This window comes from Pithys albifrons, chromosome 7, assembly GCF_047495875.1.
Source record: "Pithys albifrons albifrons isolate INPA30051 chromosome 7, PitAlb_v1, whole genome shotgun sequence".
NCBI lineage: Eukaryota > Metazoa > Chordata > Aves > Passeriformes > Thamnophilidae > Pithys > Pithys albifrons.
Window position 1 is genome coordinate 44,693,308 of NC_092464.1, and position 121,896 is coordinate 44,815,203.

The 121,896-nt window shown below is 42.8% G+C and overlaps 7 protein-coding genes, 1 long non-coding RNA gene and 2 other non-coding genes across 11 annotated transcripts; 7 read left to right on the top strand and 3 right to left on the bottom strand.

Moving 5' to 3' along the window:
* The first annotated feature begins 4,857 nt into the window (after nucleotides 1-4,857).
* Nucleotides 4,858-42,959, top strand: GLB1 (galactosidase beta 1). Its single transcript, XM_071561319.1, has 16 exons — nucleotides 4,858-4,949; nucleotides 14,613-14,782; nucleotides 20,393-20,543; nucleotides 20,851-20,911; nucleotides 21,720-21,814; nucleotides 23,093-23,273; nucleotides 24,439-24,497; nucleotides 25,404-25,525; nucleotides 25,625-25,665; nucleotides 26,135-26,247; nucleotides 27,330-27,404; nucleotides 32,519-32,608; nucleotides 33,381-33,494; nucleotides 34,464-34,595; nucleotides 38,473-38,712; nucleotides 42,509-42,959. Exons 1-16 carry the CDS (start codon nucleotides 4,896-4,898, stop codon nucleotides 42,767-42,769), a joined length of 1,959 nt encoding a protein of 652 aa, XP_071417420.1. The 5' UTR covers nucleotides 4,858-4,895; the 3' UTR covers nucleotides 42,770-42,959.
* TMPPE (transmembrane protein with metallophosphoesterase domain) lies at nucleotides 4,869-11,975 on the top strand. The gene is made up of 2 exons (XM_071561325.1): nucleotides 4,869-4,949; nucleotides 7,507-11,975. Exon 2 carries the CDS (start codon nucleotides 7,596-7,598, stop codon nucleotides 8,910-8,912), a length of 1,317 nt encoding a protein of 438 aa, XP_071417426.1. The 5' UTR covers nucleotides 4,869-4,949; nucleotides 7,507-7,595; the 3' UTR covers nucleotides 8,913-11,975.
* Nucleotides 42,960-57,283: 14,324 nt separating the features above from the next.
* Nucleotides 57,284-63,480, bottom strand: LOC139674710 (C-C chemokine receptor type 4-like). Its single transcript, XM_071561321.1, has 5 exons — nucleotides 63,376-63,480; nucleotides 61,208-61,283; nucleotides 61,010-61,121; nucleotides 60,381-60,504; nucleotides 57,284-59,109 (listed from the first exon to the last, which is right to left on the bottom strand). The coding sequence occupies exon 5, from the start codon at nucleotides 59,090-59,092 to the stop codon at nucleotides 58,022-58,024; it is 1,071 nt and encodes a 356-aa protein (XP_071417422.1). The 5' UTR covers nucleotides 59,093-59,109; nucleotides 60,381-60,504; nucleotides 61,010-61,121; nucleotides 61,208-61,283; nucleotides 63,376-63,480; the 3' UTR covers nucleotides 57,284-58,021.
* On the top strand, nucleotides 59,042-88,925 carry LOC139674713 (uncharacterized). The gene is made up of 3 exons (XR_011698334.1): nucleotides 59,042-59,423; nucleotides 66,004-66,092; nucleotides 88,850-88,925. It is a non-coding gene; the product is annotated as an uncharacterized lncRNA (long non-coding RNA).
* CX3CR1 (C-X3-C motif chemokine receptor 1) lies at nucleotides 71,916-82,831 on the bottom strand. 2 transcript variants are annotated; one of them, XM_071561323.1, is made up of 4 exons: nucleotides 82,683-82,831; nucleotides 81,354-81,425; nucleotides 77,286-77,363; nucleotides 71,916-73,186 (listed from the first exon to the last, which is right to left on the bottom strand). In XM_071561323.1, the coding sequence occupies exon 4, from the start codon at nucleotides 73,170-73,172 to the stop codon at nucleotides 72,111-72,113; it is 1,062 nt and encodes a 353-aa protein (XP_071417424.1). In that variant the 5' UTR covers nucleotides 73,173-73,186; nucleotides 77,286-77,363; nucleotides 81,354-81,425; nucleotides 82,683-82,831; the 3' UTR covers nucleotides 71,916-72,110. The 2 variants fall into 2 exon arrangements, with proteins under 2 accessions (XP_071417424.1, XP_071417423.1); XM_071561322.1 differs by lacking the exon at nucleotides 77,286-77,363.
* Nucleotides 88,926-91,387: 2,462 nt separating the features above from the next.
* Nucleotides 91,388-94,319, bottom strand: LOC139674708 (C-C chemokine receptor type 8-like). Its single transcript, XM_071561320.1, has 3 exons — nucleotides 94,280-94,319; nucleotides 94,130-94,193; nucleotides 91,388-93,069 (listed from the first exon to the last, which is right to left on the bottom strand). Exons 2-3 carry the CDS (start codon nucleotides 94,178-94,180, stop codon nucleotides 91,990-91,992), a joined length of 1,131 nt encoding a protein of 376 aa, XP_071417421.1. The 5' UTR covers nucleotides 94,181-94,193; nucleotides 94,280-94,319; the 3' UTR covers nucleotides 91,388-91,989.
* A 4,335-nt stretch (nucleotides 94,320-98,654) lies between these two features.
* On the top strand, nucleotides 98,655-106,870 carry SLC25A38 (solute carrier family 25 member 38). The gene is made up of 7 exons (XM_071561326.1): nucleotides 98,655-98,771; nucleotides 99,488-99,609; nucleotides 100,247-100,331; nucleotides 100,833-101,012; nucleotides 101,468-101,636; nucleotides 102,569-102,735; nucleotides 103,608-106,870. The coding sequence occupies exons 1-7, from the start codon at nucleotides 98,715-98,717 to the stop codon at nucleotides 103,728-103,730; spliced, it is 903 nt and encodes a 300-aa protein (XP_071417427.1). The 5' UTR covers nucleotides 98,655-98,714; the 3' UTR covers nucleotides 103,731-106,870.
* Nucleotides 106,871-111,868: 4,998 nt separating this feature from the next.
* Nucleotides 111,869-116,644, top strand: RPSA (ribosomal protein SA). Its single transcript, XM_071561327.1, has 7 exons — nucleotides 111,869-111,943; nucleotides 112,178-112,345; nucleotides 113,368-113,486; nucleotides 114,770-115,015; nucleotides 115,891-116,019; nucleotides 116,242-116,410; nucleotides 116,503-116,644. The coding sequence occupies exons 2-7, from the start codon at nucleotides 112,213-112,215 to the stop codon at nucleotides 116,595-116,597; spliced, it is 891 nt and encodes a 296-aa protein (XP_071417428.1). The 5' UTR covers nucleotides 111,869-111,943; nucleotides 112,178-112,212; the 3' UTR covers nucleotides 116,598-116,644.
* Nucleotides 114,096-114,255, top strand: LOC139674798 (small nucleolar RNA SNORA62/SNORA6 family). Its single transcript, XR_011698357.1, has one exon. It is a non-coding gene; the product is annotated as a small nucleolar RNA SNORA62/SNORA6 family (small nucleolar RNA).
* LOC139674797 (small nucleolar RNA SNORA62/SNORA6 family) lies at nucleotides 115,190-115,348 on the top strand. Its single transcript, XR_011698356.1, has one exon. It is a non-coding gene; the product is annotated as a small nucleolar RNA SNORA62/SNORA6 family (small nucleolar RNA).
* Nucleotides 116,645-121,896: the final 5,252 nt, after the last annotated feature.

A 121,896-nucleotide genomic window follows, 5' to 3' on the forward strand; every position in this document is an offset into this window, starting at 1 on the left:
TCTGGTAAGCTGGTGTGCAAATTATGCTGATTTAAGTTCCCCTCTCAGCAGGCGGTCTGATCACCACAGGGTTTTGCTTTAATGATGGTGTTCAGCTGTGACTGGTGCTAGTTCAACTCACACTTCAAGGAAATGTCCAAATGGCAGTTCAGGCTCAGTTCCAGTTATGGAGAAAACGATGATTTAGGCTGGGGTTTGGGTGGGGCTCCCCTATTACTTGGCACTGCGCTCCAGAGTTAGCAGCATGACATTGCCTTCCAAAGGGAAGGAGCCCAGGGTGCTCCACACTCAACTGCAAAATCACCACTTGAGTGTCTGCATATCTCTTAGTTGTAATCCTGAAACTCTTCCTGACACAGGTGTAGGTTTTTATGTGAGGATACCACTGTATGACACTTGGCCTCCCTCGCACCCTGGACCCTTCAGTAGGAAAACAGAAGTGAGGGAGCAGTCTCAGCTAAATCCCAGGGTACCTGCTAAGTAAAGCACAGGTGTGAAAGCACAGGTGTGGTCTCTGGGCTCAGGCACAAGTTATCTGGGCTGGCAAATGGCTGCCTGACAGTAGATCCATGGTAACTATTCCTAATTCAAGCTCATTTGGCCCTTGGTGTAATGCAAGCTGATTCAGTTTTGGGAGCGTTACATCAACTTCAGCTGGGTAAAGGCAAAGCTGATGCAAAGGATCTTCACATCCTATGGTGTCTCCTTCATGAATCTGGGCCCTCATGTTCAGTATGTAAAGGCTTTAATCAGATTTAGTTCAATTCTCCTTAGAAGCAAAGTAATAAATTTAACTTACCCTACTCCTTCACACAGCCAGTTCCACTGTACTAGAAGTACCCAGGGCAGATAAGTGTCCAGACCAGAATGTGAGGCAGCTGCTCATCTTGTTCATTACTTTTCTGTCACATGCCATTTGCTAAATGAGTGATGCTGACAACAGCAGCTTTTTTACCCCTGAAGGTGGGAACAGAAGCAGAGCAGTGTGAACGTTTGTCTTCTTGCCAAATTTCTGCCAAACTGGTTCCCTATTTGTATCCTGACTCATTGCCAACCACAGTAAGTTACTTTCACTGTAAAGTTGAGATGATGTGGTCGGTTCTTGCAATACCAGCATGCATCATAAGATAACTTGTGACTTCCCTCCAGCTCATATAATTACAAAACTAAGCATCTCTGGTTTTTCTTACAACTATATTGCTTTCCTGCTCATCAACAGAACTTGCAAGTCTAACACTTTTTTGTTTGTTTGATTGTTTAAAGTAAGCTGGAAAGTTTAAACTACCAGCATTTCCTTATATGTCTTCTTTTTAAATGCAGAGGGCTTAATACTAAGCACAATTTGGGGTGATTTTTAAAGCTCCTTTTTTATTGCATGTACTAATGGCAGAGACATACTCAGCTTGATGTGCTGATCAGATGCTGTTAAGGTTTTGCAGAAATAGAACAAAACTTGGGGTTATACCTTTCTGCTGATGCTGATCAAGAAGTTTCCTTTAGTCCCAGTGAAAACTGCACTGTGTTTACACTAAATCTGGCTTTAGATGTTTCCATTTTCTACTCCTTAGTTAAGAGGACATTAACCTGCTTCTTTCCAAGCAGTCTATTTTAGAGGTTCACACCCCCTCACATGGTCTGTTTAGAAGAGGCTGTGCCTGTGGCTGCCGTTCACTGTCCTCTATGAGGAGGATATTTCACAGATCACAGGACCTGAGTTGGAAGGGACTCACAAGGATCAAGTCCAGCTCTTAAGTGAATGGCCTGTACAGGGATTGAACCAACAATCTTGGCATTCTTAGCACCGTGCTCTAACTAGCTGAGCTAACTCAGTGAGATCAGTGTCTCTGATTGCCAGGTTATATGTGCTTATATAAACGACACACAGGGGCTCCTGGAGATTTCTATACCAGGCAAGCAAAAGGGCATTCATTATTCCCCTTATCAGCGTGAGTACACAGCCATTAAATTTCCCCCTCTCTTCAGAAAGGTAGAGAGCTAAAGTAAAAAACTAGCCTGAAAACTCCCTGAATGGCTCAGGCAATTAGAACATCAGAACAAAAATGTATCAGCCCAAGCCTGCCAGGTGAACCTCTAACAATAGCCCAAATCCCCTCATTTTGGCCATGAGGATGGGTTGCAAACACAGAACTTGAAAGAAAAAAATGTTATTTACACTACTCTTAGTCTAGTAGCACTTTTCATCCACAAAACCAGGACAAGTTTAAAGTGTAGAATTACTGAGTACTGAAGATACACAGTTACCCAGTTTCTATCACAAATATATATATATTTCTGTGACCCCAATTCCTGTTTGCTGGCAAAGAATGTTTCAGCAATCCCTGTACAAAGCCATATAATCAGCAGCTTCCTTTACAGAGCACTGGGATGTTACAGAATATCTCTGAAAATCAGCAGCATTGAGTTTAAAGTGAACAGGATTACTAATGTTAGTAAGTAGTTGGAATTACTTATCTCATTTAAATCAGAAAGGGCCCTAGGACTTCAGAACAAATTCTGTAATGAGTAAAAGAAAAATTTGGTGATCATGTTGACTACAAAATACTGCTTTGTTACTGCTTTGTTGTTTCAAAATTATTCTACAGAGTAAGTTCATCAAAGCAGCATCAAAATAAAACCATGGGCAGCACTTACTGCACATTTCACTGTGAACAGGATGATGGTTTTATGGTGGAGTAGTATCTCACACAAACCACCAACAGTTTCTCTATTTTTCTTTCAAGTGTCTTCTACCTCATTTTTTGAGGTCTTCAGTTTTTTCTTATTGAGTTCAATTCATGTAAAATTTAAAATTTTTTTTCAGATACAGTAATAGTCAACACACCATGACATAGTCTTAGCCTGAAGCTGTTGTGAGAAAAACAGAATCTATAATGGCAATACTGTATTATGTATTGTAGTAAAATTATAGTATGTAGGAAAATCTGTATTATGTAATGTAGTAAAACATTTAAGGCACACATATACAACAAATCCATCTAGCAATTTTTCTTTTCCCCATTCTCTCTGCTTATCACACCACAATAGACTCTGGCACATGTTCTGGCAAGACTGGGTAGAAAATAATTTTTTTCTCTTACAAAAAGGTTCTAAGAAAGTGCTTGAAGGGCAGAATTTTATTTTTCCTACACATGATCAGTATAATGTTTTGTTACTATTTTAATATTGCTGGTATTTGGTACCAGAGGTACTAAAGACTCCACTGTAATGACATGGTAGGATGAACTATGGCTTGTATTAATGTCTTTTAAGCATTAAGCAGCAAACACTCAGTTTTAAAGAATAGGATTGTATCCCACAATTCAAAATACAACTTTCTGGGTTAAAACTGTCAATACCAACAGCCCTGAGTGACCCACCTCGGTCTGACGGCTTTACCTGCTTCTGAATCAGGTAAAAATCCTTCTTGTGTGCATAAAAAGCCTTTTTTAATACGCTTTAAACAAGTGTTTCTTGAGAGGCATCTGAGGATCTGAACCTGGGAGTAACAGGCAACTTATTAGACCACATGCAGCTAAAGATCAACAAGCACAATTTATTATCACCTATTGACATCCCTCTGCCTTTGGAAAGCCATTGACCAAATGCCCCAGTGAATTTGTTATTAGTAGCAATTACTGCCAACAGAAAAGCCCTGTGTGCTGTACAGCAGGAGCATAACAGGAAGGAGGAGTGGAGCACAAGAAGTGTTTGGCAGTGCCACATTTTGGTCATTTTGGTGTCCTTTTCCCGTTGGTGTCACTGCAGGGTCGGGCCCAGACACAAGAATGAGGCACACTGAAAACACAGCTGAAAACACACTCTTTGCGTGCGTGTGTGTGTGTGTGTGTGTGTGTGTGTGTGTTTATATACTAAATAGAGCTTTTTGGTAAATCTAAATAGAGCTTTTTGGGTATGGGTGTGTTTTGGTGTGGGTTGTTTATTTGTTTTGTTTACACATTCTTGTAAATTGCACTTGGTAAAAGGCAAGCATTTCCTCTTCAGGAAAGGTGCTAATAGTAATGCTGACTTTGTAAGTCCAAATCACGACTTTCTTGTAACGATGTGATAATCTATTCCGACTAAAAGGCTTTCTTTTTGTCAGTTTCTCTGACAGGAGGAGTCGGGGCCGGGAGGGCGGTGGGGCGGGAGGAGGCAGCAGAGCTGCTGGAGCGGGTCTAGAGAAGAGCAACAAGGCTGGTGAAGGGACTGGAGCTCAAGTCCTATGGGGAGAGGCTGAGGGAGCTGGGGGTGTTTAGCCTGGAGAAGCGGAGGCTCAGAGGTGACCTCATCACTGTCTAGAACTACCTGAAGGGAAGTTCTGGCCAGGTGGGGGTTGGTCGCTTCTCCCAGGCACTCAGCAATAGGACAAGGGGGCACGGGCTTAAGCTCTGCCAGGGGAAATTTAAGCTGGATATCAGAAAATTCTTTCCAGAGAGAGTAACCAGGCATTGGAATGGGCTGCCCAGAGAGGGGGTGGACTCCCCATCCCTGGAGGTTTTTAAACTGAGATTGGCCGTGGCACTGAGTGCCATGATCTGGTAAAGGGACTGGTGTTGGACCAAGGGTTGGATTTGATGATCTCGGAGGTCTTTTCCAACCCAATCGATTCTATGATTCTAGGGGCAGGGCCCGAGGGCGGTGCTGTGGTTGCCGGTGGGCCGGGAGGAGTCGGGGCAGGAGGAGGCAGGAGGAGTCGGGGCCGGGCGGTGCTGTGGGTGCCGGTGGGGCGGGAGGAGTCGGGGCAGGAGGAGTCGGGGCCGGGCGGGCGGTGCTGTGAGTGCCGGTGGGGCAGGATCAGGATCAGGATCAGGATCAGGCTGCGGCTGCGGGCGCAGCGGTGCCCGTTTCCCGGCGGGCCCATCAGCTGACGCCGCCGTTTCCTGCCCGCGCCCGCCATGCTGCGGCTGCTGCTCCTGCTGGCCGGCCTGGCCGCGCTGCTCCGGGCGGCGGTGAGTGCCCTCCTCGCTCCCCCTCCTCGCTCCCCCTTCTGCGGATGTGCCCGGCGGCTCTGCGGGGCTGAGCGGCTCGCAGGGGCCTCTTCCCGCCGCCCTTGGGCCGCTTTTAAACCAAAGGCGGTTTGGGGCGAACGGGGCGCGGGTGCCGGGCTGGTGCCGTGCCGGAGCAGAGCAGGGAGGGCTCCGTGCCCCGCTGCCGAGCAGCCTGTCCCGGTCCCGGCCGTGCGGAGCCGAGGGAGGGCTGGTAGTGCCCCCTCCGGGAGGGGAGGGCCGGGGTCGCTGCCCGGCCAGAATGGGGTGCCAGCTGTGCCAGGGACTCCCAGGAATCGGGGGGCGCTGCGGGAGCTGGTACGGACACTCCATTAGCACTGGGAAAACTTGCTTTTCCTGTAGTGTGTGAGAGGAGGGAAAGGGGTTGTTCCTGTTCTGCATCTGCGGTTGTAGCCGCTTTGTCCCGGAGGACACCATTCCACTGCCTAAGGACAGACCCTTAGTCTTGACAGTCTTGTGGCTCATGCCTCCAGTTTAAGACAGAGTGACACTATTACCTTTGATAGGTGTTGCAATGGAATCGTGCCTAGGTGGTTAAAGATGCACGAAAAGCAGCACAACCTCTTGTGAGACCTTCATGGAAGGGAGGATTGGGTAACAGTAAATGTGAGTGGGGTTATGGCTGAGCCTTCCAAAATTCTGAAGGTTGGTGGATAAGAGGAATGGAGAACCAATACTCACCAAATCTGGTAGTATTAGGACTTATGGGGGATTTAATAAACAAGTTTAAAATAGATTAAATACTGTAAAAATGTATAGTGAGATTCAAGAATTTGCTGCCACATGAGGTTGTAGAGGTGGGCAGTGTTTAACAGATTAAAAAAAAATTAATTTGCCAGATTTAAATATATCAGGTTCATAAATAACATCCAGAAATGACTAGGTGAGGATTTGCCTTCTAACATCCCTAGGATAGTAATTTGTCAGCCAGAGGAGTATGAGGGAGCAGACCACAGACAGTGGCCAGGGTCATGTCACTTCTTCAAACAGCAGTTCTTGTTACTGTTGTCCGGACAGAATATTGCCTGGTGTCTAGGGACCTATGTACTTGAATCAGTAGGGCATTTCTTAGGCTCTTATCTCCTAGCTTTGTGTATTTTCCGTAGAGGCCTGTGTGTAAAATAGCAGTTCTTTATTATAAGAGCTTGAAGAACTGAGGCTGGGAAACACGATTTGTCTTAGCAGCCCACGTTTCCCTGACACAAGCAATAACCAATTTTAAGACTTAGCCTGGTCCTCAAAATAGAGCAGGGTCCTGTCATCACAGAGGCACTGTTGTTCTTTTAAATTAGCTTAGAAAGGTATGTGCTACAGATAAGCAACCTGCCAAGATGGGGTTTGCAGACTTCTGGGCTCAAGTTCACTGCTGAGCCTATAAGGCTGCTTTTGTGCCCTAGTTCTGAGGTATTTTTGGCTGTAATGTTTGCTTGCTTTTTCTCTGGGTATGTGAACTGAGAGACAGGAAGTGTTTTGAAAAGAAGCATATGCTACTGCATGACTGTTGTGTCAGACATGGTCTCTATTGTACATTATAAAAGACCTTCCAAACATTTTTTCATCTATGCTTAAAATAAAACAATAGATTTGTTTTAAATAGAAATGTGCAACCTGAGCACACTGTGACTGAGCAAAATACAGAGCAAACCAGGAAATTCTGGTACAATTAAAATATAACTGATGATTGCTTGTTTGTTTTCAATATGTGAGCAGATGTGTTAGACTCTGCTGCTGTCTAAAGGAGCAGAGTGTGTGATGTTTTAATCCCTTTTCAACTTAGTTTCATCCTGTTAGACCAGGATATGCTGAAATAGATGTTGAGTCTTGGAAAGGTGTAGTGGAAGTGAGCTGGATGTGAGCAGCAAAACACAATACGAGTTTCACCTCTGCTACTGATTTTCAAGGCTTTGGAGAAGTCTGAAGGATATTTGCTGATACATCTTTTGCAGTTTCTGGGACCACAGTTGCATCTGGTAGCTGTTCCAGTGGGCATTTCACTGCTGCTGTAGTGTGTGTTAGTAGAACGTCTTGCCTTGGGTAAGAATGATGTAGGGTGATGCTGCTTTTCAGATGGAGTCAACTGCTTGGGAAGAAGAACTGAAAACACGTGTTAGGTTAATATCAGAAACAACTTAGTCCCAGGACATGTATGGAATTTCCAGATACTGTAGTGATTGTTTCCAGGACTCATTGTATCCCTGTTGTGATCTATTGCCCTCTGCTATAAGGAAGTCTTCAAGAGGAAAGAGCATATGAAAAAAAAAAGGGTGGGGGAGGAATCATTGAGGGAGGCAGGCAGGAGCTTGGAAGGGGACTGCCAGAATCCAGTCTTTTCTGTTGTCTGATTTATTCCACATCAAGACTTCTCCTTTTCTTTATGACAGTGATTCTGCATGACCCAGCATCTTGGGTAGTACATAGAATAACAATCCTTTATTGCAGTCTGGGAAAAAGGGAATGTGTGTAATATTTTAAAACGGCTGATACTGGTTCCTGGTTGCAGGCTTTGTTGACCCAAGGCATCCCTTCATAACCACATTATTGCCTACTGGAGACTTCTGCAGAAGAGAAGGGAACAATCAGGAAGCCAAGATGATCTCCTTCAAGCAACTGCCCCTTGAAGCAAAGGCTGCAGTGGCTGCAGGAGTGGTTTTCTTCTCCATGATGCTATCACGGAGTTATCTGGCAGAAAAACTCGATCTCAGGACGCGGCACTGGGTTCTAAGGCTGCAGATGGCACTATTTGCTAATACTCTCATGTTGGTGGGATCTCTTCATGTTTGGAGAAGCACAGTCACCATGTTCACCAGGTCTTCAGCTGCCAGCTCCTTCTGTTTCATGCTGTGGAAAATTGCTGTGTTCATGTTTCTAGCTTTGGCTCATTCAAGCTTCTTTACATTGCTGTTTCTTGTTGCAGAAGAGCCCTATTTCTTCTCTTTAGCTGCCTACACTTGCTTGGGAGCCTATATCATTCTCATCTTCTTCCTCTTCACTCTGGGCTCTGTAGAGCAGGCTTACAAGTTCTTGGCAGGGAGAGGTGCTAAGGCAGGCACTGGCAACAAGAACAGAACAGCAATGAAACCAGTTTTGGCAGTCATGCTGACTCTTGTGCTGACTGTTGTTGGGCTGTTAAATGCTTCCCAGCCTCCTACTGTGAATTCAGTGGAGATTCCAGTTCACAAGCTGCCCTCAACCATGAACAACCTGAAGGTGGTGTTGCTTTCAGATATCCATCTGGGGCCTACGGTTGGGAAGACCAAGCTTGCCATGATAGTGAGAATGGTTAAGGCTTTAAAACCAGATATCACGGTGATTGTTGGCGACCTGACTGACGCTGAGGCAGAGATCATACGACCTGCTGTTGAGCCTCTTGGAGAACTTGCTTCCCCTTTGGGGACGTACTTTGTCACAGGAAACCATGAGTACTATACATCAGATGTTAGCAACTGGTTTGAGCTGTTAAAATCATTTAACATTCAGCCACTACATAATGAGAATGTGAAGATTGTTTCACCAAAGAGCACTAATGACTGGTTCTGCCTGGCTGGTGTGGATGACATTGAAGCAGATGTGTTACGCTACTCAGGACATGGCATGGATTTGAAAAAAGCTCTCAGAGGTTGTAGCAGTGAGCATGCAATAGTGCTGTTAGCTCATCAGCCAATTGCTGCAAAGTGGGCCCTTCAGGAGAGACCAGACATAAATTTAATTCTCTCTGGCCATACTCATGGAGGGCAGATGTTCCCTCTAAATGCTGGAGCTTATCTTCTGAATCCATTCTTTGTTGGCTTGTACAAAGTTGGGCAGAACACCTTTGTCTATGTCAGCCCAGGGACGATGTACTTTGGAATACCCATGAGGCTGGGCAGCAGAGCTGAAATAACAGAGATAATCCTTCATTCTGCTTGAGGAGTTCTCCATCTGACAGACTTCTACCATTCTTTTTTTGGTCAGTATATTGGCTCTTCTGCTATGAGAGGAAATCCTTTTTCAGGGAAGCCAGAGATGTGTTGGGCTGAACTTCAGCAGGTTCTCTTAAGTTTGAACAGAAAACACTACATCCTGGGCCTGTGAAACAAATTTGGGGCATGTTAAAATACTGCAGAAATTCGTTGAGTTCGTTATTACTGAGGTTCTGCATTAAAAGCTAGTGCTGATGTCATGGAGATAATGCGTGTCCTGTGCATGTTGAGTAATATCTCCTGTAGCTACTTCATGTTTCCAGTGTTTGCTACCCAGCTGCCTTACCAAATTTCAGGCAGATGAAGTTCTGTTCTCATGCAGTGAAATAATTTGTGCATGTTTGGCAGAAGGGGATACAGAGTGCCCACTGAGTATGCAAACTCTAGAAGCCTTATGCTAGAAGGGAACAGTTTAGGGTTTTTTTAATCGAGGCTGGATACCCTTATCTTGGTAGCTGTCTGCAACATGCACTGGGGCTTCCAGTCAGTACAGTAAGTTGCCAGGCATCAGTTCCGGTTAGAAAGCTGGTGAGACTGACACCAAAGGATGAAAGTAGCAGTCATCTTGGGCATTTCCCCAGAATAGCTGGGCATCTAGTAATTACTTACTGAAAATAACTCTAATAAAAGCAAATGAGAAACAAAAGTCAAAATTAACTTTTGTTGCTGTCTGAGCATACAGTACCTCCTGATGTATAGCACTAAATCCAAAGCTGAAATACTCAGTGTCTCTTCTCTTCATTCTATGTTTTTTTTCTTTCTGCTTAATTTCTATTCTGCCATTTCTCTCTTCCAAGAGTAAGGAGATGCTATTTGAAAACAATGCAAATAGGTTAATGCTTGAACTTTGTTTAAGACTTTAATATCTCAAGTAAACGGTGTCCTTTTTTAAGGAGACTAAACCCTGCAGCAGGTGGCTTTCCTTAAGACCATTTGTGTATCAATGTCCTGGTTGTGTGATGGGCACACAGCAGAATAACTGCTACAGGATAATGAGGGATGGAGAATTTCTTCCTCTCTTTTATAGAAGGGTATAACATAAAGTATCGTAATTCAGTTTGAGATATTAGGAAATATTAACACAAACATTCTTGTTTCTAGGTCTGTGTGTTCATATAAGAAAGCCAGGATGTAAATTAACACACATATATTGCCCTGGCTGATGAACAGTTTACTTCTGCACATCTTCCTCTCCCCTCCCGAGAAACACCACAAACAACAGAATAGGAACCTGGGAATCCTGTCTCTGAAGTCTGCAGCTGTAGCCACAGGGTTTCCCTTGCTCTGCCTTTCTGCCCACCAGCATGTGGCTTCCTCTTGGGCAGGCCCTCGTAGCACGGGGCAGAAAAGGGCAGTTCTTACATGGGAGACCGAGGACGCAAGACCAGAACTGAGGTGTTCAGTTCTTTCCTGCTTTCCTGTGTGAACCTGAACCATACAACCATACACACTTCTGTTTTGTTCTTCTGCTTCTGTTCTTGTTTTGAAGGAGGTGTATTTGAAAAGTACCACAGACTTTGTAAAGTGGAGGGTTTTTTCCAAGTTAAATTTTAAAGTTTCAGTTCATCCACTCCCCTCAACCCTTCCCCAGTCAGAGTTTCTAACTGCTAGGCTGGTTTTGTATCCTGTTCCTCTGTACAAACATCCTACATTTTTACTCAGGAATATTGAAAAATACTGTGAACGTGTCATGAGGGTTAGTGGAATTAGTCTGAAAACTCTGAACACCTGACCAGGCAGGCTCTCTACTTGCCAGACTAGATGATTTCTGTTTCCCACCACCTATAATTTAGTAAGGTTTTTTTTTTTGCTTGTGCAATACTACCTGCTTCAGTATCCTAAAGTTTCCCTGTGTGTTTAATGCTGCCCACTGTCTGTGCGTGGGCAGTGAGTGCCACCACTTTGCAGTCAGTGACAGTGTCAAATGGTCTTACGCAGTGAGAATGTCGATAGTCTCTAGCCCTTTGTTACTCATCAACATGCCTTCAGTGATGAGCTGTGTTCTGAGTTCTGTAGGGCAGAGTATACCCTCGAGGCCAGTGGTCTGGGATAGCTTTTCACTTGCTGCACTGAGTATTTTACCATGTAAAGAAGACTAATTGTTAAGCAAGTTTCCTTAACAAGAGGCATTTTTGGGACTGATTTAGGTGGTGTCAGTTTCTCAGTTAGTTAGTATTATTTTTTCTTTTTTAATTTTTCTTACCCTTTTCATTCCTCACTTCATTCTGTTCAAATGTGTGCAAAAACCTAGTCCGTCTGTCCCAGGACTTCTTCATTACTTTGTGTGTGCCTCTCTTGGAAGATTGTTATGTATCCTTTCAGAAGTAGATATGCATCCTTTTAGGAATGGTCATATTGTCATTTCATAGTTTTTTTGAGTTGCCCGACTGTAACTTACTTCTTAGTCAATTTTTTTTCAATAAGTATCTCCCTCTGTTTGCTTGATGATTACTTATTACTTAAAATGTTTTCTTTCTATGCCAAAAACATTTCAAAGCCTTTTCTTATTTACTTTTAAAAATATGAATGGAAAGTATCCTGGATTGACTTTCTTTTTAATAAAAGGAATTAGCTGTTTCTAAAATCTCTCTAATAGAGCAATCTCTAACTGTCCTTCAAGATTGTTTCTATACTTCTTCCATTTTGACTTGAATGTGCACAATGTAGACCTGTGTTCAGTATTCCAGATGAAGAAAAATTGCTGTGCTGCTTATTTTGTAATTTTTGAAGATTTTTTTTGTAATTTTTTTTTGTGTGTGTGGAATGTATTTGATTTGGAGAACTTAACCAAATGAATATGTATTTCTTCCTATAAAAAGCCAGTTCATTGAGGGATGGGAGCAAAGTTGACTACTGTCAGAATTAATAGCAGAATAGATTAGTATCATCACTTTGTGAAAGTTATATTTATGTATTATATACTTGCTATAGAATGGATTTAAAAATATGTAAATTGTGGTATAACAAATGCTTTAAATGTTGGTATTAAATAAAATTTTATTCTTCTATCAACAAATATGCCTGTAATGACCTCTTATTTTGTACCAGCATCTATTGTAGCAGTTCATGATGAATAGTTTTAACACACTAATTCTGTTTACCAACAAAACGCTGCTGGACAATAAGCCTGAGTTGTTTTGGAAAATCTCACACCCGCATGGCCAGGCAAGGCCTGGTGGAGAGTGGGAAAGGTAAGGCTACTATGAAATTGTCCTGAAGTGTATGAGGAGAAAAAGGTGCAGGCTGAAGGGATAAGGATGTGATGCAGAGGAAAAGATCCCTGCAAGGTTACTGAGACTTTTTTGGAAGGAGCAGAAGAGAATGAGGGGCTTGTGGTTCTCAATTTTGGTTCTTAAGCTTTGGGGTAGAGAAAGGGGGTGTTCTGTGTTTGAATGGTCTACACAACAGAGGTAGAAATCGTCACAGGTGGAGAGGTTTGTTCAGAATTTTTATCCACATTTGCTTGCTTTCCAAATAAGAAAAAGAAAACCTGTTTTGTAAATTTGGAGAATGAGAGATTCTAACCACTGTTAAACAGATTCGTGTGTTGATGATACTAATTTTTTCCTATGTCAGGAGACTTAAACATTATAAAATTTCAAAATAGCATTAAGGTTGCAAAAATAAATTAGTACTTGATTGAAGAAAGAACAAATTCTTTAGTTCTTCCTTTTGCATGTGAGTATACTCTGAGCATGTAAGGTGCAGCATTATACCACTGGCTCTAGTGAGTCTGAGTTTTCATCTGGGTGCTGATACAATTTGGTAAGAATGAACTGGCATCCCAAACAGTGCTGCTAGTTTGTGTTTGTTGGATTTGCTTAACAAGCAGACCCACTACCCCTTCTAGGGAGATGCAGCAGGAGTGAATTCCCTGCATCTTCATAACCGTGAGTATGGAATATTGACAGAGCCAGATGTAAATTCATGAGGAGAACTCCCTTTTGTTACAAACCTTGGGTTATGAACTGACAATAAAATAATGATTATTGATCATGAGGGGAAGTCTGTTTACAGTGGGTGAGGAATGAGATTGATTGGAAGTGCTCTGGAAGCTTCCTCCCTCTCCTCACCCCCGTAAAAACACTGTGTTGGAAAGCCTGTATGTTGGGAACATGATTTATAGCTTAAGAAGCGTGACTTCTAAATGGCAACTGGTTCAGTGATGACCACTTTCATAATTTATACTTTCTTCTAATTGTTTTATTGCTTTAAGGCAGCCTTGGTTCTCTGCCAGCAATATCTGTCCCTGAGGGTGTGTAAGCAGTTGTTTCAACAGTCATCATCTCAACAGTTACCTGCCATAAGTGGAAGAAGTGTCTTTTCCATAGGCCCCTTGATGTGATCTAAAGTCTAAATGAGGGGACTAAAATTCTCATGCAGAGGGAAACCACAGCAATTTATTTTGACTCTCCTTATTTCCAGGAATAATGGCCTTTCAGTGTGTAATGTGCTTTTATCCCTAACAATGCTTTTCTTTTTTTGCTCTTCTAGCATTGCAGAGCTGTGTTGCTGCACTTGCGTTCTGAGTTCCATTTAGTCATGGTCATTTGGAGGCACTCGGCACTGCTCTAGTGCTGTGACTTGTGACAGAGCCCTAGAGTAGAATACATTGCAAGGATGTGAAACATCTATTCGATGTTAGTAAAGGTGAATGGTTTTGTTTAGGGGTACACACACTACAATTCCATCCTAGTGCAAGTTTTAATTGAAAGATCAGCAAAAAGTCACATATATTTGAATTGAACAGAAAATAAGCCTCTGGTACAGACCTTATCCTCTGCAGTGATAGTTTAATTGAGGTTTAACAGCCTGGAGTTACTGCAGCATCATAATTTCCACTGAATAATCCCAGCCTTTAAATTACATTTGTTCCAGAGCACTTGGTTTATATTTCTTGGCTCTGTAAGGTCCTGATTTTGTAGAGGCCTGGCTCGCCCATATGTTTGTTGAATCAAGATTTATTTCAGATTTCATAGAACTCTCTGTTAAGTAATCTCAAGAATGGGTCTGTGTTTGTGGAATCAGAGCATAAAAAGCTTCTGGTGTGCCACACTTGTCAGTTCCTTAAATTTCTTGTTTCCCTGCTGGCTCAATGTTGTATCTTCTCATATCTCTTGTTAGACATCCACCACATAATTTCACTTGTTCTCTGTTGGCAGAATGTTTTGGATTGCCAGGTGCATTTAGGACACTTTCCACAACTTTTTTTAGGTTTTCTGTAAAAAAATTCCTCTTGCAGTTGCAACACACTGTAGTCTTCCTCACTGGAGTTTGTAGCCTTGAAAGGTTTGCAGAGAATGTTATCTAACTCAATTGCTCCATTTAATGGCAGTCTAGGGCTAGGCATATTTGCTTAGTAATTTCATCCTCCATTTTTTCAGGATGGTGTATTTTTGGTCTGAACTATATCTGCTAGTTTGTGCTCTTGTTCTTTTGTCCTGTGACACTTTGCACTGGTTCTTTTTTGTTCTCTTGTGCTGAGGCTCAGGTGGGCTATAGGTACCTAATGGAGAGTCAGTCACCATCTGTTACTTTGGGACCATTATATCTTCTACTGTGGACAACCCACAGATGTATAGACTGTTCTTGGTGTCTTTCAAGGGAAAAAAAAATTACATTGTGTATTTGTTTGTCTTGTATACAGAATGTACCCCCGAGGAGCTTTGGGATTGATTATGATTGCAACTGCTTTGTCAAAGATGGGAAACCATTCCGTTACATCTCCGGTAGCATTCACTACTCCCGGGTGCCCCGGTACTACTGGCAGGACCGCCTGTGGAAGATGAAGATGGCAGGACTGGATGCCATTCAAACGTGAGTAGCTGCTGACTTTCCAAAAGATTTGTAGTCCTGGGAGCTGTAGGAGAAGCAGCTAAGTGGAATGCCACCACTGGACTCTGAATCCCAAGGACCTGAGTTCAAGTCTCAGTGGGGACTGTCCCCTGGCAGTTCAATGCCTCCCTGCCATCCCATCCCGTCAGATCTCGGATGCTCAGCAGGGTCAGCCCCAGTCAGTACCGGGGGCTGTGACAGTCCCGAGGACTTCACTGTCACTGTCCAAGCTCTCTCGGCCGTGGCAAATGGACCTTAGGAGTTAAATGGTGGGGCCAGTTCTGTGCATGCTGTGCCTGACCTAAAAAATCCACTGCGCAGGCTGGAAGGGCACGTGGGGAGAGCCCTGCCCAAATTTCTGTTCTCGAAGTTTGGCCATACATACAGACTTAGTTTGTTATTTTTTAAGTAATAGGTGAGAAAGCTCTGGAGAAGTGAATGATGGTACCAGAGACCTCCAAGAGTGTAAAGTGGGACAGTTGAGTGGGTTATAATGAACAGGCAACACCTCTTGCTTCACAACCCAGGGTGCAAATGTGACCTCAAAGAAATTGTTGGACTGTGAACTTTGGCAGCTTCAACAATTGTATGTGCTCTGCCTTTGCCAAGGGCGTTGTATTGTGTGGTCGAAAGGTAGATCAGGTGAGAGGAGACAATAAGCTGTTTAAAGCTATTTCACCAGGAGCATTTAAACTTATAAAATGGTTGAGAACTTGGTGTTCTTGTTTAAACAAAAAAAATAAGGAGCTTTCAGTTTTGTGTGTGTACCAGACCCTTTTAATCCATCTTTCTTGCCTTTCGTACCTGATTGTGTACTTACTACAACAGGTGAGGAACAGATTAAAAAAAAAAAAGAAACTCTTATTTTTGCTAAAGCTTCCTTGACAAGGGGAGTGGTAGAAAAGTGTAAGGTTCAGTCTTTCCAAGCAATGGCTGTAATTCTCAAATAAGTTTCTTTTTCTTTCTTAAGTCATTGCAAGGCTTAGAGCTTCTCTTTGAAGCTGCCTGCTTTTGTGCTATGGACTGCCAGGCAGTTTGGTTCTGGCAGTGCAGAGCCTGCAGGCCAGGGCATTTTGCTCAGTGGAAGTGTTGCACCACCTCTCCTTCCTCACCCTTGAAATCTCTATTTTTGTTAGCCCTGCAAGCTGAAGGTTTGCATTGTACAGTTGGGGTTGTGATCTATGTGAATTGACAGAGGGAAAGAAAAGAAGTTATATTTTTCAAATTTAGGATTCTTCATATTTTTGTGTGTCTTTAAACTCTTGTCTGTGTTGGGATGTTGCAGTGACTGTTTGGTGAGAGATTTTGGGGTGTTTTTTTTTTGTTTTGCATTAAAGCAAGCAAGCTCTATCTTTGCTCACATTATGAAAGAGCAATGAGATTAAATAAACACATATGGTCAGGACAGGGTTTCTGGAATTACCCATGTAATTATTTTTTTGCTACAATAAAAGTAATCTAGAGTGAACCTGAAAATCATACTTTCTGGTGTGTGACTTGAAGGTCAGCCTGTGTCCAGACACTGACTCTGTGACTCCTGGAATCCATAGTGTCTCACATTTCCCTTATGTCTCGGATTAATTTTTCTCCTCCTCCCAGCACCCATGGGTTTTCAGTGCCCTCTGTTCATTTCCAGCTTTTTCAAACAGTCCCTCTCTCTTTTTTTTTTTTTTTTTTTTTTTTTAAGAATTGCCAGTTCATGTCTCTGCTGCATCAGACCTTTTAAGATAGGAATATATGAATATATTTTCTTTCCTGTTCTCACTGTTGTTTAGTGGCAAAGTTTCTGCAGGTCTGGTTTGGTGTTTTCGTTGTTGCTTTCTCCCTTTTCCTTTATTATACCTCACTAACAAGGTGGTTTTTTATTTCCTTTTTTTTATTGCCAGTTGTTGAAATCTCCTGCTCTGCTTCACTGCTTTGCATTAGTGTCCTGCCACTGTGCAGGAAGAAGTGGAGACTTTCATTTCTGCCGGTGCCAGCTGGTCTCTGTTGGTCTTGGGAGAGCTGAGTTGTGGCTGTTTGGGCGCAGGAGGTGCCGTGCAGCTGGCAAGTGGTTATGGGACCTGTGGCCTTGGGTGTTACTGGTATGTCACCAGTGACAGATAACAGTTTATTACAACCTCCTTTTCTTCTTGTCAGAGCAGATTGAGATTCTATAACCTTCTGCCCTCTTACTGCTTTTACCTTTGGATTTTTTCTGCTGTGGTGGAAGATAAGTCCTAAATGTGTACTTTAGAAGCAGAAACTAGCCCAGTGCCTTGCATTTTCTACAAGAACAAAATCCATGCATCTTTCCATTTGACACTAATCTCTCTCTTTCTCTCTTGATGCTAAAAAAGCACCTCACCCACCAAAACCCCTTTTATTTTTCTTAGAAGTTTCCCAATAATCAAGTCTTACTGCTGTTGCTTGTTTGAGATAAATCAATGAATGTTCATATTACACCAAACCTGCTGTGATTTTGTATGGTTTTCTTAAAAAGTGCAAATCGATCTACATGATTATTTAGTTGTGTTTTTGGTTTGTCTTCTTCTCTGTACTCTCTCCTGCATCAATAGTACTATCAGCAAGGGCTGTGAAGTTGTTCTGGAATGGACAGCCAGCACTGCCAGACTGTCTGGTAGAATGTGGTAGTTGGACTCCCAATCTTGAGGCCACCTCTGCAGACTGTGATTTTGCAGCTTGGGGTTTTTCCCATGAGATAGGAAACAGTCTTGCTATAATTTGAAATATGCGAACCTTCCTTGTTCTTATCCAGGTGTTCCCAGTGAGGCTTACCACTTCAAGGGAAACAGGATTCTTTTATTATAGGATTGTTCATGTAAATACCTTGTGATCAAAGCCAGCCAGACCTGTTCTCCTTCCGGTTCTCTGCAGCATCTTTTCCAAAAGACTCACTATGCCTTGATGCATCATTCAGCTCCTGACTGAGTCAGCAGCTCATCCTGGACTCTGGAATAGGTGAAGTCATGTTACATGTGTGTAACTAATTGCATCTGGTGGCATCTTAAGCAATAACAGAACATGAGAAAATGGGTGACAGGAAGCTTGATCTTATATTTAAGTTTCAAATATCAGGGCCTACACCTTCTAAAATAGCAGGTTGAAATTTAATGTTGTGGTTGGTGTGACAGCCCAGAAAATGATGGAGGAGGACACTGAGGAGCTCCACTCCTCACCTCAGCAGGCAGCACCCAAAGGCATCTGGTCACAGGAGGATATCTCCGTGTTTTCAGTTCCTGAACAATGTCTGCCAAATGGATATGGATGCTGGCAAAGATATCTGGAAAGGACTGAAAGTTAGGGGTTTGTTTGGGTTGGTTTTGTGTTTGTTTGGGGTTTTGTTCGTTTTTGTTTATTTCTTTGGTTGGGTTTTTTGTTGGTTTTTTTTGTGTAAGAGATAAACAATTAACCACTAGATGGAGCTAAATATATATAGGATTTACAGATCAGTTGTGAAACTTCCTGAAAGAATTTGCAGTTATTTTTCTAGGCTCATAGACAGTTAAAGAATGTTGAACATTTTCTTTGTTTAACTCTATTTGTTGACTACGTAAGTGGAAAGCTGTAAATCTGTAGAAACTCCTTCTAGGAAAGAGCTTGCTCTTTGTCTGTATGTCTCTTAGAATTACTTAAACACAATTTACTGTTTTTAAAGACTCATATATGTGTAATTTAACTAGCTATAATATGTATATGTATAATACGCCACTCAATTATGAAAATAGTAGAACTTATTTAATTTTACACTATTTAAAAAAACCCACCCTGGTATTACAGAGAGAAGTATATTGTACATTAAGATATAGTTAAAGTACATTTTTTTTCCTGTTGAGAGCCCTGTAATACAAGAGGAAAACTATGACTTCTAAAGAGAAATAAGATTACTGGATAAAGCTTAGAAATTGTGTGTAAATGGAAGGGAAAGGCTATCACTCAAACACAGAGGAAATGTCATGATTCAAGTTTAAAAAAGGGATGTGGGTTTCCATTATAAGTTCATTATTCTGTAGCTAAAGCAGTACAGCATTAACAACTGATTACAAATGTACAGTGAGACTTATAAGTCTAATAAGACTTATACTCACTAATGATAACAATTTCAAAGTGAAATTGCTTGAGGCCATTTCTAGCTGTAGAAAATATATTGGGGGATTAGTGTCTTAATTTTTAGACCAGTGTTTAAAATACATTTATATCATGATTCATTCTCTAAAAAGCCCTTACATACATTTTTTTCTTAATTTTCTTCCCTTCTTTTCTACTTCTTTGTTTTTCTTCCAGCCTTGTGGTGAAGCATGGGACATAAATGAAAACTGCTTCTGGAAGAATTTTTCTGACTTGTTCGATCTTGAGCTTAAGGGAACTGGAGAAACCCTTTTGTCCTCACGTCAGATACTATTAAGCATATTAAAACCTTCAGACTTGTTTCTGGAACAAATTCATAAAACTCTGCAATGACTATATTTTCATAACTAACAGATGACAAGGTGTAGTTAAACTGCAACTAGAATGCTTGTCTCATATTAACCTGTAATTTAGTTACCAGTAATAAGTAGCTGGTTTGGTACAGTAAAAAGAAAGGAGTAGAAATGATTGCTGTCTCTCTGTAGCCATATTTTAGGCAGTGAGAAACTGCTAGGAAGTTATTATCTAACCATCTTCATTTAGCTCAAACACGTGTGATGCTCTGGTAGAAGCATTTTTCAGTGAATGAATTGCTACATCTGCCTCCCTGTACAGGGACAGACAGAACTTTGCCTCTTGCCACAGTGTCATGTTGGTGATTCACAGTCAGACACTGCTTTTCAGTGGAACCTGCAGATCCTTTTCCTGTTAATACCACTTCCATTTGTCTTCTTATTTTGTATGTTTTTACTTTTTCTATGCAAAAAAGAATGAAAAAGTGATAACTTTTAATTCCTTGTTAGTTAAGAGCACTTGGAATCCTGATAGTGTTCACTGATGGATTTGCAAGTGCTCCCCAACTGCAATCATGCTGTGCTTTACATCACCTAGATGTCAATAAAAGTTTTACGTGTAGTTAGACCTACCGAAAAGACTTGGGATACTCCTCCAAATAATCCATTGCTTTCCCACCATATTGTGTGTTGTTGTTTTATTGTTAATTTTTATTCTGTGTTGTTACACCAATTATCCTCTTTTTTTTTCCTTGCTTTGTCCTTGACCTCCTCCTTTGTGGGTGGTTTACAGTATTCATCTCCTTATCAACCTCCCACCACTGTACAGCTGGCAGCTGACTTGCTAACATCAAAACTGTTAACTACTTAAATTATGGAACAGACATCATGCTTTCAAAACAGCAGTACCAAAACCTATTTTTGCATTGAAATGGACTCCCACAGACATACTGCAAAGTGCTAAACCTAATTTCAGTACTCTTTTGAACACCTTCTGCCATATGAAGTAGCTCACAGAAGAAAGACCCTAGGGAAAGGCCCTCTTGTGTTTTACTAACCTGAAGGACCAAGTTCAGCAGCACAGATCTCTGGGGCACATAGTGCAAAGAATTGTGTCTTGGAATTCTGGTTAGTCTGTTTCCTAATGGAAGATGATTTTCTCTCTTAACAGGTATGTCCCATGGAACTACCACGAACCCCGGATGGGCGCATATGATTTCTTTGATGGCAAAGATCTCGAGTATTTTCTGCAGCTTGCTAATGACATTGGATTGCTTGTTATCCTGAGAGCTGGACCTTACATCTGTGCAGAATGGGACATGGTATACAGCCTTTTGTAACAGTGAGCTCATTTCCAGGGTAAAACTGATGCAAGTATTTCTGCCTTGAAGTAGAGAAACATACTTGATGTATCTTTGGACAAGAGTCTTGGTTTAGCATATTAAAATCCATGCATCCCAAGCGACTTCTTACAATACAAGCTTACTCTGTATTTGTTTTTTCATTAGGAGTTACTACTTTCTTGTAGAAAATCAGTCTTGATGTCTCAGTATATGTTTTGATAAAAGGCTAAATTCATCTTAGATTTCCTAAAAATGCTCTCTGAAGTCTTTCCCTTTCTTTTCCCAGGGAGGTCTTCCTGCGTGGCTGTTGGAGAAGGAATCTATTGTTCTCAGGTCTTCTGATTCAGGTAGAGGTGTCAAAAAAAGGTTACAAAAAATATACTTTAGCAGCAAAGCAGCTTACTGTTTGAGGCCATTAGTACATAATTCATATTTCAGCTTAATTTTTCTTGTGAGTAAATTCTTCAGTACTTTTAATTAGAAGTGTGTATTCAAGAAGTATACAGAATGAGAAAGTAGGGTAGAAAGTTTTCAAGGTATTGAGAAGTTGGTGTCAAGAGGGAAATCATTGCCACCATTGAGGAAAAGACAACAGGCAGCTTCAGCTTTGAGATTGTTGGTGTTTTCATGGCCAATTGGGCACTTTTCGTGGGGATCCTTCAATCCATGGCTGGTCACTGTGCATATAATTCCAGAATTAGCTGCAGCATTCTCTGGTCTGCCTGGTCATAGGCCAGTCGTGGGGAGGTGAAATGAGACAGGAGAATAATATGTTTATTGGAGTGTGTGTTAGGGGGCAAATATATAGATGGCATATCCAACTTTTGCTCATTTTTTATTTAAAAAAAATACACATAGCAACATTTGATTCCCCCCCCCCCCCCCCATTAAAATGTATTAGGACAACCTGTGTGAGACATAATGGAGTCCCTTTGGTGATTTTCCAAATTCATCAGTATTTAAATGTTTTATTTTTTAGTAGCCTACTAGATTCTGACATTTATGACCAAGTATAAGAGCAATCTGTTCATTAAATGCTGTTCATACTTTATATAATTAGAACACTAGGTAAAAATTATCCATATGTAATTTAAAACAAAAATAAAAGAAACTCCAGAGAAGTTATGTGAAATGTTTGTACTTTGTGTATCACAGATTACCTGGCAGCAGTAGCGAAATGGATGGGTGTCCTTTTGCCAAGGATGAGGCCTTACCTCTATCAAAATGGAGGTCCAATCATCATGGTGCAGGTAACTTTCTGAAATTCAAATGAACTCAAGCAGCACGAACGCTTATAACCTCTTTCAGACACTCCACGGATCTTGAGTGGTGCTGTCCCATATGTTCCTTAGCAATTTCAGGTAGCTGAAAGGTTCTGATGAAATACTTTATCCTAAAGAACTGAATGCGGTGTTTCCAGAATCCAGAGATCACTCATCTGTTCTGTCAAAGTTGTTTCCCACAACCACAGAAAGCAACAGAGGGAACTTGTGTAGCCTTTTAGATGTGAGGTTCATGCCAGTTCTCACATAAAGCCAAAGCACAATTGCCTGAAACAGTCTGGGAGGAAAAAGGGGAATCAGGATACCTGCAGACAGAAGCAAAAGCAGTATGGAGTAAGCCTAAAACCTGTGACAAAAACTACCCCAAAACTTAGGCTTTTTGGTTCTTAGCACCTAATTTAAGTTGTAAATGTTTCAGGACACAGTGTTTTATGTTGATGGTGAGTAGCTTCTCTCTTAAACTCCTTCTAGATTTACAGGGGTGATTGTTCTATATTTTTAGGGTTTGACCGTAAGGAGAGCTTTATTTCAAGTTTTTTTAAACTCCCTGGTTGGCACGGGACTGAATAGGAGACACTTCTTGTAATATGCCCAACATCATGTTGTTGAACAATGTGTTTTGTCTATTGAGCAGAAGCACAGGGCAAAATTCTTTGATAGAAATAAGATACTTTTAACAGGATTTTCAGAAATAATCTTCAGATCTATGTAGCATTGGATCTGAAGCTTGGAAGTCCATCTCCTTGGGAAAGGGATAAGGTGTGTACCTCTCCGTAGTAGCAGTGTTGTCCTTCTCCCCTAAGTACTGCTGAATCCGTTGCAGGGCTTTGCTGTTCCTGTGAGCCCTTTGGAGATGTCCAGTTTTGTTGCAGGTTTGGTCATGCCACAGCTTGTTCTATGGCTTTGGTGTTCTGCTTGGGGGTGTGGGTTATAGATCTCAAATTTTAATAGAGACTGTGTTGTGATCACTGTAGCTAAGTAGAAAGGGTAGATACTTTTGGTGGGGGGTGATTTGGTAGAAAAATGGCTTAGCTCTGCTCAGTAATTGCTCCACTGTAAGATACAGGTGAGAGGAATCAGTGCCTAGAAGTCTTGTCTTCTCTTGCTCCTCAGATCTGGAATTAAAATTCTGTTTTCAACATTGTTGTCAAAGGAAGAAGAGGGTTGAATTTGGGCTTTCTGGTTTTGGTATCAGATGCAGACTGAATTTGGCTGTGGCTTTACTGACTTGCTTTTACTCTGCAGGTAGAGAATGAGTATGGAAGCTACTTCGCTTGTGACTATAACTATCTGCGTTTCCTTCTGAAGCTCTTTCGCCTGCACCTTGGGGATGAGGTGGTGCTTTTCACAACTGATGGAGCAAGCCAGTTTCACTTGAAATGTGGAGCTCTTCAGGGTCTTTATGCGACAGTGGACTTTGCCCCAGGTTGGAGACGGCTGTTTGATACCAAGAGTTTGGGTTTGTGTGTGGTTGTGGCAGAACAAACTGATTCAACTGCTTGACAAACCTGACTGCTTTGCTTCAGTGGGGTAATAGGCATTTATGTGTATTTGATGTATTGTTAAACATACAAGAATCACCCATGAGCACTCAATTAGAGAGTCATAGTCCTGAAATCATGAATAAATGATTTACACTGCTCATAGTAAGTATCTCCTAAAAATTAGCAGTAATAGTTGTTATTGATTCTACTTTTTTTTTTTTGTATTGGTGGTTGTCTTCGTCTGTCCTAGAATCCAGCCCTCAAAATATGTTTCTTTTTAAGCCAGTAGTTATTAGGAAAAATAAAAGTACTGCTGAAAATCATCATTAAAAATGTGCACACTGCCACAATTTGCTGTGATACAGGCCTGAAGAATGGCTAAGCATCAGTAGTGTTATGAGAAGGTACCCTTTTGGTAGGGGAGTTAAAGATTTAAATGTTTTTATGCTGCATGGATTTGGCAAAATTAGGCTTAAGGCAAAAATAGGCTTAAGGCACAAGAAACAAACACCAAGATAGATATATTATTTTTTAAATAAGTGGCCTCTTCTAGACATTATTCTCTCTACAGCCAAACGTGTGCTTATCAGGAGTCTGTTTTCTTACAAGTAGAATGAAATTGTGAACTCCTTCATGTGAATCATTTATGAGATGGCGAGCTACTCATGGAAGTGTTTGTTTCCAGTCACTATGGCTTGACCCACTAGGAGTGATCAGAAGTGAAATGCCTTTTTAGAGATTGCCTGGCTTCAGTTCTTCCCCATAATCTTGGTAACATACCTCCATACCTAGACTTTCCCAATGATCAAGTAGCAATTCTGACACATCTCAGACTTTCTCATGCCAGGATGTCATTGCTGAGAAAAGCTGGTTTTTGCAAAGATATATCTCAAAGGCAAAGACATATACACATGCATGCATACATGTCTGTATATATTTTAAATAAGTTCTGCAAATGAAACACTGGAATCAGAAGTATTGATTCCTATGTTTGCTGGAGTAACTTTCTTGTCATGATTGAAAGGGAGATGACACCTATTTCAGTAAAATGAATGACCCAAAAAGTCATGGATGTAGCAACTCAATTTTATTTCTTTCTGTTTATAGGTGGCAATGTTACAGCAGCATTCTTAGCTCAAAGGAGCAGTGAACCTAAAGGTCCTTTGGTATGTCTTTTCTCTTAAGTTTCTTGTGTAGTTTCTAATCTTGAAGTCATTAATAAGAGAGGAATTGCCAACAGTGCATTGAACAGTTTTAGGGACACATTGACAATGACATAATTTCCAAGTCAGTCAGAAAAAACAAACAGAGGATCTTCCGTGGGTGTTTGTCAAACTCACATTAACTGCTGTTCTGCAAATACTATTTTAGTCTCAAAATGTATTGATTTTGTTTCAGTAGTTTTCCTGGCTAAGACAAATGTTTACAAAGCAGCGGAAACACTAAGTATGATTAGATGAGTTAGTGAGATATGTGTGTAGGTGAAAGCTAAAAGCAAAATTAGAAGGGCAACGTAGAAGTTGTTTCCTGTTTTCAACCACCCTAGAGGTTTTAGACAAGTCATAATGGGATGTAAGATCACTGGAAGCCATTTTGACAAAGGGAAAAGGCCTCTTGAGGATACTGTATTACCTCTGTGCTATGAAATTGTTTAGAACACAATTGTAAATATTTTGTTTTCATTACATTTAGTCTGTGTATGCTATTCTGCAGAGAGTATGTTGGTTTCATCATTTATTTGAATGCCAAGCATGTGAAACATTCATGTTGACAGGTTCCCAGGAAATCCATGCTCTTAGCTACTTAAGCAGTTGTTTTCAGTGTCCCTATAAAATTACTGAAACAATCCTTTAATTTCTTTGTCCAGCAATATGGAAGTCTGACCAGTCTGCTGAAAAAGACTAGTTTAGTATATATTTTGCTGTATCTATAGTAGTTTAAAAATGGCTCAAATGAGTCAAGGTGGCTTTTTTTTCCTTCCTTCTTACAGTTAGTGACCTTAAATCACATTGCATTTTGTTCTTGTTCCCTCTTCATGTTTTCCCTTCCTGTTTTGCCCTTCCTCCTTTCAGGTTAATTCTGAGTTTTATACTGGATGGTTGGATCACTGGGGACACCGTCATTCTGTTGTGCCTGCACAAACTATAGCTAAAACACTTAATGAAATCCTGGCACGTGGTGCTAACGTTAACCTGTAAGTGTGTGTTCAGTAGAGGTTAATTTGGGGGGAATTTTTTTCCCCCAGTTCAGCAAAACCTGATTTTAAGTGGATGGATTTTTTTTTCCTTTTTAGGTACATGTTTATAGGTGGGACTAACTTTGCCTATTGGAACGGTAAGAAATTATTCACAAGATACTAATGCTGTAAGGGAACTGTATATGAATTAGGTAATAATGTGTTCTGTGAAAGAATTAGCTGTGCTTACTTTCACATGAGAAAAGATGATTGCACTAGCTATTCTCTATTGCCAGCCTGTTGTACTAAACCCACATGGTATTTGTCTTTGCCAAGGCTACTTCTCCTTCACTCAGTCCTGTGAAACAGCTGAAACACACATAAATATGCTTCTCTTCAGAATATTTATGAAGACTGTATAACAGAGTGGTGTGAGCTCACAAGGACATTGTCCTCCACCAGGAATAGTTTCTCTATGTCAAATCCCACATACCAAGGCCTACATTGAATCTAAAAATGTAGCACAGGATGACTGTGATTGGAAAGAATTCTCAGAGTTGATGGCTTTGGAAAAAAACTAGCTCTTCCACTGTTTCTATTGCTTTTCCTTTTTTCCTCTTCCCTTAGGTGCTAATATGCCCTATTTGCCACAGCCCACCAGTTATGACTATGACGCTCCACTGAGTGAAGCGGGAGATCTGACAGAAAAATACTTTGTGTTGAGAGAAGTCATTGGTATGGTGAGTGTCCTCAGGACAATTTTAGAATGGTTCTTTGTAACATCCCTGGTGTACTGCAAACTCTCTTGTTCTTGCATTGGCAAAAGTCACTTCTGAATTTACTGTTTTCTGGAAGTGGCAGAAATGAAGGAGAATGAGACAGTGAGGCCAACCTACCTGCTTATTACAAAAGGGGAAAGATCTTGCACCTCTCTGGCTATACCTTCTGTCCTGATGGCTCCCTCCTTCCTTTTAGAGGAGAGGGGATACAGATACAGGCCTGACACCCAAATGATTGAGCTGTTCTTTTTTACTATTTGCTTTTTTTCAACTTAAGGTCAGTATGCTGAATCAGCTCCCTCAGTCAGCTGCTGGGGGATGTGTTTCAAAAAAAAAAAAAAAAGAGCCAATTAAAAAAACCCTTTTCTTGGTGCTGAGGAAAGCTTTTGAGCCTGAGTTTTACACTGGTTATACCATGTGTAAACCTAGAAAATCATGCCTTTCACTCAAACTTTCAAGCTGAAATCAAAGTAAAATCTCTTAAGAAAAAGATTCATTGGACAGTTGTGTAGGCCAGGACTGGAGGGAAGCTAAAGATGAGAACTCAGGGGTTCATGGAGCTGTGGTCTCAGGGCCTACTTCTCAAAGGCCCCAGCCTAGGCAGTAATGGATTAGCAGGAAAGGCAAAAGAGGCTAAAAATTCCCATATGGAGGTGCTGCAGACTTGTAAAAGTTCACTCAACCCCCCCGTGGACTGGGGAGATGACTGCAGAAGGGCTGTGGGAGTAACTCAGGCTGTAGCCACAGGAGGGCTCCCAGGGCATTGTGTTTCTTTGGCTGCTCAGTTCTTTTGTTATGCTTTTTACCATTACTGCAAATTGAATAGTTATTAAAATTTGTTTACCATATGTGATCAAGTCAGATTTCTTCCTTAGAAAAACCTTCTCCATCTTAAGACTAGATGCATCTTTAACCTTTAGTGAGATTATTTACTTCTAGCCAAAGTTCTGCTTTTGTAAGCTGTGAAGTATAAAGTGAGAATTCAGTTAAAATGTGTTTGTATATAGGTTTTGAGTGGCTTTTTTCCCTCCTTCTCTTTCCAGTATAAGCAGTTACCAGAAGGTCTTATCCCTCCAACAACACCCAAATTTGCATATGGGAAGGTTCGCTTGCAGAAGGTAAATTAATATTTGTAGTATGCTGTGTATTTTTTGTAATGCTCTGTGTTTGCTTTTACAAAAAATGTTTATAAGGGTGTTATGGGAAGCTCTAGATAGCCTACAAATTAAAGAGAAAAACCTTGAAAGCAAACTTTCAGGAAGGAGGAAATAGAGTTTGCAAGTTAGGAATCATGCCCATGTTGGAAAATGAGAAAATATATCTTACCTGGATATAAAAACATAATTTTTACAATATGCAGTATGTGCCTGAAGTTTTACTAAACTGAAATTAATGTATTATTAACACAAGAGAATCATAGTTAGTGCAGATAATTCATGTATGAGTAATGTAGCTGGGAGAATGTTACCATGAGAGCTGTGAGCAAAGAGTGTTTTTGTAGCTGGTAATGCCTCTGAAGTAGAAGCAGCAGTGAGGATATACGTGCCTTTTAAATACTTATGTGGGTTTAAATTTTGAATATGGAACATTTTTGATAAATTTGAAAGTCCTATTGATAATATTTCTTACAAGATTTATGCAAATCTGTAGCTGATGAGAGAAACTAAATTAGTTCTTGGTGAGGAAAAAGCACGCAGAACCAAGCCTGCAGAACCCAGCCTTTCTGTATCCTGTGTGACAACAGTGGTATAGCTGGTCAGCTCACAGATATCTGGGGTTTGCTCATGGCACCAGCATTTTAGGACCAAGGACAATATTCTGTGAGATATGGTTGAAAACTAGGTTCCTGCAGAGAGTGAAGAGGATAGCTAAATGGGCAACAGAAGAGACAACAGGTATAAACTTGGCTATGTTCCTTCTGCTGGACACAGACAAATTTTGAGATAGAGGATTACTGAATTTTGTGTGCTGGCACTGTAACTCCTAATGCTCTGATTTTATACTTTGTAATTTGAGTTTGTCAGCCATTTTTCCAATTATCAATACAGCTGATCTGTTATGTGCTGCAGCTGAAGTGTTGCAAAATTTGGTAGTGATAAGGCTTTGCAGGCATTTTCAAGTCGTTCTGCTCAAGTGGTGGGCAGAAATATTTTTCACATAAAAGTGGTTCACCAGTGAAGTTGAAACAGATCTATATCATTTTCAACAGCCTTTGAATGTCTTTGTGCCATATGAGATTTCACTGAACTGGCAGCAGTGACTAATTAGATGCTCTTATCAGTACACCCACCACTGTGGCTGCTGTCTAAGGCTGGCAGCACTTGGGAGCCCATGTCAGATTTTGATGCTAATCTCCTCATGGTTCATGGCTCTCAGATAAGGCTGTCCAGTTTCACTAGAATGATGAACTTTCCCTTTCATGCCTTCAAGCAATGAATGCTGCTGAGTGCCTGGTCCAGATACCTGTCTTACAAAGGAGTCAGATGACCAAGCTTGCTCAAATATCACAGCTTTGACCTGGCATTACATGGGAATCCCTGTTCCTTCACCTTCTACACTTCCTGCTTTTTTGAGAGGAAATGTTTTACTCTCTACACAGCAGTTTTAGAAAGCCAGATGGCATGTCTAAACTGCCAAGCATGAGGTTCCTGTCATACCTGTACATATATTGCATCTGCAGTGAAAGCCTCTAGAACTGTTTTCTGTGAAAAAATCAGCTTTTTGCTTTGTGACCCATTGCTTAAAGTCAGCAGCAGTTTGCTCTGCTTGGTTACCCTGCAACACAGGATGAGTCTCAAATCACAGAGGGTTTGTAGCATCCCAGCCAAAGCCTTCCTCCCAGCTCCATTCTGTCCCCTGCTGGGACCAAATTCAATGCACCTTGTTGTATGGAGAAGCCTGAATGTATTTGGGTGAATATCACAGAGGGAATATTTTAAGTAATAGGACATGGCTTTGGTAATAGTGAACTTTCCAGTGATGTGGTTTGCAGTGGCAGTGCCAAAGCAGGTACTGTGTGAAGCTTCACTGTGCAGGTGAGGCCCAGCAGTCAGTCTGCTATGCAGAGCACTGAATCTACTGCAGTGAACCAACTCCCTTGACACTTTTTCAAAAAAGAAGAGAGAAAGGAGACTTCAGCGTATTTTCAGGAGTCATGTTGTATTTATCATAGGTACATATAACCAGAGCAGACTGTTCTCTATTGGGGTTTTTTCCCCCACAAGATACTCTGTGACAATTCAGCCCTTATGTACCAACTCCCCATGGTGGTCCTGCGGTGTAAAGGAGAGCACTCTGGACTCTGAATCCCAAGGTCCTGAGTTCGAGTCTCAGTGGGACCATCCCCTGGCAGTTCAATGCCTCCCTGCCATCCCATCCCATCAGATCTCGGATGCTCAGCAGGGTCAACCCCGGTTAGTACTGGGGGCTGTGACAGTCCCGAGGACTTCGCTGTCACTGTCCAAGCTCGGTCGGCCGTGGCAGATGGACCTCAGGTGTTAAAGGGTGCGGCCAGTTCTGTGCACGCTGTGCCTCACGTGAAAAATCCACTGTGCAGGCTGGAAGGGCGCACCCACGTGGGGAGAGCCCTTCCCAAATCTTCGTTGGCAATGTTTGGCCATACATACATACAGCAGTCAACAGGAACTTGCAGCAAGACTAGATCTTCAGGGTTTTGTTGTGTGCACATGACCGAAGGCTGAAAAGCTGAACAAAGGTAACCTATTGAAGTTTCAAAGAAATGAGCTTTAAAATCAAACAGGCACATGTGCAAGCTACTAATACTCAGTTGAACAAGGCACAGAACAGCACTCACAACCAGTTAGTAGCTCATTGTGACTGTGTGCTCTTAATGCTGCTTACGTTCATTTCTGATAGCGCTGTCCATCTCGGGCTAAGACTATTAGTTCTCACAGGATTGTTGTTTAATTCTGTAAATTAACTCTGCCAGTGTCTGTGCATCTCTTGCTTTACAGCTGTTGCAGAGAAGTGGGCAGTTCAGTCTCTTCTGTGACCTGCCAAGTCCTGCATATTGCTGTAACATTACTGGCTCCCTTGGAGGAGCACAAGATAAGGAATGGAGCATATACACAGTATGGAATATTTGAGGAATTTTATTCTATGCAAGACAATTGCTGTTTTAGGTATAATGTTTCAACTGAAAACATAAGAGCAAACTACTTTCATAAAAATTTTGCAGCTGTTGTTCGACCAGCAGGCTTCTTGCCTGAGTGAACGTGCTTAGCTGTGGGCTAGTGAGAGTGACCCAACCTCCAGGCATTATCTTTTGTATACTTACGGCATCCTTTTGCTAGTTCCTAGCAAGAGTTAACATAAGCTCGTTTAAAAAGCCTGTTTAGTTCTATGTCTACATGCTTCTTGTGGTTTAATCCTGGTAGGCAGCTGAGCAGCACAGAGCAGCTCACTTGCTCTCCCTCTGCGGGGTGGGGGAGAGAATCGGAAAGGTAGAAGTGTGAAAACTTGTGGTTTGCAATAAAGACAGTTTAATAGGTAAAGCAAAAATTGCCTGCATAAGTAAAGTGAAAACTGCACACATGAGTAAGGCAAAATAAAAAGTTAATTTACTACTACCTATCTGCAGGGAAGTGTTCTGCCATCCCCAGGAAAATGGGGCTCCATAACAGAATCATTAAGTTTGGAAAAGATCTCAAAGATCATCAAGTCTGAGTGTTAACTCAGCACCACTGTGTTCACCACTGAACTGTGTTCCTGAGTGCCACATCACACACACCTTTTGAACAGTTCGTGTGTATTGGTTACTTGGTGAGATAAACACTGTCACTCCAAACATCTCCCCCTTCCTTCTTTTCCCCCAGCTTTTATTGCCAAGCATGGCACCATATGGTATGGGAAACCCCCTTGGTTACTGGGGGTCAGCTGTCCCTCCTGTGTCCCCTCCCACACACTTCCTGTGCACCCCCAGCCTGCTCTCTGGTGGTGTGATGAGAGAAGCAGAAAAGCCCTTGACTCTGTGTAGGGCCTGCTCAACAATAACAAGAACATCCCTGTGTTATCAACACTGTCTCCAGCAAGAATCCAAAACACAGCCCCATACTACCTACTGTGAAGAAATTTAACTATATCCCAGCCAAAACCAGTACTATAATGCAGAATTAGTTATGTGTGCATAGATGATTCATTCTGATTTCTGTTGCATCACTGCAAAATGCTGGATGTATCTTTTAATATTTCATGCTGTCATGTATGCTCTGGAAAAATTCAATACTTCTGTTATTGAAGTAGCCTCAGAAGTTTGAATTGCTGTGAATGCTTTTACAATACAGTTTGACAAGATTTTAAGCACCTAAATTTTTTACTGGTTTTTTTTCTCAAGCATTGGAATGAAATCTGTGTTTGAAAAGTATTTTGAATGTCTAATGTGTAATTACCACTGAAGAGTGATAATAATTCTGGTGAAACAGGTTGACATCTTGCAGGAAAAATTACGTGCAGTTTGATTTTTTGAGCTTGTAAGACAGTATGCATGTTGTGGACATTTTGAGTAAACTAAAATTGAGAGAGTTGTACATGGGTAGAAAACTGTAATTGCAAAAGGAAATTGCAGATGGCAACAAAAGGCAATTTAATTGTACACATCTAAGTCCTCATTCAGTGAGGTATTTATGTATCTGACTACCCTAAACCTGGCTCCCAGTGTCACTGAAATGTCCAGCTACTTACATGTGACAACTGAATGACAGCCCTGATATTTTTGAAATAATCTAAGACTAAATTAGGGTAAATTCATCTTGGATAGCTCTTGATAGGACCAAATTGTATCCTTACTTAGCTTAGAATGATTCCAGAGTGATTCAATAGATATCAGTGGCATTTTCCCTAGCTTTATTCCAAGTATAATTGAGCACTATTTAGATAATATAGGTGTTTTCTATTAATTGTCCAGAGCAGTTGTGTTTATGAGAAACTACTGGGTTAGTTCTTGTTTAATAATAAAGGGTCACTTTTATTTTTATGAATGCATAGCAAATTTAGAACATCTACTGTTTTGAAACATTGCTCCACATGTAGCATGTTTCTTTCAGAGTTCATCATTTGTCTGTATTGTATTGTATATGTGTCTGCAAGGATGATGTAACGATTTGTTAACTCTCTGGACAGATGGAGTGAGCTGGCATGGTGGCTGGATATGCAAGCTGTTATATGTGGACTAGAACTTACTGACCTTCATATATCTCCTTTTTCTGTGCCACAGGCAGGCTCTGTGGTGGAGGTTCTTAATGGACTGTCTCCTTCTGGACCAGTAAAAAGCACTTACCCATTGACCTTTGTTCAACTAAAACAGGTGAGCATTACTTCGGTAGGCACTTTGCAGTAATTTTGGGAAGTTTATTTCAACAACCCTCTGTGGTATTACTCTTCTTATGTCATGTCTTACACCTTATCCTGGCACAGAAGTAATAGTATTATACAGGTATCCGGGATTCTTGCATTGCTGAACTTGCCTTTTTTTAGTTTCTTCTCCACCCAGCTCTCCTGACTGTTCAGGTCTCAGTGATGACTATGACATTTTTTTTCCGTTCCTGATGAGGAACTTAGTGAGAAATATTTCAGAACGTTCATGATGTAAACTATGCAGTATTTAAAGATGATAGATAATTAAAGATAATAGATAATTAGATAATATTACATAATATTGATGAATATGTCAATTTTGGGGCAGTGAGTAACAAGTGAACTCAGTTATAAAGGGATTTTCCAGCTAGCTTTTCATTGATTTTAATGAAGAAATAATACTGTTGGTCATTAACTGCTTTCTATTTATTGAGGAAATACCTTCTTAGATAGACCCTTATCTTACAAGGTTACATAAATTTTCTGATGAAATTTATAAGTGGAAACTCTGTAGAACTTACACCCATTAACTAAAGGTCAAAGTGAACTCTGATCTGAAATGGTGTCTGTGATAGATGTTATCTGAAGTGAATGAAAGTTAACATTTCAGTCCAAGCACGTAGGCAGAAATGTGGGATATTTCTAATTCTGACATGAATTGAAACTATGGAATGACTTGGTTCATGAATCTGCTTGGGTTTTCTTTTCTTTTCTTTTCCCAGTACTTTGGGTTTGTGCTGTACAGAACTGCCCTTCCAAAGAACTGTACGGAGCCAACCGAACTGTCTTCCCCTTGGAACGGAATCCACGATCGTGCCTATGTCTCTGTTGATGGGGTAAAAACACTGTTTGCTGGGGGTAATTTCTGCCATGAGTGGCTTTTGTGGAAGTCATGGGTGCAGTCTGTGTTTGTTTCCCTCCTTTCTCTACACCAAAACAACCCTGATCTTATTCAATCACATGAAGGAAATAAGGAAGTAGATAGTTGATTCATACTAAATGTTAAAATTTGTATTTGAGAAAAAATTACTGTATTATCTTACCATTTTTTAAATTTGAATGTTGGTAGAGATGCATGGCTTAAGTGAGTAAAACCTAGTGAAAGTGTTAACTTGCAGGTTCATGAGATATGTTAATGATTTATGTGCTTGGTGGCTTTCTGCAGTGTTTCCATAGATTTTTGTTTTTACTATTGTTCTCTTATTTTTTCCTTTGAGGGTGAGAGGAAGGGGAAGCCTATGTCTTACCTTATGAAACTGGCTTCTGACCACAGTTTCAGAAACAAAAAAAACGAAGCTTATTGTATGGAATGTGAACTTTGTCTTCTTTCCGATAAGAAGGGGTTTGTTCCTGCTTAATAAGAATTAATATAAATTTATGGACTTTTATCACCTATTTTTTAACTAACATTTGACCTGTGCCGACTCTCATCACCTTTATGTCTGGGTCAAGCTCTTCTTTCCTTATGTTGTGGAAATAGGAATAAATAAAATTGAATACTGATATGTGCCAAATTGGAAGATGAAGTCCCTTTAAATCACTGATATTGCCAAAATTTTTTCAGTCAGTAGACTAAATTTGAGAACTTGCTTTTTGTGAATTCGGTGCATCAAAACCCGCTAGTCCATCCAGTGGATGTGTACTAAAGTGTGAAAATATGAACATTGACATAGCAGTTCAGGAGATTATTTTTCTTTTTACTCTTTTTTTTTTGGTAATTTCATTTTTGTTTTCTTCATGCAAGTTGCAAAAAGAAATAACAGAGTCTTTTTGTTGTTTTCTTCCTTGTGTTGTAATTCATGTAGGTTCCTCAGGGTGTCCTTGAAAGGGGCAAATCACTTACAATAAACATAACTGGGAGGGCTGGAGCAAATCTAGACGTCTTGGTAGAGAATATGGGCCGAGTCAACTTTGGTAGATACAATAATGACTTTAAGGTAAGTAAAATGAATTGAGTTATTGGATTCTAATGGCTTTTCTTCTTTTCCACAGGTTAAAAAGAAAGTAGTGGGTTAGAGAGAGAAAAAAGGTCAGGATTACACAAATGGAACTTTACCTCAAAATATAATTGCTCACTAGTTTTCATTTGAGTTTTTCCAGTCACTGAAATCAATGTGAAATCAAAAACTGCCAGACATCTTTTAGATTTTTTTTTGGTTCACTTATGTTATCGCCCACGAGATTTTCCGATTGAGTTGAGCCTGTAGCTAACATTTTAAAATGTGCAAAACTGTTTGTATAAACTCCATAAATGGGTTGGAAATTGGTCTAAAACTTGATTATACTTTGAGCTTTGTGAATCCTGGGATTGCATTTGGGGGGTTGGTGGGTTTAGAGGTTGTATTTGTGCATATAGACACTTGTGTATCTCTCTCCCTGTCCCATTTCTCCTGTCAGCAGCGTGCCCTTGCAGTATTTTCAGTGTGGCTGGGAAAGGCTGTCTCATGAGCACTTCACCATGCAAAAGTGACAGTTCAAATTTGGACTCGTCAGGTTTGAGAGATAATTATCAGAAAGCTTCCAAGTGCTTCTGGCTTTGGTGGGTTGACCTTGGCTTCAACTGTGTGCCACAAAAACATTCTGTCACTCCTCCATCAACAGGAGAAGGGGAGAAAATATGACAAAAAGTTTGTGGTTCAAGATAAGGACAGGGAGATCACTCAGCAATTACTGTCATGGGTGAAACAGGCTCGACTTGGGGAAATCAATTTATTGCAAGTTAAACACAGAAGGATAATGAGAAATAAGAATAAATCCTAGAAACACTCTTCCCTCCTTCCCAGGCTCAATCTCACTCCTGATTCTTCTACCTCCTCCCATTGAGCAGCACAGGGGAATAAGGAATGGGGGTTATGGTCAGTTAATCACATACTGTCTCTGTTGCTCCTTTCTCCTCACACTCATTCCCCTGCTCCAGCATGGAGTCCTACCCAGGAGAGACAGTCCTTCACAAACTTCTCCAGTGTCAGTCCTTACTATGGGCTGCAGTTCTTCACAGGCTGCTCCAGTGTGGATCTGTCCATGGAGTGCAGTCCTGCAGACACAGACTGCAGGGTCACAAGGACTGCCAGAAAACCTGCTCTAGTGTGGGCTCTTCTCCACAGATCCACAAGTCCTGCCAGAAGCCTGCTCCAGTGCAAGCTTCTGCAGGGTCTACCCTCCTTTGGTGCATCCAAGTGCTATGGCCTGGGATCCTCCTTGTGCTGCAGGTGGATATCTGCTCCACTGTGGACCTTCATGGGCTGTGTCATTGTGGCCTGCAGGGGAATCTCTGCTCCTACACTTAGAGCACCTTCTTCCCCTCCTCCTTCACTGACTCTGGTATCTGCAAGGCTTTCTTTCCCGTTTTATTTCACTCCTCTCTCACAGCTGCTACACAGGGTTGTTTTTTTTGGCCTTTTTTAAATATGTCATAGAGGCACTGCCAGTGTTACTGATGGGCTCAGCAGTGGGTCTGTCTTGGAGTCAGGTGGAACTGTCATTGTCCCACACGGACCAGCTTCTGATGTCTTCTCACAAAAGCTCCCCTTGCATCTCCCCTTGCTACCAAAGCCATGCCATGTAAACCCAACACTACGGGGGTGCCACTAACATAGCATTAGAAAGGGCAGAGGCAAAAAGTAAATTTTTCTGGTTTTTGACTTAATGGGATCCCCAGTGCTGTGTGATAGTTGATAGAAGAGAGTTGTTCTGTAAAGGCCAGTCTTGTGTTGTGCTTGTGCAGTGTACAGTTCACAGCATGCTTTTTTTTTTAGTTTTTGATATTATTAGGACACAGTTGGTAGCAGTAGTGCCAACTCTGTCCATACTGTCTGTTCAAGGTATTTCACCTTTATCTGAGTGGCAGGAGAGGGAAGCTAGCTAGTATCTTAGTGTTTTCCCTTCATGTTGAGGCAGCAGCAATGTTTTTATGTGTTTAATAACAGGCCAGGTGATACAGAAACTTACGTGCTTAGTGTTAAATTAAGGTAACAAGAGTGCTCAGTGTTGCTGTGGTTGAGGTGAAATTCACACTTAGACCAGGGTTTCAATCTTTTTAAGGTTTAAGAGTGAAAGCAAATTTAGGAGACATGTCCATGGTAAGAATAGTCCTCGCATAGCAGGATCCTTCTGTGTAGAAAAGGTGGTGTTTCTTAGGTAGCCTTGAACTGTGTGCATCACTTCTTCCCAGAGAATTCTTCCATCTTGCTGTTCTTTGTGTTAATTTTGAAAACTGGCAATAATTACATCTGGGGGTTTAGATGTTTTGTGTTTTTGAAAATCACAGTAGGTGAAGAAGTTCCTGCCTTGTGAAGCCTTGCATTTTTAAGGCAATAGGATGGTTTCCAGGGTTTTATTTGTTTGGGGTTTTATCACTTTTTTGAGCATGAAATGGAACTAGGCATTTAGATTTTGGGAAAGAATCTTAAAAGGATTTTGGTTTTAAAACATCCTGCTGACCTACATCTTGTTGGAGGACACAAAAAAAGAAATTGTGTGGTTTCTGTTTTTTAGCGTTTTTTCACATGCTCACTGTCATCTATATATTAGTTTTACCTGGAAAGTTTATAGCCACATCTGGTCCATGGAATGTGCATTCTTATGCAGACCAAAGTAAGAATGTTTAGTAGGCACTTCATATAATTTGAAAAAATCCCACTGTTCGTAGTGCATAGAGATGACCTTAGTGAGGCAGGTTAGAAGGTTCAGCCTTAAAGTGTCATTGCATTACTTCAGTTGATTACTGGACAGAGTAGAGTCTAGGTTGTATAGAAAAGTTTTGTCACTTAACTCTGTGCAGATATTTTATTTTGACATAAGAAGAATAAGCTCCTGTTCTGTGAAGTGGATGTCTAGGTAAAGGAAGAGACAACCAGTTAGTGCTCGTACAGATGATGAAGCCTGTGGAGTCAATGCAGAGCTTACTAGTTATCACAACAGATACACAGTGTAGTATCAGCCCTCCAAAGCCATAGGAACTGTGGTTTTGCTTGTTCCTGTTTGACAGGTGTTGTTAGAACTGAAGTTGCGCGGAAAAACAGCGTCTACGCTGGGTCTGTTCAAGCAGTTAAAATCAACCCCTTGCATTGTACTGAAATGCCACTTTAGGAACTACTACTCTAACACAATCAGGGTGTATGCAGGTGTTAGTGTTCCTTTCATTCTTCTTAAAATCATGACATTACCTGGCTTTTGCCTTCATGAGCTGTGTGCATTCTTGTGTGCATTGGGGGGTGATGTGAACGACTGTGTTTGTGGTTCCGTGGAAATGAAATGGAACTCCGTGGGCTTGAAGCTGACTGTAAGCTTAGTGTTTCACTGAATTTGGCATGTGCATTGGTTTTTGTGATACCCTATCTTGTCTGGTGAAGATTTGTAGGAAGTAAATACCACTTTCTATGCTATTATGCAGGTTAATGTCTTGGGTTAGTGACTCAGTGTTACCAAATGATGGTATCTCAGACTTAATGATATTTAATGTTGCCTCTGCTTTTTAAGCCCTAAGTTTTGAAATTGTATTCATGTTACAGCAAAATTGAAATTTTCCCAGTTACAGGAGAAAGATCTGAAAAAAACCCTTGGGTATCAATAAAAGCGCAAAACTTTGAAGAGGAACAGATCTTTCGTAGAGAATAAATGAAACCCTTTATCTGAAGCAAAGCTTATGACTTGGTGAAGACCAGATGCTTGTTTTTTCACAGATTGGCAGCCAGCTGTTGCAAATACTTTGATTCAGTTTTTATTCCTGACTGATTTGTAGTTGCAGACAAATAACTTCAATAGCATGAACTAATTATTTTATATTTTGGTGTTACTTTTTTTTCTTCCTTTTAGGGTCTAGTTTCAAATTTAACTCTTGCTCAAGATATACTTGTTGGATGGGAAATGTATCCTCTAGACATAGATGGAGCAGTGAACTATGGCATCCTTCCTCTTCTTGATCAGCTGGAGAGATCTGTTGGCAATCCACCAAGTTATGAAGTACCTACGTTTTACACTGGTTGTCTTTCAATTCCTGGAGGGATTCCAGACTTGCCACAAGACACCTATGTCAATTTTCCTGGCTGGACAAAGGTACAACTTTTTGTGGTAAAAACTCAAAGTCTACTTAGAAAGCTACTGACTTCTATGGACAATCAAAGTCCACCTCTCTTGGGTGGGTCGAAATTGGTTGTGGTGGGGTATTTCAAATATATTTAAATGGCTAAGAAATAGATTCTTTGCTCTAAGTAAATCTACAGATAAAACATTATGAGAAGGGAAACATACCCAAAAAATACATTTTATTCATCTAAAAAGTGGAGCATCACAAAACAACCCAAAACCAAAATAACCCAACCAACCCACCTAGTTTTTTAACGGCAAGAAAATCAAGTGTCAGGCTGTTTAGAAATGCTGCATTTAGTTGTGAGGGGATTTTTTTTCCTGTATTTTTACCTTGAGATGTGAAGCAGAAGCAGCATTTTGTAGGGAAGAAAGTGAATACATGCCTTGGGTTAACAGTTTTTTATTCTGGTGTGACGTGCTACAGGACACTTTCCTCGTTATATGAATTGATTAAAAGTAGCTAGGAACATATTTGAGGTACTGTGTGAGGAGCTGTGTGTCCTCTTGCAGAGTATAGTGTTGGACTCAGCTGCTGGTGTTGTGCCTGTAGATACAGGTCTAATGCATGGAAGAGGTTCCCTGTAACTGGATGGAACAGATCAGAGTGCGCTGCTGTGAGAAGCTTGTGGGCAGATCTCTGTTAATGGAACTTCTCTCAGGGCTTTAAGTGTTTAAATCCAGGCTTTAGGGAGGTACCTGTGACAGTGTTAGGTAGCAAAATTGTTCCTTTCTGAAACAATTAATTTACTGGTATTACAATTAAGTAGGAGAAGGAGTTGCTGTTGATCTGTCTTATCTACCACTATTGCAGTGGTTAAAGCACTTCACAGTATGCAGAAGACTGCAATTCATTGCATGCACTTAGTGATGAGCTTGGATGAGGAAGTCTGACTTAGTCCCTGTTCCTGCATATATGTGTACGTCTCACACAATCACTGAATAAAATTCAAAAATAGCTTTTTTTGCATGGCAACTGAAATCTGAGACTTTTTCAGTAAATTCTGTGACCCCTTCAGTCATAGATCTTTAGGAAGCAAGATGGCCGTACCTGCCTATTGGCAAACGCATATTTAAAGTGGCAAATTAGTCCTAGAATTCTTTCATATTGGTGAAATTTTTTCCCTCTGATCTATGGAAACCTTTGTTTTACGTAGTTTGTACACCTTTTAAAGCAGTCATGGTGAGAGATCCCAGATGAAGTGTAAATTGGGCTGTTGAATTGATCCTTTCAGCTTTATATGGATTAGTCCAGAGTTTTAAATAAGATATCCAGGAGCAATGAGATTGAGGTGATGCTGGGTGTGGAAACTGTCTTCCAGAAAACTTCAGCAACGAGCAAATACCTTTAAGGCAGAGGACCTTACGGGTATATATTCCAATCAGGTCCCACTGTATCTGGACCTTAATTCCTTGAGTGGCACTGTGTCAATTACTGATGCCAAAGCATGGAGAGGAATTCTTAATAGGAGTTAAAACTCACCTATTTGAGATGTTAGAAAACTCTGGCAGCAACACTTATCAAGAAAACTTGTAGTCCTAATGATGGTTCTGCCTTTGCATACTCAGGCGAGGAGTACAGCACGATGGAGAGCCTGGAAGGAAGAGTGCAGCAGTAACAGTTCATGCCCTATGTTGTAGCTTGCTTGCCTTCAGTGGTTTTTTCAGCCCTTAACTAGGAAGAAAACCTCCTCCAACCTTCCCTGAAGAATCACCATGCCCTTGAGCATACATGCTGCTGAACATATGGTTAAATTTATTGGACCTTTTTTTTCTTCAGAAGAAAATGGGATTTGGAGTCAAAACTGTTCTTGATTTCTGTGGAATCATGGGCTGTAGCTGCTTTCCCTGCTAAAGAAAATCTGGCTACTGAAGATAAAGTTCTCCCCTCTTTCATTTTATTGGTAGTGCATATAGTGTCATAATTTGCTGGTTTTAGGACATACAAATTCCTGAGCGCGTGACAGTCTTTAGAAACTTCAGAGTTAATAAAGACAATTTGGAATTGAAAAATTTAAGTTCATAGCTTTACTGGAAAAATGAGTTACAACCAGGGGCTGATAAAGATCAGAAGCGGAGATCTGTCTGATCATACCTCCTGCATTTGAACTCTAATAGAGTTGATTCCTACAGTAAACACCTACTTCCCACAGGTTTACTGTCAGTGTCTGTAGGAGGACAGCTGCTGTCGGTCTAGTGGGTACACTCACTAATCTTGTGTGTGGGGAGTTTGCATTAATGCCATATTTTCTTATAAAATTACTGCAGAAGCAAGGTAGTGAGTTTGAGTAAAGATAAACTTGATTAAAAAAAAAGTTTGAGGTCAGAGTAAATTAACACCTTGGCAAAACAGTGCAAGATAGGATCTTATACCACGGAAGAGGGGAAATAACTGCGTTTGCAAATGTGCTATCTCCTTAAAAGTTTCTCTTGCGTGTTTCATAAAATTTGTTTTCATAAATACCTGAAAAAGGAAACACAAGAAAAATACCTCTAAAACAGCCTCAACAGCAATACTCACTATATTACAATTGTGTAAATCCTGCTAAAATATTGTTTTGATTTTGATTATCCCAGACAACTTTAAAAACCACTGAATGCAGTAAAAGTCCTTACTTTCCACTGATTCATTTACTATTTTTATCAGTGAACATCAATGCTGCAAGTTAGTTTGTTTTTCCTCTATATTTTGATTACCAAAAGCCACAGCAAGAGGAGAAAACACAAATGTTCCCATCCCTTTTCTTGACACTGAACTGTTGTTTGACATATAGTGAAAAGGACACTTTGAAGGATTAAAAGCAATTTATTTATCCAAATTAGCTGTATATCCTCTCTTCCATCTTGCTTAATAAGCAAAACTCAGCACGACTTGATAGAAGGCAGTTTACAGTTATACTAAACATTCTGCATCCCTCCAATTTATAGACTTTTGGAAAAATCTCCATTTGTGTCACTTCAGCGTGTCTGTTTTGTGGTGCATAAATGATTGTTTTACCTTTTTTCTTTTTCTGCTTGCCGATTTTTTTTAATCTTTCGATACATAAGGTATTTATAATGTTAGGACAGTATTTTGAACCAGGGGTCCTGAGCACTTCAACTATAAAAAGCAATTTAAAGAGGTTTTTTTCCAGGTTAACCACAATTTAATTGCACCTAAAACTAGCAGACCACCAAGGGTTTTAATAATTGTGATGATTGTATGTAACCACAATAAAATACAATCCTTTCTTGCAGTGTGATTTCACAAGTACTTGTGTTGACTAAGAGACTTCTGAGTTTCATGTGTCTAGACATGCTGTATCTGTTCCATGAAATCACTGAACAGGGGGGGCCTACCAAGGTAGTGTAATTGCACACTTGTACAGAGAGTCACAACAGAATTAGGAGCTGCATTTTTCTTCTGTGAGTTCTTCCTACTTTTAACAATCGGCTTCAAGCAAAAACAGTCTTCAGGTTTGTTTTGATCTTTAACTTGGTGCAAAATTCAGTGTGAGGAACCTGCAATTGTTTTCCTAAGTATTGTCATATTTGGAATTGCTGCAGTATTTGATCACTTTCTTTTTAAATATTAATGGTAGCTTTAACTGCTGAGGGAATTTAGATTATTTTGACTGTCTTTAGCATTTTCCTGAACAGATTTTCTATCCTGGTGTTCTATCGATAAAGGAAATTTGGTTACCATATGAAGAGTATTATGTTTAAAGCTATTTTGTCATTTGATCTCTGACAAATAATTAAATGTTATTTTTTTCTCTCTTAACAGGGGCAAATTTGGATCAATGGCTTTAATCTTGGTCGCTACTGGCCAGCCCGTGGTCCTCAGTTGACCCTTTATGTTCCAAGGAATGTGCTTGTTTCGTCGGTGCCAAACAACATAACAGTGTTGGAGCTGGAGAGTTCTCCTTGCAGCACCCAGGCGTGCGAAATAGAATTTGTAGATGAACCCAACATCAATGCAACCACACAGTATGAAAATTATGACCCCCACCTCTTTTTTAGAGACATGTGGCTGAACCATCTATAATGATTTGAGTATTTCTTTATCTTCCCTCCACTTTGCTTCCCTTTCCATCAAATCATACTGATTAACACCAGGTCTTTAAAAAAGGGAAGTTGTTTAGCTGAGGCAACTTTTTAAAATCTTCAAAGACTTTTTAATCTCTCAGTTAAATATTGAAGTTCTTTTTAAAAATAAAAGCTGTATCTTTAACATTTGCCTTCGACTGTGAAATTGAACTCAACTGGAAGGTAATGTTTGCATCAGTCCAGTAAAAATATAGTCCTTGTATGCTGTTTGCACTACAGTAACCTTCTTACACTTTTATTTTTTTACCATGTTTTGCAACTGGAGAGAAGCCTACAAAGTAGGTGCACAGCCCCTTCCAGCTTGCTGGTTTCAATCATGTGGACTGGTAGGTCAATGCTGCCAACAGACAAGACTTACAGCTTCTTTTATCACATGGTTAGTATCAACCTCATTTTAGTCTAATTGGGCTCACTGCCAGTGTTAAGTGGACCTCATTTTTTCAATGACCTCCATGCAAGTGACTTTTGGAAAATTTCAGTTGGTTGCTTACAGTTCCTGTGAGAACAACTGCAGAAAAGAGCACTGAAATGGCTGCTGGTCCAAACAGCAGTAACACAGAGAGGGACCTTGCAGTCTGCCTGTGTCCCCTCTTAGGAAGCCAATTTGCTGCCTCCCTTCTGCTGTCTCTGAAGACTTCAAGTGAATTGGGAAGTACAAGGACGTCTGTAACATTTAGGCTGTTGTGTTTAAACCATAGCCTCTAACTAACCTGCCTGCAGAACGTAGGTTTAAAATGAACTGATTTTCCTCTAATATATCCTTTTTATTTTTATTTTCTTTTTCCTAATGGGTTTGGAGTACCTGCTTTTCCTTGGAAGGAGAATGCTTTAAGTTAAAGAATTTTATTTTACTTCTAATCATTGATTCACATCATCTGCTTTGTTCCAGTAAACTGATGGTCTTTTGCAAGTGCCTGATATTTGCAAAGATGCACAAATTCTGTCAGTCCAGCTGACATTCTAGAGCAGACAGAACCTTCTCTTTGGTTCTTATGGTTTTGATGTCAGTCATGCAAGCTCCATGGTGATATTTAAAAAACAGAATATGATGGAATTAAGTATTTTCATAATCTGTAGTTTCTTCCTTTGATTGGTGTCTTGACATTATTAAAATGGTTCTTTAAAGATGAAATTCTTCCTCTGTGTGTTTGAGAAGAAATAAAAAGGGGAGGAGGTAGAATTATGAGCAGTGCTAAGGAAGAAATGAAATTGTAAAGTCTCTGTGGATGAGGAATTATTCTTGTTGATGTCTTACTTATTTTCTGTGTTAGGATGATGTGCACTAAGTAAAGCAAAATGAAGTAGCTGTAATGGGCTGAGTGGACACTGAAGGTACCACCCTTGTCTGAGATGGCCAGTACAATAACCTGTCTATTTCTTCTCAGCTGATAAGGCTCAATACTGTTGCCAGAGAAGACAGTGAATAAGCACTTCAGTGTCTGTCTGCTACGTGTTTGATGGGCTTTCAGAGCAGACAGATGTGGTTCACCCGAGACACAGAGCTTGTTCTTGTAAATTCTCACCTCAAATGCCGTTTCTAATGACTGAGGACTGTGTGTTCAGTACCAGACACACTTCATTCTTGGAATAAAGTGGTCTACACTGACCACAGAATTGCCTTTTTTGTGTTTAGAAGCAATTATAGAATTGCCTTTTTGATGTTAAAAAATGGCAATTGCACACAATTTTTCTTGTTTGGCACCATCCATGATGGAGACCCTGCAATGTGCTCTGTGTGCAGTTATTAAAAATTAATTACCTCAAAGCCAGGCCTTGAAAGTAAGGAATGAAACAGAAGGAGTTTCAAACTAGTTACGGGTTTTGTGGCTTGAAGTCTTGTTGGAAAGCAAGGCATTACTTTAATTGCAGCACTGGGTGTGTATGTGAGTGACAAAACTGCCTCTGTAGAGACACCAATACACCTCTTTTTCACTTGACCTTTTTCAGACTCCTTTAGACTCTCTATGCCCTTTGTAATTCCCTGGAGCAGACAGCTCTCCAATCTCTCCTTGCTCTCCAACCTCCTTGTGAGCATCATGGTGCCTGTGGTTTTCCTTTGCAGCTTTTTGGTGAAATACTCACTTGTTTGCACAGTTTGAATGTTTGCAGGAGTGACTCTAGAAATATCCCTTCTGAATGGCAAGGGGAAGAAATCTCTGTTTGGATGGACTTTGTCCCTTTGATGTAATCAGATGACTGACTTTAGACTATTGCAGTCCCGTGCTTCTCATTTTGGATATTCTGCAATCACTCGGGACAACAGCACCTCTGTGTATCCAGAATGGATTCTCTGACACTTTTCATAGGATACTTTTCCTGGAAATCCATCTGTATTTGAGCGAGTAGCTCCCAGTGCTGACAGAGCCTTACCTGAGCCTGTGGCAGCAGCTTGGTTATTTACTAACTTGTGTTGTCTGCACCAGCACAAAACTACTTGAGAATATTTTTCTGTTACATGACTTTGTGGTCACTCATCGTCTTCCCCTTTTCACTTCTAAATGCTCTAACCTGACTTCCCAAAGGAGCTGCTGATGTGCAGTCCCCATATTTTCTCTTTAACCTGTTCGTGGGTGTCTCTTTTTCATACTGTGAACATCATTTTAACAGATAAATACAAGATGAAAGGTTTGTGAGAGACGATCTGTGTACCCTGAGGCAATATCGTTTGTATCTTAATTATTCCCACTATGTTTGTTTAATGTATTCTTCAGGATTTCTTGTGACGGGGACTCCAGTCTATCCTAAGCAAATTATTCCAGTGTATACTGTTGGGAAACTTGTTGAGAACTAAGTGAAGTCTTCATTGCTGTATGTAAGGCAGTTATCACTTTCACTATCCACAGCCACACAAAGTATGTATTTGTGCTCTGAGGCTGCTTGGTGTCCCCTCTGTTACCTTTTTATGGACTGGATTTGCAGAAATTTTAAGAGGTGCAGAGTAACACAGACAAGATGTGAAAGGGTGACCTAAATAACTTGGTCCATGTGCTACAGCAGCTTTTTTTTGAAAGAAATGACTGATTTACAAGAGAGTTGTCTTTCAGGCTGGCACTTAAAAGCATGGTAGTTAACCCCAAGGTCCTGGCTTGGAGAACATGTTACAAAAGGAACTGGAAGCTGCAGAAGAATGGGGTCTGTTTTAATGGTTCTCCTTCAATGAGAAGGCAAAACTGGGCAGGAAGAGATTATCCTGGAACTTGATGCCAGGGGCTGAATGGAAAATAATGTTGGAAAAGTGTGTCACAGGGATTGTCGTTTGCTTTCACCGAATAGTGTGTATGTTTAAAAATCCCTTCCAGAAGATATTCCCTGTTGCCTGTTATGTTATCAAATATGGGAGTAGTGAACTTTCACAGCTTTAGAGGAAGCTTTGAAATTGTGTTACCTCAAGAAGTTTCACAGAACAGTGCTTATTTCAGGCCCTTGGTCCTCCTTCAGTAGGATATATGGTTGTTGGCCAAGGAAATGAGGAAATATTTACTAAGTCTTGTTTTGGGCACATACACCTGTCCCTCAGGAGGTAAGTATATATAGAACTCTGAAGCCAGGGTCTTAGGAAGGCCCCACTTTTAACTCTGCATAAGTCTAATGGGAAGCACAGTTTTGCTTATGAGACTCCCCAGCACATGTTCATAGCAGACCCTGTGCAAGCATCATGCTGAGATTGCTATCTTGCACTCTCATGGTGTGCTTACAGCTGCATGCCCATAATTTAGCCTTTAAAATTTTTTTGGGGAGATGAGAGGGGAGAAAAAAAGGCTTCTTAATGGACATGGAATTGAGTTTGAAACTCTAGCAGAATGGGCCCTTGTTAAGTAGAGTGGACCTGTTCAATACCAGTGCAAATCCAGTAGAAAAATGCAGCCAATATGTAAGGTCTAAAAGGATTTTTCTGTTAAGTTTCCTTCTTCATTTTAAGTATGTGCACTATTTTTATTAATCTTGGTGCTTCTGTAGGGCTCTTGCTTCTATATTAACCAAGCATTTTCAGTGTTGTCTGTGACTGTGGCAAATGCTTCACCATTGGGGGTCATGCTGCTGATGCTGGAGCTAAGAAATTATTCTTCTCTATTTCCTGTTTCTTTCTTAACTATTGCTGGTTCTTCCTCTTGCAGTAGGAAAGTCTTCTGTGTAGAGAAACTCAAAAAATTTCCTTCAATGTGTTTTTGTTTGTCTGAAGTGGAGCTGATATCCAGCCCATGGGTATCCATTGCTAGTGTGCAAGCTGGATAAAGATGCCTGCCTGTTCTTCCAGCTTGTTTATACCTGTCTCCTTTCTTCCAAATCCCATTTATTTTCTCAAGTTCCACCTGTCTTGATCAGGTGTATAGAGTGAACACTCCCTGTGGATGTTAGTCCCAATTTAGCCAGAAGTCTCCCCTGATTGTGGACTTGTGCAATAGCACTCTGTGAATTCTGTGAATAGCCTGTGAAAGCATTTACCTTGGGAGAAGGTGAACTGCTGTGTGTTGTGGCTGCAGGATCTGAATGTGTTCCTGTGCTGTGGGTGAAGGCGCTCCCAAAGCATAGGTAGAATTGCTGAGGAGAAGGAGGAAAAAGAAACTGAGCTTAATCTTAACCTTCCACATGCCTGACTGTTGGTGAGCTTTAGACTGTAACCTTTCACATTTGCTGAAAATGTTGGTTGCTGTTTTCACCTCAGGCATGTATGGGATAAGATAGAAACTGCGCAGAATTAAAATTTGCACTCCTTTCTTGTTTCTTCCCTGTTAAATTTTATTTCTGGATTTTGTAACACTCTGGTGTACCATCAAGGCTTTCTGGAAGACTGAAGTCTCTGAGAGATGAGTCTGGATCCTGCATACACTGTACCTATCTTCTTTCAAGCTTTTAAACTTTTTTCCCGCTGCGTTTTAGGATGTGGTTTGCACTAATCATGAATAGGTAGATCCGGTGTGCTGAAGAACCCGAGAACCTGATACTGAACTCACAAAGGGTTAGCATGATTTCCTGCAAAACCTTGTCTGATCAGTGCGTTCTGCTCCTGTGCATTCCTATATTGCTCTTTTGGTCCTTTGATCCAGAGCAGTATCTACATCAAAAGCTGAAGCTAAAACTATGCAAGTCTTTTGACTGCAGCCAAACATAGACACTTTCAGATCTGACTTTAAAGCACTGAGTCCATCTAGCTCTGCTGAAACAACTAGCAGCAAGCAGCTCTTTTTTAACTTTTTCAAGTTTAACCTTTCAGGTCTTTTTGCTTTGATTCAAAGGCTTCAGAGGTGGTGAAAAAACCCCAACTTACAGTTTCTAGGGATCCTTTCTAATTTTCATACTGTATGATGCCAATACAGTTGGCATATTACTGTTAGCCAAATTTTGTCTTCTCTTAATGTCTTTTAGTAAGAAAGGAGGGACAGATCACATACCCTTACCACCCCAAAATTAAGTTTGTTCATCCATCCTAGGAAATAAACAGAACTTGGACAGGTGCCAGTAGTTCAGCTAGTTGAAATCAGCCAAAAGGCTTTTGGGATACATTTTTTAGTTCTGAAAAACCCACTCTGTGCAAAGAGATTACAGTAGTATACTTGATTGGTATGCAAGTTGTTTCTCCTGTTCCTCTAGGTGAAACAGGATGTTTAAGCACTATGGAGATACAAGCGAAAAAGAATATTCCGTGTTACAAAACGTGGTCTGGAAGCAAAGCCTAATGAAGACAGAAGGGAAAGCATAATAATATGTCTGGTAAAGAGTGAGTTGTTTGGTGGGTTTGGTTTTGTTAGGTTTATTTTCTTGGGTTTTATTTTCTTTTTTTCAAACCTAAGCAGGTTGGCAGCAGAAAGGGGAAGGAAAATAATTTTCTTTATGATACTTCCAGCTACAGGCTGTGGCCTTGCATCTCACTAAGCTGGCAAAGGTGAATGATGCTGAGCTCTGTAGTTTTCTGATTTCTTAGCTACAAGTGGAGAATTTTTACATGAAAGAAAGGATGTGAACTGGAGTGAAGATTCAGCTCACCTGGATAGTTGTGCAAAGTGGGGAAAATACATCCAAATCCTAACAATCTGCCCAACCAAAGACTGGAAATGCCCATAGCTCTGCTGGTACTTGTCTTGTCTTCCACTTTATCCCTGCAATGCAAGGTAGAAACTGCACTATTTCTGTCCGTTCTTGATGTGTATCACCTATTTTCAGTTGTTCACAAAACAACAAGGTTAGATGATGCCTGTTTGGTTTCCCTATGGTTTCTGGTAAGCAAGTACCTTCTCTGGAAATACAACTGTGCTGTCGTACTTGTCTGGCAAGGGGGGTGGAAGAATCAGGGATTCCCACTGTTTCTCCTCTCTGACTTTGTCAAGGGTTTGGTGCAGCACACAAGGACACGTTTGTCTCAGAGGCTGAGGGCTTTGAAAATACACAGAGCTCACCTCATATTTTCGGTTGTGTTTGTTTTCTTTTTCTCATTTAATAGAGGTCTCTTTTTTCATAAAAGAGTCATGGCACTGAGTTTGACTAAAGGCCATCTAGCCCTTTACCCTCTTTTGAAGTAGAGCATATCTGATAATCTCTTTTTGAGTTTCAGCACCTGAAGCTTTAAGGTGAATGGGTTTTTTTCATACAAAGTTGAGCTGGAATTGAGTGCTTTTAAGGCCTTTTCAGAAGAAGAGGCTCAGCTTTGACTTCTGAGTCAGCTGCTTGGTTGCCATGACTCAGTTAGCAAAAATAATACCCCAAAACCTCTGAAGTTCATATTCTGCAATGCAAACTGCAATACAGTGACTGAAATAACTTAGAAGCATCAGCTCTGCTCACCAGTCCTGCTCAGTGCTCCATAGTGTATTCTGATTTGGGAGATGGCTTGTTTATTGTCAGTCTGTGCCTTTTGATGCAAAATTGTGATGCTGGTTTGGCTTGGAAAGAATTTTTCTGTTCTTTCTTGCAAAGTACTTTGTTTTTTCCTGTTACCTGTTTTAGTTCATTCATGCAAATTGGTGAAACCCCCTGATGATTACAAATGTCAAAACCTTGAGTAGATCAGGCAAGCAAGTCAAAAAGGGGTGAGGGTTTAATCTGAAAACCTTCAAGATTCAGGACAAAAACCATTGACTGAGAAGTGTTAGGAAGACATTTCTCAAAACCAAAGACTTGTGTTTAGAATAATGCATTATGAAGTTGTTTTCACCTTCTGTGGAAGGAGGTGAAACTTCCAGGGCTGTGAGTAAAAAAAGAGGGTATGGTTCTTGATGTCTTGAGACAAGGCATGAAATCGAGCAATGAATACGCAGATTTTTGTCTCTGTAATAATACTAACTTTCATTGTAGCACTTTTCATCGGTAAAATGCCTTGTTTTAAAAAAGAGGGCAGAGTTTTGATTTCTATGTAGCAAATGCAAGACTAGAATTGACTGGGATCCTTGGCAAGGCGGAAAACAGAACCTTAAAAACAGCTTTTTATTTGTTTTTAATTAGGGAGAAGTAAAGGATAAGAGTGCTACAGTCTCTTTTGTGCCTGTCAGCTGTAGTCGATAGAGTGACATGGTTGAGCTACTTCTGCCTGGTTTAAGTCTGCAGCCCAATGTGATAAAGAAGCCAGTGCAGACAGTGGAAGCCATCTAGTAAGCTGCAGGTAATAAAACATGGGTTTTTTTCCTAAACATGACCACTGTCTGCATGGACACGACTGGGGCCAGTTATGTTCTGTCTCCCCACTGCGGTCTGTCTGTATGGGGCCCTCAGCATTAGTTCTCACAAAGGAGAAGCACACTTTCTTTCAAACATCATGTCTGGCTAGTGGGTCTACATGAGGTCTCCTCTACAGTTTGCTCTGCTGCTGCTCTTGGAGTGCACTCACATAACTTATGCCATTCACTGACCAGGCAGATATGGCTTTTGCTGTGAAGGATCTCACTGATTTTTTTTTTATTCTTTTTTTACTGTGTTTCATTTTGCTTTTCCCAAAGCAGTAACTTTGTGGAATCTTGTGCTCTCAGATTTAGAAAACATGGCAGATTTTTTTTAGGCATCACTTAAGTTAACATTGATACCAACTACATACTTGCTCCATTGTTGGGCAGTATCAGCTTTTCTGCTGCTGTTTCTATGTACGTTTCAGAAATTTCTAGAGCTCCTTTTACATTTTTCCAGAAACCTGGAAGCCTATACTTACACTGAATTATGTTGGCATAACTTCAAGAATTGGCTATGTGCCCTCGTGACAATTCAGGCTGCATTGTCATATTGTATTATGATGGAGGTGTTCATTGTGAATCACCTTAGAGAAAAGGTGGGCTTTTTTTTTCTACTTATGACACAATTAGTAGTTGCTCTGCCTCTGTACAAACTCATTCCTGGAATTAAAGAAGAAAAAAATAATGCAAATTAAAATTTGGCAGAAGCTTGGGTATCTAGTACTGAACTGGCTTTCTCAGTCTCTGACGCAAATTGTTAAATAGTTATAACTTAAGGATTGACCTTTCATAAATGCTAATATGGTGTTTGATCATTTACATTTTATTCATATAGTCTCATGTGATAGAGTCTATACAACGCTGCAGTCTTTTATGCTTTAGAAGCAACAAAAGTTATTTGCTAGGCAAATTCTCATGGACAAAGTCAGCATTTTAAAAAAGAAACAAAAACATACAAACAAAAAAACCGCAGCCAAAAATCCTGGTTTTGCCCTGTAGTCATCAGCAACAACATTCATCACTTTACTGAAATTTTGCCAAAAATCTGGCACATTTCTATGGATATGTGGAATAAGCTACTGTTTGAGCAATATGATGGATTTATTCTATCAACATTGTTTAAGTGTGTTAAATAAGACAAATACTTTAGTTTTTTCTACAATTTCTGACATGAGGACTTCTGAAATTATTTCTCCCATCAGAATAAAATTATAAGAATTCAAAGCAGAAATAATGAAATATTTTATTTCAATAATGCTGACAAATATGTTCTGCTTACTCTGAAACTGTTTTAGTCTAAAGCTGAAACAAAATGCAGGTGGAAGTGTTGGTTTAAAAGCTGTTGATCATTAGCCAGTACAGCTGCCACCAAAAATCTGCTGTCTTCAGTGTTCAGATTTTCATAGAGCCATAGAAGTGTTTGGATTGCAAGGGACCTTCACAGGTTGTCTAGTTGAACAGGGACATCTTCATAAAACTGCCTTAACAAATGGAAAACCACCTGCCCTTGTAGTCACAAGACAGGCATCCTGCCCGTGTGACCTCTGGGTGTGGAGAACGTGAGCTTAAGCTAGTGAGGAAATGAATGGATTGACTCCATGGAACTGGAGAGGAGGTTGTGTCACAAAGATTCGTGCCGAAAGCCAGAGCAGGAGCAGACAGAAGTCAGCCTCCCCACAGGGGATTTTGGAGGTTCCCTAATATTTCTGAGGAAAGGAAGCGAGTACTGGCCTGCATTATGCAAGGATGGGCTGGTAAAGCAGAACTGAAGAGAAAACAGCCAAAATCCAAACTTCCCTTTTCTTTCTTTTCATAAACCCTTCAGCCCCTTCTCTGTAGCATTGCAGGGGTTTGTGTGACACCTCATGCTACGGGTTTCACTCTTCTAGAGAGCGTAAACAAGTTTCTTGATAGCGAGGGCAGACCTTTTCTCTGCAACTTCTCAGCACTGGTTGTCTGCAGGGCTTGCAGATAATGTCATTGCTCCTTGCAGTCAGCCAGCCTTGTTTTCTTTCCATTCCTGGTGCTTGTATATGAGCAAAACAGGCCTAAGCAACAGCAAAATCCATCCTACTCTTCCTTCTATGGGTGCTTTTTGCAGCTTTCCCACATGCTTTGATAGCTGACAAGGCAAGTCAGTCTGCGGTCGTGGTCTTGTGGTCAAATTTCAGTGTAGCTGTTTATGAGCAAGTACAGAGATGTGTTGTGGTCTTTCTTCACTTTTAAGATGCTTTTGTGTTACCACTAGCCGTGTTACTACTGCTCTATTTGTGAGTGATGGTGGCAGGGTCAATGTTAGGGAGGGCCTCTCTCTTCAGACGACCTGCCCAAACCACAGTACTTCTATGGAGATATTTCAGGGAGTGCAAAGTTGCTGTGCAAAAGAGACAAAACCACTTTTCATGCAGGGATGTCCACTTCTTGTTCTAATCACTGTCCCAGCCACCAAAGTTTCTTTTGGAATGTGGCTGCTTGGACCTTCTTGGAAAATTCTGATCAAATGCCACTGGTCTCTCTTGAGCAGAAGAGTGCATCTAGTAATGTCAGTCTTCAGTCTGTGTTGTCTTACATGTTGCTAGCAGCACTGAGAGGGTTTTTTATGACAGTTTCATATCTGTGGAAAAAATCAGATTCTTGCAGATCAGATTCTTGAATACTTGCTATTGTTGTTAAAAGCAAAAGCAAGGAAACAAACATCTTGGAATTCTAAGAAATTCTTAGTGCCATAGTAGTTCTGTTTTGCAACACCTGAATTCACAAAAGCTTGCAGTGTGCAGTTACAGAGCTACTTAAACTGAATGCATGCTGTTACTCGTTTTGAAACAAGAAACTAAAACCCAGAGAAGCTTCAACCCTTCAAAGATGACTTGAAATAAAAAAGCCATCACAAAACCTAAAGAGTAGTATGATGCATTGGCAAATCAGGCATTTGGGCTGCATTTGCACAGAATGAATATTTCTTTGCTTTTGCTTTCTGGTGTATTTAGACAGCAAAGAACACCTCTTATTGGGACATGACAATAGCTGGTCATCTTATCTCCAGATACTCTTCACATCAACCTATGGTCCTCCTTGAAGAACTTGCATCCAAATGAGGACTTTCCTGGCTAGGCCAGCCCATATTTGGCTGTCAGAAAGGGCATGGTGTGGGTGGTTCTTACCTGGAAGTCTCCGTCACCAAGCTGAAGTGTGACTTCTCCCCAGGGAGAGCTAGGAGGGCTGTGAGATTCTGTCAGAAATGTGCACTGTGCTCTATGTCTGAGCTCTTGCTCTCTGCCTCAGCTCCCCTGCCTATAACATAGCAGGTTTTAAAAATAAGGTCAAGTGTCCAGTGATGCAGGAAGACATCACACTCTTCAGCAGACATATCGTGCACATGCTGTCATTTCTGAGAGCTCAAAGGAGGATCAGAAATAAATTGAGACAAAAGCCTGAGCATGGCCTGTGAATAATCTTCTTTTGTGACAAACATATCAGGGATATGTGGAGGGATATGCGCGGTTAAGGGAAAAGGGGAAAAGGAACAGCAGCATTGGTCAGTCATGCCACTGCTTAATCAAGGAGTTGACAGAGGACTTGATTTTGATGGTCTGGAAAAAATAAAGGGCTTCATTTTTGAGCTTCATTTCTGTGAGAAGTGGCTTTGATTGAATAAGTGTCCCATAAGATGGGATTTTGTTAGTTTTTCTGATGGATTTTGCTGCTGAATGACTGAAAAAGAGAATTCACCTGGTAGCTTCTGATTTGGTATCTCCTCAGTGCTAATGCTTGCTACGTTAGTGATTTCTCACTGATTGCCAGTGGCACCTACATACATCATTGCTGTGTTGCATAACATGATTGCAGGTACGACCACCACTACATCACCTTTGAATGGTCTTATCAGTTAAACAAATGCTAGAAATCTCACCATAGTCATGTCATTTTCAGGCTCCTACCTAAATGCTTCTTTCATGACTGGAGTAGCAAAGTCCCGTTGAGCTCTCTTTAGGCACTGCCTTAAGCACCATTTAAATGATCATTTTCATTGGTGTTACTAAATGGCCCTTGATTTCTAATTGTAAATCAAAACAAATGGAGATGTGGCATAAGAGAGAGGAGTTGAAGAGGTGGTTGGTCTCTGGCTGCATTAAGAGATGTTGGATAAAACTGCAAACAATTATGAGCTCCTGAAGGAAAACATGTCATGTAGATCTCTGCTGGCAATTTTAGATGAAGCATCCTGCTAACAAAGGAGATGTAATGTCTGTTGAATTGTACTCCCCTTCTGAGCAGGTGTGCAGAGCTGGTGCTGGGACAGTGGCAAGCCGTTACCTTACAGGGAGGAGAAGGGCAGTTCCTGGCTGCCTCTCAGATTGAGAGGAGCAGACTGGGAGGAGGCTGCTGACCACGATGCTGCCTCTGCACTATTAAAAGGGATGAAGCTGTCCTCCAGAGTAAAAGATAAATGTGTAATTCAGCTTCATGTTTAGGGAGGGCTTGTTGTGTCCTAAGCACTGTATGAAAACAGTTTTTAGCTTTTCACCATTATTTGTATTTCATAAGATTAGCTGATTTCCACTCTCATCTACCTTTCTACAGCTGCTTAGCAGAACTGAAGAGGGGATGCAGGCTGGGCTTCTGAGGAACCTTGATGTAAAAATGTGGGTTTAAGAATGAGTCAGCTTTGCTTCACTTAAATGTCTATCCATTCTCTTTCATGGTTCACTGGGTCTGTACATACATCATTCATTGCTGGAAACTCTTGTTCAGCTAAAATGACACCTTTGTCAACTGACATTTTGAAAATCCCTGCTTTATTTTTGTCTGTGTTAATTCCATTATCATGTCCTTTGTCATCACCAGGTATTTCAAAGCCCCCTCTCTAAAGAGGAGTGGCACTGCGTGCCGTGATCTAGTAAATGGATTGGAGTTGGACCAAGGGTTGGACTTGATGATCTCGGAGGTCTTTTCCAACCCAATCAATTCTATGATTCTATGATTATCCACTGCAGCTTGGTGCATGAGGCAGGAGGGTGTGTTTCAAGTGACAGAAAAGGAAGCCACCTGCATTTGATGAGCTCCAGCCCCAGGACCTGGATGCTTGTGCCCTTCACTTAGATGTGAGTTCCTCTTTACAGCCAATTCAGCAAACCTGCTCAGAGCACAACTTTCAGCTCAGTTGCTCATCCAGCACAGACACTGAGTAACTGGGAGCATTACTGAGAGAACTGGAAGAGGTTATTTGCCACAGAGAAACAATGACAACATTCACCCGGGGGGAGCTCTGGCTGCCTCAGGCACACCCTGTACCAAAGGCAAATGTGCACAGGTTGTGGGGCACAAAGTCAAGCAGTGAAGTGAAGCACATTTGAGTTTTGTGTGGAAAAGGGGCTTTACACTAGCTCAGTTTATGGCAGTGCTGCATGGCCACTGGATGCAGCCTGTTAGTTCCACATATGAGCAGATGCAGCATCCTCCCTCACCACAGGGTATGCCCAGACCCAGACCAGCCTGTGAGCCATTCCTTGACACCACTCAGCCCCGGATCTCTCTTATGTCAAAACTGTCGAGAGCCTATGGCTTGCTTTATCCTTGTTGACCATCACATTTGCCAGGGCAGCACAGGCAGCCCTTCCCCAGGTCTGGAAAGCAAGGCTTCTCAAAACAACCTGTGTGTTCTTACTGACCAGAGGGGTCACAAAGTAGGACCAAGGAAAAAGCAACTGCATTGTCTTGTCAGACTTCCAGATTTGTGCCAGGTTGGGCCACTGCATAGCTCAGCAGTTCACAGTGCAACTATCAGCATCACCATCTGTGAGAACGATGTGCTGCGCTGGCTTGGCATCATATGTTGGGTTCAGTGATATCTGTGAGAATCTGAACCACCTGACATGAAATTTGTCCTCCTTTTCAAAAGAGGTGATGGATGACTTAACCCACTCTTTACATCAGTTTTCACCAATGATTTACTCAGTAGCTGTTAAGGTTTTGAGTAGTAAGAATTTATAATATTTTTCTTAGAAATGTATACACTTTCTTATTGGAAGTAATGTCCTTCCCAGCTATTCCCATTATCTGCATTAATGCAGGTGCTTGCTTGTCAGCCTCAGCAAACTGATAATGGTAATGCATTCCCAAAATTAATTATGAGGGATATGTGCATGCGTGAGTATTTAAGTGTATGGCTTTCTATTTCCAGTCCTGTATCATGAGAGAGGTCATATGCAGGTGCCCTTCCACTTATGTTTCTTATTTTGGATGCTGAGTATAATGGTCTTACAATAATTTTACATTTCTTCTCCAGCCCCTTCTTCATGCATTTTAATCACTTGTTTGCTCTTTGCAGCCTTGGCTGCAACAGGCACTTTGTTATTGACAGTCTCAGAAAGTAAAAGTCATCTTGCTGAATGGCTGTTGTCCAGCAAAAAGACACACCAGAAATACCTTCTAAACGTATTTTTCAACTCTTATCTGCCACCACATTACTGATTTTTGCCTCTTTTTTTAATTAACACTGCAGTGTGACTTTCCTTCCTCTAACGGATCTCTGATTAATATCGTGTAGATCTGTGAACAGCTACTGTAGCAGCACACTTGTGCACTTTGCTGTTATCAAATGCAAGGATTTGTGTGGTTTCTAAGTTATGACAGACTGTTTCTACACAATCTCTGTTTTTACTTTCTTTTGTTTTACCAGATACACCTCCAGTGAATGAAAATTGAGTCTTGGGGTTAAGTACTTTTGGACAAAGAACATTCACTTTAAAATACACACTTTTAACCAAGATGCTTCACATTTATTCACACATGCTGCAAAATGAGCTTTTAAAAACACTTTTATTCAAAAATATTTAATTATTTTTCTGTGTTAATAAAAATACAGAATTTCTATACTGAATTACAGTGATAAAGTAATTCAAAATGCTATGTATACACCTATATATAGGCATATATGTCAACCTAAGAAAAAATGCATATACAATACAACATAATGGCTTTGCTTTACATCTTTGTGCACATAAAGAATATCTTTTGTGTCCATTTTGATAATGAGAGTGTATCCTCCCTCTCAGATGAAACATTTAACAGCAAAAGGTACTGTTAGTAGCTTCCTAAGAGTCACTATTGAACAAGTCCTACACAGATCAACTGTAGAATAAAAAATTAGGAGAGAATAAATGAACGTATTTTGCAAGTGCCCGTGCTGATGACAAGCTGCTGTCTTGCCTCTGCCCACCCATCCAGGTCAAGGTCTCGATGCTGGTGAAGAAGAAGCCACCTGGCATGGTGCTTTGCAGAGAGCTGAGGCTGCTCTTACAGCTGAGCAGTGATTTGTAATCACAGCAGAGACACCTTGCACGTCCCTCTCTCGTGTTTCACATGTAGGACACCTTCTGTCATAATACTCAGAAAATCTAGAGGCAGAAATAAAGCTGAAGTAAGTAATTACACAGCACTAGCTTATTGTTAAATGTATCTGCATTTGCTTAACTTTTCAAAGTTCCTGCTTTTGTTTGTTTGCCTGCTGGTGAGTTCAGTGGCTGGTCTGAAACACATTACAGAGCATCTTGATCTCCTGTAGACTGCGTGTGGAAGGAACTTGTAGATTCAGTGTGGTAAGTGCTGTGAACTCCACACCACTTGCAAATATAGCCAGGTAACTGCCAGTTCTTAAAGAGCATCTTCAGGTACTTCTTAAATTTTTCCCCCATGAAGAAGTAGATGATTGGATTAAGGCCACAGTGGAAAAGCCCGAGGATTTCTGTTACCTGGAAAGCATAGTCCATATTCCTGCTCATTTGACAGTCTCTAATGAATCCTGTAGTTTCTAACAGTTGTAAGAAAATAACTATGTTGTAAGGTGTCCAAAAACAGAAAAACACAATCATGACAGCAAAAATCATCTTCACAGCCTTATTCTTTTTCTCATTTCTACAGTGAAGTAATGTTTTAATGATCATGGAATAGCAAAATGTCATAACTATAAAAGGGATTAGAAGCCCTAAAATGTTGATTTCCAAAGTGGAAAAAAGTTTCCATGTTGTGAAATTGCCTGGATATCTCGGTTTGCAGGTAGTATAATTATGTTCATTATAAGACTCTCTAAACACAAGCTCAGGAACAGAGGCCAAAAGAGCTACGAGCCATACGACAAGGCTGGTAATCAAGCCATGGAAGGCAGTCCTTGCTTTCACAGAAAACACTGCACGGACAATTGCCAGGTATCTGTCTATGCTCATAAGCATAATAAAAAATATCCCACTGTAAAACCCAACCAGGTAGATCCATGAAATGATTTTACACCAGGGAGTTCCAAAAACCCATTGGTCTAGTGTGAAATAAGACCAGAATGGCAAGGATAAAACAAAGAGCAAATCTGAGATGGCAAGGTTTAGCAGGTACACATCTGTCATGCTCTTCAGCCTCTTGTACTTGAAGAGGACCACAATGACCAGAACATTTCCAGCGAGCCCGACCAGGAATACAAGGGTGTACAGAACCGGTAGGAAGGAGGCTGCAAACCTCCTGACGCTTTCCTTACTGCATGGCTTTGGAGCATCATTATAATTCTCATAATAGTCATAGAAGGTTGAGAGTTCAAGGGACTCTGTACTTGCAGAACTCATTTTTTTTTCCCCAGGTCCTGAGAAGGAAAGAATATAAAGATGTCAGTGACTTCCAGTGTGTCAAGAGCGTGTGGTTACTCTGCAGCCCTGAATCACGAGCAGTGACTGTCTCGCAGTTCCCAGCACGTCTCATTACAGGTTCTCAGACATTATGTAAGCATTATGGGATGCATGTGCACGCTTGCAAAATGTACTGTCCTTAACATGCATGTGCTTAGTCCTTGCAGCACCGCACAACTTGGATATTGAGCACACATAGCAGCACTGGATGGGAATAGATAAGAGGAAAGTAAATGGGAATGACAGACCACAGATATCAAAGCAAAGAGTGGTAAGTCCAGTATGAAATAAAGTTAAAAGCAAAGCCACTGTTCATAGCAGTTCAGGATTTTACCCATTTTTCCCACCAGGCAGAAGACAATAATAAAAATGCATCAGACTTTCCTAATGAAATTACACTTACCGAAATCTGAATGGAGTTTTAATTAAGTTGTGTCTTCAGTAGCTAAATGAATATCAGGAACTTGCCATATATGTGTACTTTTGTAATAGGCAGATACAGAGTTTTAAGTGATGTTACTTTGAGGTAACTTGCACACTTTACAAATACACTGCTGATGTATTACTGTGTGTTATTCACATCACAGCAAGTGTCATTCTTTTAGCCTAACATACCAGAAGTTTAAGTCTGAGTTTTGTTCTTACTGTGCATGCTATTCACATCAGAAGTGTCATTTTTTAGCCTAACATACCAGAACTCTAAGACTGAGCTGTGTTCTTCTCCTTTGTCTTTATTTTTATGAATGGAAAGCAGAAGAAAAGTGAGTTTCATTGCTTTAATTGTCTTTACTTTATATGTTGCTGCAGCATAACAGCAAACATAGACCATCCTTAACCTGACGCCGACTGTGTGTAGTCCCAAGCATGACATCTTTCCAGCCTACAGTTCTGTTCTGTTATACACAGAGAAGAATTTAATTTGACTAAAAGTCACAAGGACAAAACTGATTGACACCAATGGTCTAGAGATGACAGTTTTGCAACAACTTCTCCCAGACATACCTGAATCTAATTTAGTTTCATCATAATATACTCAAATATTTAAAACTAAAAAACATATGATCACAGGATGCACATATACACACTTCTGATGATGCAAGAGTTCTTAAAACTCCTTTAAAAATTACCTGAACTGCTATAAAAAGTAAACGAAAAAGCATTGCATTCACACACATTATGAGTGTACATAACACACAACTGTTTCAAAACCGCATTTTATAAATTTTACCTGTCCTACTCCTTTCTTCTCAGATGATGTGAAGAAGCTTTTTTGCTCTGAGGGTGCAGAATCACTTGCTTTTCACCAGGTAGCTCTGCCAGGGAGGTGCTACCCACACAGTAATATTCAGCAGCTGCAAAAAGCAGATGTCACTAGGTAGCTGTGTCTTAGCGGAAGCTTCTGACTTCCTTACAGATTGTATCACAAGTGCTTCTCTACTCAATGCTCCTCAGAGGTAGTCCCATTAAGTCAGAAACAGGGTTAAACATATAATGTTTAAGAAAATGCTCTTAACACTAAGGGCCTGATTACTGAGTTAAAGCAGCTTCATCTTTTCCAATAATCATTAAAATAGATGTCACTAAGCAGCTGTCATTCATCAGACACCTTGTTCTTTCTTACAGGTTGTAAAATGCATCTTAGTCTCAGAAAAAAATTATCAAAGGATCATCTGTAGTGAGCAGAGAGGAGGCAGGCACTTGGTGTGTGTGTGAGAGGTGTGTTTCTAGTCCTTTTCTGAGAGATAACTAATTTTGCAAGTTACACTATATAATTGTAGAAGAAAAAAGCTGTATAGATAAAGTGTAGGGAAGGCTCCTTTTAATCACTGTTGTTTGATCTTCCTAATTCTTACTTACCTTACTAAAACAGAAATGAAGGCATGTAAATTCACACTGACTTTTTGCTTGATGTTTTCTTTAGTGGGTTTTACATACAGCAAATCTGCCTCCTGCCACTGACCGGTACACACTGTAACAGCAGTCAGAATATCAGATAAGAAGTAGGATGTGCACATGCGCATGTGTGGTCTGAGGGCAGAGGGTGCTGAGGTTTACCATGGCTCTTTGTCACAGCAGCTTCTATGAGTCTCTCCTGAGAGTGTGGTGGGCCTTATTTGTCTTTTGGGGGATCCTGGGAGGGGAAAAGAAAGCACAGAAAACATGTGTTAGTCAGATGGGATGGTTTGATTCCTGCCAGCAGGTCAGCTGTGCTAGTAGCTGTCAGGTGCTGCTCTCCTCTGTTTCCCAGAAAAGGCCAAGCAGAAGTACATGCCATTTCTCAACAGGGGAGCCTGCTTGCTTCTTAGCAGGAGAAACTGAAGAGACACAATGAGAAGCAGAAACAAGAAAGCTACAGAAGGTAGTTGGGAGGTTATGAAGAATCAGAGATCTCACTTCAAGAGAGATTATATGCTTTCTAGTTTGCTCTCTGGTGTTATTCCAGACACAGGTATAGTTTTTGTTCAGTTACGCTGTTTGCTGCTATCCCGTATGCCTCTGACACTGTTAGTCTACCCAATAACTTACACTTGGCTGAAGTGTTTCTTCCAAAAAAATTGATGTGAAGGCAGCATGTGATGTGGGATCTGCTGTTTTCATGTTTTGCCAGAATAAAACACTTGTATGGGAAGGATCTTCTCAGTCATCTTTCACAATTTGCATATGTGCGTATTTTTAAATGGGTCCCTGGGAGATGTTCCTCCAGTGCAGGCTATTGTTCTGCAGATCATGTATGTTTTCTCTTCAGTTTACTAGTAGTCCTTTAAAGATGTGGATGTCAGATAAGCAGACAACACTGTGGTACATGTGCTCACAGAAAATAGAAGCTGTTCCTCTTGCTGCTCTTTGGCTGAGTAGGAACCTAATTAATCTCTTCTTTGACGCCTTGTTGCACTAGGGCCACAAGTTCAGCTCTTCACCCACAATAACACAGACATAAAATCTTTCTTTAAGCACCTGTTTTTCAGGGAAAAAAAGCCCTCTTGCTCTGTAAGCCTTGTTCTTAGTTTTGGTTGTAGTGTTTTTGCTTTAATAACCACCATGCATCTGCATTCTTATCTTGTCCCACTCATTATGTTCAACTCTATCAAACTAATGTCTTTCTTGAATTTCATCAGTGGTGATTTTTTTTTATTTCCAGATGAAGTAGTGAATAGAACTGAATCCAGATGTGATCTGTGTTTGACCCTCTAAGAGCTTGGTTAAGGAATCATTTACCATCATCACTAACCTTTTGAGATCTGTTGACCTGTCTTTAACAGACAGACCACACTTCAGATTTGTTTCTTATCTTTCAGTCACACTGCTAGGATGAAACAAGTCTGCAGCCTTAGGAATGCCAGTTTAGTGTCATCCATATGGCACTGGCCTGAAGAAAGCACCTTCCTGGCATATTGCCTTTTCACCAGTCCTTCTTAGGAGGGCTTTCAAGTAGCAAATGCTTCCTAAGCAGCTTTTTGTATCTGCTCACTACCTGAGGTGCAAGGTTGGGCTGATGCCACCAGAGGAGTAGGGCAGCAAAGACTCCTTGTCAGGGCATGTGTGTGTAGCTGTGGGATGGAGTGGAATGGCTGGACCATGGTGTCTTGCAAAGCAGCTGTTGTCTTGCAGACACCTGTCATGACACAATGCATTTCACTGCATCAGCAGATGGGAAAGTCTGTCTTTACAAGGAGACTGAGCAAGAGCACTTCTGCAGAAAGAGGAATGCTTAGCCACAGAAAGGAAGAATGGTTGCAGCTACAGATGGTGAAAATTTGTAATGTGCGAACTCCAGAAAAGGAAGATTAAAAAAATGCCAATTCATGAAAATCAAGAGAATAAGAATGAACTCTGAAACACCTTCTGATGGCCTACCAAGGAAAAGATTTCCTGGGGGACCCTGCAAGGAAAACTGTAGAGAAGACAGGAAAAAAAAAGAAATGTCTGAGCAAATGAGACAATTCAAAAAACAGAGGAAAGGTGTTGTTAGTGCAGCTCCTGCAATGGCTTGGAGAGAAAGAAGAGTGAAAGGGACTGAATATAACTGTGGTCTCTAGCAGGGGAGCTCTGAGGTCCCCTTCTGACACAGCAGCCTGTCTTTTCAGATCCTTCTTGGAGAACCTGGCAAACACTAACAAAAGGAAAATGGCAGGAGTAAGAGGAAAGGGGGAAAGGTTCTCAGTGATGCTGCTATAAAACTAACATGTTTGCAGGGAAAAGGGAGAAGTAAGAAGTTGTCTTACCTCTTTACTAGATGATATCGGGTATGTGGCACTGACCAAATAAATCACAAGAGTGCAGAGAGGTGGACCAAACCTAATTATCTTGACTTGGGAGGAGATTAACCTTTCATAGGGGTTGGTGGGTGAGGAGCACATTAAATCCAACAGGAAGGAACTTAATAAAAGCAAAATGCAGAACCACCCACACCATGAAAACCGTGCTTCTCACCAAAAGATTATTCAGCCATTGCCATCCTTTATGAGAAGTCTTATCATTATTTTGCCATTTTACAGGATGCATAAGATTGTTTCCCAGGGAGGGACTGGAGATAGACATCTATCTAACCCACTATCTAGGCTGTGAGATACCCCTGATATAAAAGTGCACCACCCATTCCCTCTGTTCTCAGTGTTGCCCATGGATAGATGGTTTAGAGTGTGTTTGTTTGACAAGTCCTCATTCACAAGGGGCTGCCCCAGAAGAGAAGCAAATTACGGTACATAAAGAGAGATAACTATGGCAAGAATCAGTATTTTGACTGAGTGTGTGAATCAGTGCAGAATCCAGGCTGCCAAAGTCACAGATGGACAAATGATTATTTTTCTCAGCAAACCATCCTCTCCATCAGGCAGCCAACTCTTTTGTGCATGGTAAGGCCTTGTGCAGTTCTTTTGCAATTTGAGTGAATTTGGATCATTGTGCATCTGTAGCTCCCATCTTTGATTGTTAGCAAAGTGTTTGGGCCTCCTGTTCCCTGTACAGTTCTTTTGGTTGTAATTTTCAATGTATTCCAAATTTCCTGTGAATGACTAAAACTGGAGCACTCTTGACAAGAAACTAAAACAGGGAAGTGAATTAATTTCCTAGTCTTAGAACTGCTGTGTACACTGGTTCCCAGGTGATTCAGTCATAATCTTTTCGAATACATGAATTCCCTTTGGCTAAGGTAACTGTTTGCACTGACAAGAAAAAGATTTAAGCCCAAAACATCTTTTCCTTGCTCAACACTAAGCTGCAATTTACCTAAAGTTTTTTTCTTTCAGTGGTGGAGTCCTGTGGATTCTGCTGTTTGTGTCCACTGGTTATTCTCTGAATGGTATCAGCCATACTTTTCCTCAGCCTAATTTGCTTTCTTTCCACGTGCTGTAATTGGAAAGCTGCTATATTCAGAACTCCTCATTAAAAAAAGAACTGAAACTTCTTACCTCAAACATCACAGAAACAGTAACTTAGTATGCTGAATTTTGCTTAAAATAAAAATCACTGATGCAAAACCCGTGAATTGTATTCTTCCTAAATGTGAAACAGCACAGCAAGGGTCTTTCTTTGTCTGTTCTGTCATCTGTCAAATGTCCCCAGGCTGTTTTTACATGTAGGAGAGAAATTTTAGGCTGTTTTGACTCTGAGGAGCAGTTGATATCTGAGCTTTAATATTTCTTTCTTTCTTTTTTTTTTTTTTAAGGGCCAGCCATCACTAGGAGTCCCTACTAAAGGCTGGTCTTTCCAAAATGAAAAAACAGACAAGGCAATAGTGAAAAGCAGAGATGTTCTAGGTCAGTTTATTTGATGTCTATTGTGATGAGTTTAGATACAGGGGAACAATGACATTCTGGTGTAGAGGCTTTGTAAAACAAAGCCTGTGCTTTATGCTAGAGCCCCATGTCTCAGGCACTTTAGTTGCTGGTAGTCTTAATACAAGTTTATTAAACAATTTGCCTTACCCTAAACATCTACACAACAAAAATCTTTGCAGTCTCTCCCATCATGTTCTTCATGTGGCAGTTGTAACATAAAGGAATCTAGTTAGAAAAACTAAAGTAATTGCAGAGGATCAAGACAGAAAAATGCTAATACTTGCTCTTACTGATTGCTAATCTTTCTATGTTTGCTAAGGCCCAGGAACTCTGGCACCACATGGAAAGGCTGTTTTACTGCAGTCCTCTTCAAGGCAAGGTGTATAGCCAATTTATTTAATACTCAGTTCACTTTTAGTAGCAGGGAAAACCACTCAGCGCACCAAAATAATACTGTGATAGTAATAATAATAGGTTTTCATTGGAACATTTCTTTCATCTTTGTTATTCGCAGGATATTCTGTTGTGTTTTCTGAATTGTTGGTGAAATTGCTTTTAATCAGTTTAACATTCACAGGCTCTCATTGCTCAATAACAAGGAAATAATTAAAATCTCAAAGAAATTGATGTGTCTTCAAGCAGCAGAATGTAGTGACTAATTTTTTCTTACTTTCCATAACTAAATTTTTTGCACTCTGTACTTGTTCATCAGTGACTTGGTAGAGTAGGGTGTCCTCCTTTACCACAAATGACTTTCAAGTTCAACAGAGTTTAATAATGCCACCCTCTGGTGAAAATGCAAAGAAAGCACTGATGCTAAAGATGGGCAGAAGGCTCTGTGAAGTAAGCTTAGGACAGAGGGTCCTGCATGAGCAAGGGTGATTACAGGGATAGTGAAAAGGTATAGTGACTCTGGAAATACTTGGCTTCAGTGCTGTCAGCCTTGTTTAAAAAAGATATATGTCATTGTCTGCAGTTGCCCTTTCCGAATCTGATTTGATCTGTATACCCCGGCCTGTGCATTCTGTGTTGCCTTTATGAAAACTTGTATTTTATTCATCCCTTGCACTGTAGCCTCGTGAAACCTCAGCTATCAGGAGGATCTGGAATAGAGATCAGCAACAGGACTAAGAAAAACGAACTGAACAAGAGGTCAGGTGATGGTAAGTATTAATGATTCAAATGAGGGCTACCTTGGGAAAAAAACCTCAACAAACAAAAAACTGATCAGAGTCCCAAGATATGTCCCCAAAGGGGAGAGGGGCTACAATAAAGCAAAGACTGCCTAGAGAGTAGCTCTGAAGCCACTTGGGGGTTATGATCTAGGAAATTTTAGTCAGTTGTAATACTGCTATTCACAAAACAGGCAAATCCAGCTTTGAGCCTCCTCAGACACCTTTCTTCCAGTGCAAAGACAATGTCTTGGTGAAGGTCCTTCATCTCTACCAGGAGGTATAAGATGATGTCCTTAGGAAGTGCTGAAAAACCAATTCCCATGCATCTTTACCCATTCCCATCCCCGAGTGTTTATAGGCCATTAGCACTATTGGCTGAGGCCTTTCCAGTGGGAAATCCTCCCCATTGCTCTGTGCTCCTGCTGTGGTCAAGTTGGGGTCTGTGTTACCCAGCAATTACCTGGGGCAAAGTGGGTGCAACAACCTGTTCCAGGTGCCTCTCAGACATACCATTTCATTCCAGTTTGCTCCTACGTGGCTGGGGACTAGAAAAATAATTGACGCTGCAGCTCAGGGTTTCCAAGCAGTTCTTTTGTGTAAGGAACCATCCTGGTACAGTGCATAGGAAATTACACATAGGAACAGCAGCTCCTGTCTGTCACTAGGGGGAACTCTCTCGGCAGCAGGTGCATGAAGGCATCAACTGCTCTGCTTCCTCAGCTCCCCGGTGTCCTCTACTGTGCCCTGCAAATCCTGGCCATTGTAATTTGTGTTGCTGTTTCTTTGTGTCTCAGTGCTGCTGGCTCAATTTTAATGTGGTAAATGTAGCATTTATGGGCTAGATGCGAACTTCTCATGGGAGAAATGCAGCTTCCCAGTTGCCTGCGGTGTCCAGGGATATAGACCTGTATGTAGTGGGACTGTTGTGCTGCAGCTGAATATGAAGCAGTGACAAATGCATATAGTTTATTAGAGACTAAAAATCTGAGTGGGATGGAAAAATAGACTGTTCCAGTGACAGCTGCGGGTGGAAAATGGATAATATCCCCTGAATAGTGGAACGGCTGTGCCAGTCATTGCTTGCATTTTCTATGCTGTTCACTAACCTTCACCTTCAGAGATACAAAGTTAATGTGATGCCTCCTGCTTATTGAAGTATCATGGTTGGAAATCTGGTAAATGCAAACTGTTTTAAACAAGCAAAACAATGTCCCCAATGAGAGCTATGGTATAGTGTTTCTTTAGGAAGAGAAATGACAAATGCAATATATTAACATCTGTGTTTTGAATATTAGTGTAACAAAGAAAATCATACAGGAACAGCTGGCGGATTTTTTTCCACGTTGAAAACAATGTGTTAACACTTGAGGTTTGGGTGTGTATATGTTGAAAACAAAGTTCTTACAGTAGCTACCATGTAAATTAGGAAGTTCTGATTAACAGTAGTAGCAGAATCATTACCAACTTGAACAGAAACTGTATGTATGTGTTAAGTGCCAGAAACCAACCTTTAATAGCTATACGTTGTTTGCAATTTTTGCTTTGATTACTGAACTTGAATTTCAAAATAGTAACTGTAGATGATACAGGTTTTCATTAGAATTCCAGGTGTCTTACAGAGTTAAGAAACTGAAGTGCAAACAGTACATCTTTGAGCAGGACTAGGTAAGTCCTTAAATACAGAAAATATTCAGAGCTATTTTAGAAGTGGTGTGTCCACAGCCTTTGGTAAAGCACCACATCATGCAATAACTGCAGAGGAAAGATGTTACCAGCTGGAGGCTGGAAAAGCAATGGTGGGTCAGAGATAATGCAACTTCTGGAATTCACATTTGGGAAGAATAAAGCTGGTAACTGAGATTTTCTTTGAAAAATTCTCATTTGTTTTTTAGTGATAGCAGGACTTGGGACTTGCATGGATTGGACTTGTCCCCTCATTGACAACAAGGTTGACCCTTGTCCTTCTAGGATAGGGCTTTTGTATCACCCACAAGATCTCAGTGAGGGGCTTCTCAAACGTTATGGAGACAAACTGGAAATGATAGAATTTAACCTATAACCCATCAATTTATAAATAGGTTCTCTGTGAAATACATCATTAAAACTTCAGATTACTCTGGGCCAGGACTTCAGATCCACTCCCAGCAAATGCTAAATCCAAAGGAATTGTGTGGATAAGTGTCAGGCTCCTTCTGATGCCAGTGTTGAAAATTACAGCTTTCACTGCTGTGCCGTTTCCCAGGCCAATGCAATGCTCTGACTGTCTACATTTTTAAGGTTTTTTGTACAAATTAAAACCTCCAAGAATTCACAGTACCCATGCTCATCTTCAGAATTAAGAAACATAAATCCTGTTATTTTGGAACTGTGATGTAATATTTGAATGAGAGGGGTTCACAGTAGTATCTAAAAATAATTATGTCCATTTAGCTCACTGCAAACAGTCTGGCTGAATATGTCTCTTGTTCATTCTATTTTTAAGCAGAACATGAAATACAGTCGTGAACCTGCTGAGGAAACTTGGTATCAGGTTTTATTAGTTCCTCAAACTGTAACCCATCTGGAAATAGATGTATGCTAAATGTCAGTGTGATTCTCAAACAGGAAAAAGGTTGATCATGATGAACAAGTAAGTCACAAAGATAGCTCACCACCCCTCAAAACCCCAAAGCCCAGCACCCCTCCCCTGCAAACACAGAGATTTCCTGACCTCCTTTTTTGCAAAACCAAATACTATTCAGTGGACAGAAACAACAAGTCTGCATGTGTGTGTGCATTTCCATGTGTAAATTGTGTGACTTGCTAAGTAATCAGGAGTCTGTCCTTAATTTATGGCTGATGGAATGGCTTTATCCCATGCTGAGAGACTGGCTTGCTTTCTCACAATTAATGGGTAGGAACTGGATGGTTGCTGGTCCTCAGGGCTGTGTTTATCCAGTCTAAAGATACATGTGTTGTTAGTGGTCTACATAGGAAAGCTTTACATGTTGTAAACTAGCCAGGCAATGAGAAAACACCAGTTTCCTTCTGCAGATGTTTTGAAAGAGAAATTATATCTTTAAAGAAAGGTTAAAATTAACTGAAAGTCCAGTTCTTAAAGACACATCAGTGGGATTTCAGTCAGGCTTGAATGGCGCAAAGAATCCCTGAAGGAGTGCAATATATAAAATTAGCAGAAGCCCAGGAAACTACACAGTATGAGCTGTCACAAATGGCACCAGAGGCGTGGTGTGGGCAAGAGGTGGCATGGCTGTGGCTCCCCATGCCTGCTGGCATGGTAGAGTACAGTGAAGGGCAGCAGTGCCTGTCTCAGCTGCAGCTGAATCCAGGCCTGGTAAACTTTACTGCTTGTTGCTCTCAGAGCACTGGTATGTTTCATGGAGTCTGAAGTTTTTTAAGGAACAATTACAAGAATGCTCTTCCTGCTAATACAAACAAAATGAAAATGTTGATTTGGGTTTTCAGTTGGGTTTTCAAAGGTTTACCACTTCTGCTCTGAGGAGGACTGCATAAGCCAGCTGTTTGTTGCAGAGCCCAATGCCTAGAAACCACCCTGAAGCTTTTAATCTTGTACAAACGCTTAAATATTGAGCAATAACACCAGGCATGTAAAATGGAAAATTCTATACCATGTAATAATTTGTGAATATGTGTCATAAAACCTGACAATGTTATGCTGACAAGCCTTGGGAGTCTTCCATTGCATGGTGTGGCAAAGAAGAGAGGAGGAGTGCAGGTTGTCAGGAGGGACCTTTACTTGGAGGTGAAGGATTTTTGCAGATGGAGTTTCACACATTGCAGCTGACAGAGGACCCAGGTCTGTAGAGGCAGTTTGAGTAGCAAGTATGCCCTGCCAGAGGATGATGCATATGGAAGGAGTAGGATGCATTGTGCTGGTGATGGGTAGGATTGCTACAAAAGAAACCACTGGGGCGAAGCAGGAAAAGGCTCTACTTTCCTAGAAAGCTGGCAGAAAGTTCCAGGCTTCCACCTGTCATTCTAGAGACAGCACATGCATCATATTTAGACGTGCCTTTTACTTTTCCCACTCAGTAACTCACTATTGTCTGAACAACTGAAGTAGAGTTAAACAACCCAAGTGAGCTTGCATTGCTCATTTTGGCAATCCATCCTCTTCAGGCTGATTTCATGCAGATGACTTTTTTTAGTCCCAGAGCATCTTCCTCTTTCTTTCTGCACATCTTAGCATTTCTTTTAAAAAAACATTGTAAAAATACCATATCTTAAAAATAACTCTTAGTAGTAGGGACAGACAGAGTTGTGTCATAGAACTTGATCAGGCAGACTGAATTCTGGAAAGTAATTTAATTTCAAATGACACTCATGCTACACTTAATCTTAGACAGTAAATCTGGAGTCTGGAAGTCTACTTTTAGGTGAAAATTAAGCATACACAAAGAATTTTATGAAAAGGTTATTTTGTTTTTGTTTTTTTAACAGCAGAGTGTGATGAATGATCAGTAGCAAAAGAATGGAATATTTAATATTTGTGGAACTATTGTGTATGGAAAATTGCTCAGTGGAGACACTCTCCTCCAGGCTTTCTTAGAAAGAAGGTGGTACTAAGGTCCACAAAGAAAGGGCCTACTCCTTGCACTGCCACTCTAACACAACTCATTTATGTTAGTTGAAAAGTGAGAGTGCTTCTTCAGATTTGGCATATTACCAGTTCCATCAGTGTATAGAAACTGTCCTGGGTTTCTTTTGTAAGATTGGTCCCTGATTTTGTCTTGTAAAGTGATCTCAACTTCATTATTTGCAACAGGCCTTTTTCCATTTACCTAACTCTAGTCCCCAGTGCCAACAAAAATCTCCTTTGCTCTTGCAGCAGATGATAGCTGGAGTTTCCCAGGGAGAGCCCTGGGAAAGGGCTCTCAGTTGTCTGCTTGACATTTGCCACCCCAATGCATTGTTATTGCAAGAGTCAGAAGGATAGTCAGAAGCTGTGGAGGGAAGCATTTCCTCTGGGATATTTTAAATCTGGGTACGTTTGCAGTTTTCCCTGGGGAAATCAGCTGTGGTGGGGAGGCGCCAAAGGCTGAGGAAGGCTGTTGTAGGGAGCATGGGTTAGTGGTTCTTCTGTTCCAAGAGCCATTGTCTACAACAGTGCAGACACAGTTGGTGGTTCCAACATGGAGCAAGCAGAGCACGGGTGTGAAGCATGTACTTACTGTGCTCAGCTTGATCGTGCTATATTTGGACCAAGCACAGTGACACCCGAACCCATACCTCCAGTTTCCCTTGTCCCAGCTGGTGCTGATCAAGCTGGCAGCCCCTGGCTCAGCAGAGAGCTTGGGGATGTGCCAAGTGAAGGGCTCCACTGAGCTCTGGCATTGGCTCAGGCCAAACCCATGGCAATCAGGAGATATGCCTACTGGCATATCTCTAATCCTTAAGGACGGTCCTTGCTCTGATTTTTGCATGCTATAAACACAAAGTGCACTGTTGGCTCCACAAGTGTGTTAAGAAATAACTTTTTTTTTTAAACAGTTGGGTTTTATTAGGTACAAAAGCACAGGTAAAAACATTGCATTCACTAAACCCAAAATCACTTCCTTATGGATATATAGCATCAAAAAAATACATCTCTTTACTATAAAAAATATTCTCCTAACAGTCAGCTACCATTCATTAAAGAGATCTCTTTCACTAAAAAATGACACTGACATATGCATGTGTTTCAGTGATGAAACCATTCAAAAGCTTCCCTATCCTTACATTCTTCTCCATCTCCTTTTCTAGTCACAGAGAACTCCTTTTTTTCCTACTTTCCTTCTTCCTTTCTCTTGATTCCATTCCATGTGTAACACTGACATATTGTACTGCTTTTGTTTTTAGAATCTCTACTAGTTTAGAATAATTAATCCTTTAACAAGAGACATGTCAGTAATTCAGTGCAGACACTAAGCCTCTTCATATGGCTAATGGCATTTGCTAGCCCTGCAGAAGACACATGTACATACACTTCTCCTTCCCCAGAGCCTTTTAGACAAAGACAGAGCCATCCTGGTCACTGGTGTTCAAGGTTATGTTGCTGATTGCAATACTTTCTCCATAACTAGCTGAATGGGTGACCTGGTAGTGACTGCAGGGGCCACAGAAGCACAGGAATGGACAGTACTTCATACAGACTTGATAAAGGTATTTTCTGAATTTTTCTCCAGCAAAGGCATAGATAAGAGGATTAAGACAACAGTGGCTGAATGCAATGGTTTCAGTCAGGTGCATTGCATAGTCCAGTGATTTAATTTGATTGCAACTTGTAAATAAGTCATAGTGCTTTAAAGTCTCTAGAAAAATCAGTACATTGTAGGGGGACCAAAACAAAAAAAACACGACTACTACAACCAAGATCAGTTTTATGGCCCGTGCTTTTTTCTGATTTTTGCAGGACATCAGGGTTTTGATAATCCCACAGTAGCAATAGAATATGATACAAACTGGAATGAAAAAGCCAATGGTGTTCAGCTCCATATTGCAGAATACTGGCCAGATGTTTTCCAGCTTCTGTGGAAAGACAGCAATGCAGTCACTTTCTACCAGCTGGGAGAACACAAAATGTGGCACTGACACTAAAACTGCTATTGCCCATACTCCACAGGTTACAAGAAATCCATGTCTCACTGTTCTGGATTTCAGAGAATATGTTGCTCGAACAATGGCCAAGTACCTGTCGACACTGATAACAGTGATAAAGAACATGCCCCCAAAGAAACCAATGTAATACAGAGAGGAAACAGCTGTACATGGAATAGTCCCAAGGGTCCATCCATGCACTGTGTTGGAAGCCCAGAATGGGAGGGAGATCACAAAGAGAAGGTCTGAGATAGCCAAGTTCAGGAGATAGATGTCAGTTATGCTTTTTTTATTGCCTTTCACAATAGCAAAAAACACCATTAGATTCCCTGTGAGGCCAAGAGCAAACACCGCAATGTAAAATATTGGCAGGAATATTTTCCCAAATTCTTGGATGTCAGTCTTATTGCAGGACAAAGCATGTTCATCATAAGTGTATTCCGCTGTCGTTTCTGCGTATGCTTCCGTCATGCTGAATCTGCTGGCTAGAGGCAAAAGGGAAAGAGTAAAGAAAATAACATTAGAGGGAGTGATCCACTATCTGCTGTGGTAAAGTACTGAGACACTGTACCAACAAGCATGCTCTGGGGTTTTGTCTCTACTTGGCTTAGTGATATTACTGTGGAGGGGATGGTAGCACTGTGAGGAGTGCAGGCCCTCTTCCAGTCTGCTGGGCAGTGCTCGGCAGGAAATGGTACCTCCCAAACAGCTGTTGATCAGCGTGCAGTGCCTGTCAACACCACTAACAGCCCAGGCTCACCACACATGTTAACCCTGGGGTGTAAGTGTTATAATACACCCAGTTTGGCCAGGCCTAAGCTGATGCTTGCTGATGAGGGAGGAGAAAAGTCTGCACTGGGACATCATTTGGCAGCAAGTGGATCTTTGATGAAGCTTTTTTAAAAACCAACCTATGATCAAAAGAAGAGAAACTATATCAACGCTTTTCCTCAAGCAACAAAGCATCTCATGACTGTTCCTGGTTTGGCTGTGAGGCTGGAGCCAGGGCTGGTTAGCTTGGCTGAACCCAAAGAGAGTATGGGATGCAGGTGTGTGACGTCTGGGCTCACTGATCTGCACATCCAAAAACTCAGAACACTTGTCAATTCCTCTGCAGTCCCTTGGGATGTGGTGTTCAAGTCATCTCAAAGATTTCTGTTTGCAGGAAACCAAAAATTCCTAGAGGGGTGCAAATGTTGCTGTATTCATTCTGCTCCCTCATTGGTGTAAAGAGCTTGTGAGTACCATTACTTGCTCTCACTGTAGGAAATGAAGGAAATGAAGGGGTGTGATAGGCCATGCAGGAGCCCAGGGAGATGACAACATGACCAAACCAGTCTATTAAACCTGAGACTGAAAGGAAAGGTCAGTGACAACAAAACTTCACCTAATAACTATCCCTTCATTACACTGTCACCATCTTCTTACAGAAACCCTGCTGACTGTGAAGAAGTGACTCAGTTCAGTGACCATGGGCTGTCTTCAATACAGATGTTTACACCTCCTGTTAGTGGGACATGTAGTCAATACAGCCAGCAAGGAGCAGTGCATCTGATCCAGTGCAGGTCAGGCCAAATCTGCTTTAAGACAAGAAAGACTGCTTTTCAGACTCTGCTGATTGCACCTATAAAAGTTCTTTTCTCATAAGAGCATGGGCATATTACTCAGTGGTAGACACTGATGGCATATAACTACTCCCACTCCTGACACTTAGAGCTAATTAAGAATGAGCTGGTTGGAATCCCAGCCTACATGTCCATGTTTCACTGATAACAATAGCTTTTATACCCTCTGCTTAAAATAAGCCTTACAATACTAATAATGAAATAAAGATGTCCTGAGGTGCAAGACTGTCTTCTGCCCAAGAAGTTTCCTATGACATGGTGGCAATTCCAATGAACTTCCCCATCAATGGTTACTGTGACCATATCAACATCTTCTTCTAATGCCTCATGGCCAGAACACTGTTTGTGGGGTTGGGCATGAAGTTCTGGCTTCTTATTTTGTAGTAATCTCTCCAAAAGGGTTTTTTTGTGTTAGTTATGCTGAAAGTTCAAAACCTAATCACCTCCGAAACATTTAAATGAGAAGTGCCCATAGTCACTAAAAAACAATCTTTGTGGTTTTTGCACAGGAAAAGTGGGCTAGAAGAAGGGCTGTCTCAGCACTGGTAGCTTTGGGGCATGGGCACAGCATGGGGAAAGCTGTTTGCAGCAGGCAGGCACACCCATGAGTGTCTCTTGCAGCATCTTTCCCCTTGAACTGGAAGTTGAGTCTATCCAGCCCCAGTTCAATTCTCCAGCTTCTGGAGATGTGGTCTCTGACTCCAGCAGACTTAAAGGGATACAAGTAGGAAATGTTTAGGTGCTGGGTTAGGAGCTGACAGGTATTGCAGACAGGTTACTTATTTTCTACTGGTGAGATAACTAATTATATTGCCTACGGAGACACTGTCATCTCTTTATCTGACCTGTTGATGGATACAGATATGAGCAGGAGACTTCATACATAATCTCAATAACCCATCATTTTCTGTCTTCCCATCCTAACTCCTTCCTTCTTTTCTGAGACTAAATGTATGCAGCATGGCCCTTAAAACGTAAATACGTGCCAAGGTACACCAAGTCTCTTGTGCTGAATATGAGTCACTATGTCAGCCCACCCAGCTCCTTTTCAGTCATCTGCACAAGCACCAGAGCCTATGCCTTACTCTGGGAGCTGATATGTTCTACAGCTGGTTGCTCACCAATGCAATGGCATGTGGTAGCTGAGGGCTATGAAGATAACTGGGGCTGCAGCACCTGGTCTGTGAGAAGACACTGAGAACTGGGTTTGGTCAGCCTCAAGAAGATACATCTCAAGTGGGACCTAGCGAGAAGGTGTGCAGGTGAAACAGACAATGTTCTCAGGGGAATAAGAAGCAATAGCCATGGGACATTGTAACTCAGTGTATGGAAAAAGTTTTTTGCTATAATGGTGATCAAACACCAGGACAGGGCTCCAGGCAGGTTGTGGGATCCAGTCGCTGGAGATACTTGAAACTCAGCTTGCCCTTGAGCATGGGTTTGGACGAGAGACCTACAGAAGTCCTGACCTAACCTCGTGATTCTATGACAAAGCCAGACAGAGATCTTGGTGTTTCTGCAAAGTCTCCCAGCTTCTTCTCTGCTGTGTAAGCGTCTCTTTCGGATTGTCTTCCCTAGTGTGACAACCAAAAGTCTCATCGTGCACAGAGTTAAACACTGATTGAGGTGTGCTTGTACCATTAGCATCTTTGCTAACTGTGCAGGTATCCAGGGAGGGCTGTTCGGTGGTGCTTGCCTAGACTGTCTGTGCTGTGTGAAATCCCTGATCTGTAAGAGAGGAGAGTGCACATTGGTGTACCGTCCTCTCTGAGAACCTCTAGCTGTGCTGGGTTTTACGTGTTTGCTCTCTTAATTCATAACTAGAAAGGCAGCTTGTTGCTATAGAGAGTTTCCATATGTGTCCATACAAGTTTCTGTGCTCTATTGGACACAGAGGATTTCACACATGTAAGGAAATGCAGCTCTGTGGGTTAGCCCTCAGGTCTGGCAGACTTCTGCACAGGCTGAGCCAACTGGCATTGTCTGGAGAGCAAGCTGGGTGTGGGAATGGCCATCTTCTTCACTGGAGAACATTTACACAGAGGTGCAGGGTGAACTCCTGGCCAATTTTCTCCCTTATCCTTACAATAAATGTTCACCTCAGAGAAAAGTGAACTGAAGAGTGTAGAGGACACAGAAGGAGGACTGCAGGGCTGTGAGGTTCCCCCACCACCCATTCTCCCTTGCTCAGTATAGGAAATAGTAGATTCACTTCTGCTTCTCATGGAACTGCTCAACCACTTTGCTCTCTCTCCAGATTTCCCCAGTGGTTTTACACCCTACTCTCCACAAACACTTCTGCTCTTTATCACGTTTATAGCCATCTCAAAGACCAAGACCCCTGTTTCTCAACCCAGCTATTCCCAGTGACCATGTGTACACTATGTAATGCATAGGGAAGTGAAATTTTGAGACATCCAAAAACTCCTCTAAGGACCAGAAGTTGCATTTCAACCTTTAAACAACACACGCATCAGGCTGGGTGACACGAGAACTAAATCCTGGTTATGCATCTGATCTTTCCAGTTGTCTCCCTGGCACTTCAGCCAAGTGCCAAGAAGATGGGATCTGCAAGCACTTGCCTCTCTATTGTACCTTTCCTGTCACTGAATTAAGAGAAGTTAAAAAAATAACGAAATCCAGACCTCAGCCAGAGGGTCACGCTTCAGATTTGCACAATATGCTAATCAAAGTATTTAAACCTCAGAAAGATTTTCACACCTTAGTCAGCATTTCTGAGTGAGACTGACTTCTATGCTTTTCTCATGCAGGCAAAGCATGTTTTCAGTGCATGCTGAATGGGGTGGTGATTCAGCTGGCCCTGGGAAGGTGCAGGCTTTGTGGGAACCCCTGTGAAAACCTATGGGTGCATATCCCTTTCTCACCCTTAGATCTGAGCTGTCATCACCCTACACAACTATAAATGCCATGGCTTTTTTGCATTTGCAGCTACACCCACCTGCTTCTTGCCAGCTAGTGATTCTTATGGATGACCTCAGGCACCTCCAAATGAAATCTTGTAGCTATGGTGGCACTTCTAACACAAAAAAGAAAGAGAATTAGGGGAAATAACCCTGAACTGGGTGGAAACTAGCAGAAGAAATGCAAGTCTTAATAGCAGTCTGTGTGAAACTCAGACTGGCAACAAGATGCTACACACAATTACCAAACTGCCACAGACATCTCTAACTGTGGTTTAGATGATACACAACCCAAAACTTAGACTTATGAACAATACATTAATCAGAGATGGGGCCCACTTTCTAGTTCTACACTGAGCTAGTTCCTGTAATTCACTTAGTTTATCTTTCAGAAAAAGGTCGCTCCTTTCATAGAGGATGGTTTCTGGAATTGCTTGGGATCATGTTGGATAGCCATGGTCAAAAGCAAACCCGCCCCAGCAGATACAGTTAATTTAATTCTTAAATTTCAGTCTTATTCAGTCTTGAAGTGGAAGATGTTCTCCCTGTTCTATCTCTACAGGTGCTGAAAGCAGCTGACACAATGCCAACCTCCAAAAGCAGAAAGCAAGGTGAAACACCTAATGTAACTTAACCTTTAACCTGGGTGGGCAAAATGAAATTTAAACAGTTAAGAGGGAGAATGCAGCTAAGAGTGTGCCATTACGGAAGAGGAACTTTAGTTTGGATATCTCATGACACTGCAAGGTTGATAAAGGGGACTGTGTGGGAGAGTTGGAGCTCTGACTTGCACTTCATACTTATTTGATTGACACATGTCTCCAGCTCAAAGCAAGATAAGTCCAAGAAAGCATTGCAGTGGGATTTGGACTGGTTTGCCATCAGATCTCAAAAGACAGACATCTGTGGGGGAAGCCTCCCTGAACTAGGAATATTGTTTGTAAAATGTTTGTGGAAATAACAAGTTGAAAGCCCAAAACTCTTCAGTGTTTTCATCATTGGTCTGATAGCAGATTGGGAATCAGAGCTGGCAGGGGGAAATGATAAAAAAATTAGAGAATTGGGCAGTGATTCAGGCAATCTGAGTAATCTGTGGTTCCTCAGATGATTCACATTGGCTCTCATCTAGCCAAAGTGACACACCTGGGAGTTAAATAACTTGGGCCATGTCTGAAGAGTGTGGGCAGTTCTCAAGGAAACTTGACTGCAGAAAAAGCTGATGCAACTGTCAGGTGTTTAAAGAGCGCCTAAAAGGGAAGGATTAAAAGAGGGTAATGTGATTCTGGGACTGTAGGCATAATTTGTTAACACTTGGTTTCATTTTTACTTGTGTTAATAATCTTGTTAATTATTTTAGTGGGATTAGCCATACCTTAAAGTGATGTGTGGAAATTCAAACCAGAAACATCCAAGACAGGAATAAGATGCACAATTTTAACAGTGAAAGGCTAATGACTGGAACATACTTCAGGTAGAAAACGGATGTTTTTGTATATTTGAGGATCTCCATGTGAAGAGAAGATACTGGTCTGGGAAACAGATTTAGGCCAGACATAGGGGAGAAGCTCAGCAGGAGGATGAAGCCTTACAGCCCCTGATAGGCAGGGAGTCAGACCGTATTGGGGCACGCTTCTCTTAACAATTGTGACTCTCTTAGTAATAAATGACTGAAAAATCCAAACTGTCTTCTCCCCGGGTACTTCACCAGCATTAGCTAGTCCAAATCCTGGGATGGGATCCTCTGGAAGGAAATGGGCTCCTGTGAAGATCACAGAGCAGTTGCTGGGGTTAGGTTAGTAGTGAGGCTGTATGATAGCTGTGGAAAGAAAGCAGCACAGTTTGGGGATAACTGGTTGTTATCAAACGTCCAGTCTGTGTACTGTAGGTCTTAAATCCTGTGCATTTTCCCTCCTTCTAACCAGTTCTTTCATCATTCCTCCAAAACTTCTGAGTGTGATGTAATCTCAGATATGTCCTTGCTCCCTGTCTCCCTAGTTCTTCCCTGATAGTTTTAAGGTGAGGAAATTCCTTTCTTTGGTGTTTCTTTTTTTTTCTGTGATTTATTTGCAGATCAGCTGGACAATATCTGTGGCCCGTCAGAGTTATGCAAACCTAATAGTTAATTGCTCATCGATTTAGGTAATTTAATTTATAAAAGGTCCACCTAAGACTTCAAGGATAAGTTACATGAAAGTAAGTAATGATCTGGGCTGCTTTGTTATTGGATTTTCTAATTCAAGGTCAAGTTGAAGGGGAAAAACATGATGCAGAGGCTTTCAAAAAATTAGGGTATTTAAGGTGTCTTAAGTAAATGATCCAGAGATGGAAGTTGATTAGACCACTGCTGATTAAGATAAACATAAGGTTGAATATTGCAAATGTTTGTGGTATCTTTACAAAGGCATTTAGGTCAAAAAGATCAAAAAAACCCCCAAAACCCTTACCTGAAGCAATTCTACCATTCTTACATAAACATCATAAACTAAATTAGGAGCAGACACCATTAGCTGAGGATAAGGAACATGTACATCTCCAAATGTAAACCAATAGTTTTAGGTGAAAAAAATACATTTTAAAAGATCAGACTTGAATCATGGAAGGCAGAAGGAGATAACATAGAGTCCAAAATCCCTAGGATGTCTCTCACTTTCACCTAAGGTGTTATGGCATTGGAAAGCGCTTTGTCAAAGACGCTGTGTGCTAACCTGCAGATGAGTGCAGGGCAGCAAGTAATCAGGGCACAAATGTTAGTGTAGGCCATCACATCAAAATTGGTTGTATTCCTGATTGATAAAGAAAACATAAAAACATGGACTTACTGCTGTCTCTGCCAGCAGCAAGGTCTTCACCACCTGTCTTTCAGAGTAACTACAGAGCTACTATTTTGAACAAGATCTTGCTCTGTCAGTGCATGGTCCAGCTGGCCAGGCCATTGGCCTCACTCAGGCTGGTTGTGCTTCCATCAGAGCAAAGCAGGCACAGGGGACTGAACCCAGATGCCCTGGGTGCACCTTGCCCCCAGCAACCTCCCTCTACTTCTTGGCTTTATCGCCCTGCCAGAAAGAGTTGCTGTGAGCCATCTGGGAGGGACAGCTGCACCACAGCAGTGGTGGGGCCATGGCAAACCCTGCCCAACCCCTGGCAGCTCATGATTACTGGTGTATTTATAGCAAAAGCTGAAGCTTTCAGTGGTTTCGGCTCTTTCCCTTGGCTCTGGGGAAAACAAAGTCCCTCTGAGAGTGACAGCGTGGACATGTAGGAGTCTTGGTGCCTGCACACTTAATGGAGCAGGGAATAGGTTCAAGTTTTGGGGCATGACCAAGTCTCGAGCAAGTGAAGCTGCACATAGTCATGTCAAGATATTTTCTTGGGGTGCCATTGTTGATTCAAAGAATTGTTCTGCATAGAAACTAAGCACTAAGGAGCTTCTGAAAAATCTGATAAGGCATTGGCTTGAACCTCTGGTGGTCAAAGCACCTCTAGAAATCTGGTCCTAAGGAAGTCAGGGTCATAAATACCTGCTTCAGAAATGACTTTTGCATTTAGGAAGGATGACCTGACGGTATGATTCAGACTCCCACATCTCCCCTGGGAATTAAAACTGAGTCTCAAAAATCACTGAAATAGTTCTGAAATTTTCATCTGCGACTCTCAGGGTCATGATTTTGTGGTCTTGATCCTATGAGAAGAACCAAAGGTCCTCATCAGAGCCTCTGCAGCCTTCCAGGCAGTGTACTGTTCCCAGGGACCAAGCAGGGGATGGTAAATTAGGTAAATAGTGTGAGAATTGCTGTAAAGCACTATTTAGTTTTGTACTTCAAGAGGCTGGGGAGTACTTTAACTCAGCGAGGGGGTAGCAGTGGCAGAGCTGAGGAGGGATCAGCTGCCCTCCCAATAGCTGCCCATGGGGAACTGGGTGTTGGGGTTGTCATCTGACTGGATAGTGACTGCCAGGATCAGGGTTTTCTTGGAAAATTTATTTCACAGGTACTTCATCTATCGTGTTAGTTCCTCTAATTGCCCTTTCTGCTTGCATAATTGTTAATGACACCCTGTTTCGTTTTTTCATATGTATAGCTGAGCATTTTGCCAGTGCTGTCTCTTACCTCCTCTTCCTCAGTATTTCTTTATCCCAGGCCTTTCCTTCTTAAGAAGCATTCAAATTCTTTTTTTATTTTCTGTTAAAGGGACAGTAAAAATCATTATTTTTTGTAGCTATGAGCACTGTTTGTACTTAGTTTTGGTTACCGTTTGCTCCATCCTCTTGCTGCTTTTATTGTGGTGCCTGTTTACTTCCTGCACCCCTCCTCCCCCCTTTTTGTGATTAATAATCTCACATTGCTTCAGCATCCTTCAGAAATCTGAGAAGGCTCTCTAGAAATGGGAGCTCTCTTAAACCATCCTCTACACTGTTTTAGAGAGCAGTGCACATTATCCTTTCTTCACTGTGTATGTATGAGATTTAAGTTCCAGAGCTGCCAGCCCCTCCCTGGGAAGATCATATTTACTGCAGAATTTACTCTGAATTTATTATGCATTGTCCTTTGTCAAACTTTAGCCTTTTTTTCTCCCTTTTGCACTTTTTCTGCACTGTCCAGTCCTTTGTAATTCATTGCAGTTGCTGTCTTTTATCCTGTCACCCTGTTCACCACCTCTGGCCCTGCTGCCTCCACATAGGGTTTGCCCCAACAGACCAGATTTTGGGAACCACTGCTCTGGATCTATGTTTGTAACACACAAATACTTAACAGGTTGCCACCACTGTATTACCCAAATGTGTCACCCAAACCAGCAGAAATCTTTGTGCAACATCCTTCCTGTGGAAAGCTGAGTCACAGAGAAAATAATTAATGTGTCATTCAGAAAGGTGGGTTTTTAAATTTTTTGAATTTCTGTTGCTTTTGTGCTGGTCTGTCTGCATCAGACACTTTCTATTGACTCTACCAGATTTTCTGCTCTGGGCTGTCTTTCAGTTCAGTGATATTTGGGATGTTGGTTCACTGACCAAAACTAAAAGCAAGCATGGCTGGTGAGTTGTGAAATTCCTGCAGATATTTAGCAAAAAGCATCAAATGAAGGAGAAGGGCTGTATCGTCTTGGTCTGTCCTTCTGGACTAATGTTGCACACTAGTCACCTACCAGCATTTTGCTAACCTTGAGGATTTCTGTCCAGGATGAACATTTCTCTTATCACAAGATGCCACAAATAATCACTGATGGAGGAAAATTTCTCTGCCCTGGTTCACTTCGGCTAATAAACATTTCTCCCTTTCTACTTTCACAATTTGTAAACATTACCGACATCATCTTTACCCAAGTTAAATATCATTTAGATTCCAAGCACTAAGCAGTGAAGAGTTGCCTTAAGTTCACAAGACATCATTTCATCTCATCCCACTTTGTCAAGTTATAGGTAAAACATAATTGTCTCTTACCTTAATTCATAGCTGCATTGAAAATCAATGTTTCCTTCAGCTAAGCTGTTTGGCTTTAAATGTGTATTTCCCCTTCTCTAGTGTTCATGCCTACCCTATGAAACGTGAACTTTGGCAGGGCAGCTTCCTGGGCTGTGCTTTGGGGCTGAGCTGAGAAAGTATTAATGTGCTCTGCTCGGGTCCTGCTGGCTCCCTGTGACATTGCGAAGCATAATGTTGTCACTCGGAGGGACAGAAGTCCTTACAGAGGACAGGACTTGCACAGAAGGCAGAAATGCCCGAGGTGCTTCATACTCAGTGTGTCAAAGATTGTCACCCCCTTGGTTCCTGCTGTTCTGTGCAGAATGAGATGGTTTTGACTCAGACACAATTGAATAGTGTATAGAAATACAAGTCTGGTTCAAAAGCTGGGGCTTGAGCAGTGGGGATGCAGGAAGCAGCACAGAGGAGTGCAGGTATGGGACGGTAAAAATGGGGCATGGGCTGGCACGGGGGAGCTCCACAGCTATAGACAACTCACTGATAGTCAGTTAAAAAATGCAGACCTGGAGCGGGCAAAACCGGGTTTATTGGTAACAGGCAAACCAAAAATAGTATCTAATGTACATAAGGGGCACCACATATTGTATGTTGTATATAGACCAGTGAAGACAGCAAAAGGTATAGAAGCATGTTAGGAATCATATAAAAATTATCCAGGCCAGATCTAGAAAGAAGCAGAAGAAAAATCAGGAGGAACATTGCATTCATCCCAGGGAAGGACTGGAGATGCTGACAGCTCACTCTAATACCCCACTCCACCACAACCACCTGGATGAAACCACTGGCCTTAGGACCCAAAGAAGCAGGGGAAGGGAAAATAGATAGAAGCTATGTGTGAGCAAAAAGGTTTAAACTATGAGAGTGTTCTTGTTTTTCTACAACCAGCAGGTTTAAACTGGTAACAATTGGAGCCTTGAGATTGCCATTAAAGTAACAAAAAATTCCTGGCTTTACCTATACATATATTGTGCCTCTTGTTTACCCATAAACCAGATTTTAAGCATAACCTTTCTCTGCAGCCCAGAACCAGCAGAGTCTGAGGATCTAAAGCACTGGGATAGTCAGTAATTAAGGAGCCTTCCTGAGCATCATGCTCAGGGTTGCACTGAGTAAACCACAACTGGGATGCTGTGTAGCACATTGCCAGGCACCACTGGGGCACAAAAAGCTGTTTATCTGGGGTAAAACCAGGCAGCAGGGTGTGCACTGGGATGTGTTACGAGAAACAAAGACACTGTGTCTGGCTGGGGGCTGTACCAATACGAAAGTCCTCCAGCACACTGGAATACGGTCCTGGAAACACCCCCAGTTACTGCCCCTACCTCAGATGTCAAGGGAGGTTAAAAAGCCTTCTCCCTAAAGGCAGAGTTATGCTGCCTTCAGGCAGGCTGAGCTGGTTAGGATTTTTGGGGTGGCAAACATCTTCCAGGTTGTCTGACCTGTTGCTCGTTGATTAGTGTAGCAAGTTATCAGGCAAATATTTTTGTATAATTCTGGTATTTCAGCCAATTACATGGAGTTTTTCATTGTGTTATGCTTTATCTTGCAAAGGTTACATTGCAATGGTCAAATTGTGAGCCTACAACATCAGTCAAATTATGCAAGTGATGTCAGCCAGGTGGGCCGGGACAAGCACCCATGGAAATAATCAGCGAACTGATTCCTGGATAGCTGAAAATTTTAAAGGGCCAGAGCTGCAGATTTGCAAAACTCACCTTTTTCTCTGACAAGTGCCAGCAGCCCCATCCTACCCATTCTTTAAAAATAGATGTAAAGAACTCTGCACTGTTTTCAGAACAACATCAAAAGGCTAATTGTTGGTTTCTCCCCACACACTGCAAGTAGAACCTATAGCTGCCAGAATTATGAACTTTTAACTTTCAGAAAGATAATTGCTGGCAGATGGTACTAAGGAAATGTTCTCATTTTGTGAGAACCGTAAGATTCAGAAAGATAAACAAAGGCTTCCCCAACACCAGTGATAGTCTGATATGATCATTGCAGCACTGGGGGCCCTGAAGAAGATGTGCTGTGGTTTAGAGGACACCAAAATCTAAAACTGTCTCCCATGTCCTCATGGAGATGATGAAGGGCTATGTCTCCCCCAACCCCCCACCTCCCTCAGCCCTACAAAAAATGTATGGATAGTCCATCAGGAGCTTCCCCACTGGGGACCTGCACATGCCAAGGTGCTTTGCTTGGCTCACCTGTAAAATGTGGGTTGCCAGAATCCAGACAGACAGAGCCACCATCATCCTCATGGGCATCTGCTCCTGAGTCACTAATACTCAGCGCAGTACCTCTGGTGTTGCTCTTTGAAGGCAAAAACCTTGTGAATAAGGGTCAAGACTTCCCACATGTAACAGCAGGAGAGGTTGTCCACAGCCATTGCTTGTCTCCAGACAGAAAGAACCTCCTAACAACAGGTTTCACTGAAGGCAGTCATCAACCCCTTCCCTCCTGCGCTGCCCAGAATTTAAGTGGAATTGAACACAGAGCAGGCTGTTGCCCTCAAGAAGAAATGAGGTTTGCTGAAAGGAATACCCAAACAGCCTTTATCTAGAGGATTTCAGTTATAAATAAACCAAGTCAGGGTGACTCACAGACATCCTCAGCAGGTCCTCCTGGGAGGCAGAAAAGGCTTTCTGTTGTAAGTGATAACCCTAGATAAGAGGGCTGCTCATTTTCATAGTGTGCATACAGACAGGTCTGAAATCAACACCACCTGAAAGACAGTGCCATATCAACAAATTTTTCTGCTCTCCACCTTCACCCTCTGTTCATCCTCACAGCTTGAGAATAAAAAAGTCTGAGCAAACTGCTGAAAATACTTTCATTCTGGTCCACATATGATGGAGAAATGCATCTTTTGTTTCTCCAAGTTAAAACGGAAAAGACATTTCAACCCTTATAACCAGAGAGACTTTTCCTAGGAATGGCTAAGTAGAGTATGCTACCTTCCCAACTGCGAGGCACATGGTGGTTTTAGAGGAAGAAATCAAGAGTAAAGGATGTGCTGTGCAAGGACACAGTGGGTAAAGAGGGGCAACCCCCCTTTTTCTTCCATTTCCCTCTGAGTTTCCTTCTGAATCTGAAAATTCATTTCTCCCAACATCTAGGGAGACCAGCCATACTCCCACACCAGCGATGTCTCCTCCTGCTCTGTGGGTTTTGCACAGCAGCACTCACCGTGGTAAAGCACTGGTAAAGAAGTCTGTGGCCTGAAGGACCAAAATGCTGTTCTCCTCAGCACACTCTGCTTTTGCTGCCATATGGGAAAGCCTGATGGAGGTGGTTTTCTACAAAAAGGGGCTCTCTTGGCTTTTAAGAGTTTCAGTGCAGTCCCTTCTGCAGCTGATGGGCAGCAGTAATGGCCTGGGAGTAACTGCTCTGTGTTTCCAGGATGGAGCTCCGAGTCCCACTGGAGCTCTGTGATGCAGAGCTGCCCTGCCCTGAATGGCTCAGCAGCATGACATTTACCACAGCTGTAACTGCACTGAACCCTGCTGGACATTTTTTCTCTTAACTTCTCCAAAACTCTCCTCTTGTCTTTCCTGTCAGATGGGTAGAGGCACTCGTGGAGGTACAACCCTGCCACAGCAGCGTCCTGTTTCTAGCAGAGCCCAGCCAGCAGCTTTAGGTGCAGCTGTGGACACCAACTGTGCTCTCTCACACACACATGCAGACCGTCACAGAAAATTTTCTGTACTTCATTTCTGAGAGAAAACCCAGCAGAGGGAACCTCATCCCTTCACGTCACTGCTCTGGAGAGGTGCAAGGAGATAACAGAGCTCTGGTGCTTTTCCAGACACCAGTGGGAGACACATTTATTCTTCATTAAAAAAATAAGGAGGCAAAAATTACCCAGAGAGAGGATGAGAGGAGCAATGTGTAGGGATGAAAATGTTTCAGTCCAAGGGCTATTGAAGAGAAGAGTACAGAAAGCTGAAAATTTGCACACCTTCTACAAGCAATAAGGGTGTGGCCCAAAGACATTAAAAATTAAGAGTAACATTTATTCCCACATTAGAAATGACATAGAAGGGATAAGGGCACTGAAACAGTTTAGTGCTTAGGCTCACTTGTGCCTTGGAGATCACATCTGTGTTCCTGAGCTGATTTTGCCTCCCCTCACTCCAGGCGTCATACAGGGGTAGTACTCTCCTGCCCTGGAGAGGTGGCAGAGGCCTAGCCAGATCTCCTGGGGAGGTGTCCTCCTCCCCTGGGATGGGTGATCTGCGCAGCAGCTGCTCGGATCCAGCTGTTTCAATGTGTACCTGAGTTATACCAATCACTCAGAGCACATTGCTGAGGCTGTGCTGCTTTTGAGTGCTGCTCTAACAGTAACAGTAATACTCAAAAGAGGGGAGAAGCCACTGGTTGGGTGATCACATCCCTTCTCTCACAGGCTCACACAGGCAGGAGGAATGACTGCTGTTCAACATGATGAATAAAGAAATGCCTTTCCTCCCTCCTTCCCTCCTTTCTGTCCTCTCTCCCTCCCTTGCACTGCTTATGAGAGCTGAAGCTCCTGGGTAGATTTGCACCAGCACCACCCCACTCTCTGTGCCCACATTGGGGCAGTGTGGTGCTGGGGACACTGAGATGTGCGGGGCTGGTGCAAGAGGTGCAGGGATACAGAGACAAAGAAGCAGACATAGTGAGCAAGGGGAGTGGAGATGTTGCCTGCCTTGCAGTGGGCAGGGACAAAAGACCCAAGGAAACCACCCAGCATTGCTCTTTGCTCTCAGCCCAGTTGAATACCTGAGCATTAGGGAACAAGACCCATTTCCTCTACTCCTTGTTGTGTAGAAAAGGCACTGCCTTCTGACAGCTGATGTCTAAATATTTCTTGACACACAGGTCTCTACCTTGCTGAGTGCTGCAGTCAAGGCTGGTGCTGGGTTGAACATAAGAGACAATCAATAATTTTGCAATATCCTGGTAGTCTGTGTTAAGTCCTGACTGTGTCTTTCCTTTCTGTCCATGGCTGTACTCATTCTCACATGCAGCACACACATTCACACCCTCTCTAAACTCAAGGATTACAGAGACTGAACATCCTCCAAGGGTGCCAGGTGAAGAAAGAGATAAATGCCTTGCTGATGCAGAGGTGCATGCACATGTTGCACATTTTTTAATGTTAGTGGGAAGCCTGCCTGGATACCAGAGCATGGTGAGGAAAAATGGTGTTTATTGGGGTAACACAGCAGACATTGCTGTTTGCTTGGTGGTGTGCTTCTCTTGCATATATAGCTCATCCTGCATGATAAGTCTGACCCAGCTGCTGACGCTGCTGGAAAGCACAGCAGAGCGGCACAGACAGTCCCGGCGGCCACGAGACAAGAGCGGTGCTGGGTTGGACGAGGCCCCAGCAGACGCGCTCGTCAGCAAAGGCTGTGGAAACCCAAATCATGCTACTGCTGTTATGAGGTGGGGATTTCTGTGATGGGTCTCTGTAACATTTTGGCATTTCAGCAGAGGCAGCAGAAACAGATTTATCTAGAAGTGTGCAGACAGGCAGGGGCACACTGCTCAGAGGCCGTGCGTCAAAACTGACGTAGGACAGCAGCAGCTTTGCTGTGCCCAGCATTACTTACTGCCTTTAAGGGACATTAACCTTTAAGGTACATTAACCAAAAATGCATATCAATCATCCCACACATTACAACTAAACCCGACATATTCATATGAAGATTATAATTATCTTTCAACTTCCCAAACTATTTTTAAAACCCGACAGAATACGTAAAACCATGTTTATTTTTTTCTGTCATGGTCCTTTCTGGCACAGTTAGTAATTTCCATGATGCTTCATAACTGGTATACATATATAATATGTGTGTATGTGTATATAGATATGATAGATAGATAGATAGATAGATAGATAGATAGATAGATAGATAGATAGATAGACAGACACACACTGGTATATATATATATAATAAGTGTTTTTAAGAGGCTGAAAATAAGCCAGGATTATCCTGGACATGATAGAATTCACAGGGGTCTTGGGAGTTTTGTGCATGCTAATGCAGGCCCATTGGGCACAGGAGTATATTTCAGCTAAGAGAAGCATGGGACACAAATACCCTTCATTAACCTTTCTTTTTTGCCTCATTAAGTTTTGACAGATGTAGCTGGATGGTGCCACAGCAGAAAGAGGCAGAGTGGAGATGCTGGCTGGGAGGACTTCTCCAGAAAGGATCAAGTCTGAAGGTCCTATCCTCATCCCTAGACTGCATGCAGTGCCCTGAATGAGTGGCTTCAAAGCCAGAGATTCTGCCAGGGATTTAGTCTTGTCTCCATGTTGCCTGGGGAAGGAAACTCCAGTATAATGCCAGAAAAAGCCAGATATGGACTAGTTTCTTGCTCTAGGATGCTGTTTTGGACCCAGATGCTGAGGCTATCATTCCCTGTGCTAAAAGTGGCAGTCCTGCAGCTCAGAGCTGAGATGAGGAACAATCTGCTAGGTCCCCCTTCACACTATTTTCTGAGGGGTCTAGCATAAGCTAACATGACCTCATCATCCCAGATTTTTGTGGTATAGTTCAACAGTATGGTTCCTAAACATGCCCTTTTTTTCTCTACAACTGCTGCACAGGTTTGCACAGTGTGGCAAGTGACCATCATGCAAGACGAGCCACCCTGATGCCACTGCAATGCTCCAGCCTGTCAAGGCCTTTCCCTCCAGACATGCAGAGCATCATGGGCGGCATCAGACAAAGACTCCTTCTGATCAGAGACCCTCTGTAGAAGGGGCTCTCTGTGCTAGTAACACCAATAAATCAAAAGAAAACCAGTATGTATTTTAGGTTGAAGCTTGAATATGGCTAACATGCTGGTCTCTGTTTTAGGATGACAACAGAAGCCAGAACAAGATTATATCTGACTATTTGATGTGCCAACATGATTCTGAATCCTCTTTAACCTGCATCATCTCATCAAAAAGAAAAAGCAAGACCAGGATATCAAGATAAGTAGCAGACAAGAGCAGGACCAATATAACAACTCTGGTGGGTACTTTTTATGCAAGTAGGTGAACAGGCACTGGCACTGTCCAGGATGGTCTAGCCTCAGCTTCTTGTGCTCTCAGCTCTTGGGAAGACCCTAAAATTTGGCATTACCCTTAAGCTGCCTATCAGCTTGCACAGATGCAGAGGGATGTCTTCTGCTATCAATGCCCTCACAGGCACCAGCAGGGCAGCAGACTGCTCCCAGGCTTGTCCCTTGAGAAAAAAGAGGATCTCTGTGGCCTGCAGGGATGCCTCTGGCTGCCCACAGCGATACAGGGCAGGTCTTGCCAGCTGCACACCTTCTGCTTTTGCACAGGAAGGCAGCAATAGCAGTTTAAAGCAGTTAGACTGTGAGGAGAAGTTGAGGTCAAGCCCAACTCAGAACTCCTGGTGTTGCTGCTGCAACAAAGGAAGGCAACTGCCACTGGCAGAAAAATCCTTTGAGCTACACATAGGGCCTCCCACCTCCACTCTAGGTTTGCAAGTGGTGGTGAGGCAGCAGCAGGGGAGGATGTCCTCCAATGAGAGCTAGAGAAGTGAAAGACTTTGCAAAGGAGGCTCTGCAGGTTGATCCTAACCTCACACCACTGGGTTACAGCCCTTGTGGGGAACCCTGGGTCACAGCCTCACTCCAACAGCAATCAACAAAAGCTGCACAACAGCAATCAATGAAACCTCTGAAGAGAAGGAGATATCCCCTAGCAAAGATGCTCAGCAACCCCAGGGAGTGGCCACTGTCTTGCCAGCTTGAGCAAATGGGCCCCAGCACCTGTCTCAAAGCACTCACACAAGGGATGCAGGACAAGGCTGTGTGACTGCAAAAATTTTTCCCATCTCTTGTGCTTCAGCTAGGGGGCTCATGCTGCGAATCTGCAGCTGCAGCTGTCCTCTTGCCCACCACCCTTTGGCTTTGTACTGAATTTTTGTGACTCCCCTTCTGGAACACCAGAGTGTCTGCATATCCAAAAACAGCCTGGCTGCCTGAGGGTGGTAAGGCACCAAGAGGAAGGGGCTGTACAGCTGTGCCAGACTGGGATCCTGCTGCTGGGACCAAGGCAGCAGCTGAACCTTTTCCTCTGGCCATGGTCTTTGCTTTAGAACTTGGGGAACATGTGTCATGGGCTACATGAGGCAGCATGTATTTCTCACACGCTTTCTGTTACTGGCCTGCCTGTGCAAAAGATTTTCCCTTGCAGATTGCAAATAGGAGCACCCATTAAAGTTGTAAATCCCATCTGAAGATTAGTGGTTTAAAAGAATTATAGTTTTGTTTTGTTCTGCTCTGTTCTAGAAAGTAAGCCCAAGAGTACTCAGTAGGTGTGGAAACACTACAGGGGCAGACTCTTACAGAAATTAAATTCTTAGAATAAAAGATAATCTACTTTTGGCTTCTTCCCAGGTGAGAATGAAGAGGGAGAGAAAGAGAGGAGGAAGAGGCAGCTGGAGGGGTTGTCAGTTTTGTAGAACTATCCAGGACATAATAAATGCAGAAGCTGAAAGAAATAACGATGAAACAGTTTCCTCATGTGTAAGAATTGTACAATTACATGGCATGCATTATCTTTATTATAAAACTTAACATATGGTGATATCTTGTAGGGAGAAATAGATCAGAACTAAAAGTTTCAGAAAACCATTGCACTCATCTATCATACCTGGATATTAATTCACATTGAGTTTACCAAAACACATATATAGCATTTATTTCTTTGTTGCTTATCCAGTTACTAGGCTCTCTTTGGGCTGGAAGTCTTGTTCAGATCTGTCAACTGGCAGCCAGTCCCTGGCATAACAACTTAAACCTGGGCACCACTTCCCTGCATTGGGCTCCTGCAGTGAGCCGCGTACCTGCTCACAAAGCCAATCCACTCTGCTGAAATGAGGAAAGAAGCAGCCAAGCATCTGGAGTTCGGAAACATAAACAGATCCATTCAGTACCAAATCTAAGAGGAGGAAGATACGTTTCTAAGGCATCTCTGTGCTTCTCAGGCAGCGTGGGAGTCTGCTGGTAATTTCCACCACCCTTTCATAAAGTGGGCAGGGGAGGATATGCTAAGGGAAAGGGAGGAAGATGCTAAAACAGACCCTAAAAACTACGAACATGAAAAACAACCATGATAAAATCAAAATCAAGCAGCTGCTTCCACTCTTCCTAAAAGGTTGCCCAAACAGTCCATCTCTAGGATGACCTTCTAGAATTTCTCAGCTTAAGGTCATCTGTTCGGGATGAGAGTTTTTGATCTGTAGCTCTATAAGACTGTACCAACAACAGACGACTGTGAGGACTTTGTGTGCAGAGAGGAGTGCTTGTCCAGGCTGTGTCCATTGAAAGCATTGCAGTCTTTGCAGATTGATAGAAAACATGCAGATTTTCTGAAAGCTTCACAGAGATGATTCTTGAACTTCTCACCCACAAAGACATAGATGACTGGGTTGAGGCAGCAGTGGACAAAGGAGAGTGCCTCAGCCAGCTCCATGGCAAGGTCCAGCCATCGGCTTGTCTGGCAGTTGTCAATGATGTACATGTTCCTCAGAGAGTCCAGAAAAAGCACAATGTTTATGGGGGTCCAGAAGAGGAAGAACACAATCACAACAACAAAAACCAGCTTTATTGCTTTGTACTTGTTCTGGGTATGGCACTTCTGGAGGCTTTTCAAGATGCTGTGGTAGCAGAAAATGAGGACACCAACAGGGATCAGCCACCCCAAGATGTTGACTTCGAAATTACTGAAAGTCTTCCAGCTACTATTGCCATCAGGATAATAAGGGATGCACTTAATCTGGTTATGGTCATTCACTTCCTGGAAAAAAATTAAGTCTGGCATTGATACTAAAATAGCAATTACCCAAAGGACCAGGCTGGTGATAACACCATGGACAGCTGTCCGAATCTTTAGAGCATAGACAGACTGGACTATGGCCAAGTACCTGTCTATGCTCATGATCGTTATGAAGAAGACACTGCTGTAGAAACCAATGAAATAAGCTGAGCTGATGATTTTACACATTGCATTTCCAAAAGTCCATTGGCTCATGATGGAGTACTGAACCAAGAAGGGGAGGGAGAAAACAAAGAGGAGGTCAGCGATGGCGAGGTTCAGCAGATACACATCAGTCATGGTCCTGATTTTCTTGAAGACTGTTAGAACCCAAATGACCAAAGCATTTCCCACCAGGCCTGTCCCAAACAGTAGGGAGTACAGCACTGGAAAAAAGGTAGATGGAAATGCTGGAATATTTTCAGGATCACAGTTGATGCCCAGGTCTGGGTAGTAGAAGTCGGATTCATAGGCTGCAGGGGAGTTGGATGTTGGTGATGTGTAACCCACCTGTTCAAGAAAAAAGAAGTTCATCAGACCCAAATCTCATATTACCCTCTTAGTAAATATACTGGGCACAAGTCAGCTGATGCTAAGCCACATGAAGACAAAATAGCTCTGCTGCAGCTGTGGTACAGGATGAAAACAATGAATGAACAGGAATGACTGGCCCTTCCATGCAAGACCTGGGATGAGGTTCTTGCACCAGAGGGGCAAAGGACATCAAGGAAAATGCAGCTGTGGTGGAGAGATAACCAGCATTCTCCTCCTGACTCCTCGTGGAGGCATGCTCCATGCCTGAGTCCGCATGGTGTACTGGGGCCAAAGACAAGGAGTATCCCCAAACCAACCACAAAATCGGCATGGCCAGGGGGTGAGAGCCCCTGATATGGGTTTTGCGGTCCTATTTCATGTTTCCTTCTGAAAGGCAAAAGGCAATAGAGCTCAGGGAGAGACTAATGTAAACAATCATCTCCTAAAAGCTTTATTTTCAGTTAGCTGAGTGCCAGAAATAGCCTTCCATGAGACAAGTTACTTTTGCAGAGGATTCCTGCCCAATTCAAGCAGCTGTTCAGCTGTAAAGGCACCAGCATGTACAGGTCACCAGTGAGTGCTGCACATCACACTCTCTTGCCACTGCAGGTGAGATCAGCAGTGGCAGCTCTGGCACAAGGGTGACTTCCTAAAGAGCTGATGAGACTTGGTGCCTCTTCCTCCCTCCCTCCTTCCCAGTTTTGCCCTCTGCAACCACCAGATCCCTGGGCAGTACCTGTGACAGCAAATAGCTAAAGAAGATGGATGGCAGCACATATTCCAGGCAGGATGTCCTCCATAGGATACTCCTAGCACTACCTCTAGGAGTGCCCTCAAGGACAGCTTTCTTCCACAAGCACAGTTTCATCAGCCAAAGATATTTTCATTTGATTTTTTTCAGAGAACATCACATTGATTTCTTCTACACCCCTGTCATCTCTACCAGTACTTTGTGTCCCCATAGGCAAAACTGGACCGCTAAGATGTGCTACTGGTCTCAGCTTGCAGGGGAGGAAGCCAGTGGGGAGTGACTCACCAAGTCCTCAGAGCTGCTTCTTCCCAGCTGGTATGTCAAGTTCCTCTCCATAGTCCAACACTGTCTGAAAGAGTGCAAAAAATGTATCTTTGTATGCCACATTTTTAAGAAGCAGGCATACTTTCACTTATATGGGCTGGCAATATTTACCTTAGCTTGTGCTGCAATGCCAAGTCACAGGCAAGGTCCTCACTCCTGCAGCGCACAGTCCTAAAATATCTTTTCCTCTGTGTGACATGTGTTAACACCTCTGTATTTGACACTTAGAAAAACGGAAACATTTCAGGTTTATCTTCTGAAAGATCAGTAAGTTTTTCCACTTTGAGCATTTATATGAACGTCAGTGGAAGAGATTTGCAGTTTTCCCCACATGTCTTTGAAGTGTCCCTGTCTCTCACCTGGGTGCCCCCATCCCACCTGCTGCCCCTGCTCTGCAGTTCCTGTGCTAGGAGAAAGTTGCACTTCCTCTCCAAGGACTTTTGGTGAAGATGTCTGAGGGAGGTGGTCCAATGTTTGCAATAGTCAACAATGGCAAAGGGCACCATCTTTGCTTTAACATTTTTCGTTGGAAGGCACCTTCTCCCTTCACTCACCACAGACAGAAATACCTAAGGGAAATGATCACAGAATCATAGTCATTTAGATTGGAAAAGATGGTTAGGATCATTGAGTCCAACTATAATCCAAGCACTGCCAAGTCCATATCACCCTTTTTTCCCAAATCATGCACACTGCACAAAGGTCTCGCTGGCAAATCAAGCCCTGAACAACCCTTAATTTCCACCACCTCCACCTGCTGCCACCTCATCCTGACTCAACGCAGCTTCCATCCCACAGCTATCTCTGATCTTCCCCACAACACAAGATACGTGGGAAAGAGCAGCACTACTGAGCAACAGGTGACGTCTGAAGTATGTGTTTTCTCCTTAAATGCTGCTGCTCTTCACTTTAGCCTGGTGCCATTACTGAAATTCAGGCAAATCTCGTTGCTTGGGGATCCTTTTGGCTTGGGTCAAAAGCTTGAGAATGCCTTTCGTAACTTGTAACCTCAAATTTGGCACCTTAAGCACCCAAGGGGTGCTTGGCTGCAGCGGTACAGAGAGAGGGGTGGTGCTGGGTGGCCACAGTGACCCGTGATCTCTGTAAAGCCCTATAGGATCCTCCTAATGGAAGATGGCCCCACAGCACCATGCATGCAGAGAATGTGTTCCACCTCTCTGGTCACAGCCAGATAGATTGCATCAGTGTCACCTTAGAGGTGGTATTTGTCAGACTGCCATTTGGACCTGTTGACAGGTCTTTGCTCAGTCCATGACCCCAGCCCTGTTGGCTCTAAATGGCGATGGACTTGTTGACCAGTGCTGACACTGGAAATGTTTTGGGGCATGGGGACGAGGCATCGCTCCTTCACCAGCAGTGCCTCAAAGTAATTTGGTTCTGCAAAGAGGCTTGTCTGCTTCAGCAGTCACTAACTCCTTGCCTTTCAGTCCCTGTTTCTCAACCATGGGAAGATTTGGCACCATGATGAGACCATTGTGTGAGGCAAGGGAGCAGAAGGAACCAGGGGTTCAGACAGAGTCATCCTACACCTGAATTCAGCAGTCTCTGGGCACTCCAGCTGCGGCCACCCCTGAGCAGGGACCAGTCTGCAGCCGGGTCATGCAGGTAATTTTTGCCTCCCCACCTCTTTACTGAAGAATAAATGTGCCTCCCACTGGAGGCTGAAAGCCACCACAGCTGAATTGTCTCCTTCATTTCTGCAGGACAGAGACATGAGGGCATGTGACTCCCTCTGCTGGGCCTTCCTGCAGAAGTGAGGCACATCCCTGCAGAGATGTGTGTGATCAGCAGTGCTGTTTCACCTTCTCATTCATCCTGAGGCTTATTTTAAGGGAGAAAATTCTTCAGGGCCACAGCAAGACAAGAACACGGAGACTGCTGTTACTGGCCAGGGTATATCCTGCATATGCTGTTTCTTGAAGCGCGTGCCATTTGGCTACTGTTGTTGCAGACCCTGCTTTACTTTGGAAAACCACAAAAATGTCCATTGTTGCTCTACCCAAAGACATGGACAAAGAAGATCCAGTCGCACCTCCCTCAGCTCCATACAGAAACATGTCAAAAGAACCAGCCAAAGGAACTTTTTCAAAATTACATATATCTTCTAGCCAGCTTCCTTATACAATCAATTATATAATCGATGATTATGCATTGGGTTACATGGCAAGGTTTTGGTAGCAAGGGGGCTGCAGGGGTCCCTTATGTGAGAAGCTGCTGGAATCTGCCCCCATGTTGGTAGTAGCCAGTTCCACCTGACTCCAAGCCTGCCCTGCCTCTGGCCAAAGCTGAGCCCATTAGTGATATTGGTAGTGCCTCTATGATTCAGAAACACTGTGCAGCAACAGCTGTGAGAGAGAATATGTGAGACAAACAGCCCTGCAGACTCCACTGCCAGTGAGGATTGAGGGGAAGGAGGTGCTCCAGGTGCAGAGATTCCCCTGCAGCCTGTGGAGAAGACTGTGGTGACACAGACTGTCCCTGTGGAGGTTCACAGTGGAGCAGGATGCGAGGTAGGGAAAGAAGCACCAGGAAGGATAGGGGTGAGCTGATCCTCTTTTCCATGAGTTAACAGGCAAAGTCAGTTAATGAAATATAAGGCAGGAGAGAACTGCATAACAAGACAAAAGCTTGCAAAAGGGAAGAGAGTCCTTAATGAGGTACTTTTACGAGCCCATGTATTACATTTTTTAAAAGAAATATATTCCCTCTTTCTTCAGTGACTGCCATGTGGCAGAGCAAGCACAGGAGAGGAAGTGGTTTGTGCGTTGTGGCTACTGCTGCACCCAGAGATTTCTTTCTAGGAATAGCCCAACTAGCTGGAGCATGACATTCTGGATGTGCCATTCCTTACTTGGCCAGGGCATGGCAAACTGGCAGGCCACATTCCCAGAAAAGCAGCTTGCCAAAGCCATCGCAGGCTCCTCCCAACCTCCTCTGGCTCTGTTGATAAGCAGTATGTGGCTCTGCAGGTACAAGGAAGCTGCACAGCCGCAGAGCTGGCACAAGTCTAATACTGAAACACTTGAGTTCTGTGCCTCACTTTGCCAATGGTCTGGAAACCCAGCCCTCCTCTGCTGCGGGCCCAGGATGTGGAGGACCAAGTGGAAACACTAGCCGTAGAGGTAAGGAAGTGTTAGAAAGTAGCTCCAGTTTCTGAAGGACACCATCTCCACAAGAAGCTGGTTTTGTGGGGAGGTGGGAGGTGTGAACTGAGGGAAGACATGGAAGCTGCTGGTTGTGAACTGCCCCTTCCCACTGCCCGTGTTTGACAGAGCATGCAGTTGCTGGATTGAGCATTCAGTTCTGGAATAGAGTGTACAGTTCTGGAGTAAGTGTACAGTTCTGCAATACAGTTTTCAGTTCTGCAATAGAGCACAGAGTTCTGGAATACAGCATACAGTTCTGGAATAGAGTGTACTGTTCTGGAATACAGTGTACAGTTGCTGGAACTGAGCAGTTCTGATGTCCCAAACATAAGGAGGACATGGACCTATTGCAGAAGCCCAGAGGAGGGCCACCAAGTTGGCAAGAGGACTGGAGCACGTCGTACACAAAGACAGGCTGAGAAGGCTGGGGCTGTTCAGCCTGGAGAAAAGGTTTTGTGGAGACCTCACAGCAACCTTTTGGTATTTGAAGGGGGCCTGCAAGAAGTGTGATAGGGAGTCTTCATCAGGAGCTGTAGTGACAGGATAAAGAGTACTGGCTACAAATTGAAAAAGGGGAAATTTAGGCTAGATATCAGGAAGACTATCTAGGGTGATGAGACACTGGAACAGGTTGCCTGGGGCGCTTACGTACGCCCCGTCCCTCGCAGTGTGCAAGGGCAGGATGGACGGGGTCTTGAGCAACCCGGTCTGGAGGGCGGTGTCCCTTCCCGTGGCAATGAGGTTTGGGACTCGGATCACCTTTAGGGCCCATTCCAGCCTCTGAACACTCCGGGTGGAACGGCCACGAGCAGCGAAAAGCACGGAGGAACTGGGGCAGTCCCGGGGCCGAGTCCGGACGGGGCGGGGCCAGCGAAGGGCTCCGGGTGGCGCATGCGCGGGGCGGGCTGTGCCGATGGGTGGGACTGATGGGCGTCATTGGGACGGTGTCACTGATGGGCGGCACTGAGGGGCGGCACTGATGGGGCGTCATTGGCGGGTGTCACTGATGGGCGGCACTGAGGGGCGGCACTGATGGGGCGTCATTGGGGGGTGTCACTGATGGGCGGCACTGATGGGCGTCATTGGGACGGTGTCACTGATGGGCGGCACTGATGGGGCGTCATTGGGGGGTGTCACTGATGGGCGGCACTGAGGGGGCGGCACTGATGGGGCGTCATTGGGGGGTGTCACTGATGGGCGGCACTGATGGGCGGCACTGATGGGGCGTCATTGGGGGGTGTCACTGATGGGCGGCACTGAGGGGCGGTACTGATGGGGCGTCATTGGGGGGTGTCACTGATAGGCGGCACTGAGGGGCGTCATTTGGGGGTGTCACTGATGGGCGGCACTGATGGGTGTGCCACTGAGGGGCGGTACGAATGGCCGGCCCTGATGGGTGTCACTGCGGCGCTGGGATGCCGGGCCGGGACGCAGAGGTAAGGCCGGGCCGCTGCCCGGGCCCCATCGCTCCCTCTGCCGAGGAGAGCGCCCGGGTTGGGAGCAGCTCCCCTTCCCTCCTCCATCGCGTTCCGAGGCATAGGGAGGGAGGAAGGAAAGGAGGGAGGGAGAGATGTGCGGGCCCGGCCTCGGCCCGGTGGGTCCGGCCGTGTGGTGTGGTCGGAGCACGCCGGGAGCATTCTGGCTTTGGCACCGCCGTGCTGCTCCTCATCGGTCCGTGTTTTCTCATCTGTCGCGGCTTTAAGGGGCGCAGAAACGCCTTGTCCATGAACAAACAGTGTTAGGTGTTTATGTAAAAACAAACAAACAAACAAAAGGAGGTGCTGGCAGCGGAGGTGAATGGGACTGGGACAAAAGTACGGCTGGGGGTGGGAAGGGCATCCGTTTCTTTTGGCATGACAAGTAGTAACCAAATGGCTGCTAATACATAGATTGGATGTTCAGAAAACTTCCTGACCACTGAACTGCAAGGAGATTCTGGAGCAGTCTTCCAGAAAAAAAACCAGAGGGACCAAAAACAAATAAAACTTGGTCACCCTCAGTAAAGATCTGGAAAAGTTTTCTGTGCCCAAAGCAGCAGTCTGGGTTCATCTCGTCTTACTTTCCTACAACACACGACATACCAGCCGCAATATTTCTTCTTGTGACAATCTTAATTAAAGGGCCGTTTAAAGTTCCATTCTTCCTTTTCCAGATGCATCCAGTCCTAAAGGCCTTTGTGTGTGGCTCCATCAGCGGCACTTGTTCCACGCTCCTCTTCCAACCCCTCGACCTGCTGAAAACCCGCCTGCAAACTCTGCAGCCTGCTGTGAATGGGTGAGAGCCTGGGGGTGTGTGCATGGGGCACGGGGGATGCTCCATCACAGGCCTCTGCCTCATTTGCTGGCTGGGGGTTGGAGTTCAGGTTTGTAATTTGGGAACTCAGAGGTGTCTTGAAACAGGAGATATGTTTTTATATCATGGAGAAGGATTGATACTTTGCTTTAGAAGAGAGAAAGGGTCTGCGGTTGTGAGTGCTACTTTAATATAGTTAATAATTAATATTATGTGTATTTTAATAATATGTAACTTAGCATTTGTCTGTTCTCATCTGAGAGACTGGTTTGATGGAGCGGCTGCCATGAAGTTTCATGGAGTGTCCTGTGCAGTTATCCTGTAACTTTTCCATGCACCCATTTGCTTCATTTATGGCTATATCTGCTGCTGCTAACAAAGGGAATGAGCAGCTAAAAATGCTAATGAGAGTAGGCTCTAATGTATGTTTACAAGTGGTGAGAAACAGAAGGTGACTGAGAAGCCCTGGAAAGAGAGACCAAGGAAAGCAGGCTGAGTTGAGAAAGAGCCCCTTGGAGTAATGCACAGAGATAGGAGTGAAAAGGAGTGGCTGTTGAGTACATCTGCTGGAGAGGAGAAGCCGGTCATCTCCGCAGTTCCTGTCCTGTCTTTCCTTCAGGTCTGGTCGGGCTGGAATGGTAACGCTGCTCTTTAGGGTCGTTCGTACTGAGAGTGTTCTGGGACTGTGGAAAGGCGTCTCTCCAGTAAGTGGCAGTTTTAACCCTGACTTCTAAAAATAAGTAGATAAATAAACTTTTTATTACTAACTGTATCGGCCTGAATTTAAATAGTCAACTCTTGTACAATTATGAATGAAACCACATCATTTAGATTATATTTAAATCAATGAATTCCACTGATATGGTTATGGCAGTCCCTGTGGTTTTGCAGTCCTGAGCAAGTGAACACTTGAATACTTTTACAGGTGTGGGATGGCAACTGCATAAACTTCATTTTGGTTTGGAATATCTTATTCCTAGAAAACTGCCATTGAGGAATGCATTAAATCCTGGCATCATTTGAATCATGTGTCTGTTAAGGCCATAAATAATTTTTACCTTCTTTCCTTGTCATGTTTGCTTTAATGATTTTTTTTGTTTTCTAAAAAGTCTCCCGTCAAGTTTAATAGTCTCAGAAATATTCTGTAGTACATTTTGTCTTATGTAAGCTTTTTCTTTCTTTGTCTGTTTCTGTTTCTTCTGAAGTCCTTTGCAAGATGTATTCCTGGCGTTGGGATTTACTTCAGCACTTTGTACATGATGAAGCAAAAGCTTCTTGTGGACCGTTCACCCACAGCCCTGGAGTCTGTCTTTCTGGGTGCCACTGCACGTGCATTTTCTGGGATTTGCATGTTGCCAGTGACGGTAGTGAAGACCCGATATGAGGTATGACTTTCCAATTAATTCCCTGTTAATGGTGTCACACACCTTCCTTGTGATGAAAAATGAGTTCATCTGTGTGGAGAAGGTTACTGCCACTTGGGGACAGGCAGGGATGTAGACCTGTTTTCATCCTGGCTCACGCATTGTGCAGGAGATACTATGCACTGATATTTAGGCAAGAAGTATAACACAACACAGCATTCACCCTGAGGTTTTTAAATTTCAGTTGTATAGATGTATGTGTAGCATCTTTCATATTTTACCTTCCTAAAGGATTGTTTTAAAGGCTGAAGTAGGTAAAAGCCAGTTTTTGTCTTGGGCTACCCTGTGTGTTGTCATCTTGGGCATCACACTGAGGGCGTACTACCATTCTCTGGATGCTATGGCCTTGGGGTGTGTGTAGGGCTCCTTGCCCTGTGCTTGGCACATGGATGACTGACCTTTGTGTACCCTTGCAGAGTGGAAGATTTGGCTATGGGAGTGTATATGGAGCTCTGAAGAATATCTATCAGACGGAAGGGGCTCGTGGCATGTTCAGTGGGCTCACCGCAACGCTGCTGCGGGATGCCCCCTTCTCTGGCATCTACCTGATGTTCTACACACAGACCAAAAAACTCACACCTCAGGGTAAGGGTGAATGCTCGAGGCTGGGCTGGAAAGTATTTCTCTTCTGTGATCTTGCCCTGCAGCTGACAGCCTGCATGCTCTGCTTATTGCTCTCCACCTCAGTAGTTAAATTAGTGTCTTGCAGGGCCTTATCAAGACATCCACATTTTCCTGTGGAGAGCTGTAGACCTATAGCTGTGGTCAGTGCAGAAATGGCCCTAAATTGATCAGGGTCTTAATGAAGAGTGATGCATAAAGTGTGTTAGTGAACAGTTGAAAGAGAGGGCGTCTTCAGCGTTGCTTGCTGCTTCTGCTTGTCTTGCATACTGCTCAGTTTCCACTAAACTGGGGCTTCTCTGGTATTAGAACTGACTGGGACAACATTTGCACGATCTTTTCTTTCTGAGTTTCTGTCAAAGTCAGTTCCCCAGCAAGTGAGGTTATTTAATAGTACTAACTTTTGACTAGTAGCCACTTTTCCTGTTGGAAAGTTTCTCTACCTGCAGGGATTTTAACTTCTCTTAGTCTCCAATGTAAGTATGGCCATGCCACCCTGATGCCCAATCCCATCAGATCTCAGAAGCTGAGCAGGGTCAGCCCTGGTTAGTACTTGAATGGGAGACCTCCTGGGAATACTGGGGCCTGTAGGTTCTAGTCCTGAGGACTTCACTGTCCCTGCCCAAGCTCGCTCAGCTGTGACAGATGAACCTGAAGAGTTAAGGGTTCCATGCCAGTTCTGTGCATGCTGTGCCTCACCTAAAAAATCCTCTGTGCAGGCTCAAAGGACACAACCACATGGGTAGAGCCCTTCTCAAATCTTCGTTTGCGAAGCTTAGCCATAATGATGACTCTCCAATGTTGATTTAATCATTCAATAGCTTTCACTTTGTCTTGCAGCATGAATGTTCCTGACCTGTCTTGTGTCTGAGTGCATTTCTTTTGCTCTGTTGCAGACCAGCTGGATCCAGTGCTCATGCCCTTGCTGAATTTTGGCTGTGGGGTCTTTGCGGGAATCTTAGCCTCGCTGGCAACGCAGCCTGCTGATGTCATCAAAACACACATGCAGCTGACTCCCCAAAAGTACCACAGGACAAGCCAGGCCATTGCCTTCATCTACAAGGTGAGGTGAATTTTTTCTAATATATGCAAACACAACCTCATTTCTGATCCCCTTGTTTGAAGCACAACTATGCTGAGGAAGTTGTTGCCTTTTAAAGGAGATGAACAAGTGACAGTGCTCTTGCAGTCGGGCTAATTAATCAGTGTCAGCATTTTCAGATGCTGAAGGGGGGGTCATGCTGTGGGAAACCAAGACTATAGTATGTAGTGTGAAATGCTAGTTTCAGAGTCAGATACAAACTAACTGCAGAATAATTCTTTGCCCTTTGGACACTAAAGTAGAAATAAATGCCCAGATCTGTATCCCAGGAATGGGAGGGGGATGCACTCAAAGCCCACCTTTTGCTTCCTGCCCTCAGAAGGGCAGATCTGGACAGGTTTGCTTTGTCTCCATATTGAACTCTATTCCTAAACAGGAATCTGTTTATTTGTGTATGCATTTTTATGTAACTTTTTTCCTCGTATCAGAAGGTTTTTTTAGTTCAGTACTTATAAATCTCAGTTTTTACACAACAGCTAAGAGACTTGTAAATATGAAGCTTTAAAACAGAGATGTGATTTTCCTGAAGTGTCTTGAAACCATTACCATGCCTTCACTTTGCTGGACTTGAGTGTGGCTTTCCCCATCTATCATCTCCACACTGGCATTCCTTTGTCCACTCATTGCTCTTCCTGCTTCCTTGGGTAGCCCTGCAATTGTGCAGTGCTACAGGTTCTTCCCAAACATTAACTGCTATTTAAGCCTAGGTCTTTCAGAAACTGATCTGGGTCTGCTGAAACACATCCTGTGCGCTTCCATATAATAAATGATGATAAATTAAAGCACTAGAGGCAGACTGTGATGACTTGCTGTTTGTGTATCTCCTGTTGCAGGATTTCGGGTTGGTTGGCTTTTTCCGAGGTGGTGTGCCCCGTGCCCTCAGGCGCACTCTGATGGCAGCAATGGCATGGACGGTGTATGAACAGATGATGGAAAAAATGGGCTTGAAGTCTTGACTGAGTTGCACAAGAAATGACCAGCTTCACTCCTTCTCCCGCTTGCTGTGATCAACTGGCACTGGGAAGTTTCCAGTTCCACAGAGAAAAAAGCCTTGCTCAGCCAGGAGGAGGAAAGCCCTTCTGAGACAGGGGATTAGGTCTTTTGGCAAGTAGAGGAAAGGAAAGATTGGACCTTTGCATTGTTTGATCAATGCATTACAGAAGGACTGCACTTGCAGACTGCCATGGGACATGGCAAGGTTTCAGCCTAGTAACTGTGCTTAGAAGCCCTTTAAAAATAGCTCTGTGCTCACCACCTTTATTCAGTGAGACATTGCTAGAGCAAAAGTGTTTGAGGAGAAAACAGTGATGGCAGAACCTGCCAGCCTGTTCCTTACTGGTGTGACCAGTAAGGTCACAGTGAGCGACTGTCTAATACAGAATCTACTTCCTCATATGCTTTGTTCTCACAGGGGAATGCTGCAGGCCCCACTGGGGGACTGGATGTGTCTCTTAATGCTTACATTGCAGGAGTAGGTGGAAGAGAAGTGCTGAAGGAAAGCTAGAAACATGGTCTCTGTCATCACTTTTGTACTGTGCGTGATAGCAGAGAGAGTAACTGGAATCTCCTTGCTGTGTTTTGTGTTATTATGTGACTGAACACCTTCATACTCTTGAAATGTGCTTCTGCCTCTACAGCACTGTTTGCACAAGAATTAAGATGCATAAGGCACTTTAGAATTGATTGCTACCAAAGTTCTACTTCTCCGAAAAAAAGAAAATTCTGCTGACTTAACTATAGCAGAAACATTCAAGTGGGATTTGTTACGGGTTTCTTTTTTATCCAGTTGTCATAGAGACTTACTTCCCACTGCTCATTTGTTAATCCCTGATCAACACCCTCAGTGCAAACTGGTCCTTTGATGTAGCTTTGAGTGTCATGGCTCATAATGCATAAAGCTATAATGGAAGCAGATACAGATACTGGCACCTCAGATTTCCCTTAAAAGCAGCTGTTGATTGCATGTGGAGTATATTTGGGTTTGGAAAGAAAAGGCTGCTCTTTCTGTAAGCTTTATCTAAAATTTGAGCCCTGAATGCTTGGTAGGGAACTTTAATTCTCCTTGGGCTCCACAGAAACCCCTCACATTTTCCCAGCTGATCATTTTCTCTTATCAGGTAGTCTGTATTTGAGTATCCCTGAGTTCAGGCTTAGAGATAAATAGGTATTTTCCATCCACTGTGCCTTCTTACTCTTTCCTACCGTGTTACACAGACCTCACAGTGTGTGCTGTCCAAACCTGGGTACAGCCTGCTCCCCTCTTCACTTGTGCCGCTGTGGTGGGTTGGATCTCTTGCAGCTCTGTTATTACAGCCACGAAGCTGGCATGGAAGTGTGCATCCTGTTCTGTAGTGTGCCTTGCAGAAAACTTAGCTTTGGCTTTTATTTTTTAAAAAATATTATGGATATTGCAATTCACTTTAGAACCAGAGCATCTGTCTCTAAATATGAAGACATGACACTGTAGCTGTATGAACAATCAATGCTGCCAACCTGTTACTCGTAAATTTTAGACTGTAATTTGGACAATCACTGGCAAACCCCCTCAGCATGAGAGCAGAGGGGATGTGGGTTGTTAAAGGTGTTTTTTACTAGATTTCAACTCCAGAAAGGTTTGATGACTGGTGTGAAAGTTAAGTAAGGTGTAAGGGGACAGGCTGGAGGCTTGCAAGGTGCTGCCTGTTTTCAGTCTCAGCCTGTCTGTGAGGGGAGGCTGGTGCTACGCAGTGCTGGAGTCTCCCAAGAATGGCGGTGGAGGGTCCTGTGTGCACATATCTATGTGTTAATAATAGAGCACTGCATGAAATCATTCCATGTTGTGATTGACGAGCTGTCAGATTCCCTCTGCTACTTCTCACTGTCAGGAATGTGGCACATTATTTACCAAATCCTTTATTTTGCTGTCTCTCCTACCGTTAGTGACCTGAACTTGTGTGTGTGCATGAAATCATGGTAACTGCTCATCCTTTTTTGTTATCCTGAGCATTACTGGCACAAAGAGCTGGACAACCAAGGCTAGGGTTGCTGATCTGGCACAATAAGGTGGCAATTACATGAATTACCTCATTTGTCTTTTATTCCCCTTTACATGGGATCAAACCAACATTGTACAGAAACCCTGAATTTATGTAGGGCTTTCTAGATCTGATGTGTGAATTGGCTCTGCTGATTATCCCGGGCAGTTGTAGTCAAGGGTGGGGTGTGGGGTTGCCTGCAAGGTGCTTCACACATATTTTAGTTCCTGATTTAGCAGTGGCAAAGCAGTGTGCAGCTTGTGCAGACAGAAACTTGAGGCAGGTGAGCAAGGAATGCCAGGTGTTAAATCTGGAATTAAGTAGCATCCTCATCAGAAACCTTTAATTCAGGAATGTTTTGGTGGCTTTTATGCCCTGTACTCCTGCCTTGTCAAATAACAAAGGAAGAAGTAGAGAATTTACTCCCACGTGATGGTGTTTTAAAGTATACTGGGGGATTTTTTCTTTGTCTTAAATCTGGATTCAGGCCTAAAGCAGTGTTAGCTTTTTCTTTGGGAAAATTCTTCCATTCCCCTTTGTAGATAATAAGGCGGTGCTTTGATGTTGGAATAGAGTGAAAAACTATGAACTTGTGAATTAGCCTGAGCTCTTTTAAGTATAAGAAATAGTGAATCTAAACTGCACTGTGTTTCACCTACCATTGGTGCTGCAAATCTAAAAACTTACCTGCCTGTGAGCTGAGGAGAATGAATTCTGCGGTACAAGTTTGTTTTTCTTTATTATTTCTTTTGTCAGATATGGGGAAAGGGAAACCCTGAAGTTCTGATTCACTCTGTTCTGAAAGCTTTATCACATAGGCAAGCACAAGACTATTTCTCAGCTCTGATCCTTAACTATCCTTAACCCTTTTCCCCTCTTGTCTTTCTGTTTCTAAAGTGATTTATTGAAGTTACTTTGCTTCCATTCTTCCTGTGTGATGATTTTTTTTCCTTGCCCCATTTTAAACAGAACTGGAACCTTGGAACATTGCATGGCTTTAAGTGTTGTGACTGCTTATGTGTTTATATAAAGCATTTATGTGAGAAAGTGTATTATCTGTTTTATTAAAAACTGCTTGCCAAAATGAACAATGTCATCTCTTTCAGTGTTAAAGAAAACCACCAAAACCCAAGCCCCAAACCAATCAAACGCACAGGGGAAGGGATGGAATAGAGGCTTAAGAAGGCAAAAGGAATTTCCCAAGAGAACAGACTGTTGCATGTGTTCAGAGCCCACACAAGGCAATGAATAGTCTGTTCTGTGGTGTATAATGTGCACAGACTGTGTCAGTACAACCTAAATCAGCTTTACTTAAATGGAAAAAAACACATAGCAATGGGGAATTGTGTCTTTTGCACAGCTTCCTCTGCCTGCCTGGTGAAGACAGATGGAAGCTGAATCTCCATAGTAGCTGGTGAAATACCTGCCTTTAGGATAGTGGGGTTTTAATCTCTCTGGGGAGAGACTGTTTTTCATCTGCCAACCACGTCTTTGTTACTTGGCGAGTCTGATCTCAGTGAGGGACCAGAAATTGTCTAAGACAATTGTCTCCTGCCAGGCATAATGCAAAGTGATGCTGGACTGCTGGGATCTCCTCTTGTCCCATTATGGTCCTGGGATTCAGTAGCAGACAGGTTGTGCTGAGAAAAACATTGATGCTTTTGATACTGAGATGTTCATCTTCAGGATGTGAAGATCCCCAACCTCTTCTCTTTTCAGATGTTGCTTAGATGATACATTCTCATATGGAGCAATTTTTGTGGAGAGTTATCTGTGTGTAACAAACTTACAAGACAGTCCTGATGTGCAGCCTTGTGCCAGCTGGACCTGAACTGCTTGTGCAGGTACCTGATAGCAATATAGGGCTGGGACAGTGCCTGCTCTTACACTCAGAGCTCTCCAGAGCTCTCCTGCTGCCTTGGGAGTACCATCTCCTGTGCAGAGAGAGCTGACAGCTGCCCCAGCTGTGAGAACAGATAGCAGACAAGCTCCTCAACCCTCTCGGGCAGTAGAGGGCGGGAAAGATTGAAAGTTTAAAGGCACTGTCATTGTAACAAAACATTGAATTACAGATCTACCTTTCACAAAAATATGGGCAAATACTTTGCTTGCTTTTTAAACTTTTACATTATTATTATGTGCCCTGCATAATCACTGACACCAGAACTGAACACACACACATACACACATACATATTTGTACTTCTGCAAACTCCATGTGGAGTTCTTGAATATGCTTATTCCTTCTGGCTTTGCTTCTTATTTCAAAATAATGAGCTGATTTTCCACATTGCACTGTTTGTTAATTTCCAATTTTATCACTGTACAATGCTTTAGTTTTTATTGTAATACACCAAGTAATTATAGTAAAAATGACAAAATCCAACTAAGAGGTTAAAATGAGACCTCTGCAAGTTTTGTAGCAGGTGTTAGGTAACTCTAGATAGATTTGCCAAAGTATGTTTTCCCAAAACATGTCAGAAGTAGTAACAAACCTTTGAAACACAAACCAAGGTGGAATTTACAGGTAAACATGGTTATGTGCAGTTTCACCAGAGATGGTTTGATCTTCCTAGTTCTTTGTCTTCTGGAGGGTCCAGCTCCAGGGATGTCACACCATCTCTTCGGTGACACCCACTGGCATGTTTGGTGGGGAAGATACTGCCCAAACAGCTTTCTGCCTGAGCCTCTTCCCAGGACACACAATTCAACCCATTCATTGCAGGACCTGTTTTGGAAGCACAGAATGCCTCCCCTGCAGCCCTGTGAGGAGCCTTCCCTCCCACCACTGGGGGGTCCTGTTACAGCCCCCTACTCCGAGACCACTGGCAAGGGCTGCTGCTCTCCTCTGCAGCCTGGGCTAGCTGTCAGGGAGATGCTCTTTCTGGGGCTTTGTGACCACCACAGGAACCTGCTCAAGGTTCTCAATGCATCACCCAAAAGCTGGTAGCAACTCCATGATGCTTCTCCCTGCACCTGTGGGCCCTGAGTCTCCTTGGCACTACAGGAGGACCAGTGTCTAAAAGTGCCTTTCTATGGGTTTGCTTGCTACAAGTCTGTGTTCCCAGGGACTGCCCATCCTTCTCTTGTGCATTCTGGAGACCCTACACAGGGTATGCTCTGGGATGTCACTGCCTTGCTAGTACTGACTGTAGAGTCAAAACCAGCCAAAAAGAAACAGTCCCAGCTATGGCTGTGTCCACAGTTTGCACAAAAGAAATAGAAACATCTGTCCTTCACATTCAAGGTGTTCATGTTTAATATCAGCTTCAATATCTTTCTGATCAGATGGGGTGACTAAACTGTAAGGAGTTTCACATAAGGAATATCTTGAATCTAACTCAATTTATAAAAAGCAATGTCTGCCATGCTCTGCTGATAATTGTGTAACAGATTCCAATGTGGACTTTAGACCAGAGAGACCAAGTCTAAAACACATGATTAAACAGATACATTTCTCCCTGAGGGACATGTCCATTAGTAACAGACATTTATTTTAAAATGTCTCAGCACACAGTTGAAAAATAAAACAAGATTTTACCTACTTAAGGAGGTAATTAGCAATATTTTACTGCTAAGCTTCATCATGACTCTTCCAAGCCCTCTCATCGGTTGTGGAGCTCATGATCTACCAGAGAGAGCTGAAAGTGTAACAAGAAGAAATAAATATTAGAGGAGTCTGGAATACTTACCAATGGTACTGTTTTGATAACATAATATTTGCTGCGATATTCATTACTTAACTTCCAATCATTATGTTAAAATGCACCTTTAATACAGGTGGGTTTTGATTGTGCAGAAGTGCTCTCCAGACTAAACCCATTCCACACACCATGCTATCAGCACCACCACCTCCCCTTTTCCCCCTGAGCTGATATTTGCACTGTACTCCTGTTAGGAGAGACACATGTTGTACCTAGCCCCCTCAGGTCAGCTGTCACTGTCCACAGTGCACTTATCAAAGTGCCACAGGTATCTATAATCTGTCTGGTCCTTGTATAAAATCAGTTCATGCTCTTGCTGAAAGCTCACTAACTAGTTGCTGAGTTTCATTTTACCTACTCTGTCACCACCATATGACAAATGCCTGAATTACTCTTTTAAATAATATTCTAAACCCAATCTGGTAATCTTGTAAATTAACATCACACAGAAAAGAAAATAGAGAGCCAGCTCCTGACCTGCAAGTTGAAGTTTTGTGGAAATGCTGGAAAGCAGCTGACAGTGGATCCTCACCAAAACAGGACAAGGTCCCATTTTCCGGGAGGTGAAGAACATAGATGAGGTGACTTTGTAACTTGCTCCTTAATCCATCTTCTTTAGAGCAACTCAGCAACTCAGTGTGCAGACATTGCAAAGGGACTCTCCAGAGTCCATGTCCAGTCACACTGCTGTGGTTAGATTAGGTTAAAACAGAGGAGAGAAAACAAAGAGAGCACTGCTATTAAAAAGATATGAAGACAAATTATTAGTAGCAGAAGGTACTGGCAATAGTGTTTGCACTGTCCAGAAGTTTGTCCAGAAATATATCCAGATCTGGACAACAGCAAGTGTAACAAAGTAAATACTTTTCTTTTTTTCCTTTCTCAGACCTGCATCTACTTCCAGAATAAGACAAGGAAGAGGAGACAGATGGTGAAGATCCTTAAATCTCATCACTTGCTGTTGCTTCTTAAAAGCAAACAAACCCCCAAAACCCAACAGAAAACCTCAAAGGGGCAAGCACCACATGAATGTCCACCGCAGAACAGGATGTGTAAATTCAGTGCCAATTTAACCTGGTTTTACTAACATTTCTCCAAAGGACAGGGACAGCCTTGGCTGCACAAGCTCTACCGCGTGGTGCCAGAGCAGTGCCCCAGCAGGGAGGGAGAATGTGGGTGCAGGGAAGATGCTATGGCCCCTTAGAAGCTTCTCCCCACAGCAGGTAGTTCAGAGGCTAGATGTAATTCATAAAATAACTATCCCCCAAAAATGAGGGCATATATTTCACCCTCAGCAGCAAAATGTAACTAAAATGTTTAAATCTTTGCTCTCTCTTCACTTCAAGGACTCAAAAACAGCCTTGGGTTTGTCTGGAGCACAAGCCACAGCACGCTCTGAAGTAGCCACTCCCATCCAGAATCATGTATGTATGTATGGCCAAACTTTGTGTACGAAAATTTGGGCAGGGCTCTCCCCACGTGGGTGTGCCCTTCCAGCCTGCGCAGTGGATTTTTTAGGTGAGGCTCAGCATGTGTAGAACTGACCCCACCGTTTAAGTCCTGAGGTCTATCTACAGAGCACCCGGTACTAAGCCTGGGGCTGACCCTGCTCAGCATCCGAGATCTGATGGGATTGGATGGCAGGGAGGCATTGAACTGCCAGAGGGGACTGGTGCCTACTGGGACTTGAACTCAGGACCTTGGGATTCAGAGTCCGGAGTGCTCTCCTTTAGACCACGGGACTCCCCCTATCCAGAAGCATGGAATCACAGAATCCATCAGGTGTGAAAAGGGAAAATACCTCGGAGCCCATCAAGTTCAGCCTGTGACCCAACAGTAGTGTCAACCAGACCAAGGCACTGCCACAGCCAGTCTGTCCTTAAACACCTCCAAGGACGGTGACTCCACCGGCTCCCTGGACAGCCCATTTCCAGTGTCTCATCACCCTTTCTAGGAAGAAATTCCTCCTGATGTCCAACCCAAACATCCCCTGGCGCAGCTTAAGGCTATGTCCTCTCATCCTGTCGCTGGCTGCCTGGGAGAAGACGCCGGTCCCCTCCTGGCTACAACTTCTTTCCAGGTAGGTGTAGAGAGGGATAAGGTCACTCTGAGCATCCTCCTCTCCAGGCTAAACATCCCCAGCTTCCTCAACCGCTCCTTGTAGGACATGTACTCCAGACGCTTCACCAGCTTCGTTGTTTTCTGGATCCGTAGTCCTACAAACCCTGCAGCTGTCAGAGAAGCCCATAACCGGGGCCGGGAGCAGACCGGGAAGGGGACCGGGAAGGGGACTGGGAATGGGCCGGGATCCCTCCCGCCGCGGGATCTCCGCGCGGCCGCGGCCCCGCCCCCGCGGTTCCCCATTGGCTGGCGAGGCTATATATAGACGTGGGGAAGCGCGCAGCCTCCTTTCGGCTCTGCGCCGCCCGGGCCTCCACACGGCGTTGTCAGCGTGAGTCGGGGCCGCGGGCGGGGGCGCGGGGCTGGGCGAGGCGCGGCCTCCCGCACAGCTGGGGACACCGGGGGGCTCTGCGCGACCCTCCGCCATGCCGGCGGCCATGCCGGGCCTGGCCACGCTGCGGGGAAGGCCGAGGCCTGCTGGGTGCAGGGGGGAAGGCGGTCCAAGATGGCGGGCGGCCCTCGTGGCGCGGCCGCGCCGCGCTGAGCCGCGTCCCTGTGCCCGCAGGTTCCCTGTCGTCGCTTCCTAAGGGAAACTCCACAATGTCCGGAGGCCTCGATGTCCTGCAGATGAAGGAGGAGGATGTCCTCAAATTCCTCGCTGCCGGGACCCACCTGGGAGGCACCAACCTCGACTTCCAGATGGAGCAGTACATCTACAAAAGGAAGAGCGATGGTAAACCCGCGGGATGGGCAGCTGGGATCGCGTGGGCGCAGCTGGGGGAAGCAGGAAAGTCCTCCTGCTTGAACTGTCTAGCATGGTGCTTTTGCTGATCGAACCATATTAACTCAGAGAAGTAGAATGAAGTACGTGTTTTGGAGCAATTCTACTAGTTCTGGACTGTGTTGATTTTGGAACTTGGTAAATCAATCACGGCTAGATTGCAGCAGATCTGCTAGTTCTTGACTGTATTAACAAAAAGATTTTAATATCTCAGTAGTGATTTCTGTGTTTGTTTGCATTGCTCTTCAATCTGAGTTGGCCTCTAAGAAGATAAAAGCTCATGCTAGGCCTAGGTTCTTGCTGATAGGTGCTAGGTGCTGAAAGTGTGCTACATTAAAACCATAAGGGAGTGATTTTCCTTGGAGTAGCTTTAATTAGAATTAGACTAAAATGGTCTCGCTGTAAAAAAAGGCATTGAGGTGCTGGAGCATGTCCAGCGAAAGGCCAACATTGTGAAAGGAGTAAGGACGATATTTTGTAAGGAATGGTTGAGGAAGCTGGGTTTGTCTAGTCTCGAGTAAAATCAAGCTGACGAGTGACCTTACCGCTCCCTACAACTGCCTGAAAGGAGGTTGTAGTCAGGTGGGAGCCGGTCTCCCCTGCCGTGCCAGTAGTGAGGGGACAAGAGGAAATGGCCTTGAGCCAGATGGGATATTCAGATTAGCTATTAGAAAAATTTTTTCACTGTTAGAGTGGTGAGGCACTCAGGGAAGTGGTGGAATCACCATCCCTGGAGATGTGCACGAGGTACCTGTATCTGACGCTGGGTGATGTGGTTTAGGGGTTACAGTGGCTGTGCTGGGTTTAAGGTTTGACTGGATGATTCTCAAGGTCTCTTCCAACCCTGATGGCTCTGTGATTCCATAAATTTTGAAATAACCACAGCCTTGTGACAGGTTTAATGGCAAAGTAGTGCTGTCCTGTTTTGGGATCTTGTGTTTGCTGGTTGCCCTAAAGCCTTTTATCACCAATAGGTATTTACATCATCAATTTGAAGAGAACCTGGGAAAAACTCCTCCTGGCAGCTCGTGCCATTGTTGCCATTGAGAACCCAGCTGATGTGAGCGTCATTTCCTCTAGGAATACTGGGCAGGTATGGACATTTGTTATTCACGAGGCCTGCAGTGTCTGGAGCAGAACTGTCTTGTTGTACATCGTGGCCTGCCAGTGGCAGCTTGGTGATAAAAGGCAGTAACACCAGTTGTAAGTCTAGGGACACTTTTGGAAACATGTTTCATATGTTGCACTTGCAACTTAAAACAGGTCACTTGAAACCCCATTTCTATAGTTTGAGGGTGTTTGGTAACTTGTTTGGTTTTTGTATCCTCCTTTGGGAACCTCCTGTTGGATTTTCTGGCATATTGGTGGTCATTCCCCTGGTGGCCCCTTCCCCCTACTGTGAGTCATTGTCTCTGATTTTTGAGGCTAGTAAGCACCTGATATAAGCGTTTTCAAGGGAATAATTTTCTCTGTTACCAAACAAGGTATAGTAACTAGTATATTTGTAATTTTGTCTCTAGAGTTATAACAAAAAATACTTTCTTGTAGTAAATAGCAATCTTTAAATAAAGCCTATTAATCACTAGAGTTTGTGAGATCAGTTTCTTTAAACTAATACAGGTGGGGCCATGAACTTCCAGGGAGATTGTGAGTGGCACAGGGTGGATTTACAAAGGAAAAGCTTGGGTTCCTGTGGACTTGACATGCACACTGTTAAAGCTTGATGCTGAGGTCAGTTTCTGGCCAGTGAGCTCTCAAGTGTCGGAGGTGTGCGACAGCAAACCTGAGGGCAGGGTTTTCGCTAACGCCAGGAGAGGGGCTCCCTCTGTGATTGGAGTTTGATAGTAGGCCCTGCCACATGCCTGAGAAGTTAAAAGCTGTTGCAAGTGAGTAAGAGCTGCCAACTGCAATTTTAAGGGACACAGCTGTAGTTTGTGTGTATTTACTACTAAGGTTTTTCTCTAGTTCCTGAAGTTATGCTACTGGATAATCAAGGGATCTAAAAATAATGGAGGGAAACTAGCTTGCTTTTTTCATAAGTTGTTTGTTTGATCCCCCTTTTGTGATTTGATAATGAGAATTTGGAGTAGAGCTTGCAGATAACTTAGGGGAAGAAAAAAGGTTTTTTTCTGTAGCCTGACTTCCTGCTTTGCTTGTGGATATGATCTTTTGAAGTTGTGATGTAGCTATTTTCAGAAACATTTTTATTTTGTGTCCTTCTGAGGTGGTGAGCCCTGATTTCAGAGAATTGAAACAAATAGTTCAGTTAAATTCCCTGCACGTTCACTGAGAGTGTGCCTGGTTTAAATTCAGTTTTCCAACTAGGTTGAATTGCGCTTTTCCAGCTTCACTGTTGCTGTGGTCCATTTTTCACAGCGTGCCGTTCTGAAGTTTGCTGCTGCCACTGGGGCTACTCCTATTGCTGGACGTTTCACCCCTGGGACCTTCACCAATCAGATCCAAGCGGCTTTCCGTGAGCCACGACTCCTGGTTGTTACGGATCCCCGGGCTGACCATCAGCCGCTGACAGAGGCGTCTTACGTCAACATCCCCACCATTGCGCTGTGCAACACCGACTCCCCGCTGCGCTACGTGGACATCGCTATTCCCTGCAATAACAAGGTAATGGCTTTGCTGGGGCATTCCCAGCAGCTTCCTCCGGAGCAGGCCCTGCTTTTGCAAGATGGGTGCTTTCTGTAAGGGAGGGTTGGCTTGTTGTGTCCTGTGTGTCTCCCAGGGAAACTAGCTAATAATTGTCTCTTGCAAAGTGGCAGGTGGGTGGGGAGGAGGAGATAAGATGCACACAGTTGGAGCTTGGAGCTGAGGCTGGTTTCTGGCCAAGGAACTCTCAAGTGTAGGACGTGTGCTATAGTAACCTGGCAGGATTTTTCGCTGACGCCATGAGGGTCTTTGTGGCCCAATGAGTGGAGTTTGGTAGTCATTCTTGCCACAGATTATGAATATGAATGAAAGATAAAGTGAACTGATGAAGAAACTGCTCTGAAACATTACGTTGCCAGAAATCACCTGAAAGGTCAAGTCTAGGAGGATGGGAAGCCATCTTTAAACTCTGTCTAGATATCAGTCACTAAAACTAGTGTAAGCCACATTTGAGCATGTATGTAAGCTTTGCTTGTTTAGTTTTCAATTTATTCATTCTAGTATATGTGGTGAGCATAATCCCTGTCTTTGGACAAGATTCACGTGGGGTAGTGATCAGTATGAAACTCCATAGCAAGAGACTTACCTTGGACTATGCTGTATACAGCAAATTCAGGTGTTGGTGACTGACATGCACTGCAATTCCTGCTGAGACCCAAAAGTGTCACTGGGAATGTGAAAAGTTGCCCTTTCTTTTGTGTCTAAGTTCATAAATCTGAGTATGGACAAGTAATCTGTTTCTCTAACCACACAAGAATCTTTGATTGGGTGCAAATAAGTCTTTTCTTCCAAGGTTTAGCTTTCCAGAAACTCTGACCTACTGTCTCCTGTTCCAGGGAGCCCACTCAGTGGGGCTGATGTGGTGGATGCTGGCTCGGGAGGTCCTGCGCATGCGTGGCACCATCTCCCGTGAGCACCCGTGGGAAGTCATGCCTGACTTGTACTTCTACAGGGATCCTGAGGAGGTAGGAGCCTCATGGCAGGAAATGTGTCTCTGTGAGATGTTTTGCTTGTGCTCCCTACCTCGTGGTCCTGTGTGCCTGCTGTTGAGGATGGGTTTTGCCAGTGTAATTGCTCTTCACACTTAAATGTGATGGTTGGTTAAATGTATTGCATTTTGCCAGTTAGTGCCTGGTAAGTGTGGTGATGTGTTCCTGGGAGACTCAGGCTGGGCTCTTCCATTGCAGATTGAAAAGGAGGAGCAGGCTGCTGCTGAGAAGGCAGTCACAAAGGAGGAGTTCCAGACTGAATGGACGGCCCCAGCCCCTGAATTCACTGCTCCTCCTCAGCCTGAGGTTGCAGATTGGTCTGAAGGAGTGCAGGTCCCATCTGTGCCCATCCAGCAGTTCCCCACAGGTCAGTTTGGGGGGTGTCTGTGGGAAGGGGCAGATATTTTGTGGGTGGGAAGAGCTGGGGTGCACTAAGTGTTGTTGTCTTTGTGGTTGCAGAGGACTGGAGCGCTCAGCCTGCCACTGAGGACTGGTCAGCAGCTCCCACAGCCCAGGCTACTGAGTGGGTTGGCACTGCCACGGAGTGGTCTTAACTTCAGTCCCACTGCACTATGAGAGAAATAAAGACTGGTTTAGTAAACACTGTGCCTGGTACTGCTTTTGTAAACTTGTTGGGTGGTAATGTGTTGGGAGCATGGGGCACAGTCCTCATCTGTGGGTGGGGTGTCTGTTACACCCTGTTCAGTGTACCTGGGGGTTGTGGGTTCTGTCCCTGCCTACAGCAGTGTGCTGGGATGCCCTTCCTGCTTCCCCACCAGCAGGACACAGCACCAGGACTTGTAGGTGGGTTTCACATTTCCTTCCTTGCCTGGCTCCACACCCTGAGTGTTGCACCTGAGACCCAAGAGGAGTGGAGGTGACATGGGGCAAAGCTGGTTTTCTCATCACTCCCTGCACCCTGGGTAGGTGAAGCTGGGGTCCCCACAAACGAAGAGTTTTCATCATTCTGCCTGGGGTTTCAGAAGTTTTTAGAGTGAAAGAGGTTCTTGTGACCAGGTATGAGAGGTGGCTTGACTGCACAATGTGGAGAGGAGACCCCTTGAACTGCTCCCCTGGTGAAGCCCCAGCTCTGGCATCCATATTGCCATTTCCTTCTTCAAAAATACTGCAGTAATCTTAAGGAAAAAAGCCTCAAACCCAACGTTTCATTTACTTAAAACTTTCAAGGATTATACTAATGCGATTAATAGCAGTAATGGGGCAGTAGACCCTTCACCAAGAGAATGAGGGTTTTGTTTACCACAGGTGGAGATTGTTCAAGTTGGATGCTTTTTTCCGTGTGGCTGTGGTCTCAAATTCTTTTTTTTTATCTTCAGCACTGACCATTAACTTGCAAAGAATGTTTTCTCTTAGCACATGTGCTCATTTCATTTTACTGTAATAGTGCAGTACTGTATTTGATTTTACTGTAATATTAGCAGTAAAAAAGCCTAAAGCAAGTTATGTATATTTCTTCATGGTATCTGGGCAAAGGAGGCTGGTCTATTGTCTACGTTTTTACATCAAGGTGATCAAAGATTTTGTTAAGAACAAACAGCTTTTAGGCAAGAAGCATTTGAGCACTTCACCCATGAGCACATTGGAGCACAGACCCTTCCTGTTGTGTTAGTGCACTGCCCTCGTCAGATGGGTGTCTGTGGCACATCCTTCAGTACTTCACTTGCCAGGACCCAGCAGTGGGAGGCTCCTTCCTGTGGGCTGAGGGCTTGTCACTGGTGTGTCAGCGTTGTTAGAGACCCAGTCGCTTTGGGACTCGGTGGGTGCTGTAGCCGCATCAGGGGCAGCCTGTACAGCAGCTGCTGATCCACTCCACAGGTCTGAGATTGCCCCGACTGTTGCCCTTGACTTTCCACTCTTCCACATAAAAGTTTCCAAACCCAGAGCATAGTCTTACCCCTCTCTACACTGAATCGTTGTTATTATTACTGTTCCTTTATCTGTGTTGTAACCTTCATAAGAATAATATCCAAGTTCATGACTATGTAGCAGTCATCAGACAGCTCCTGTGTGGGTGAAGGTGCTGTTTTCAATCAGCTGCATCTGAGGATCTCTTACTGAAACATTTCTGGTACATTACTGGAATGTGGTTGTTTTCATTTAAGGATTTCTTGAAGTATCCTGCTGACTTTCATGACTGATTCTTTTTAGAACCAAGTACTGCTAGCGAGTGGTGGACGCACATCACGGGAAAAGAGGGGCTCTGCATGTGGATTCCAAATTGCCACTCTCCAGAGTGGGAGAGCTCGTTTTCCTGGAGCTCTGCAGGGGGATGAATAGCAGCAGCTTTTTAGAAAAGGAGGCAGCCTTGGCTCCAGCAACAGAGGGCCCTTTGCAGGAAGGCCATGTTCCTCAGCATGCACAGGGATGGAGAGTTCAGCATAGGAGTGGAGGCAGCAGCAGAGGTGCAGCAGATCTGACACCTGTCAGAGCTTGCCCTGTGGCAAATACCTGGCAGATGGGATCTGCTGAGGCAGTATAGAGGAACAGGAAGAGGAAGTAACAGCCATCCTAGAGACACTGTCCTGTTTATTATTTTCTAGCAATTGCAGTGTTGATGTTGAAAAATGGACAGCACAGAACTTAAAACTTATTCTGGATTGATCTGAGTCAAAATGTCTTAGGCAGATGTCTCCATGTAGCGAAAACAATTTTTTTCCCTGAAGGTCATTTCTCTGTGACCATCTCTCTATTCAGTTTGGGTTGTTTGAAGTGGGGTGAGTTGGGCTAGATATGTTTCTTAGGATACCCTTCTTCCGTACTTGGTCTCAGCAGGAGGTGGCTGATGTTGCTGAGAATCACAAAACCCCTCTGGAGAACTAAGCTATTAAAGAGTCCTTGCCAATATGCTACTATGTGATTCATGAATCTCATACACATCTGTTTCCTAATTCCCTCCCCAATTTATATGCCACCATTCACAGATGTTCCTTTTCCTCTCCAGTCATTTCTTTGCCCAAATAATCACAATATTTTTAGTATCCAAGTATTGTAGGATTACACCAAGGCTTTTTTTTTTTTCAGGAAGCAAAAGTTTTTATGTACAGTTGAAGAAACTCATCTCTTTCAAATCCAGGCTGCAAAAATATTCCGCTCTTTTCATCTATAGTCTATTTTGTTTTATGAAACTGTGAAAATGGCTATAGGATGTTTGATGCTGAATCTTAGGAGTATGGCATGCTCATATTGTAAGCCTGTTTACTAAAATTAGTGCAGCATATAAGTAATTATGCAAAGGAAACTGAGGTGTGCGTGACTGAGGAGTTAACTTCACAGCTCCTCTTAGGAGACTCCTTCCCTAACCAGGACTACAATCATGCAGTTGGAGTGGATCATGTAATTTAGATTTTTTTTTCCTTCCTTGGATTAATATCTTCTTGATGCAGATAGACTCTACATGGTAAGTCTGGATCCTTTCCAGAGCTGTGTACCTTGAACTTCCTCAGGACAAATGAGGCCTGTTGTCATCAATACAAATGTTCTAGCAGAGGAAGAAAAAAGAAAAACATTTCAGATTTACCTCATTATTGCTGTAGGACCAAGGTGTTGCTGGAGCATCTCCCCATTGCCCTGCAACTTCCAAAGAGACATCAATCAGCATTTCAGGCAAAGTTTTTTCTTCTAGCCAATGCTTGGCATTACCAGCTCCCAGCCCTTGCAGCCTAGAGCTTGTAAACACCACAAAGCCTGAGTTTGTGAAAACCTCATCTGCATCATCTGTATAGCAGGTAAAGGCAAAGGTAGAACAGTGTGTTACAGCTGTATGGTAGCACTGTGAATAAAGAACATGGTTGATTATCAGCCCTGCAAAGAAGCAGACTGGGATAACCTTGGACATGGACATGATCTCACTATGTCACAATACTGATTTTCTAAATTTCTTGCTTTGTGGGACACTAATTTCTGAACCTGTTTTTTATTTGCTCTTTTAGTACTTGTTTTAGGAATACTCATTGCCATTTTTTATTCATACACTCAATAGTGACTGATGAACAAAACTCCATAATAAAAATACCTTTTTGATTGTTATCTCTATAGTTGAAATAACATCTCTTTTCTGGGCTACTGCTGAAACCCTCAGTTTATAAAGTTAATAAATAAAGCCTGAGTTTAACTAGTTTGTCTTCTCATATTACAGAGTCCTAAATATTTCTGTCAGTGTTTGTTTCACTGGGTACAAGATTGTTTTTACTACTCCTGTTCAAGCATGAATAAAATAACTCCTTAAAGGACATAGGATGCATCCTTTGAAATTATGACTCCCTAACCCTTGTCTGAAGGCCAGAAAAACCTGCTTTTGTAGAAAATATTTGTCTTCATGCTAAATGCCACTGGACTACGTGAAGAAGGGTTCCTTTGGTTTGTTTTGGTATGGAGTCTTGCTCTTGGGCAGGACCAGGGGTACCACAGTGCATCTGTGCATCTGGCATAGACCCCTTTCCAGGGACATTGGTGTGCCCTCTACCCTTAGTATGAGGCTTGGGTTTTAACAGCAGGCAACTCAAAAGAGGGGAACAGGGCGTGTTGTACAGGCCAGAGTTGAATGTTTAGGACTGAAACAACATTTCAGGTGTTCAAAGGGACTATCCACTGTATCTGTGGGTTTGGGTTAGGGTTTGGGTCATGCATCGCAGGGAGCTCGGCGTGAGAAGTGTGGCATGTTGCATAACTCAAGAGTTGGTCTGTGATAAGGATTGTTGTGTCAAAGACTGGGACAAGATTTTCCAGTAACGGCATCTCAGCCTGGAAAGCTGCTGTGAAGCCCTACTTCTCACCTGGAATGCTGAATTTGTTAGCATTGCCCAAGAAATGGGTTCCAGAGGCTGTTTGACACCTCACTTCTGGAGAACCAAAGGGATGCTGAAGGAGGAGGAGGTGGTCTGGATATTTGCCTTTTGGGTCTAAACTAGGTCGGGATGGCAATACCAGCCTTTTGCCACTCTCATACACGGGCATGTTAAGGGAAGGGGATTGCCGGGAGCAGGCAAACAAGCACGCGAGCGTCGCTCCCACATGGCAGGTGTTAGGAGGATGATGATGAGTGGGTTACCCAACTGCAAAACATGAGCGTGCGGATCATTTCCTAGCCTCCAGTAGGTGGGGCTGTTATTCCGAGTTTGTCCCTGTTTCGCGTGCTGCTGGCGCTGATGCAGGAGAGCGGGACAGAGGGAGCACCGAGGGAGGGAAGGTACTCGCCTGGCTTTTTCACTTCACTGTAGCAGAATGATGCCCTTTCATAGGAGGGACTTTTAAAAAAATCAAACCTTGCTGTTTTTCCATATATGTTTAAGCGTTAAACTTGTTGCCTCTGTGCTCAACTGCAAACTGATCCTGTTTTTAATTTCCCTAAGGGAGCAAGTGTGGGGGAATGCTGTGGGCTGCAAGTGCTCCTGTTGGAGGCTTTCTAGTTCATCTGTCCTTTCTGGCCTATTACTTCCAGCATTTTCTAAAATGACTCATTTCCCTAGTACTCCCAAAGCTCACAGATACATAATTTACTACACCTGTTGGCTTCGTTAATACATAACAAGTAGCAGGTGTGCAGAGGCAATCAGGGTGTGTTTATTAAGCCACATGCCTGCTCCCAGCTGTGTAAGGTTTTATTAGCCCCAGTTGTCAGGGGGCTGAAGTGCCTCCCAGCCCTTGGCTCACATGAACTGGTGTGAGGTAGGAGCGAGCATGATATTGGCTTTTCTCCTTGGCTTTGTGAGGCAGACCCATTTTGTTTGATTGCTGTAAGCAGCAAGTAGTTCTCCATCAGCTCTTTCAGGAGGGTTAAGGAGTCTAACAACTAGGTTTTCCTGATTTCAAGGGTTGAACCCTTTGAAAACTTTT

Coding starts and splice junctions, on each gene's coding strand:
- GLB1 (XM_071561319.1), top strand. CDS start 4,896: ATGCTGCGGCTGCTGCTCCTGCTGGCCGGCCTGGCCGCGCTGCTCCGG. Junction 20,544..20,850: donor TCTGTGCAGAATGGGACATG/GTATACAGCCTT, acceptor TTCTTTTCCCAG/GGAGGTCTTCCTGCGTGGCT. Junction 25,666..26,134: donor TAACTTTGCCTATTGGAACG/GTAAGAAATTAT, acceptor CTCTTCCCTTAG/GTGCTAATATGCCCTATTTG.
- LOC139674710 (XM_071561321.1), bottom strand. CDS start 59,092: ATGAGTTCTGCAAGTACAGAGTCCCTTGAACTCTCAACCTTCTATGAC.
- RPSA (XM_071561327.1), top strand. CDS start 112,213: ATGTCCGGAGGCCTCGATGTCCTGCAGATGAAGGAGGAGGATGTCCTC. Junction 115,016..115,890: donor CTATTCCCTGCAATAACAAG/GTAATGGCTTTG, acceptor CTCCTGTTCCAG/GGAGCCCACTCAGTGGGGCT. Junction 116,020..116,241: donor TCTACAGGGATCCTGAGGAG/GTAGGAGCCTCA, acceptor CTTCCATTGCAG/ATTGAAAAGGAGGAGCAGGC.
- LOC139674708 (XM_071561320.1), bottom strand. CDS start 94,180: ATGGAGAGGAACTTGACATACCAGCTGGGAAGAAGCAGCTCTGAGGAC. Junction 93,070..94,129: donor GAAGCAGCTCTGAGGACTTG/GTGAGTCACTCC, acceptor TTTCTTGAACAG/GTGGGTTACACATCACCAAC.
- TMPPE (XM_071561325.1), top strand. CDS start 7,596: ATGATCTCCTTCAAGCAACTGCCCCTTGAAGCAAAGGCTGCAGTGGCT.
- CX3CR1 (XM_071561322.1), bottom strand. CDS start 73,172: ATGACGGAAGCATACGCAGAAACGACAGCGGAATACACTTATGATGAA.
- SLC25A38 (XM_071561326.1), top strand. CDS start 98,715: ATGGCCGGCCCTGATGGGTGTCACTGCGGCGCTGGGATGCCGGGCCGG. Junction 98,772..99,487: donor TGCCGGGCCGGGACGCAGAG/GTAAGGCCGGGC, acceptor TTCCTTTTCCAG/ATGCATCCAGTCCTAAAGGC. Junction 101,013..101,467: donor TAGTGAAGACCCGATATGAG/GTATGACTTTCC, acceptor GTACCCTTGCAG/AGTGGAAGATTTGGCTATGG.